The sequence below is a fragment of the Panthera onca genome, chromosome B1 (assembly GCF_046562875.1).
Source record: "Panthera onca isolate mPanOnc1 chromosome B1, mPanOnc1 haplotype 2, whole genome shotgun sequence".
NCBI classification, from domain to species: Eukaryota; Metazoa; Chordata; class Mammalia; order Carnivora; family Felidae; genus Panthera; species Panthera onca.
Window position 1 is genome coordinate 105,095,669 of NC_138342.1, and position 144,179 is coordinate 105,239,847.

At 36.2% G+C, this 144,179-nt stretch overlaps 1 long non-coding RNA gene across 1 annotated transcript; it reads right to left on the minus strand.

Annotated features, from left to right (window-relative positions):
- Positions 1 to 16,036: 16,036 nt before the first annotated feature.
- LOC144616034 (uncharacterized) lies at positions 16,037 to 99,106 on the minus strand. The gene is made up of 3 exons (XR_013554892.2): positions 98,738 to 99,106; positions 52,560 to 52,651; positions 16,037 to 16,664 (listed from the first exon to the last, which is right to left on the minus strand). It is a non-coding gene; the product is annotated as an uncharacterized LOC144616034 (long non-coding RNA).
- Between the last annotated feature and the right edge of the window lie 45,073 nt (positions 99,107 to 144,179).

Genomic DNA, 144,179 nt, shown 5'->3' on the forward strand with positions numbered 1-144,179 from the left:
GATGGACATTTAGGCTCCTTCCATAATTTGGCTACTGTTGAAAGTGCTGCTGTAAACATTGGGGTACAAGTGCCCCTATGCATCAGTACTCCTGTATCCCTTGGGTAAATTCCTAGCAGTGCTATTGCTGGGTCATAGGGTAGATCTATTTTTAATTTTTTGAGGAACCTCCACACTGCTTTCCAGAGTGGCTGCACCAATTTGCATTCCCACCAACAGTGCAAGAGGGTTCCCATTTCTCCACATCCTCTCCAGCATCTATAGTCTCCTGATTTGTTCATTTTGGCCACTCTGACTGGTGAGGTGGTATCTGAGTGTGGTTTTGATTTGTATTTCCCTGATGAAGAGCGACGTTGAGCATCTTTTCATGTGCCTGTTGGCCATCTGGATGTCTTCTTTAGAGAAGTGTCTAGAGGAGAAAGCAAGGAAAAACCTCTCTGACCTCAGCTGCAGTAATTTCTTACTTGACACATCCCCAAAGGCAAGGGAATTAAAAGCAAAAATGAGCTATTGGGACCTCATGAAGAAAAAAGCTTCTGCACTGCAAAGGAAACAATCAACAAAACTAAAAGGCAACCAACGGAATGGAAAAAGATATTTGCAAATGACATATTGGACAAAGGGCTAGTATCCAAAATCTATAAAGAGCTCACCAAACTCCACACCCAAAAAACAAATAATCCAGTGAAGAAATGGGCAGAAATCATCGAAGTAATTTTTAAAAGGCTTTGTTCTTCAGAAGACAACATCAAGAAAGTGAAAAGACAATGCCCAGAATGGAAGAAAATTTTTGGAAAGTATCTATCTGATAAGGGACTTGTATCTATAAATAAAGCACTTTCACAAGCCAGTAATAAAGGTAAGTAATCTAATAAGAAAGGTAAATAAAAAAGGAGCAAGAAGGCATACTATGATTAAAATGTTCATAAAATGAAGTTCAATATTATTAGCTATAAAGAATGCAAACCAGAATATCACTATGATATACTTTCAGATCCATTAAGGTGGCTATAGTAAAAAATACAGAGAATAAGAAGTGTTGGCAAGAATGTGGAAAAATTGGACCCTTTGCTCACTGGTAGTGGGACTATAAAATGGTGCAGGTGCCTTGGAAAATAGTCTGGATATTGCTTAAATGATTAAACATACAGTTACCATATGACTTAGTAATTCCACTCTGAGGTATGTGTCCAAGAGAACTGAAAACAAGCCATGTATATTTATAGAACTATAATTGTACATGGATGTTTATAGAACTGTTATTCATAACAGCTCAAAAAGGAAAACAATTCAGATACTCATCAACTGATGAATGGATAAGTAAAATGTGTGTTATTTACACGCATTGTGAAAAAATGCTCTAAGATTTTAAGCACTGAGGTGGGGTAGGAGGCTGGTTCATTTAGAACTAACTTTCCAAGTATTTTAAATGAAATGGACTTAATGCAGGGAGTTAGGTGCATATATAATGGTTACGAGGACTAGGGAAGCAAGTGTGAGGCACCTATTACTGGCTTTCAGTCACAGATGCAACTGTGATCCAGAAAATAGTGAAGTTACTGCCACTAGAGGTCAGGAAAATGCAAAAAATGACTATTAGTGTCTCAACTGCCCCCACACCCCCAAAGTGGGTGATTGAAATGGATTCAGACTGCCCTTGTAAGAACTCCTGTCTGCCAGAGCCTTTGTGGCTTTCACCTCTGGCAAAGAAAAACTGGGCTCTATGTTTTATCTTTCAAGTTACATATAAGACCATATTATTGGTAGAATCTAAAACCATATCCAGAAACATGGAAACATGCTATATCCATTAAATAAACACTAGATAGATAGACAGATAGATAGATAGACAGATAGACAGTTAGAGTAAATTAAATAAGGCACTTGTCTAAAGGCCAGGATAGCACAGATGCCAGCAGAACTGTATATGGTAATTTAATTCCAAATTGAACTAAGACTATATTCATTTGAGTTATTCACAGCCTTGTCAGAGGATTACAAGCTAATTTTTCTGGGGCACAAAAGCCCTAGCTGCAATCTGGGAATGTCTTACTCCTGTTTTAGAAGAATGGATTTAAATGTCATTAATTTCCCCTGATGACTCAGAGTTGATTTTATTTAGGTCTCAGTTAGTGCTAAACAAACATCCACACTTTCCTCAAATCTGTTAGTCATGATTTGCGTTGCTTTAAGTGGTGTTATCACCTGCAGTAAACTATTCTTTTTACTTCCTTGTGATGCCTGGGGGTGTTTGTGTCCCAGCTGCCATCTGGCAGCCATTGCTAAGCCGGTGGCCCCTTTTACTTTTCTTAGATTAGTCATCATAGGAAAGTGCAGTGTTCATATGAATGTCTGTTCTATAAATGAATGAAGAGGAGCCAGCTATGCTCAAAGTCAAAGATTTGAAAATAAATGAGATTATTTTCAGAAGAATTGAATAGGATTTGAATTGAAGAAGTTCTAGACTTACACATAACTTTCCAAGTTTTACGTAATCACCAGATTCCATGTGTGCTGTTTTATTTTCATTGCCTTTAGGTAATTCACTGGCTCTGAGTCACTTGATTTCTATTTACTTATTTCCTTTAATCACTTACCCCTCCACCCTCTGACCTCCCTTTTTTTATGTATCTCCTTCCTACTTGGGCACGTTTGGCTTGCCTATGTGGCTCTAATCTTCAGTAAGTGGATGATTTTCTCAATAGGATGCTTTTTAGTATTTCCCTGGCATTGTTTAGCATCCTAACCAGAGTGTCAGCTTGCATCCTCATAGCTCTAATACACAATAGAATATACTCTTGGGTGAAGTGGAAAGGAAACTCTTGTCTGGTAGGCAGAGACATAAATACCAGGGCAGACTTAAGGGTGGTTATGGAAGATAAGTAACTGGTGCGGCTTTTGATCCTACCTGTTTATGTCAGGAGGATCTTAAGACAAAAGAATGAGCAGAAGGAAAGTCAGAGTGAACTTTGTTTGTGAAGAGGTGTTAATTAATGGTTTCCTGAGTAGAGAAGAGGCACGCAAAACTTTTGATCTTGGCAGATCCTAAGAGTGGCACTGTGAATTAAAGTTTCAGTTTGTAAGCATCTGAACAACAAGAGCTACATCTGTGCAACTGGCTTTGTACAGCCTTAGTAATGCAGTAAAGGGCTTCTGGTAGACTCTGAGACTGCATCCAATGAGACCAATATCTGTGATGATTAGACAATGTGCTAGGTTTCTCTCTTTCAACCTGGGAGCAGGTGATGCTGTTTACATTTAGGTAAAAATTTACTTATAACCTTCAATATACTTAAATAATAAATAAAAAAATAAATTAAAAAATTTTTATTTATGAGATTAACATTAATAAGAATGATTCAAGCTGTTGCCCACATCCCAGTGACTAAAAATATTAATGGTAATAAAGAAAGCCAAGAGGGGTGCCTGGGTGGTTCAGTCGGTTAAGTGTCTGACTTCGGCTCAGGTCATGATCTCACGGTTCGTGGGTTCGAGCCCCACATCAGGCTCTGAGCTGACAGCTTAGAGCCTGCAGCCTGCTTCAGATTCTGTGTCTCCCTCTCTGTCTGCCCCTCCCCCACTTGTGCTCTGTCTCCCTCTGTCTCAAAAATAAATAAACATTAAAAAAAAAAAAAAAAAAAGAAAACCAAGAAATTATTTGGGGATAGAAGTGGACCAAAATATTATGAGAAAAAGCTTTTCCACTTGCTTATCCTATTCTTCCAACCCTGATTTATTTGTTCAGTGCCACATACTATTTCTGTTATGTACTTGCCAATCTCCCCTGCAAAACTGGAAACAACTCTACGTTGGAGGAAACTAGATCCAAATGCTACCATAATGACTAGGGCATTTTGACTAGAGTAGACTATTTTAAACATAACCTATGCCTAATACTAGTCGTGGGTCCACAGCAGGGAGCAGAACAGTGACAGGAATTTTGGATAGGACACATAGTTCATGCAGGGATTTGGTAACAGAGAAATCCACAGGAAACAGTCCCCAGTCTCTTTATCTTCATTTTTCTTCTGATTCTTACTTGCTTCAACATTATTTCCAACATGCTGAACTCTTGAAGATAGGTCGTGAACAGTAGATAGGATTTTAACAGGCAGAAACAAAGCTGGAATGTTTTTGAGGGAACAGCCTGAATAAAATGAGGATTATGATTGGTGAAGTAGACTCGGTGAAGGAAAATATGCCTCTGACACAAAAATCATTTTGAGCTGAAGACAATAAGAAGGAAAAAATGCAGGGAAAGCTCTCTCTACCCTCCCCTTTCCTGCCTAAAAGCAGGATATAGTTTTTCTTTTTACTGGAGACAAACTCTTAGCAGCACAGAGGTACCAGAGGAATATGCAAACAGACTTTACTCCATTACTCCCCTCCCACAATTTGCTGCTCTTGGAAGCATGAAACTTTCTTTTCTGCTTTCTTTTCTTCTTTTCTGCTGTCATTTTCTACAAGTATGTTGTTGTTGTTGTTTTTTGTTTTTTTTTTTTTTAAGATGCTATATAAGCTGGAGTTCTGACCACCACTCTGAGTTACTTTTGTCAAGATTTCTCCTGTGATTTGCATAGCATATATTAATAAACTGTTTTTCTCTTGTCAATCTTAGTTTTTGTTAAAGAGCCCAGCTAAAAACCTAAGATGGGTAAAGTTTTCCCTCCCTTAGAATGGTCGGAGTACAGACTATGTAAGCAAGAAGGGAAAGAGGTATAACCTTGGTAAAAGGTTGTGGGCTATGTTATGGGTAGGGAGTAAGTGATAGATTAAATTCTCAGTTGAAGAGTTTAAGCTTAATTCAGTATGCAGTGAGAAGTCATTAAAGGTTTTAATTATAGGGAAGTGACTAGAAAAGAGTTGTGCTTTAAGAAGTTTACTCTGGGGCACCTGGGTGACTCAATTGGAGTCTTGATTTCAGCTCAGATCATGATCTCACCATTTGTGGGATCAAGTCCACATCGGGCTCTGTACTGACAGTGCAGAGCCTGCTTGGGATTCTCTCTTCCTCTCTCTCTGCTCTTCACCCACTCATTTTCTCTCTCTCTGTCTCTGTCTCTCTCAAAATAAATAAACTTAAAAAAAATTTTTTTTTTAAATAATAAGTGTACTGTGGTATTGGTGTTCACTCACATATATTTACTAGCCAATTATTTTCATAATAATGAAATATACATTAAATGCCATGAGAAATAAAAAGGATAGCATGATAAACCTTCTATTTCAACAAGCATACAATTTAGAGAACCATTATAAAATGTACATTGGACCTGTGCTACCTAACACCAGTAATAAATATCTTAAATGTATAGAAGAAATTGAGAGGAGGGACAAACTGCTTCTGGCCATTGGAAAGATCAATAAGGAGGCTAAAACAAGAGGCCAAGCAAGAGGAATTTAAAATTTTAAACCACCAAAGAAATTGCAGTCAGAATAGAGAGTGCATAGAGAAGGAATGCTGTAAAAGTACTCAAGAGACTTGGCCACCATTTTGATTAGTGAGGTAGTGGGAAGAAGAGTTAAAAATGACTGAATTTCTCAAGCTTAGATAAGCAGGATTCATCCATTCATTTTCTCATTCATTAATTTGGCACATATTTATATACCAAGGACCATGCGCCAGCATTTTTTTAGTTGTTCAGAGAGAGGGATGAACAAACTAGTCCTCATGGAACTTACTGTTTAGGAGGGGGATGATAACATGAACAGAGAAACAGTGTTGAATGATCAAAACTGGAAACTAGAAGGAGAGGTTGATTTGGAAGGAAATTTCATTTATAATATTTTGAGTTGGAAGAGCTGATGAGGTTTGAGTTTAGAAAAAGGGGAGCGCCGGAGAGATAGATGGTTATTGATTTGTTCAGTGGAAATAGTTCAAAACTTAAGGATAAAAGGACTCATCAAAGTAAATCACAGAAAGCAAAAATAGCGTTTAGCATAGAAACAGGAAATACCGATACTTAGGACACTGAACACTTGAATAAGAGTCAATTAAAGAGACAAAAAAGGGATGAAAATTGTGGCAGCAGCAGCGCATGCCACAAATATCAAAGAAGAAGTGAACAAACAAACAAAAACAAGGAGCTCACACTGTTCAGTTGAACAGGGAGTGTGAGAATATAGACTGTCCAACATGGCAATTACAATATAGTAGTCAGGGCAGAGGCCAGATGGTAAGTCAGTCTTCTGTGTGAAAGGAAGCGGAGAGTGGATAAGAACTTAAGAGAGGAGTAAATTATGAGAAAGTTGTTTTATGACTATTGGTCATGCATGGTCACAAATAAAGGAATAGGAATTTTTAGAGCCAGAAAGAAGGAGAAAGCAACATGAGGAAACAGGTACCAGTGAAGAAGGAAGTGTGAGAAAGTGAGATTGAGTACGCACACAGGGCCTTGGCAAGGAAGACGGGAACCTCTTCCTTAGAAGTGTGTCAGGCATGCAGAGATGGTAAGTCTAAAGTACGGGTGCACTGAGAGGGAACTCTGAGGAAACTGCTGTCAAATAGTCCTGATATTCTTGATAGCTTCGAGAGAGAGAGTGATTTGGAGGGTGTTGGATTAAGCATCTAAACATGAAAAATAGAGACAGTTTGAAATAACTACGGTAGCAAATGAAATTATGACTCAGTGAATGATGGATCAAAGGATTACTCCCTAGCCAAGAGGATCAGTTGAAATTAGAAAGTGTTTGTGTGGAATGGACCAATGTATATGATTTTATGATTTCTTTCAGTAAGCATTGGCTGCCTGGTGGCAGAAAAAAAGGTCCGGGTGATCCTAATTCCCCTTTCTCATATTCTACCAATCTTGCTACTGGCAGGGACTAGGGTGATCCATCTGGTGTCAGATGAGATACAAAGGGTTTTTCTCTTCATGTTCTCCATGGTTTGTTTTACTTCTTTGATGAAAAGACGCTGTATGCCAAAGTGAAGAAAGCAAAGTCACCAAAACATAAGCCCACTCATCTATCACTGACAGTGTTTCAGACTTATTTAGCCCAGTTGTCGTGCTGATGAGTTGGGATAGAATTGCCAGAAACCTGAGGAGAAAAGTTCTCAGAAAGTTAAACCAAGTGGGAGTAATTCATTTTCTCAAACATGGAGTGAAATGTCTCTCCAAGTAGCAGTAGGAGATCACACTCCACCTTCAGAAACTCTCTGTATTGCATAGCAGGAACCCCAAGTACTTTCTGTCGCATTTCTAACTCCTCCTGTGGGAGCCTGGAAGACTTGTTGCCAGTCAATGTAGCTGATCCTTATGGACATTTCCACCTCCAGCATTCTGAAAATTTATATAATATAAAGATGTTGAGCTTTAATATGCATAATTGTGACTCACATCTTAAGCTCAACCTCAGAATCCAACTGGGAACAGGGTAAATATAGTTTCTGATCATCCCAAGTGAATGAGTCAAAAATATGTAATGCACATAATAATAAGGAGTAAAATAGCCCAGGAGAATAGTTTTGTTTTTTTTTTTTTTTTAACTTTAAAGGAGACCATTTTGATAATATAAGCCAGAAGGGAGGCACATATTCATTGTAATCCATCCACTGAAAATTAGGAGAAATCTCTCACCAGAGAATTTTTAAACTACTGTAGTCTCTCTTTTCACAATTAATCTTGCTAATGGTCAAGTTCCTAAGTGAGGCAATATCATCCAAGTTCAGCTCTATTCTTTCCCAAGCAAAGGGTCTGTTGAAAGGATGCCGTAATAGAGCAAAGATAGTGCTTCTTTGTGCCTTTTGATGGAGTGAGACAGAATGGCATCAGATTGGGGATAACTTTAAGCACTATCACTGCTACATGAGGAGATAAAACAGAAAGCAGTCAGTGTCTCTGAGTTGTTTTGAAGCAGAAGCCCTGTACTCGAGCAAGGGATAGTTGTAACTAGAACCGGCTGTAGTCTGAACTAAGAACTGCTGTTGGCTGTGAGTAATGAATTCTGTGCCTGGGGTCTGTGTTATTACTTCTGTTATCCAATATCTTGCTTCCAAGGTATATGCTATTGGACTTGGGCACATTTATAAGAGAACAGCATAGTATAAATTTCTAGAACTGATGGAGACAAGGAAAAAGAAGGACTGCAGTATAAAGCACTCTCAGCGACTTCCTCAGAAGGGAGGAAAGGAAGCAATCTAATACGTATTAATGTCTTTTTAGGTGGCTGGCTCTTTTTAATATATTATATCACCATCACTCAGCAACTTAAGTATATTAAGCTCATTTTTAAAATGACACTAAGGCTAAGTATTTGAGAACCTTGCTCAGTCACACAGCTGAACAGAACAAACCCAGTGATCAGACTTGTCAAATTTATCATTGCTTAGTGTGTCGCAAAGTATGGACTTTGGACCAGCAACATTAGCATCACCTGGAAACTTACTGGAAATGAAAATTCTCAGGCCCCCCAAAAAAACCCAAGAAACAAAACAAAACAAAAATCCTCAGGCCTTATGCCAGACCTTCTGAATCAGAAACCCTGAGAGTGGGGCTCAGCAACCTGTGGTTTAACAAGCTCTCTAAGTGATTCGGATAAATACTGAAGTTTGAGATCCACTGAACTAGTAAAAAAGTCAGAGTTCCCTCCCACTTTGCCACTCTATCCCCACTATATGAGAATTTTAGGAATTGGGATATTAAACCGGTATGTGTCCATACTATGTGTCCATAGCTCCGTCATCCACTTGGATGCATTTACTTCTGCGCTCATTCATTCATTCATTCCTTCAACAAGTACTATATAAAGTATTCAATACTGATAACAGATAAAGAAGTTAAGACAAATTATGTGGTGTTAGAGAAATATGGCGGGCACACATGAAACAGTTATGTAACAACAAGAGGTAATAACCAGTAGCTGACAGAATGCAGAATTCAGAGAATTCCTCAAGATTTGGGATGAGAAGGATGTGATGGAATTGTCACAATAGACCTCATGGAGAATATAGGACTGCAGGATGATCTTGGGAGAATGAGAATATTAAAAGATAGTGGTGATGCTAGGGTGGTAGTGGGATATTTCAATGCTTAGAAAAATAATCTCTTTTCCTAGAAAAATATTTTTCATAATTCCCAGAGCAATATCCTGTTTTCCTAGATAAGGATAATTGCCACACTGTTTAAAGCATTCACAAGAGGAAGCTGAGGTATAAAGAGTCTTGGAACCTGAATGAAGAGACCTGGGTTCTATCCTTTCACAGCCAATGGCATTTGGCAAACCTTCCATTTCCTTATGTGGAAAACAGGAGTTTCTGCACAGCACTTGTTGACAGAATTGTTGTAAAGAGTAAAGGAGATCATACCCGTCAGGGTTTCCCAGTGTGGCTTTTATGTATGTACTAGGAAAAAAAGTTCAATTTTCAAGTAAGTAATTTTGGAGAACAATGAGTTAAATTATAAGTTCAAGAGATAATGACTCTCCTAGGGGAGAAATTGGTATGTGCTACACCCCAAACTAATTGTTCTATAGAATTCCTTTATTTGAGGAGAACCTTTCAGCATCTTCTAGGTCAAATATTTCAGAGAGCATAGTCTGAAAAATGGTCACCCTGATGATAGTATCTGGGTACAGAGTGATGATCCCTGAATGTTAATATAACTAGATTTTATGCAGACCAGTTATAGTTCATCTTTGATCTCATCGTACAGTAACGGAAATGACGCAGGAATATGAACACATGGCCAGCCGTTCTAAAGTCCCGTGACTATAGGTCAGCATAGACTCTCTGTATCTTAAGACTTTTGCCGACTTAAATTTTACACAGAATATATCGGTACCTGAAAGTGTTCAGCCTTTTAATATTTTGAAGCCTGAAAGATGCAATGACATTGCCAAAAAGTACTTTTCATGGTTGATATAATTTATAAATGTAACCTGAAGGTTTTGTATGTAATAAGTATTTACATAGAAAAATTATATGCATATGCAATTATACATATATATGTATGCACACATAATATGTTTTATATGGGCAACTATATCCAAGTAAGTGTTGTGATTGGTGTACATAAATAGGACAGAAGTTATATATTGTATTTTATAGTCATCACATATTTTCCATTCCCACTCGGTATGTCAAACACTGGGCAGGTAAGTTTGAAAAGCATGACAGAATATTTCCCACAAGATATTCGTGAACTGGTGGATATTCGTGAACACAGCAATGCCCATGTGTACTGTAGTGCTAAGAGAGGGGCAAACATCCCATGGAAGTCAGAAGAGAAAACAATTAATTCTGTTGGGGAGGAGCAACAATGGGAAGTTTCATCAAGAAGGCAATTCTTGACCTGGGCCTCAAAGAATTATTTTAATATGTTCAGGACAGAAAAAAGGGTAGGTTCCAGGGAGGAAAAAAAAATGGTAATAATTTGGAGAAAGTACAAGAGTATCAAAGTGCAAGTCCCATTCAGAAATAATAAATAAATTGGTATCATGAGATAATAACATGAGAGTCAGCAGCAGGAGGCTTTGGCTGGGCATCCAGGTCAAAGCAAAATTGTGAGGATTGATAACGACAAGTTCAGGAATTAAGATTTATTCTGAAGAACATAAGGTGGTATCAGAAGGATGTGTAACAAGAAAAATCTTTACTTTTAAAAGATAAGTCAGTTAGTTGAGCATCTGACTCTTGATTTCAGCTCAGGTCCTGATCCCAGGGTTGTGGGATCGAGCCCTGCATCAGGCTTTGCACTGAACGTGGAACCTGCTCAAGATTCTCTCTGTCCTTTGCCCCTCTCCCTCACTCGTGTTCTCTCTCTTTCTCTCTCTCCCTATCTCTCTCTCTCTCTCAAATAAAAAGTAAAAAAATTAAAAAATAAAAAGGTGTTTCTGACTTCTCAGGGAAATATTCTAGGTGAATCCAATATTTAAGTGTAAGGGATAATAATAGTAAAATACCTATCTAGAGAGCACTCATAATATGCTGGGCACATTACATTACTCCATGCCAAGTATTTCATAAATTTCTTTGCTTTAATACTCTCATAACAAAAGGTAGAAATTCTCTTCCTCATTTTAGACAGAAAGTAATGTGCTTAAATTCACATGGTTTAAAATTAAAGAGCAGAACTGCAATCCAAATTTGTGCAAATCGGTGTCCTTAACAACTCTTCTATGTCTCGTTAAAAAAATAATAAAATAAGTAGAAGGAAATATAGTGAAAGTTTTTTTTTAACTTCTTGAGTGTAAAAAAAGACTTTCTAAACTTATAACAAAGTCATAAAGATAAGTGATTAAGAAAAAAAATAAGAGATGTGATTATGTAAACATTGATTCTTTTACATAGAATAATTATAAAAAGGTAGAAACATAAGCAACAAACTAGGAAAATGCTTGCAACTTTTATGACAGAAAAATAATTTTATAATATATAAATATCAAGTATTTCTAAAACATAAGTAAGAAAAATATGGGCTCCCCTTACAGAAAAACAGGCAAGGACAAAAACATAAAAAAGGAATACTATTGGGAATATTTAGAGATAGAATGTGAGGAAATAAGCACATTCATGCAAAATTGGTTGGGGTAAACCTTTTTCCTCTTTTTGGAATAAGGTTTGACAATGTGCATCATAATGTAAAATGCATATTCTTTGACCTGATAATTTCATTTCAAGATATTTTTCTTAAATAAAGAAGAAGATACAGTTAGATAAATAGAGACAAAATAAACTACTTGGGAGAAAAGAGACTTTGCAGGATTAAATAAAAATCTTATGGACGTGACATAACAATCCTGTTCCAATTATGTTTTTTTCTTTTAAATGTACTGAACGGACTCTGTGGACCTCGTTTTTCTTCTGAAATGGAGCAAACTTCCAAGGAGAGGTGATGGGTATTATAGAGAACAATGGGCTAATGAGGGACCTTTGTAAAATTTGGCTTGGAGACGGAATTCAAAGTCATGGCCCCCTTTTCATATGGGATATATTCTGCAACCCTCGACTACTCAAAATGTTGAAGACTGCTTGGGACTGTAAAACCGCATGCATTTTTAAAATACCATCCTCGCCTACATTCAACGTTATTAACCCAAGGTCAGAACTTTGAAATTCAGACTTTTGGATGCATTTGTTTTCATTTCACAATTTAAGGTTACAAGCGTTAAAACTTTCAGTATGAAACTATTCAATAGCAAATACCAGGTACTCGGTACCTGGTTTCCTGAATTTCAGCAACCAACTTGCTACATGAGTAGATATCCATCTAGCCATGTCACCTAGCCATCACTGTGAAATTTCAAAACTCTCTGGTCTTTTCTCAAAGACACAACTAAACAAAAAGTGAAGTCAAGAGATCCAAAGTATTTGAACTTGAAAGGAGTTAGAGTTTACAACCCCTATGGTGAAGGCGGTTGAGGAGCAAAGACATTTAAATAACTGGAAATGTTTCATTCTCTTAAAACGCTATCTCAGTTGTTAAAAAATAAACACAACAAACACTTCTCCATAATTTAACATCCTTTTACTGTATCTCTTAGCATAATGTTCCCACTCTTTTGAATTTCTGCCAGTCACTGTCTTTGGCTCCTCATCTTTTCTATTGAACTGAGAGAAACTTGTAATCTTCGCTTTTCTCCAAGAAATACGAATATTGCATGAATGTTGTGTTTCCTCTGTATGGAGGATAGGGAACAAGGAGTCAGCAGTAAATACTTCCAATTAAAGCTTTACTCTGACATATAGGAAGCAGCCCTTTCCTGACTGTGTATCCAGAGTCATTTTTATCCAGACAAGACTGTAACCAAAATCTCATCAAGAATCTAATACAGATGTCTACTTCCTACCTGAATCAGAGATGGTATTTTGGGTTTGGACATTTTAGATCCAGGCACTGTCGGACTGTGTTTGGAAGGCAAAAACTAAAATGAGAAAGTATTAATAATATGAATGTACAACATTCCTTTTTGTTTCAGTTTTGTGTTTTTAGTTCTAGAATGTCTCTTTCAAACAAAACAGATTAGTCAGGAATTACTTCGTGGAAACATAATTTAACTACTTCTTACTACCGGGAACTAACACAGGACACCAACCCAATTCAGAATCTTAAGAGTTAACTCTGAGAAGTGTCCTATATTCTCACCAACACGTCTGATCAGCTGCCATATGGCTTCTACTGTTTCTTTCCTCTTTCTTTTGTCCAGATCACTTTTCCCTGGGAGAAGTTGTCACCACAGAAATGTTGCTACTTTTGCCATCTCTACTGGGCATCATTATTTTTTCGAACAAGATCTGCCATCCAATATTTATTTTCTTTTACTGTATATCAGCTTGTCTTTGAATCTTTACATCTTCTCTTTGAGCTTTTATTTCAAAGAGGAAACAGTTCCTCTCATTTCACAGAGAATGTACAGTCAAAAATTTCACCTATTTCATGAGGAATTTCCTCTTGTTTTCTCCTATTTCCTATGTCTCTCATCGTTGTTGTTTTTCTTTGTTTCTTGTTATATATGTTTTTTTGACATGTTTGCTTATAAGTCCCATTATCAATGTTTCTAGCTATTCTGACTGTGACATTTAGGGATTTTATTACAGGAACACCTATTGACTGGCAAAGAGCTAGTCCAGTAGAAAGCTTGGATATAGAGCTTTTGTCTCAGAATATTTCCTCATTAACTTTACTTGGCAATGTGGAGTAAAGATTTCTCAATGTAAGCAGATAGATGGATGCATGGCATATAGTAAAGCCAAGAAGGCTACAAGTCCTTCTTGGAGAGATTTAGTGTTTACTTCCTTTTAGAAACTTTGGAAATTGTTCTTATGTACAATCACTCCTTTATCCTGCCTCACTAATAGTCTGCTTGTTGCAAAATGCTTCTCTGAATGAATAAATGAACAATGGTCCCTTGAGGATGGCAGTTTGATATATTCTTCACAGATACGGTTCTCTATTGTATTTCTCCTAATCTTTCAGTATTTATCTTGTCATTTTCTAACCTAAAGAGGCACCATATTTAGACCCCACCCAGTGTGGAAACTTTTAAACCTCATGTATTGCAAATTTAAAACAAAACTTAAAAAGAACATGGAGCCACAGCAGCTTAAAGTAAAGGGGAAATGTTGTTTGCCAAGATTTTTACCATTTTGACCATCTTCTATGGTTTAGGTTTTTCCATTAGCTACATGAGACATTGCTGGGTCCTGTGTTCACATAGTCCATCAATAAGCATATTGAGTAACCTGAAACAAAACCTGAAACTTTGAATTCTAATTCAAATAAGAATCGCTAACATGTACAGAGTTTACTGCATGCCAGGCACCCAGCAAGTGCTTTAGGGGAGTTATCTTAATTTAATTCCCATAACAATTTTACAAATGGATATAATATGGAAAACTAAAGTAAATGTCTAAGCCAGTAAGTGGTGAAGAACATGATTCCAGCTCAAGCAGTTTGATTACAGAGAAGTACCACATGGACCATTATAATATGGTACCTTAAGATGTTAAAAATAAGGACATTGGCCTCGTGCTAAGTAACAAATTTTCTAACAATACCTTGCATAGACCTGCAAGTTTTCCATACCTATAGTCAACTTTTCCTGGTTTATTTAGAGGCCTTTGTTTACGCTTACATTCCTTTATTAAATCATTTGTAAAGCATTATTTTAGACACACATCAACTAGATTAATACCTATATTCAGGAGTAAATGTAACCATTAGATAATCTTTACCCAGTGCGCATATTTTTACATCAAGAAAAGTATAGGCAGATAATACCAAAAAAAAAAAAAAGTCCTTTCTGTGTCTAACATTTCAGTTTTGCCTCGTTAGTGTAGCCAGGGAATCACATACCTGAGTACATTTGGGCTCAGAATACTGTTTTAGTTAAATACCAGCAGTGTCCAACATTCACTTAAGACTAACTATGTGGAAAACGATGTATGAGGTATTATGAGAGAAGCAACTGTACTATGACTTGCCTTGTCATGCTCATATTCAGTCAAGAAAGACAGGCACATAGACAGACACAATACGACCTCATGTGATGTGGCCCTGTGACTCTTAAGTGTACTCCATATCAGCAAGGTTCAGTCATGAAGGAAAGGATTTGTGCTATCTGGGAGTTGGTTCAGGGAAAGATTTTTGGGGGGGGGGATTTTGAGTTGGGCTAGGAGGAAGAATAGGAGTTTTAAAAGCACAGGGGTGCCTGGGTGGCTCAGTCAGTTAAGCATCTGACTTGGGCTCAGGTCATGATCTTGTGGTTCATGAGTTCAAGACCCACATCAGCTCTGTGCTGACGTTTTGGAGCCTGGAGCTTGCTTTGGATTCTGTGTCTCCCTTTCTCTCTGCCCCTCCCCTGATAGCGCATTCTCTCTCTCTCTCTCTTTCCCTCTCTCTCTCTCTCTCACACACACACACACACAAATAAATAAAAACATTTAAAAAAACACAAAAGAAAAGTATTCTGAGTCCCCTTATGAAACACGTTATTATAAGAATTAGAATCACCTATTAGAAAATATGCCTTTAAACATAGCTATGTTGAGAAAAAGTTAGGTAAAACACAATAAAAAAATTGATTTATGAATTTTATAAAACCTCTGTATTATTGTACCTGGTGTGAACATTACTAGGTTTTCTTTTATTTTGATAAAACAATTGTCAAGTAGAAACCAATGTATAACTGTTCAGAGCACTATTCTAGAATCAGAGGGAGATGGCTTCACTTAAATCTTGGCTCTGTTACTTAAGTAGTAGTTGGGTGAGGTTATAAATATTGATTAATTTCTCTGAGTCTCTGTTTCTTCCATCATAAAAATTGGAGAATAATACTTGTCCTAGTGCATTGCTTTGTACATGCTTTGACATGATTTTGGTTCTCAAAATATATAAATTAATTATATTATTAATTGTTGATACATTAATTGGGTTATGGTTATATATAGTTATATTATATATTATATATAATATGTGAATATATATTTAATTAGCTTACTAACTACCTAGCAGATTTTTAGAATCCTCAAAATAGGGAAATATCTCACATCTTTCTAACCTCACTATACATAACAAAATTGTCAAAAAGTATTTGGTGTAAGAATAAATGAGTGCATAAATGAATAGAAGGCATGAAGGAGGGAGTGAATTTGGCAGTGCTTGAATTCTTCCAGTTATCTCCTTCAAAAAAGGAAAGCTGCCCTTTGAGTATTTCTGTATAGTAAAATCAAAAATTTATTTTGGGGGCATTACATTTTTCTGTGCTGTAGCGGTGTGGTATTATTCTGATACTATGAAAACATTTGGCCAAATGATCAGAACTACACAGATCCTGCCCTGCCCTGTCTGTTCTCTTTTGGATCTCCCTGAAATTTTACTATACTTGACTCGAATATACATAGAAATTAGAAGAATATTTTTCTTTAAAACTTTATATGGATTTAAAATAAGAAGGCAGTGAATGAAAATGAAAGGTGACATTTTGGGACAAAATTAGGCAGCATTCTAAAGTGGCATATATTGGGGTGCCTGGGTGGCTCAGTCGGGCATCTGGCTCTTGATTTTGGCTCAGTGCATAATCCCAGGGTTGTGGGATCAAGCCCTGCATTAGGCTCATGTTGAGCACAGAGCCTGCTTGAGATTCTCTCTCTCTCTCTCTCTCTCTCTCTCTCTCTCTCTCTCTCTTTCTTCTTCTGCTCCTCTCCCCCACTAGCAGTGTTCTTTCTGTAAAATAAAAATAGAAATAAAAATAAAAAATATATAAAATAAAGTGGTATATATATAAAAAAAACATAATCTTGGGGCGCCTGGGTGGCGCAGTCGGTTAAGCGTCCGACTTCAGCCAGGTCACGATCTCGCGGTCCGTGAGTTCGAGCCCCGCGTCAGGCTCTGGGCTGATGGCTCGGAGCCTGGAGCCTGTTTCCGATTCTGTGTCTCCCTCTCTCTCTGCCCCTCCCCCATTCATGCTCTGTCTCTCTCTGTCCCAAAAATAAAAATAAAAAAAAAAAAAACGAAAAAAAAAAAACAAAAACATAATCTTTATTAGGACACTGAATCTGACAAAAGTCCCCACACACACACACTCAAGGAAAAAGTGGAAAATTGCTTGTAGGGAACATAGCTGATACCTGGAAAGGCTCTTCTATAAATAGTCCTAAAACATAATTTTACAGTGTTTCCCAAGAAGCATTGAAATATTTGGATTAAGGTGTATAACTTTAGTGGAGAGCTTACATTTATATTGTGTGTTTTGCTGTTATATATTATCTCTTTTTTAACCTTAGTGGTTCTCCCAACTCCAGGCACAAGGGCGCGTGCGCACGCGCGCACACAAACACACACACACACACACACACACACACACACACACACACACACACCCCTTTCTCATTCCTATTGAAAGGAATGTAAGATAAGACTGATTCTATAAGCACCAGAGAGAAAGATAATGGGGAGAATATTGGCAGGAATGATAGGGCATAAGATTGATACTGAATATAAAGCTGCTTTCAAGAGGAAGATTAGAGCAGCTGTGGATTCCTTTAAGAAGAAAGTAACTAAAAGAATTAAAGATGTATGAAAGTTAACGAAGTTAAAAGAGTGCAGAAATTGGTTAAAGAGACTATTCATAGAGGGGGTACTGAGTTTAGAATTGAAGGAAATAAGTGCAGATTTAGGTGACTGTGGAAAAATATTATGTTATTATGGGGGTAAATGTGGAGCCCTGAAAGAAAGGGCCAAGACTTGGAATTTATCTATAAATCAGGCCCGAAAACAAACTTGCCAAAATGAGAGCAGAAAAACAGAAGATTAGCATTAAGCTTTGCCTGTGGAATTCAGTGAATAAACCAGGCCTATAAAATTAACTTATTTGTATGAAGCATACACTGTAAAATTAAAAGTGCTTTAGCTGAATATATTTTGCCACCTAAAGAGTACGTGATATGCTGATGACACTTCCACACCTGGATAACGTGTAAGAGTATGTGACTGTGCTGCCTTTGAAGCAATAGTGAATGAGTTCTTACCAAGGGTCAGTATCCTTCTACATGCTTTATATGTATTCTTGCATTTTCTCCTGGTTACAAACCTATGTCTCAGGCGCTATTATTTCCCCATTTTGCAGATAAAAATTGAATAACCAAGTTAAACATCCTAGCTATTTAGCTAAAGAGCTGATCTGATTCCAGGCTTCAGTTACCTTAACCACCAGCACAATGACTTTAAAGGGCTACCTCTCAAAGACAGCACAGCTCTCCTTTCATTTTTGTGGAATAAGAGACTGATCTTTGTACATTAATAAGGGTATCTGTGCATGTGCGCAAATGAATGTGAACTCAGGACTTTTCTCTATGTTTTTTTTTAATCTAAAAGGAAGTCCATGACCCAATTACCCAGTGCCCAAAGCCAGAGAAGTAGCAGTCTTTGTAGATACCCTCCCTCTCAAATTTTTACGTTCGATACATTACCAAATCTGATCAACATCACTTTAGATCTGAATCCACCCATTTCTGTTTCCACAGCCTCAAGAGACTTTTTTCTCACTAAGACTTCTGCAATAGCTTTTCTGTTTGTCTTTATTTTTTTCTCACCTAATTCTTTCTCACTCAGCCCTATATATTCTCCACTTTGCACTTTTCTTTGAAAAGAAATCTTTCAAAATGTTGATTTGATCATATATCTCTCCATGTAAAAATCTTTAAATAACTTCCCATTACTTGTGATATCAGAACCAAATTCCCTAACGTTGGTTAGGTTAAGCAATCTTAGCAAAGATCCCTCCAACTTTCAATGACTTAAAGCTGAAGTTTGTCCTTCTTCAATGTGACAATTGAGGATAGGGGCTCCGGGTTGGTAAAGGATCTTCCGCAAGCAATCATTTAGGGTCCTAGACCGAGAGTAGTACAACGGCCTCTATCACAGAGCTTCCAAAGTCACCCTGCTGTTACCATTGGAGCCCAGAGGATGGGAGGTGAGCATGTGGAGGAAGTGCACCCATTGACTTAAAATCCTGTCTGAGATATAGGGACATCACTTCTACTTGCATGCCATCAGAGAGAGATGTATCTTGTGGCTACCGTTAATGGAAAGGGTAATGAGAAGTGCCGTTTCTGGTTGGGCAGCTCCATGCTCTTACTCTGGGAAGGAGAACAGATTGTGGCACCCTCTGGCCCACCTTTCCCCCAGTTTCATTCTCTACCGTCATCCACGTTGCACTCTCTACTCCAGACACAACTTTGTATTTGCACATGAGCATATTATCTGTCCCTAAATTTCTCCTGCTCATCCTGCAGGTGTCAGTCAGGTCATGTATTACTTTCTCAGAGAAATCATTTCTCAACTGGGGATTAGGTTACATTCCCCCCATACATCACATGGCTCATGATCCTTCCTCTACCAGCACTTATCACCATCTTAAGTTTTTTTCATCTTATATGTGGTTGCTTATTTAATGTATTTATATGGCACATGGATAGTAAGAGTGTGGTAAAAAAACAGAAAAATGTGGTCCTTGATCTGAAAGGTTTTATTTTGTAGTTTGGGAAAAACACAAAAAGTCTTTGACTATAAGACACCTGAAGAAAAAAAAAATGTTGCAGACTAGCATAAGATTAAATGCTGAATGAGAATTATTGACAAAGTGTTATATAATCTCAGGTCAGCTGAGTGAGGGCTGCTGTATGGGTGGAAAATTTCCTGGAGGAAGTAAGGAATGGAGCTAGACCTTCACCTGTCATGCAAGAACAGTGCCCAGACATTTTGAATAAATGCGAGTCTTTGAAGATACTAGTTGGAGATACTCTCTGGAGCCTGAGCTAGTCTGCTATTTTCCAGTAAGTTCTTAGGGGTCAGTAGAATCCTTAGGGAACATCCTTTACCCTCCTGTGACCTCTGCTAGGAAGCAGCTCAAAGTTTGGACTAGAGACAGGAAACACCGATTGTTCTGGCCTGTGCCCAAGTAATTGGATGCAGGATGGTTGGCATTCTGTGCTGTGTAGCTCAGAGGCCCACCCTCTTGGCCTTAGTGAGATATAAAATCTCCACAGTTTAGTGGATTTGTTATAACTTGGCCAAAGTCTGCAGCTCAAAGGAGCTTACATCAACATAAGAATGTCTGAAGTTTTTCAGACTCTGGAGGAAGATTTGTGGCAAGTGAAATTGCTGGAGAGTGAGAAAAAATGCAACATACAGATGGTGAAAACACAGATGTGCTCATATGAGTAAGTATACACCCAAAGAATGAAAATAAATAAATAAATAAATAAATAAATAAATAAATAAAGCTCTCACTCCATCAAACCAAGATTTAGAAAATAGATCACTAATTTTCCTTTCTCATAAAGGCTAATTGTGATGGAACTTGGTTGCTCACAATAGACCTATCCCCACGACTCCCCTCCATCTCTCCTGGCAGAACCCAACTCCCAGTTTAGAGGCTGAAAATGCCAGGCACAGACCCCGGGGAAAGCTAAAGCAATGGTATGCCATGTGACCAATGCTGACCACACAATTAGCCTTTATGAGAAAGGAAAATTACTTATCTATTTTCTAAATCTTGGTTTGATGGAGTGAGATCTTTATTTCTTAGTAACAAAAACAGAGACCCTGGAAGGGATCATCTCTTTGTCCTTCACTAGAGAGGTCATGTGCCTCATGGAACTATCACCGCTACATTGAAATCATGATGGGGGATGATGCAAACATGCTGACAGTGGCAGGGAATTCAGATGAAAAAATGATAATGGCATCAGGGTGCCAGACCTACATCACTATGCTGTCCAGCCCTATCTGGAACTCTGTTAATGTGAGGTCACAAATGCTGATTATGATATGTATCATTTTCACTTGAGTGTCCTCGTACCGGTAGCCCAAAGCATCATATTTGATTATCTAGTGCATAAAATTTAGTTAGATAAAGATAAAAGGTAGCATAACAACAAAAGTAAAGCTTATAAACCTGATTTACAGAAACATCTATTTCACATTGTGTTTGCTTGTACACTAAGTTAAATCTATCCAATATCCAACCATCAGAGGCTGACAGATTGCAATTATGGTTTTCTTCAACGATCTGAGCAACTGAAGTAAATATTCAGAAACTGTGTTGAATTTCAGTTTGCAGCATTTCAAGATTGATTGACCAGTTTTCCTTATGCAATGCATTAAAATATCCTTTTCAGTTTTCTAGACATTTAGTTGATATGTCATATGCCCTCTTCACATTGAATGTAGAAATTTGGCCTCCGTAGAGCTGGCAAGAAAGTGTTCCACCTACAAAATCTGTCAGTAATGCTGCAGTGACCCAAGTAGTCATCTGCCATCTTTATTAAAAAATTATCATTCATATTCTTTATGCAATTTGAAAAGGAATCAAAATTACAAATGCCAAATCAGGTACAGGGTCTTGTAAGGGCCAAAGTGAGGCAACCTAAAGTTTCAGCTGTTAATATTAGCTTCAGGGTATGTCTAACTCGGATAAGTTTTGAATGAAAAAAAATCAAAACTGTCAATCTAGTTCTTTAGATATTGATATCAAAATTCACATATTAGATTCCAGTCCCCCCCAAACAGAATAAACATCATTAACCTCAAAACCTGATCTGCAGGAAAAGGCTATTAGGTGAAACAGACTCAAGGCAATCTTTCTTCTTTTTCTAAAACTCTGTGCCCCATAATTTTTCTTTCTACAATGTCTTCTGTCTGAAGTATAGTCATAAAATCTGCTCCCAACAGAGGAGAAAAATGAGGACATAATGGTATGATCTGTGCTTCCTGCCAAGGTCGCCACTTCTGTGATGGAAGCGCTTTGTACCCTGTTGGTTATTGGATTACAGCCTCTGTTCCTGTCCGCATCCACCAGGGAACCCAGTGCCCTGCCTTTATTTCGTGACCTTTCTGTTTACACTATTTCCCCCTCCGTGCTATGTTTTCCTCTGAGCTATCAAATACTTCTAATTCCTATCCGCAGCCTCTGTGCTTCCTGCCAACTCCCAGAGGTAGCCAGGACACTCCTCACTTCTTTGGCTCTGAACGCCATACTTCCTGCTCAGCATTTAACTGTTTATATGTGTGCATAGAGAGAGAGACAGAGATCTCTATATCTCTATATCTTTCTCTCTGTATATTATATGCAATTTCTGTGTAACTACATAGGCTGTCTCTTCTAACATTGAGAAGCTTTGAAACCATGAAACGATTATCCTTTCTCTTAATTACAGAAGCCACCTCATTCTTCTCTCTCTCTCTCTCTTTCTTTTATTTTAAATGCAACATCTTTTAATTCATCTAGAGCTAGCCTTGGTATCTGTATTCCTCCAACATGATTCATTTCAGAGTGGAAAGTTTTCAGGAAGCCCGGGTGTTACCTTCATATAGATTTAAACCTTACATTTTATTCATTTGGAATGGACTTTTACAAAATGAGGAGTTACTAATCTATTAGGCTGAAAGTGATTCAAACAACTATGTTTTTTCTGTTTGCTCCCCTAGAATCCCATGTATTTGTCACACTGTGTGTGAATTGCCGTTTTCTCACCTGTCATCCCACTAGAGTAGGTTCTTAGGACAGGACCAGGATCTGTGTACCTTACTTAGTACATGCTTAGTGCCTGGCCCAGGGGCTATAACACGGTCAATTCTTGATAATTCCTTGTGTTAGGAATGAAAAAATTACCTAGTTAAAATTTTTTTCTTAATTTTTAGAGCAATTCATATTATAGAGAAATTCTAAAAATATAGAAAATTTAAATCTGTATAATCAAAACTGTTATTTCTTCCATAAATGATATCTGAAGCCATAAATATATTTTTAAACATGAGTTTAAATATTTTCTTTCATTTATTATCTAAAATGTGTGAAATGCCGATGGCTCACTTTTACTAAGTTTTACTATCTTGGTTACTTTGTAAGTAAAATGCCAATTTATTTATTATGTCAGAGAGGTGGCAATTAATTTATGATTTAAATTTTCTTCTTTACATTTCTTTCTACATTTCCCCAATGCCTCTGCTCTTTTCTTTCTTCTCCCTTTAATTTTTATTACTAATATCACAGCATTGAAATAAAAGATAGGCATTTCTTCTTTCCAGCAAGTATCACTTGATGCATATTTAATTATTAAATTCAGTTCTAAGTAAAAAAGAGAATAGAGGCAAATAATGAATCTTTACTGTTTTTACATACACATCCATCATGAATGTCATTAAGGTAATTGATAAGCAGAGTAAGATAGTACGTTCCACACATGCCTTCTAAGACAGAGAGGAAGTGGAAAGTTTAAACACACTTGGCTTCAAATCCAGCTCTGACATTTTTTAGCTGGATGATGTGATGTTCAGCAGTTACTGCTTTGAACTTTAGTCCCCATTAGGAAAGTGGACTGTGTGAAGACCTCAGCTGGTGGCTAAGAGGGCTAATGGTATTAAAATATATAAAGTGCCTAAGACATAGTCGATGATATTTTGTTAATTCCCTACTCTTCATTGCATGGAGTTTCGTTGTTTCTTTTTAAGTCAGACAGACAACTGACTGTAAATACTAGAACTTGATTTTAACATCAAAAAGGAAGTTATATTTAAATAATCTGTTTCAAATGGTTTGTTTGCCTATGACTAACATAGGATACTAAGACTGTTCACAACTTCGTGTTTTTGTGGAAAAGTTTGGTATTTTACAGATAAAAAGTGAAACATACATGTTCTTGTGTGCATTAAGGTATTATTTCTATTTACAAAGGAATTTGTAAAACTGAGGAAAAGACTTAGGGAAAGCCAAAGGGAGAAATGCACTTCTATTTGCATTGAGTAGAAGGTACAGGAATAACCAAATCTAAGTGTAATCGGAACACGCAGCATCCGATACAGTATCTTTGAAGTTCTAGACGACTCGGATATTTTAGAAGAATTTTTGCTCACACTATTGCTTTAAATTTGAGCACGGATAATTGCGCTTTTACTTATGATATTTCAGTTCCATGAGTGTGGCAGGAACTATGGCCTGACTGTTCCAAAGCCATTTGAAACCTCTTTCTTACGTTCTGTTACTATGGAAGCTCCAACTAGAGTTCAAATAGTCCTGTTCCCACACTCACTTCCAGTTAGGAATGACTGTGTGAACCAGTTCTACACAAAAAGATGAGTTTGAGGGGCACCTGGGTGGCTCAGCCGGTTAAACATCTGACTTAGGCTTAGGTCATGATCTCACAGTTCCCAAGTTTGAGCCTCTCGTTGGGCTCTGTGCGGACAGCTCAGAGCCTGGAGCCTGCTTCAGATTCTGTGTCTCCCTCTCTCTCTTCCCCTCCCCCATTCTCTCTCTCTCTCTCTCTCTCCCTCTCTTCAAAAAATAAATAAATATTAAAAAAAAATTTTTTAAGTTAAAAAAAAAAAAGATTAATTTGAAGTCACTGTGCTTACCTGCCAAGAAACTTTTAAAAAGGGACATTTATAAACTGAGCTATCTTTTGGCTTTTCCTTACCCATATTTCTTCCTGCTTCCACCTGGAAAGCAGATGCGAGCTTGCTGAGGCAGCTGTCACAACTTAGAGACAACATCTGTAAGCACCTACCTGTACATGCTGAGAATAACTGAAGGAAAAAAAAAGGTGAAAGTTCCTTGGAGCACTGAACTACTAAGCCCTGACTTCTGGCTGTCTGAAATAAGTAACCCTTATTTGTCTAAGTCCCTGAATAGACTTTTGGTTGCTTAAATCTGAATTCATTCCTAAATAATACAAGCTTCTACTTGAACACAGAAGACAAAAAGTGATTTAAAGACTATTTTTCTCAGTTCTCTCAAGGAAGGTGCATAACTAGCACATTCTAGAGACATTGAAGTGAATACATAATGGATAATTAGGTCATTAGGACATAAATGGATGATTAAGGCATCAGGACAGACTTTTCCTCCAGATCTGGTTGAGAAAGACTGCACAGAACACTTCTTACATGAGATATCATCTGCAGACCAACAGCATAAGCATCATCTGATAACTTATTTGAAATATAGGGTCTCAGAATTCTTCCTCTCCACCAATTCAGAATCTCCATTTTAATCATGATCCCCATGTGATTCATAGGTATGTTCAAGTTTTAAAACTGTTGTATAAATTGTGACCTCTTTGGAATGAAAAGACCACTCTTTAAAAAAAAATATTTTTATCTTTTATATCTCTAATTCCTAGTAAGTATCTAAATAGAATATAATAAGGTCAGCCAAATATTTGATGAATGACACATAATACTGGCTCAGAGTCAATCGTTAAATTTTATTATAGATTTGGTTATCAGAAATCTAACCATTTTTTGCAAAGCAGAGCTTATGGCTATGAGGAAATGAGTAATGGGACAAACATGATGTAAAACAGGAAAACTGGTTGAAAATTTACAAAGCTTAAGATGAAAAAAAAAACAATAGGCTCTAGTTTTGCACTGAAATTAAAAGTTTTAAAGAATATAGGCACCTCTAAGAGAAAAAGTTAAAGGTAGAATATTGAGGAGCAAGTCATGGAGAGATGTCCTTGCCAACATTCATTATTTTTCCTTGAACCATCTTGATTTAGCTAATCTAGTCAGTGGTTCTCCTATTTGGAAGGATGATGAATCACTTCACTCTGAGGAAAGCTAGGAATTCTGTCCCAGGAAAATACATTTATGCACACACACACACACACACACACACACACACGCTTCATACAGTTTTAAGAAGTGCACAGAATATTCTAAAGTCTATCCATCAAAGGTACAGTGGACTTCAGATACACAGCCCTTCATGGAGTTTGAATTTTCTACATAACCAATTAGGTAGAATGATCTATTAAATCTAGAAAAGGCTTAGAAAAATAGCTTGAGACTACCTCCTCACATATCCTAAATTTTAAATTAGTTCTCAGTTTAACTTTTGACTAAATGGAAGCATGATCCTTCTACTAGATTCTGCCAGCTTTTTTCTGCAGGCCTATTGTCACTAAATGAATAAGCCAAGATTGTGTAATAAATGCTTGTAGATAACACTTACATGTTGGACCAAGGAACACTTAGACTCTGGCACAAATGAAGTGTAATCATCTTAAAAACTTATACAAGGATATGTTAGGGACTTACTTTTATTATTATAAGGATTTTAATGTATGTGAGTATTATGGGTTGAATTGTGTCCCTCTCAAAATATATGAAAGTCACAAACCCTAGTTAGTACCCAGAAGGTGACCTTATCTGGAAATAGAAATAGGGTTGATGTAGATGTAGGTGCACTTGAGTGGAGTGGACCCTTAATCTTGTATGACTTACAAGAATTACAGAAGCTATAAGAGGGGAGAACATAGCATGACTACAGGGCTGGAGATTTCTTTTTTTTTTTTTTTTTTTTTTTTTCCCAACGTTTTTTATTTATTTTTGGGACAGAGAGAGACAGAGCATGAACGGGGGAGGGGCAGAGAGAGAGGGAGACACAGAATCGGAAACAGGCTCCAGGCTCCGAGCCATCAGCCCAGAGCCCGACGCGGGGCTCGAACTCACGGACCGCGAGATCGTGACCTGGCTGAAGTCGGACGCTTAACCGACTGCGCCACCCAGGCGCCCCTAGGGCTGGAGATTTCAATCAGCTGCAAATAGCTGCAAGCTAAGGAATGCCTGGGGCTACCAGAATTTGGAAGATAAGGAAGGATCCTCTTCCCGAGGTTTAGGAGGGAGCTTGGCCCTGGTAATACCTTAGTTTCTGACTTCCAGCCTCCAGAACTAGGAGAGAGTAAATTTGTTGTTTCAAGCCATTCAAGTTTTGAAAATTTCTTATAGAAGCGCTAGGATACTATTAGAGTGGGAAAACCAAATGCTAAGTTATAAAAGTCTATTTCAAAATGTCTGTCATGGTTATTAAGGAAAGCATTTATGCAGCAAGTATTCATTGATCTTCACTATGTGTAAGACACTTTGCCGTTTAGGATATCAAAATAAATAAGCAATAGACTCTATGCATTTTTTTTTAAATCAATCATAAGCATGCTGGCTACTCCTTTAAAAATCCTTGAAAGTATGTTTCTCTCTGGAGTTTAAATAAGGTCAAAACTACTCTTTCATATATGCACATGTGAGTGCATACTTACCTTCATTGTAGTAAACTTAGATAAATATAGTCTATTTTTATTTAAAAGTTACTTAGCCAATGTGGGTCTCAGTTATTTCATCAATAGAATGGACATTAAATATTAAATGTCAAAATTTTCTCTGAGTGTTTTTTTTTTTTTAAGTTTACCTATTTATTTTGAGAGAGAGTAAGAGAATCCCAAGCAGGGATTCAAACACATGAACCACGAGATCATGACCTGAGCCAAAGTCGAAGGCTTAACCCACTGAGCCACCCAGGCACCCGTCTCTGAGTTTTAAATTTCTGTCAGGTTATAGATCATAAATGATTGGTACTTTATTTACTAAGGAATCATCTAAAATGGATTGTAGTATTTAACCTAAAGAAGAGAAAACTCAGGGGGAAAATAGCTCTTTTTAAATACCTGAAAAGCAATAAATTGCAAGTCACTGTTGTGTGTGGCTTCTTATAATAAATGGGGACTGGTAGACATGGAGTTGGATTTCAATATATGAAAGAACTTGTTAACAGTTTTAGCTTAAATACTATATCCTGATCCTTAAATTAATAAATTCTTTGCCATAGAATCGTTCACCTTAAAATTATACAGTGCTGTGTTGTGTGTCAATTATATCTCAATGAAACTGGAAAAAAAAAAAAAATTAAGACCATATTTAAAAAAATAAATCATTTGCCAAGACAGCTTTAGGCCATTTCAAGCATTGCAAGTTTGTGGGCGGTTTCCTGGATCATTTTCCCCTGATACCAGAGGATCCAGAAGGGTGTATTTGAAAGGTCATTTACTCTGGAGGTGGAATGGAATTCAAACTCTGTGTCTCTCCCTTAGTAACTGTGTAAACTGTTTTTGAATCTCATCTTCCCTGCCTATAAAATACAGATTATGAATACCCATACTAATGAAATAATTCTGAATTGCAAGTAAAATAATGCATATAAAGTATCTATCTAGTCACTAGTTAGCATTTAGTCCACACTGGTTCCTTTCCTTTGCTCTGTAACTCATTTGCTACTGTTTACTATTTTAGGATACAAAATAAACTCTTAAATAAAATGAGACCAACATTAAAAATATGTTTTTTACAAATTATTAAAAAAACAAATCTTATACACATACACATGCACACATACAATGGAATATTACTCAGCCATCAAAAAGAATGAAATTATGCCATTTGCAACAACATGGATGGAGCTAGAGTGTATTATGCTAAGCAAAATAAGCCAGTTACAGGAAGACAGATAGCATATGATTTCACTTTTATGTGGAATTTAAGAAATAAAACAGATGAACATATGGGAGGGAAAAAAAAGGGAGAAAAACCATGAGAAACTGTTAAATTTAGAGAACAAGCTGAAGGCTGATGGAAGGAGGTGGGTGGGGCATGGGCCAGGTGAGTGATGGGCATTAACGAGGCCACTTGTTATTATGAGCCTTGGGTGTTGTAAGTGATGAATCACTGAATTCTACTCCTAAAACCAATATTGCATTGTATGATAGCCAACTAGAATTGAAATAAAAATTTGAAAAGAAAAAATAAGAAAGACAAGTAATAACCAACTAGAATTGAAATAAAAATTTGAAAAGAAAAAATAAGAAAGACAAGTAATAAAGTACAGTCTGCCACATGTTAATGTTTATAGTTGTAGAAATATAGAAGTTTGCCACCAGTCATTCAAATTTGCTCTACATTTCATCCTTAAAAGGAACTACAGGATTTACCAAAGCATTTATAATGATAAATCCCAACTAATCATTTGGGAGACAGGGAAAAAGAGTAAAGGCGAAAAAATATTGTGAAGTTCTGCTCCCGTGAGGTACTAAGAAGTTCAGAACAATTTAAGAGTAAAAATAGCCTCTGATTATTCTATCTTTCAAGGAAGTTACTTCTTCATGAAAATTATTCAAATATTAAATTTAAATAAACATTGTCTTCCTAGTGAGAATATCTGGAATGGTATATTGAACCTCTTCAGGTTAACTACTATATGGTATAATTCCATAGCTATTTCATTTTCAGCTATCATATTCCTGACACGGGTGTTTCTTTAAAATATTTTGCATTTCTTTGTTAGAGTTAGAATGCTTGTCTACACATTCCTGAAAGCAAAGTGAAAAAAATAAATTAAATGAAATTCCAATGAGGCTTCTTTGCAATATTTGCATATTTTCCCATCACTTTCCCTATGTAAAATAATGCCAATAGTAAAATCGTTTAAAAATCATTTTGACTCTTCTGAGAGTTTGTTTTACTTTGGTATAGTTACTAGACCCTTCTAATTAAACATATTTTCAGTATTGATTTAAGAAGCTTTAATTTTCCTGTTACTATAACATTGACTTGAAAATAAGTTATTCCATAGTGAGTTTGTGAAAAGTGAAAGGAACATTGATTCAAAATCTTAAGATTTGTGTTCAAACTTTAGCTCTCTAATGTACTAGTAGTGTGACTCTAGACAAATCACATTAATTCTCTGAACTTTTGTTTTCTTTTTTATAAAAAGGAAATTATATGTACTTTCTGCAAATCTGAGGGTGGTGAAATTCAAATTAAGCAAAAGACATTATTTTTTACTGTGTTATTATATCTTGATCACCAACTACCATATTTGTATTTTTCTCCTATGCCTGTCTTTTCCATTTCTTACTTAGCACCTCTTACAGTATTATACTTGGTCTATTTTATATTTGGCTCGTTGCCATTTTGATAGCCTAAAGAAAATAAAGACCCCTTTTTCCCAAAAGAGAGCATCTACTTCATATTCAACAAATGCATTAATGCAACAAATCGCCATTAACTCCTAACTATGTTGCAAGAACTTTTCTAAACCTTGGGTCCACAACAGTAGAAAATACAGACCAAATTTTTGCGCTTATTTATCTTAGGTTCTACTGGATGAGATATAAAATAAACAATACAAATAAGTAAAACATTGTATGTGAGATGATGATAAAAGTTAAGGTGTAAAAGTAGAGCCTGAGTTTGTGCTTATGGATCTTACGCGGTCTTACATAAGATGACCAGGAAGGTCTCTCCAGCAAGGTCATAGTTGACTAAAGAACTGACTCCTGAAATAAGTGTAGACAACCTACACAGTTACCTGGAGCAGCAGGGTTACAGGCAGAAGGAACGGTGAGTACAGAAGCTCCAAGACAGGAATATATTTGCACATTAGAAGAAGAGAGGTGGCAAGTGTAGCTGGATAGAGCGAGTGAGAGAACAACAGGAGCTGATTTTGGAGAGGTAAATGGGGGAGGCAGATGATCCATAGGATGCGAGCCATCATAAGAATTTTGACTTCCTTGTGAGGTGTGAGGTCATTGCGTGCTTTGGTATAAAGGAAAAATATGATCTGACCTTTGTTTTAACATAATGCCATTTGGCCATTGTGTTGGGAACAGATTAAAGAAGATCAAGGTGAGACAAAGATAAAGGGTAGGAGCCCATTCCAATAATTATTGGCTTGGATGAAGTATGAGATATGGAAGTAGTAAATTGGTCAGATTTTGAATATGTTTTCAAGGTTTGCTGATAGACTAGGCATGCAGTGCAACATAAAGAATCAAGAATAGCTTTAAGAATCCTGACCTGAACAATCACAAGAATGGGGTTGCCATATTCTAAGAGATAACATGGGAGAAGACTGTTTTAGAGAGAGATCAGTCATTGTTTTGGAATTAAAACTGATTATTAGACATCAATATCCACCCACCTCCTCCTGAGTTTTCATTATGAACCTAGAAATAAACATTCTGGTGAATTCTAATGAGAAGCCTTGGGTCAACCAGTAGGAGAATTCTCAAAGCAATCCCACATATTTTGCTGTAAGCCCAGGCTTTCACCTTTCACCATATGAATAATAATGTCAAAAATGATAGTTATTCCCTTCTCAAGCCTTCAACATACATTCTCTGACAACAGGAAGGATATTGCCAAAACCAACTATTCACATCCTTTGAGCCCAATACTTAATACCTCTAAGTCACTGATTTGAGGTAATCTTGGAAAAGTCACAAGATTCTCTGATCTCCTACTGTAAAGTAGAAACAATAACACTTACTATGATCACCTGCCTTTCTTACAGAAATACGGCAAGGACAAACTCAGATAAAGTATGCAATATAATATATGTGCAAAGTAACTATGCTTCTGTTTAATAACAAAGCCATAAGTAAGAAACCGTTTTGTTGCAAGTGGATTCTTTTCAACTATAGATGATAGAATTGGAAGAATGTAAGGTGTTTTGTAACATCAGACAATGAACAACTCCAAATAAGTTATTTTTACATAGTAAAGTCAAGACAACTAGTAACCTTTTCCCACTGCATAGAAGACATTAATAAGATGAACATCGCTGGGCAGCAGAACAATATGGTATTCAAGGATGTCTGCAGTGCATACATCTAGGCAAGTAGCAAATGGAAATCAAACAGCAAGAGTAAGAAAAATGTTTGCATGATATCTGTCCACCTGAACTTGGAGGACATGTGAAGGGGTTGAACTAACTGCAAGAGATATCAACCACAAAACAGGGAATAATATAGTCTCCTGTGGAGACTCCTCCTCCTCCCATTGTGTATCAGAGATATGTGAAAGTGATTCATTGGACACATAGAAACTTATGGAAGTGGTGGGAGAGACACAAGACTGAGGTGAGGAAGGAAGAACTTTTGGCCTTGGGGACTTATCCACAAGGGACTCGTGTATTATATCAGCTTCCAAATAAAAAGGAATTTGTGGTAAATGTTAGAAACATAGGCAGAGGTACGTGTGGGTCATGTGTGTGTGTGTATATGCATATACTGTATAGCACTGGTTCTTAGCCCCATCTAATATTGCTAGACACGTCATTCCTACAAGTGCCAGGTATTCAACATGTCCCCAGGAATGTTTCATTGGAATATAAATACATCATTCAGCTGATTCATAGCACCAGACGTTCTTTCCTGCTCTCCAGATATGGCCGTGTCACACTGTATCTTCTGGGCGCTGCTTCCACCTGTGCTGGTGTCCCCAGTAATCATGCCTGGTGTTTCTACCTCTGTCGTGCAGAATAGTCCCTCTTTGTGGATATTACCATGTCCACAGTTTAGCCTCCCCAACCTGCCACTGCCATTCCTGTTGGAAGGGCTTGAAATAAGCAAGGTATCAATTTTTCCACTGCATCTAAAGTGTTGTTTTCAAGATGGCAAGACAAGACTTTTCCAGAATCTCCATGTGATAAAATTGTACCGCATTCTATGTAAAAGTAGCAGAGATGCCTCTAGGTCTGTCTTCTCATTCAAAGAACAAAATACTACAATTCACAAAATAACGTTTGATGCAGTTCGCTTCAACTTCAATGATTTGCACATGTCATAAAGTAAATCAAGGAAGAGATAGCATATAAATTAATCAAGCTCAAACTGGATGTTGAATTTTTTTTTTAATGCTAGGAATTACCAAGCAATATAATATTACTATTTCCCATATTTATTTCTAACATCATAAAACATGAAAATAAAGTTTATAGTCAAGTCACAAGCTTTTAATAAATTCAGACTACATTTCAGAGTGCCACTGTGAGCAGGCTGCACCAGCTGTTTTACAGCTGCAATGAATTTGACATGCTCTGGAATCACCATGGAATGCTCCAAATCCTTTGGAGATAACCGAGTAAAGCCGAAGGAATAAAAATTGTAGTCTGCCGTGGTGGACAAAATAAAGGAAGACATATTTTAGAGAGTATGTGTGTATAATTATTTTAGAGAATTCCAAATATGAGTAGCCACAGTATTTAGAAGATATAATTTCATGCATATGTATATATATCATACATGCTAATGATACCATTTTACAATGACATATTACAACATTTTTCAAGTAGAGAAAAATTGAAATAATTTTACAGTGAGTACCTGTATATTTATCACCTACTACTGACATCTTATTATACTTGCTTTATCACATCTTTCTATCAGTCCATCAATTTATCTTATTTTCTATATACTTTTGATACTTTTACACAATGTGGAAGCATATGATTTTAGAGCCCAGTGTATATCCCAGAATATAACTGTTAGTTCCCAATCTGAGTTATGGATATTTAATACTGGAAGAGACCTTTAAAACCCCTTTATTTTAAGCACCTTATTTTTCAGCTATAGAAATTCAGGCATACTGATTTGAAAGAGTTTGAGTAAGAACATCCATCTAATCACCTAATTAGTAACTAAACCAAGCTAGAATCCTTACTTTGTATTTTACATAAGCATGTACTTGGATAGTAAGAGAAAGCTGTGAAGTGTTAGTAAGATGAGGAGGATCATTGAAGCGTGCTCTTTGTTAGAAAATTGAAGCGATTTTAAGTTAATAGACCAATGCCCAGTTGAATTAGCAGTGAGATTTCAGGAGGAAGTAGAGTTAAGAGCTGAACATCTATGAAAATCCTCCCATTGTGTAAAAAAAAAAAAAAAAAAAAAAAAAAAAAAAAAAAGCCCTGCTAAAACAGCTGTATTCTAGCATCAATCTTATGTGTGTACCCAGTTCTCAAAGTGATGGAATGTCATGGGGATGAAGGATTAAAGGCTAACTGAGTATTGGAAGCACAGAATTTGAGTGGGAGACAGGATCTGCTGCTTCAGTCCAGTTTGGCAAACTCACAGACTGTCACAACAGGAACAGTTTAGAGAGGAAGGAGGAACATGAACTGTAGCTTACACACCCTCTTGAATCCATTGCTGGAAGAGTGTTCAAAATTAACTTCCATATTACCCACAATCAATCTGCATTGTGTTCAGGCACATGCTGGCCTGAGTTGCAATTCTGTTTAGAGAATGAACGGGTCGCAGATTAACTTCTTTGTTGCTTTTATGTTTCTGTGTTTTGACATAAATTTTTTATTTTTTTGTTTTTATTTATTTTTAACATTTATTTATTATTGAGAGACAGAGAGACACAGAGCGTGAGCAGGGGAGGGATGGAGGGAGGGAGAGACACAGAGTCTGAAGTAGGCTCCAGGCTCCGAGCTGTCAGCACATAGCCCAACGCGGGGCTCGAACTCACAAACTGCAAGATCATGACCTGAGCTAAAGTCGGTCGGTTAACCAACTGAGCCACCCAGGCGCCCCATGAAATAATTTTTTTAAAGGAAATTTGAGATCAGTGGGTGAACAAATGTTAGAAAATTGTTAACATTTAGAAAAGGTAAAATTCTTTGCATTTCAATTCATACTTCAATGTTAGTAGAGCATCAAATGCCTCTCTCTCTTTTTCCCCTCTTCTTCCGCTTTCATCCTTTCAAACGTTTCTTCTCCAGGACTATTTCCTCAGGTGTCAGCTAAGTGACTAACACATTTTCCCCAAGACCACAGTTTTAGTGATTTAGAATGCTTAAGAATTTATTGGGAAACACATAAAATTTAGCCTGAGCTCTATCCTAAAGATACTAGTGTTCTGTACTTTTTAAAGTTTATTTATTTTGAGAGAGAGAGAGAAAGAACAAGCAGGAGCAGGGGAAGGGCAGAGAGAGAGGGAGAGAGAGAATCTCAAGCAGGCTCCACACTGTCCACACAGAGCCCTGTAACCCACAAACTGTGAGATCATGACCTGAGCTGAAACCAAGAGTCAGATGCTTAACTGACTGAGCTACCCAGGTGCCCCTCCAACCTTCGATATTTTTAACAAACTTTCTGGGTAATTCCTTAGGTGATCAACAATTAAAAACTACCAGTATGAAGAATTCTGTATTAGAAGTTAAGAGGTCTGACTTCTAGTTCTGGTGCTATAATAATTATTGATTTATTGAGTGGTCTTATGTAAATCACTTACATCTAGAATTTTTTCCCTGGGAAAATATTCCCTGGGAATATAAAACAAAATTGATGGAACTCTTCTTTAGCATTACAAGTAATACAATAGTGATCTTGTAGGACACTGGAAAGATTTAAATCAAGTCATGTATTTAGAAACCTAATATACTATCTAATGCTTAGCAGTGCTTAATAAATGATAGTTATTATCATAATTATAAGAATTCTTTTTCAAGTATTTATTTAACTTCCAGTTAGTTAATATACAGTATAATATTAGCTTCAGGTATAGAATTTCGTAAGAATTTTTTATATTACTAAGAAACAGGCATTAAACTCATCTGCTATTCAAGACTGGCCACCTAAAGTGCTGAATTGATTAAAATATGTATGAAGAGCAGGGTCATCCTCTCTCTAAATGTTCCATTGATCATAGTTTTAGACTCAGTTTTGGGTATCATAAAGGAAGGGCATGTGGTCTACATAAGGAAAAAAAAAGGTAGCAAAGAAAATGTTTGGGTTTTAGGCACAGGAAAAAGACCACAGGAAATGAATACAGTTAGCCTTAAAAAGACAAAGTGAAGAGTATGTCAATCTCTGACTATCAGTTTACTCATCTTGAAACTTTGACTAACGATTCCTGTTCTCAAGTTCATGAATCAAAAACAATTTCTGCCACATACTAGTTGTATAAATTTGGTCCAACAAATTTACCTCTCTGAACCTAAATACCTTAATCTGTAAAATATAAATAAGGCTGGGAAATAACTCATAGACTGTGAGACTTCTTGGTGTATAATATACGTTTAGCACTGGGTGAATGTTAGCTAGTGCCATGGACTCCTTCCTCTGTTTGTTCCCTGAGGGCTGCCGTAGCAAAGTACCACCAACTGGGTGACTTAAACCAAGAGGAATTTATTGTCTCAGAGTCCTGGAGACTAGAAGTCTGAAATCAAGGTGTGAAGAAGACCATTGTCCATCTGAAACCTGTAAGGGAATCCTTCCTTGCCTCTTCCTAGCTTCTAGTAGTTTGCCAGCAATCTCCATCATCCCTTGGCTTGCAGCTACACACCTCCGTCACATGGCATTCTCCCTATGTGTCTCTGTCTTCACATGTCCATCTTCTTACAAGAACACCAATCATGCTGGATTCAATGCCCATTCTACTTCAGTATTCCTTACTTCAACTGATTATATCTGCAACAACCCTCATTCCAAATAAGGTCATTTTCTTGAACACGTAGGAAGTTAGGGCTTCAGTATATCTTTTTTTGAGGGGGACACAATCCAACCCATAACAGTACATCGCTGTCTACTTTACCAGGGTCACAATGGGCATTATGTGAGATGACAAAGATGAGAGAACTCCATCTACAAAACATAAACGTTATATATAGTTTTTTCCATAAAAGCCTTCAGATAGATGGGGCACCTGGGTGGCTCAGTCGGTTGAGCATCCGACTTCGGCTCGGGTCATGATCTTGTGGTTCGTGAGTTCGAGCCCTGCGTCGGGCTCTGTGCTGACAGCTCAGAGCCTGGAGTGTGGTTCAGATTCTGTGTCCCCCTCTTTCTCTGCCCCACCCCTGCTTGTGCTCTGTCTCTCTCTTTCAAAAATGAATAAACATTAAAAAAATGTTTAAATCCTTCAGATAGATGAAGAGGAATTTTTGGACTGAGAAGGAACACCAAATGTAAACATATTTAAACCTAACCCAAAAGAATTTAAATGACACTAGAAAGACATGACAGCAATAATTTTTCTGAAATGACAGGATGAACTGTTTAGTGGTTGTCTCTTTTGGAAATACATAATAAGATGATGAAGATGAGTTTGAGAGAAAATGTTGGTCTAGAAATATTAATGAGACCGTAATGTTTTAAATTGTAAGGTTTGTATCTTATCCTACTATCTACATGTAACAAATAATAAATATTTTATAGGTATCCAGCTTATTCTTGAACCATATGGGTTTGAACTGCATGGGTCCACTTATATGCAATTTTTTTTATCAGTACAGTACTATAAATGTTTTCTCTTTCTTACGGTTTTCTTACCAAATTTCTTTCTTCTAGCTTACTTTATTTTAAGAATACAGCATATAATATGTATAACATAGAAAATATGTTTTAATTGACTCTATGTTTATCAGTAAGGCTTCCAGTCAATAGTAGGCTATTAGTAGTTAAGTTGGAGAGTCAAAAGTTATACATGGATTTTTTACTGGATGGGGTGGAGGGAATCAGCAGCCCTAACCCTCTCATTGTTCAAGGATTAACAGTACACCAATTGTTTTCCTTGTTAATGATATTAAAAAAATTCCCTTTATGCCACAAAGAGTAACTATTAGTACCCCATCTTTCTCTTTTCTATAAGAATGGGAAAAAGGGTATGAAATATCTTACCCACAAATCTATGGTTAGCAAATAAAAAGGCTGGCATTCAAGCCCATCATTTTGAATAAAAATCTTGTCTGTTTTGTTTTTGTTTTTGTTTGCTCATATATGTATATTTTTATTTTTCTTGTTGCTGGTTTGTTCTTTTCATAATACTGGTGTACTAGATGTGAAGTTCCACAACAGCAACAACAGAGGATGTAACCAAGACCTTCACTGTAATTGCCCTTTGAGCAGAACTCCCCATAAGAATATAAGACCACACACACTTTCCTCTCTGAAAACGTTTCCTGTCATTTTTTTGTTCTTTAGTACATTTTCTAAATTATATCCAATTACCTTATAAGAAATAGAAATGATTCTGTGATAACAATTTGTTCCATTGAAATGATTTTATACAACACACACACACACACACGCACACAGGCACTAACCATTTCATTTTTATGCAGTGACCAATTATCTATGACTTTGGATTTACTTGAATCCAAATGTAAACTCAATGAGATATGAGCTAAAATCAATAAATGTCAAGTGCAGGTAGAAGAAACAACATGTCAACTAAATTCTGCTTGTTTTATTGCTTCCCTAGAAAACACTCAACCAGATTTATGCCATAATTTTACTGTAGTGGGTTGGTTTACAAAAGATCTTTTCTATACCAAAATGCAAAAATTATGTTTGTTTTGGGAAAACATAAAGATCTATCTCCAGGAGCTGTTTCCAGCTGGCTTTCCCTAACCAAATTTCAATGTTTAGACCAAAGATGCATGCTTTATGTGAAGATCCAGCAGAATCCAGACTTTCAAAGTAACATCTGCAGAGAAGTTGCAAGCCAACATAAAAACATGTTCATTGTTATTGAAATTTTGAAGCTTGCATTCTTTTGAATTTTTCTGCTTCAATGGGTATTCTTTATTCATAACCTCTCCAAGGCATTTTCTTTGGAACACAAAAGGATGGCTCCTATTCTGTTTTTTTTTTTTGTTGTTGTTGTTATTCTCATAAATTATTTGTTAGTTGCCAAAGTCTCAAGTTCTAAAATGATACTTTATTTCCCTTTACACCTACTCACCTAAATCTCCAGTTCCAAAAGGAATCAACTGGAAAATTTATACACCACACATTTTCTATGTTTCTAAAGAATTAACAAAACACTGATTGAATTTCTTAAGGGCCATGTGATATATATGACTGTATTTATGTGATTAAGGTAAATATATTTGGCTAAAATGTCAGAGATTAAGGAATGTGACCCAGGGTGTCTTAATTTAGAAGAAACTTCCAGTTCCATAGAACTAGTTGATTGTCCTGTCTTCAGATGAGTTTCACCAAAGTTATTCCATTTGACCCACGTTTATTCATTCAACTGGTGTGGACTTTGTGCTTACTGTATACCAGGAGTTATGGGGAGTGCAAAGGAAATAGAAGTGAAGGTCAATTTAGGAAACTTAAAATCTCTACAATGGATACTTTTTTTTTTCAACAGTTAAAACATGGGAAACATCTTGAAACAAACGAATAAAAAACAATTCATACCCTCACGAATAGCAAACCCCATGATGAAATGCCAAAATACATGGTACAGAAAATAAATATAAAAGGAAGGTTTATGTTCTTTAGTTCTAATCAAAAACTGTAGTGGTTTAAGTCCATTGTTTATGTTCTAAAACAATAAGTAAAACATGGTCTATATAATTCATCAGTTATCTTTACTAAAAAATTCTTCCTTAGCTAAATATTTAATTAGAAACTTCTTTGGGGAAAATTTTTCAGTGTTGAGTAATTAGACAAAAAAACATTTTATCCGACCATTGAGAAACAAAAAGGACTTTTTTCTGTACTTCATAAATGTGTGCAATTTACAAGAGTGAAGGGGGAGAACATAGGCGGGATTAAATTAACTCATCTTGAATCTGTGATATTTATAGTTTTAAGGCTTTCGCCAGGTTTTCGTTTTTCACAAGAGGACAAGTCTGAAATATAAATCATCTGTTTTTCCTAACCACATCTTAGCATGCCCATAATTTAGTCTCCTGATTTTTGATATTAGGAAATGGCTGAGAGATTGATTTGAGAGGTAGTAGGTAAGCAAATTGGTCTCTGGCTGTTTCTCAATAAGTCTTACATTTCCTTTTAAAAATATCCGTAAACTTTAAACATCTGTTTAGTTTTGCCACCTCCAATGTTCTGCTTTATTCATTCTCACTCAAGTCCAAAGTCAGTCTCTTTTATTGTGCTTGGCTTTTGTCAGGTAAGAATGACAAGTAAGGGAGGATTATCTCTAGACTTCAAATCTCCTTTGCCATAAATGCACACATGTACACATCCCTCATATACCAAGAGATGATTTTAGAAATTAATTTTTCAATTTCTCTTCTATACTACTCCTGAAACTTCCTTAAGGAAAAGAGCTGATACATCACTGAAAAATCCAAATTCCTTTACTGTTCAATCATTAGATTTGAATTATGCTACTTTAGAACAGAGATCCTGTCCATTTTACTCACTGCTATATCTTCAGTACCTGGGACAATGACTAGCATTTAATATATGCTCAATACATGTTTGTTGAATGAGTACATGCATGCAAGATAAAGTCTTTAGTCAAACTGAGCAACTGCAGGCATCAGGGAAATTTCCTTTTGTTGTCCCTGAAATACTTCTTTCAAGGCTGCTTCTAATTTTATGTAAGACCACACATGTCGTGAGTGTCCTTCTTTGCCAGCTGCTCGTCCCACTTCTCCATCTTCATATTAAAGAGTGTAAATCTTCACCTCTATCCTGAATCTAAACACAGACATGATAAGCCTTTCTGGGAATATTGCAGTATATTAGGTGAGTCTTGGCAAAGAATGAATTGCTAATCCTCTGAGCTCCACAACCCCACCAAACCTTACAACTGCTGAAGATTAGGTCCTTCAGCAGCACAGAATAGATTTGTGTGGGGGTGCATTAGATTGATAAAGGAGAAGGGGCACTGTGTTTCTCCTAGGATCACCTATATAGGGTCTTCTAAGTATTAAAATAGCTATATGCAAAGGGGCAACTCTGAGGCAGAAAATGTGGGATATAAGTGATTTAAATGTTTGGTTTTTTGTCATTGGCTCTTTACTTCTGAGTTGGAGAAGCCAATGAGAAGAAAGTATTAAGCAATCTCACAGATTGTATCCTCCCATATCGTAAGAACTTCTACTCTTGCTGCATAAATAGTAGGAAATAGTCACAGGACTGGCCGGTACTCACAAAATAGTCCTTTATTTCCATACTGACTGTTGGGACTGGGTCCACCCTCCTGCACCACTGTGAAGCCTGCCAGAAACAAAGATGCTAACATTAAAGTTCAGTATTTCCTGGCTCAGATTACAGCCACGTAAGCCAAATTTTCATAACAAATTCTAATCTTGAATATGTCTACTCCTCATACATATATGTGTATGTATATGTATATGAGCCCAAAGAATTAAGCCTCCTGTGCAACCTAGCTTTTAGTCAGTCACTGGCACTCCCTCTCTGTCCTCTGCATTGTCTGAGAAGTGACAGCAGCAGCTCTTAAATGAAACCATTTCACACACACAATGCAAATCCTTAAAGTCCCTGTGTGTCTGTGTCTGCCTTTGTCAAGGGGAACACAGCATGTATGTAAACATGTGGCATGGAAAGAAGATCCAGGCAATGACAGCAAGCTTATGGCCCACCAATTTCCTGTTTGTCTCTGAAATTATTTTACCCCTGGAAACTAGTGGAGGAAATAATCTCCAAGAGAACAGCACTTCTTTTCCTTATTATAAGTTCAGAGTTTGGCAAGTAAAATAAATTAAAACCTTCTAACCGTCTTCTTAATTGCCAAATGCTTTTATGTCCCTGTTCTTTCTTCATTAACTTTCTTCCTTCCTTCTCTCTTGAAACAGGAGAAAAAGCAATAGAAATAGATTCCAAGATACAGATAGAGAGATGGAGGGACAGAAAGAGGGGATGCAGAGAGGGAGTTCTAGTTCAGTATTTTAATCTGCTGAAAACTATGATGCATTGAGTTTGTGCAGGTGAAATATTTTGTTTAGTTTTTTATTTATTATTTATTTTTAAAAAAGACTGTGAGCAGGGGAGGGGCAGAGAGAGAGGAAGAATCTCAGACAGGCTCCATGCTGTCAGTGCAGAGGCTGATGTGGAGCTCGAACTCACAAAACCATGAGATCATAACCTGAGCTGAAATCAAAAGTTGGACACTTAACCGAGTGAACCATCCAGGCGCCCTGAGAAAAGTCCAATAAAGTTCATACAATATCTGCAGAGTTGCAATGAATAAACTTTGTTGTCATATCATAAACAGTGACACAGCTGGGGAGATCAATGTATCTTGGGTGACTTTTTCTGTCATATAGACAGGCAAAACAAGTCACATAAATCCATTCATTCATTTAGTTGGTGCTTGCTGCATAGAAAGCACTATGTGGGACGTGTCCATTCTTCCTTTATCCTCTTGTAAGTAGAGTTGAACCCACCAGAAAATGGAACACTGAAAAGGTGAGATAACTTGCCTTTGGTCACATTATGGTGGATTCAGGGCCTGTTCTATTTGATTCAAAGTTGGCATGTTCCCCGCACTACGCATTCTCTCCATACTGTGATGCTTGGTGTGTTAGGTAGTGCAGAGATAAGATAGAGAATTTGAGGGGAACAAGCCAAAATAAGGAAATTATCAGTAAGAAAACTGAGCAATTAAGTACTTAACTATCTTGTTTACTGTTCTCTTAATGAGCAATGGGAGAAGGAAGGAAGGAAGGAAGGAAGGAAGGAAGGAGAAAGAAAGAAAAAGAAAGAAAGAAAGAAAGAAAGAGAAGAAAGAAAGAAAGAAAAGAAAAAAGAAAAGAAAGAAAGAAAGAGAAAAAGAAAGAAAGAAAGAAAGAAAGAAAGAAAGAAAAGAAAGGAAAGAAAGAAAGAAAGAAAGAAAGAGAAAGAAAAAGAAAGAAAGAAAAGAAAGGAAAGAAAGAAAGAAAGAAAGAAAGAAAGAAAGAAAGAAAAAGAAAAGATAAGAAAGAAAGAAAGAAAGGAAGGAAGGAAGGAAGGAAGGAAGGAAGGGTGGAAGGAAGAAAACTTAGAGACTGATGACTAAAAATTATCTTTCAGAATCTAGCACATAGATTAATGAAAAATGGAAAGAATATTTAGTAAAAATAATTATCCGATCCATTTTTATGTTTATATTCATGTCACACAAAACAAGGAGCAAAATCTTATTTTGGAGTAGTGATTTTCAGGCAACTGTATCATTATAAACTGCATTTTTCACCTCATGGAAGTATTTCTTAATAAATGGTAGCCAAAAAGATTTCACCTACATATCAATTTCATCTTAGGATAGGTCATCCCATTGACAGAAGTCCCCAGACAATATTCCCTTAGATATTCAGACTTTTGATAACTATTTGTACTTTTTTTTTTACCATCACAGGAATACCATCATATTCCGAAAAGTGCTCAGATTTCTCATTATACTAGTCAAACACTTAAGCATTGTATTAATCAGCCATTTGTTCCACAACCTCAACTGTAGGTAATGCCTTTTAAATCTTTTACATTATTGAAAATTTGATTTGGCAGACCTAGTCTTACATTAGAATCTACTGAACATCAGAAAAGTGTTTTCTCAGTGTTAAGATTGCCATTCATCCTTCATATTGTTGTGGTACATATGTTACTAAAACAAACTCATTAATTGTTAATTATTTATGACATGGAAAAAGGATGCCTATCAAGAGACACCTTAATTTCTAAATTTTACATAAATTTTAGTACTCTAAATTTTATATAAATCTTTAGTTTCTTTAATTTGTTAAATTTAGCAGAGACAAAATTACTATGATTTAGCCCCTTACTTATACAGGCTCCTTGACAGAAGGACCCTAGCAATGTTTACAGGGTCACAATTTTTGTGAAATTTATCATTATAAGACACTTTAACTGAAGTTGATTAAGACCACTGCCATAGTGGCTCAGTTGGCTGAACATCCTACTCTTGACTTCAGTGCAGGTCATGATCTCATGGTTTTTTGTGAGATGGAACCCGAGTCAGGCTCTGCGCTGAATCATTTGGGATTCTCTCTCCCTCTCTCTCTGCCTCTCCCCTGCTCATGTGCACACAGATGCACTCTCTCTCTCTCTCAAATAAATAAGTAAGTATTTTTTAAAAATTCTGCTATCTTTCCATCCCCACTTCCCCCAATGTCAAGCCATATTGGAGTGGCCACAAACATGTGTGGGAATCTGGATAAAGGTAGTTACTTATCCTGAGGATACTTTGAGTTTGGGTTTAGTGGGATACATTTATGTAGTTCACAATAACTTTCCTATACACACAGAGTAATTGCCCACTGTCTGAATGCAGAGATGGCTATTCAGGAATCTTAATCCTGACTCAAAAGACAGAGTAGAGGTCCTTTGTCATCAATTCAAAGACCATGTGGTTACATTGCATAACAAAACTTAAAATACCCTAAAATCATAAGGTTCTCTGTGAAAGGCATTTGATAAAGATGTTCTCCTATTCAGTAGTCCCCCTTATTTGCAGGGGATATGTTCCAAGCTCTGGTGGATGCCTGAAACTGTGGATAGTAGTGGACTCCACATATACAGTTGGCTCTTAACAAGAGTTTACACTGCACAGGCCCACTTATACAGTACTATACTATAAAAAAAATTCATGAAAGTGTATTTTCTCTTCCTTATAATTTTCTTCACATTTTTTTCTCTAGCTCACTTCATTATAAGATGATCGTATATAACACATATGCAGAATATGTGTTATCGACTATTTGTGTTATCCGTAAGGTTTCTGTTCAACAGTAGGCTATTAGTAGTTAAGCTTTTGGGGAGTCAAAAGTTAAACTCAGTGGGGGTTTGGCACCCCTAATCCCTGCATTATTCAAGGACCAACTGTACTACTTTTTTCTTCTTGTACATACCTACCTATCCTAAAGTTTATTTTATAACTTAGGCATAGTAAGAGATTGACGATAATAAGTAATAATAAAATAGGGCACAAAGCAATGTACTTTAATGCAAGTTATGTGAATGTGGTCTCTCTCTCTTTCTCTCTCTCAGAATACTTAATGTATTATATTCACCCTTCTTCTTCTTAGAATGAATGATATGAGATGATAAAATGCCCACGTGATGAGATGAAGTGAGGTGAATGGTATAGGCATTATGATGTAGTGTTAGGCTACTGTTGACCTTCTGATGACATGTACAAGGAGGATCATCTGCTTCCAGGCCACAGTTGTCCATGGGTAACTGAAGTCACAGAAAGAAAACCACAGATAAAGGAGAGACTAATGTGTTTGACAGCTGTATAATGTTAATGGTCCTGTATAACATTATTGATGATGATGGGTAGAGGTAAGGGAGACTTTCTAAACTATTGGGGGAAAAAGTTGTTCACCAATACTAAAACAAAGACTAAATTCTCTTCCTATTATTCTCTCAACAGAAAATAGTACAAAATTATTATAATATAAAAGTGTACACAAAAAAATTAGGAAGACAATAAATTAATAAAGCTATTATGCTTTTTCTGATATTTTGATGCTTACTATGTTTATAACCTCAGAAAAATTTGGAATTTATTGAAATTCTTTTCTTGTTTTATATATATATTTGTTATGAATTTTTAAGGGGTCCCCAATTATATAAACTTCTAAACTGACAAAACCTGGATTCAACCCTGTAGGTCAGGAAACCAAAATAATTCACCTTATTTTTATAAGAAGATTAAATGTTTATTTCAAGTTAAATACAGTTATTTTTTTTAAAAAATAAAGATTTGCTTAAATTTCTCCCTCTTTATTTTCACTAGATTCTACCAAGGTGAAGGACATATTTAGTTTTTCTTCATATGGCAATTCTGTTACATTGCTCTGTGGCCTGACAAATTAAATCAAAGAAAGTGGTTTAGAAATTTGCAAGGACTCAGTTTTGCCATCTATTAAGTGACACTATGAATTAGATTGCCCACTTTCCCTTTCCTCTGGTCACTTTGGTTATACATTTTGCTAAGTGAGAAAAAAAGAGACAGATATCACAAATAGTACACAATAATTATATAGTGTGTATTTTAACTTAGGACAGACTTCCAACTTCTCTGTGGTTTAATTTCAGAAATAATGTGGCACCATTGATACATGCCTCACAGGGAAACTCAGAGGGTTGGTAATATAATACCAATAAAAGGTCCTGGAAGAAAAATGGCCCTTATGAGTGAGGTGGTATTATACATGATGTGTGCTGAGCAAATGGGATTATTCCAGAATGGCTGCAGTCCCTTGGTTTCATGAATAATCCTTTAAAAGCAAAGAGATAAACCCCTGAGGTTAAGTTACAGCTTGATGAAATACTTGAAATGACCAAAGTTGGAATTCAGACATTGTTGTACTTCAGAGATACGGAACTACTACCATTTCTTACACTTGTCCAGAATAATGTTGTATTATTCTGCCCTCTCTCCATAAACTGGAGCTTATTAGGCTAAGCAACTTTCTGTCTAAGTTCTACAGGCATAACACGGTGGCTGCCACCAGATAAAAGGGGTGCTGAATATGTTTTCATGCACCACTGGCCACAGCCTTAAATTTTTCATCACTTCTATTTCTTTCCTACCTACCCAGTACCTTTTTTTTTAAATAACAAAACACAGATGTTAACATTTAAACATTTCCTCGTATTACTTATATATCATAAAATGACAATACTGAGAACAAATGTTGAAGAAGTCAGAAATTTTAATACACTTGAATTCTTACTAGCCATTGCAAATTCAAATCTTATTCTAACTCATTCAAGGCATTTTCCTAAATGCAAAGTCATTGGAAGACACACTATGGACTCCCAGTACTTTGGTGTTTTGGAACAACCTTGATAAAAATAGCCCTCACAGAAAGTTGACTCTGAACTTACTTGGGAGGTTTTTAAGCACTGCTCACAGCTGATCAGAGACAAGACATTAAGTTGCCTCCTTAGGACTTCTGATTAGCTATTAGCTCACCTGGCTGGGATTTCCAGATTTTTACAGCTTTTTGCTCCATGTGGCCCGAGGTAGAAAAGAAATATCCACCTCAGTATATAAATATTTTCAGGAGGCATCAGTGCCCAGATTTACCCAAACCTCTCAGAGACTTTCTTCCTGGTAAAGGGTTTATTTCCTGTTTCTTCTAATTTCTCTACTTTTCTAAGAGATTCTGTCCTTTAAAATGACCAACTGGCATAAAAAGCTAATGTACACTAAAATTTTTTTATAAGCTATTCAAGCCTTTTCTTTTTATAAGTATTTCTTCCTAGAAGCTCCTAGCACCAACTTACTTCTTAAAGTGAACATAGATTTTTATCATAGCTTTTATTTTAAAAAATGAACAGCATACTCAAGTTTTGAATAGTTTATAGAAGTTCCCTCTCTTAACTAAAGAGCCCGTTGTCTAAACAAAAACTCAAATATCAAGATTTTCTTGATAACCAGAAAAACCATATCGCTGCAAACTGTTTAAGTTCTACTGATAATGGAACTCATTCAAGCAAAATAAAATGAATATTCTTACAGATATCTGTTATGAAAATAGGTTTTCTTTTGTCTTTCCTGGTAAGCATGTATTGTTTTGAACGTTAGTGGTAAGAAAAACTAAGCTACATATATGGATATAATTTTCTTTGATGTAAATTTCTGTTACTTTCCTCACCTCCCATTTGCAATTATGTGTTGTTTTATGAAGCACCTGTGACACTGTTAACTTTATGTCTTCAAATAAATACGGTCATTTACTCTAGTTCTGCTCCAATAGCTTGAAAAGTTCCCATTAAACATCCAGGTATCTTCCTAATTAAAGCAAATGCTAAACTCATAAAGGCCCATTGGAAAATTCCTCTGATGTTTGACACAGTCGGCAAATCAGCAATGAAGGCTTCTGTTTAAGCTTCCTTAAACTACAAAGGCATTTCTTCAACTGTGAGCCAGCTATCTAGCCGGTGTAACTTTTCCAAAGAATTTCAGAAGTAACCCTTAGCTTCTTGGGTTGGAAAAATATCTCTTATTTATACGAAGAATCAAAAGCTTTAAATGAAACCTTATCTTAGGAAAGTATCCCTGGAAGCTTACTGCACAACATTTTGTTATACAAAAACCCAGTTTCAAAGCAAATGCATCCATAGTTGAAAAAAAAAAAAAAATCTTAGTGTGGATAGTGAAAATGGTCTAGCCTGAACTCTTAAAAGGACAGCATCTCAACTGGTTATTTTTTAATTGACTCAAATAGCTATGACTGGGGTGCCTGGGTGGCTCCGTCGGTTAAGCGTCTGACTTCGGCTCAGGTCATGATCTTGAGGTCTGTGAGTTTAAGCCCTGCATGGGGCTCTGTGCTGACAGCATGGAGCCTGGAGCCTGCTTGAGATTCTATGTCTCCCTCTCTCTCTGCCCCTCCTCTGCTCATGCTCTGTCTCTTTCTGTCTCTTAAAAATAAATAAAAGTCAAAAAAAATAAAAAAAAAAATAGCTATGACCTTGGCATAATTCCGGTTAACGGAGCCAGGCAATTGCTTTTGAATTACCTCGCCACTTAAGGTAATCACGAATAATGCCAGACATGTGTTTCTTTTCAGGATGTTAACAAAGATTCCAGATTCAAAAATATGTGAAAAGAGGCATGGGATGTATCTGCTTTGGAGCTGTCTTTGCAGGCCAGCCCACAGTTTAATATTTCTGCTCTGGCAGTTAGAGCCAAGGTTCGTGTACCCTCCCTGTCTCACCGTCCTAAGTGGCTTCTCATGCCAATCCAGCCTTTATACACCCATAGAAGTATCTTCTGAACATGTAAACATGGGTAGAAGATCTTCAAATTTTCTCAAATTTTTTTTTATAGAAAAAAGTTCAAAAGCCCTAGCACGATGTCCAAATCCTGATCTGGTTTGGCTTTTTCTTGACTAGGTCTCTTCTCCGAACATGCTGTCCTTCTCTTGGTGCCCCAGCACCCCACCCAGCCTTAACACACCCTGAGCTCTTCAGACACTGCCTTGTGACTCAAGCTGATCTCATTGTCTAAATGGCCTTTCAATCCATAGATACCCTTCAGGTATCTGTTCTTATAACACCTTCCCCAAAGACACCTTCTCAAATATTCCTACACGCAAAGTATCTTTCCTTCTTCTACTTCATATAGCATGTATAAATGTCATGTGCACTTAACAAAATCTATCACATGATGCCTTATGTTGTTTAAGTATGTTTCTGTCTTCTCCACTACATCATAATCTGGAGCACAGAGAGCTCTCTGTATCTTAGCCATATCTATAGAATCTTTTATGACTTCTTCCCGTTGCTTCCCCATCCAATGACTAGAAAGGGGGTTTGCATATAGACTTTTTAAAATATTTGCTATTTAGTTGAAGTATTGCATAGCTGCTTGTGATGGTAGTTTTCTATGTATAAATAAAAAATTAGTTTACTTGAATATGTGAGGCATGTTTTGACTCCTATAAAAGAATGAACAACAAACTTTTCTACTTTCATTTGATTCCGTATAGAGAAGTTTCTTTTCTTTCTTTCTTTTTTTTTTTTTTTTTTTTTTTTTTTGGAAGTTTCTATCCAAATATAGAAGAACTGATTGTTGGGAATGCAACTGTGGCAATGTACTTAAATGCTATTTCTCTTCAATTTCTATTTATTTCAAAATAAGAAAGTAATTGTAACAAAAATATGTACACACACAATACCAAAATACAAATATATAAAAAGGAGTTTCTTCATCAGTTCGGGCTTCTATAACAAAGTACTATAGACTGAGTGACATTTATTCCTTACATATCTAGAGTTTGGAACTCTCAGATGAGGGTGCCAGCATGGTCCAATTCTGGTGAGAACCTTCTCAAGGTTGCAGACTGCTGACTTTTCTTTGTATCCTCACATGGCAGAGAGCAGAAGGGAGAAGCAAGTTTTCTCATGACTCTTGTAAAGGGCACTAACCCCATTCATGAGGGTTTTATTGTGACCTCATCTCATCCTAAGTACCTCCCAAAGGTCCCACAATAGGGTATAGCATTCCACCATGTGAATTTTGGGGGGATACAAACATTCCATCCATAACAGAGGAAAAAGTGAAAATTATGTCTTCTCCCACTTTTGTCCACCATTTCTCCTTCCTAGAGGCGACCTTACCAGTTTCTTATATAGATTCCCTCCCCCCACCCGGCCCTGTCTGTCTCTATTGATCATGGTGTTTTGTTTCAAGGTTAGAATGTTTGCTTGATTTGGAAGAAGTGCCGGTTTCCATTAGTTCATGTAACTACCAGTAAATTCCTAAAATCCTTCAAGTACTATCTGCAAAACAAGTTCTCAGAGTGATTCTCTACATCTTAGTCTTCGCCATCTATGCTTGCACATGTAAAGTTACAGGATATTTGCGCTCTTGCACAAAAATTATCTTTCGAATATCTACAATTTATCCAACACAGCACTGTATCAGGCGATCTCATTTGTTATGCCCATTAATCCTCACAACAAAGATATAAATTTTTGCCTCTCATCCACAGGCACAGATGCAGATTGAGGTTTAAGATTCTAGGGCTGGCCGGTAACCAGAATGCAATTCAGCACAGGTTTATCAGACTCCAAATTCAAGTAGAATCTCCAATCATGGGACTGTATGACTCCATTATTTGGCTGTATCGCTTTATAATTACTTTCTTTCTTCCTTCTTTTAGCAGTCAGTATCAAGTTATGTCATTTATATGTGTTTCATGTTGCTACAGGATTATTATAGAAATAACTCTTTTAAATAATAAAATTATAAAATGATCCAAGGAGTGGTTCTAAGTAGTTGGGGGGGGGGGGGGCGGGAACCCTAAAAGTCATTTTTAATACCCTACTCCTTAATTTCAAAGTTTCTAGAGAGAAATTAAAAAGTCTACTGGAAATTGATCTGCTGCAAATTCATCCTAAGAATTTCAGGGTTGTAGCCTTGTCACAAGAGTAGCATGATAGCCGATTCCTTGTGAATAACAAAACTTGATGAAGTTAATGAACATGCTCTGAAAATAAAGACTACAGTGCAATGCAGTCAAGCTTTTTATTTGCCTGAGTAATTGTCCTACGGTCCTTTTGAGCTTGTCTCCATCCCTTCCATTTTTTCTGTTATTATATTGAGATATACTTCACATTTTGTTTCCCTGATTTGAAACATAACAGCCATTAACTGAAGCACACACTTAATATTGATGTCTTTCTTTTGTCTCTCTTTTTAAATATGAGGCTATAATTAAACAATTAAATGTTGATTTAACAAATTATTCAAGAGACTAAAAACAAGATAGTATACTAGAAAACATACTAAGTTCAGTCTCATTTTGAGACATGGATTAAGGCTTTCTTTTTTTCTTTCTTTAATCTGCTTATTTGTTCGTTGAATAGACTAAATCTACTTAGAATATGACAACAGAATAAGTCACTATTGTGTATTATTATTACTGTCATTATTATTTTGCACCTTGGTCTCTTTGTAGAGAGCATTAAGCCAGCTGAGAAATCTCCAAGGTCATTTCAAGGACTGATATTCTACTCTGGTGCTTTCCTTGAGAACTTGTGACTTTCGACACTGTACAGCCTGAGACTGCTGGAAAGAGAGGGTTTTGTGACAGGAGCACCTGGAGCTCCCTAGAGGGTAATCTTTTTGGCTTTACTGCTTCCTTGACTTCTTAAATTGTGGTGGTGACTGAGTCCTCCGTGCTGCCTGGGCTTTAATTAAAATAAGACCTTTGATACCAGAGGAAATGAAGTACTGAGAGTTCTGGCATGGAAAGCATTTCACATTTCCTTTGGACATTTGGGAGTTGGAGTGCCATGTTGCTTCTAGGGATTTGATGACACCATCCATTTAAAATTTTTTTTTAATATTTGTTTATTTTTGAGAGAGAGAGAGAGAGAGAGTGTGTGTGTGCACAAGTGGGGGAGGGGCAGAGAGAGAGGGAGACACAGAATCCGAAGCAGGCTCCAGGCTCTGAACTGTCAGCACAGAACCCGACTAGGGGCTCAAACTCACAGACTGCGAGATCATGACCTGAGCCAAAGTTGAACATTTAACCGACTGAGCTATCCATCGGTGCCCCGATGATACCATCCATTTTAAACCGTATCCTTCTCCCCACTTCATAGCACAGGGTACAGTTTAGGATCTCATTGTCTTACATGCAAGATAACAATGAATACCAATATTAGCTCTGCTTTTTTATAGCACTTATATAAAGTGTTTTAAATATTTAAATTCAGATACAATGGAGGGATTCCTATACACCGTATCTGGTTAATAGTCAACTCAGAAATGCTGATGGCAAAATATATAAAACGGATTACTATTAGTTTATTCTTCTGCATACTTTGCACAAAAGCTGTTAATTAGGAGAGGAAACAAGACATGAATTTTAAAAAACTAAAAAGATATTTGATCTTCATGGTTCTTTAAGCTGGCAAAACAGGTCATCCAGGTATATGCTTATTCAGGAAGAGTTAGAACATCCATGGGAGAAATCACTTCCTTGAGAATAAGGTTGATTTGCAACACCTTAAATTCTAACCCTGCAACTTTGCTACAGGTATGGGATCATTCTTCACGTATTTTATACGATCTTTTATCCATAGTCTGAATGTTCTGCCAAGCATTGATTCATTATCATTAAACTGATAAATGGTCTTCAAGATTCCCCACAATCATTCTGTAAACCCTGCTGAAATAGCCCTTTCCAGAATGGATAGCTATGAAAGGGATTGGAATGCCAGTCAAATTTTAAGATCTAATCAAAAGGGAGTTACATACATTTATGGCTGTAAATTCTGTTTGCCAAAGACAATTTATTTTTACCTTTTCCTTTGGATTTCGTAGTTGTTTTTGCTGAAAGATACATATATTAAAGCAGTACAAACATAATGGAAATATGCTTTAAATTTAATAATTTACTGTTCTTCATGGAGTTACCAGGACATACATAAGTTAGAAAACTGTGGTTTTTTTTGTTTTTTTTTTTTTCTGTTATGTTTCACTGTGTTTTCTCCAGTGCAGTTTGATTTTTAATCAGTAGGGTGTTGACATCATTTCCTTTATAAGTGGCCATTGTTTAACACTGGTCAAGAAGGACAGGAAAGGGGCAATATATTTATTTATATAAAAGGCTCTAATCAGGAAAATGTTTTCTTGGGTAATTCATTTCCTCATTGTCAAAAGTGAGGTTCTTATAAAAGAAAATAGTGATGGTATTTTATATCTAACACAAAAGCATGGTAGTTTGTTTTTGTTCATGAAGCTCTTACTTACCTCTACATCACTTTTGATAGACAGTTTTTATTTTAGATATTACTTTTTATCCTCTCATAAATTCCAGAAAGAGATTTTGACATTAGGATCCCCTGAAATTAAAAAAAAAAAAAAGAAAAGAAAAGCAAAAATCAAATACATTAATGCTTAGCAACGATTGAGTTGTCTTCTATAATTTAACAGTCTCTTCTTAGTGCAAATCCAGCTAAAATGGAAAGGATTAAACTCTGAGTTGATCAAAAGATTGGAGGAGGCTTGGGGTTTCAGTTCAACTTAGAGGCTGAATTAGAAAGCAGGGAGAATGGAATAATAATGAGAAAGTATATGATTCCCCGAAGTATGCTTTAATCCCCTTTTCTTCTTCTGGCCATAGTTTCTTTTTCAAAAGTAGAGTTCAGAAAATAAGGCAAAATATGATCTTTTAGATCAAGCTAAAAATATTTCTTCTCCATACCTTTAATGATAGTGCACTATGAGACACTTCTTTGCACATTAGTGAATCTACAGCTAATTTTTTCACTCAATAATATGTATTTATTGACACTTATTATGTCTTAAGTTACTTAACTGAATGCTTTGCATCAGTCATTTTTTCCTCACAAAACAGAAAGAGGTTGGTTCAGTTATCAACTATCACAGGGTAAGGAACACTGAGGCCTGCCTAAGATCATGGAGCTGGTAAATCACAGAGCAGGGATTTAAACCCAGTTAGCCTGACCAGAGCCTACACTCTTAAAACTGTTACGATGATTGCCTAAGGTGAGATGCTATTTACTACGCATATTGTTCTCAATGGACATTGTTTTAAATATATTTAAAAGAAATTGATATATAAATATATGTATTCTCAAAATATTAGGGGTGCGTGGGTGGCTCAGTTGGTTGAGTGTCCAACTTCAGCTCAGGTCATGATCTTGCGGTTCGTGAGTTTGAGCCCTGCGTCGGGTTCTGCGCTGACAGCTCAGATCCTAGAGCCTGCTTAGGATTCTGTCTCCCTCTCCCTCTGCCCCTCCCCCACTCACTCTCTATCTCTCTCAAAAGTAAATAAACATTAAAAATTTTTTTAAAAAATAACAAAATATTTATCACCAGGATTTCAGGCCTAAGTCTTAGAGACATAGAGATGAATCATCTAGAGATTTGTCTCTCCTCCATCTTAGAATCTGGTGATGGAGGAAACCACTTTATATACTTATTTATTGGACAGTATAGTTATAAAAACAATAACTGTGGGCTCATTTAAGATAATAAATTGTAGTAAGTTTAAAAATAATTCTTTAGGGTGCCTGGGTGGCTCAGTCAGTTGAGCATCTGACTTCGGCTCAGGTCATGATCTCGCGTTCGTGAGTTCGAGCCCTGCGTCGGGCTCTGTGCTGACAGCTCGGAGCCCGGAGCCTGCTTCGGATTCTGTGTCTCCCTCTCTCTCTTCCCCTCCCCCCACTCATGCTCTGTCTCTCTCTCTCTGTCAAAAATAAATAAACATTTAAATTTTTTTAATAATTGTTAAATAACTTACATGTGGCTAATATAAAAATCTTATTTTTTATTCAATAACATATATATCTATATGATTGCATAACAATAGATTGTTCATATTGTTCCGTAAAGAAAGTGTGCCATTACATGGATGGAACTGGAGAGTGTGATGCTAAGTGAAATAAGCCATACAGAGAAAGACAGATACCATATGGTTTCACTCTTATGTGGATCCTGAGAAACGTAACAGAAACCCATGGGGGAGGGGAAGGAAAAAAAAAAAAAAAGAGGTTAGAGTGGGAGAGAGCCAAAGCATAAGAGACTGTTAAAAACTGAGAACAAACTGAGGGTTGATGGGGGGTGGGAGGGAGGGGAGGGTGGGTGATGGGTATTGAGGAGGGCACCTTTTGGGATGAGCACTGGGTGTTGTATGGAAACCAATTTGACAGTAAATTTCATATATTAAAAAATAAAAAAAATAAAAATAAAAAAATAAATAAATAAATAAAAAAAGAAAGTGTGCCATTTTGTCAAGCAAACTATAATATCTGACTGACAGGTGCATAATAGTTTTAATCCCTATAGCATCCTAATGAACTTTCCCTTTAGCTCATAGTCTCTATGATACTACAGGTGTGACAAGGTATCTTTATTATGTGAAAAGCATTGTAATGGAATGGGAAAAAACAAAAACACAAACAAACAAACAAATAAACATAAGATTGAGGGTCAGCAGGTAGTCTTCCTATACCACATCTGACTTTATTTTTCATTTTTGTTGTTGTTGTTTGTGTGTTTATTTATTTTTTATTTTTTAAAATTTACATCCGAATTAGTTAGCATACAATGAAACAATGATTTCAGGAGTAGATTCCTCAGTGCCCCTTACCCATTTAGCCCATCCCCTCTCCCACAACCCCTCCAGTAACCTTCATTTTGTTCTCCACATTTATGAGTCTCTTCTGTTTTGTCCCCCTCTCTGTTTTTATATTATTTTTGTTTCCCTTCCCTTATGTTCATCTGTTTTGTCTCTTGAAGTCCTCATATGGGTGAAGTCATATGATTTTTGTTTTTCTCTGACTGACTAATTTCACTTAGCATAATACCCTCCAGTTCCATCTGCGTAGTTGCAAATGGCAAGATTTCATTCTTTCTGATTGCCGAGTAATACTCCATTGTATAGATATACCACATCTTCTTTATCCATGCACTACTAGGCATTTATCCACGGGATACAGGTGTGCTGTTTCGAAGGGACACATGCACCCCCATGTTTATAGCAGCACTATCAACAGTAGCCAAAGTATGGAAAGAACCCACATCTGACTTTATAAGCACTGGGACTTTAGGCTGTGTCCTCATCTGTCAAAATATAGATACATGTCTCCTATCTCATGGTTTGGGTAGTTTTAAGGATTAAATGAAATGTAGGTAAAGCATCTTACAGTTTAAATAGCTAAAATGATGTCTATCATAACATGGGCTCTTAATGAACACGAGTCTCTGTTGCTAAACCTCAGATCTTTCCATTTCATGACAACATGAAGAGTACAGTTGTTACTGTCATGGTGGAAATGTATCTGATGGGGAATACAGAGTCAGTGTCTATGTAACCAACTGCATAGAGCTAAGCAGACCTGTGGCCTAATATCTGTACTGATTTGCCTTCGGGAAATGTCAATCCAATGAGCTTGAACAATCATAGATATCTTTACTGTGGGTTTTTCTTTGGGAGAAATATGAAGGATTTAGAGGGCACTTAATTCAGCCTGACTTCTTGAAATTCATCTGGGGACATTTCTTCCATCTCCAAAGTTTAATTTCTTACCAGCCAAGATTGTACCCAACCTCTGTGCACAATTTCCACGCACACTGTCTTCCATGCCTTTCCATCTACTCCTCACACACAACTGTCCCATCTTGTCTAATGGGAAAGGTCATCCTTCTCTGCCTCTGATTCTTCTTTAGCAAGGCATATCTCCGCTAAAATTAGGGGAGTGATGTCCTCCATCATCTTGTTATGTTGATTTATATTTATGATTATGACACATGTCACCTTTATTTTACAATCTTCTAAATATTAAAATGAAAAATCAAACTTGTCAAATAACTATTTTCTCAGGCAATGGTCGGGAAAATGTATGCTGTTCCAAGGAAACTGCCTAATAACCTGGAGCCACTAACACCTCCCTCCGAATCATTGTTGGCAAAGAAATAAAACATAGGGGGACCGTATAGTGAGGGCTTCTAGGGAACATGGGGTTGGGAGTCAGTGTGGCTTATTGCATTTTCTCTATTTTTTTTATTGTGTTTTTGTATGTGTGTTTTCTTTACTAGATTGGGGGCCAGATTGTTTTGTTCCCCAGGGCTAGTATTTTGCCTCGAAAAGACTGGCCACTCAATAAGTGTTCAGGAAAGAATGGATGAACAAATGAAAATATCTATGAAAACTATTTTTTGCTTTTTGGTAGGAACTGAGTACAGGGGGGAGCAAAGGGAGAAAGAATTGCCCAAATCCACAGCTTCTAGCCCAAGATGGTGGCAGAAGTCTGAGTTGAGCTGTATTAAAGATATCCCTCCCTCCTGCTTTAAACATCCATGCAAGGCCTGCAGCCCCAGAAGCCATCTTGGTTGCTGTCTGGGAACACAGAGGCGGCTTCCCGTGTGGTCTGTTGCTGGAGTCCATGGGGGCTAACAGACCCCATCTGCCTGGAGCAGTGCTCTAATCCCTTTGCTGGACGCTCCGCTGTGAGGACACCACTCCACAGCGCCAGGTTGAGAGCCTTCACGCTCTCTGTTCTCAGCTGCTCGTTTCCTGCAGAACCTGCCAGGTTCCCATCGTCTCTCCTCTGAATAGATAGCTAGTCTACCAGGCCAGCGAAATTTTTAGATTTTGCACTTTTAGATTTTGACCGTCAGAGTCAAGAATAGCATAAATCTGAGTCCCCTACAGCTGACCTCCCCCCTCCTCCACCTACACTTCCACCATCACCTGACACAGGGCCTTTCTTTACATTGAGAGCCTCCAGTTGTCCAAAGGGGAGATAAATTAGCAGCTCTCCCAGACAGCAGTTCAATAAGGTGAGAGCATATTGATGACATGGGCTGTGGCTGCAGCACCGAGCTTAGAAAGCCAGTTTTGAAATTGCGAAGGTGCTTTAATAGCATAAATAAACACTATAAACATTTTAAAAATTCCATCTCCGTTATCTGATTGAGACTGATCCAGGTTATCTCAGCAGCTAAATGGAAGTGCATTTTAAATGAAACAGGAGGCAAACCTAAATACTTTAAGCACAAGAACAGAACTGGGGGAAGGGGGGGACCTCTAGTGCCTTATCTCATTTACATAGTCCCTATAAAAAATGGTGTTATTCTTAAAGAAAAATTTTCACTGACAGAGTGGCCTGTTGATAGTTCTATGTATTTTAATAATGCACGTACCAAATGTTAGCTTTAAAAATTCCATGAGATAAATTTGATTTTAAAGTTAAGTATTATTTGAGTCAAGATAAATTGATAAAAAATTGCAAAGTGACTCATTGCTCTCAAAATTGCTTTTCACTGATATAAAAATAAAAGTGAGATTGAACATGGATGAACTAATTTGAATTTATAACATTTTACTCCCAAAGGAGCATTCTCCTTTTTTAGATAAAGGGCTGACAGCTGCACATTTACATTGTGATATGCACTCATGTGATTTCAAACATTTCTCACCTAGATGTTTAGCAGACATACCTGACCAATGGTAATTCCCAAGAAACAGATTTTCCATTTCTTATTTTTTTCTTAGTCCAAAGTTAACAATGCTGCATTTTATACAAAGGCAGTGGCTCAATGAATTAGCAATTAGCTACATCCAAAGAAAACTGCCATTGAATAATTAAATGCATCACACAGTCATTATTGAAGAGATAGAATCCAAAAGCTAAAATTTTTTTTTAACATTTTAGAACAGATCTTTATTTTTTTAAGTTATTTATTTATTTGTGTGTCTGAGAGAGAGAGCATAAGCAGGGGAACGGCAGAGAGAGAGAGGGAGGGAGACATAGAATTCAAAGCAGGCTCCAGGCTCCAAGCTGTCCGCACAGAGCCAATGCAAGGCTTGAACTCACGAACCATGAGATCATGACCTAAGCCGAAGCCAGAGGTTCGACTGACTGAGCCACCCAGGTGCCCCTAAAAGCCAATAGTTTTTAACACTAGCATATTCATGCCCTAATATGGGCTGGCTTATAATCACCTGCTATGATTCATAATCATTTAGATAGCATCTCGCATTCCTAATAAATCATCAAATGTACAGCATAAGGAATAAGGAAAAAGCCAATTAAAAATAGAATTAATAAAAACCAAAAGTATTTTTAAATGTTAGTTCAAAGAAATTGTGATCATTTTATGTTTTTCTGACCCTTACTGGTCATTTATAGGAGCAACTTGGTGCCATACTCAGTGAACATGAATAAAAAGAAAGACACTTGATGTGCATGCAGTGTTGATCACTGCATAATTTTAGAGAACTGCTAGTCTCTGAAATATAAGTATAATAGGATAATGAGTGTTACGGTCTTGAATAAAATTCACAGAAGTGGTGTCAGGATATTAAATTGTCTACAGATTCTTGCATTGTGGAAAGCACTCCAAAATACTAAATGACATCCAAGAAATGTGTATATAACTGGAGTTATCCACCCACAAGTCTAAAATTCTTTTAATCAGTGTCATAATTATTTGATGAGAGATCTCTTTTCACATTCATTCTTATCTCTTCACATCTTTTCATCTCTATATGTTATGATTTCTTGTAAGACAGTTTTTTCAACCCGTATCCCTGTTGTATTGTGCTAAATCCAATAACTTTATACCATCCTGCTGTGTGACATTGAATGATGTAGTTCCTATCTGGACTAATGTTTCTTTAGGCCACTGCCACCCCCCAAATCATCAACTAGCAGTTCTCTGGCTTTTCAGTAATATTATTCATAGCAATATTCTCACAAATGTTTTCATTCCTTCTCCATTAAACATTTGCCAATTGTCCGTTATGTAAAGGCATAATATTGGTATTATCATAGAAGGAGTAAGTTATTTTTAAATTAATGATTAAATACATCTTCTATTACGACTTATAGAAAAATGAAGCCGAAAACATGGGAATGCATCTTGAATCCTGATATTAATCAGATACGTGCAAATTTAAAAGACAAGTTACTGCTGTTTAAATATTCCTAGTGATTAAACAAAATGTTGTGTTGAGGTACATCTGGGATTAGTATAATTGGCCCAACTTTCTTAGTGGACCACTTGGTCTTATGTTTTAAAAGCACTAAAATGTGTGCTATCCTAATGAACAAACCCCATCTCTAGGAATATTTTCTTTTTTTTCCTAAGGATATTTTCTAAAGCAGTATTAACAGGCATGCAAATATTTATTTATAAGATTTTTCATTACAGTTTTATTAAAAATGCACAAAAATGGCTGTATATGTAAATTGTTTCATTCAAGTAATAAGGTGATATGACGAGTTTAAGATAACAATCTGAAAATATATCTATTACTGGTAAGGAAGGGTGTTTATGGTTTATTTTGAGTTAAGCTACTGGTCAATTATAAACAACTTGTATAACAATTGTTATATGTATTTGGGGGAGGAGTCTAAAATATATACACCAAAAATAGTTTACAATGGTTTTCGCTAAACAATGAATTATAGAAGATCCCATTTTTTCGTTTCCGTTTAACAGTATTTTCTGATTATCTATAGTAACTATGGATGGCACAATTTTTCAAAACTTCCTAAGATAAAAATTCGCTTACAGAGTGAGAATTTATTATCGGAATATTTATTCTACTATGTACTCATCAAAGATAATAAGCAAAAATACTTCATTCCCTAGCTAAGCTTGAAATAAACTCTGTAAATATACAGGATGTTGTGTAACAACCACATCACCTCACTTCTAACAATCATCCTTAAATTCCCCTCTTCCAGGTAGTCTGTGTGAAACTATTTATAGGGATTTCCATTTATAATCAGACAAGGAGGCAACAAAATAGATCAAGTCCAAGGAATTATGACTGATTAGAAGGGATCCACAGGAAAGAGAACACATATTTTGGGGGGCCCCTGAAGAAACCTTTCAAGTCTGCCATCAGTGCTACAGTGACTCTCTGACACAATTCAGTAGGAGAAGAGTCATCGTCACTATGGGATATGATGAAGAAAAACAGTCTAATCATCTTAGAAATAAGAGTCCCTGGTTGAATAGTCCAAATCCATCATCTTCATTAGTAAAATGAAAGTACTCATTCTGCATGTTGTCAGCAAGACAAGTGCTTTATTCTTTAATTATTGTTCCTACTGTTCCATACTCTGAGTGGAGACCCATGATGGACATTTTCTCATGATAAGACATGTTTTTTCCCAAACAGAATACATGGAAAACTGATATGTAAATGCTGAGTTTCTACGTCATGGTACTCCTTGTTCAAGGTCATGTCCTGTGGATTGTAATCTATATACTTAGTTTATTCATCTGAAAATAAATAACTTCTACCAGAAGCAGAATGGTTTTATCTACCATTTTATACCTAGCATTAGCTTACAAAGAAGACATTCAGTTAATACTTATTGAATGAATGAATGACTCAAGAATGAAGAATGAATGAGCACATGATTTAAACAATTCTAATGAATGTGAAGTGTTTATACGTGAATAGTCATGAAGAACTATTGAGTTATGAAGCCCCAAAGAGACTCAATTCTACATAAACATTTAATTCATGATGAATATGACATAAGAAAATGACAAAAAATACTAAAATCATTTTCTAAAGGTTGTTGAGTTAACCCAAAAACAATTAGATAAAGCAATTTGATCCACATTATACACCATGCAACAAAATTCCATATGATCTAAAGTGCCACAGAAAAAAAGACAATTAAGTATTCATCAACTGTCTGAAGGAAGGGCTAATGAAAATGTAAGCTGATAAATACCTAAGTTTCCTAAGCAAAGAAACACTAGAAGAAATGCTAAAGTAAATAATCTTTAGCTATATAGAAATTTTAATCTATTATAAGATTTTTAAATAGTAAAAATATCTAGAAAAATATTTACAAAAAACATGAAAAAAGTTTGCATTTTTAAATATAAGTTTATTGTAAAGTTGGAAAAAAGTACTCCAATGCCTAGGTAAAAACAAAAAAAACAAAAAACAAAAACATGATTAGTCACTCCCCTCAGGAGAAAATGCATTTAGTAAACCAACATATTGAAAAGCCTGCACTTTCAATAATAATAAATTGAAATAAATAAATTCTATTTATAAGCAATAAATAGAATTAGAAAAAAAGTGGCGTAGTACCATTTTTCACCTATTAAATTGACCATTAATAGCTGTACTATCTAGGGGGGCCTGGGTAGCTCAGTTGGTTAAGCCTCTGACTGGCTCAGGTCATGATCTCGGGGTTTGTGAGTTTGAGCTCTGCACTGGGCTTTATGCTGACAGCTCAGAACCTGGAGCCTGCTTCGGATTCTGTGTCTCCCTCTCTCTCTGCCCTCCCCTGTTCATGCTCTGTTTCTCTCTCTCTCAAAAATAAATAAACATTAAAAAAAAAAACCTGTACCATCTAATGCTCTTTAAGAGCATGATAACAATGATAAAGTAAGTCATACTTAGCTGATAGCAAAGTAAATTAGCACTATCATTTTGACAAATAATTTGGCAATATGTTTTAAGTACGATACTATAATAATGCTTGCATTCTTTGTTCTAATATTCCGATTTTGTAAGATTCACCCATTTGAAAGTAACACGTAAGAAACAACTCTCGGGTGAAGACATTGCATTTTATTTGTAGAAGCAAAAACAGTCAAAAAATGTCCAAAAATAGGGAACAAGTTGAATAATTGGGGACACCCATTCAAAAGAGTATGAAGGGGCAGTGGGAATGGATATGAAAAACATTACAGATAAAAAAGCATAGCATTACATGCATAATATGATTGCAACTATATAAAATATATGCACCTGGGACAGGTGGCATGAAAATATTTTCATATGAGAAGAGGAGAAGCTATCTTATGTCTTGCTTCTTCCATCCTGTTGTCTGGAATATTTATGAGTTCCAGAGGCTTCCTGAAGGGAAGGGGAGCACTTGAGGGACAGCCATGCCTAGAGCTTGAATGAGATCTGAGGTCCCAAAGACCTGATGGAGCTGCCACTCTCGCCATGTGCCGCTTACGTTGGACAACATATCTAGGCTTTTATTTATTTAGGTCTCAGCTGCCTGGGTTTTTCTGTTTCTGTTTGTTTTTCTGTAATCATCTGAACCCAATCCTAACCAATATGTAATAAAAAATAATCTAGGATTGATTCTATATGTAGCATAAATAAGAATTTGAAGTTTTAATTTTTAAACTGAATAGTAATATCTTTTTTTAGAACATAGTCCTATGTGCTACATCCTTGAATATCACACACAATTTTTAAAATGCCCTAAACATGTTATTTATCAAGGTATTTACTAAAATAAAAGTAGTACACTGCAATATTTTACCATTATTAATAATCATTCAATTCAAAAGTTTTGGGGGAAAATGTTTTGAAAGTAGTTAAACTGGCCCGATTCATATTTTTTTCTTGTGTTTCCAGTTCATTTCCCACCCTCACAATGACAATTGTCCTCTATTTTCAGTTTTCTCCCTTTTGTTTCAGAACCATCATGTTCCTCTCACGGGAACTGGCTAACTCCGTTTAGTTTTGGCAGTCACAAAATATGTTCCCAGGACAAATGGCCCATGTATACTCTGAAGTGTACAGAATTCCCAGCTCAGAATAATGCTACACGCTAACAAGCAGATGCATACAGCTGGCTTTTCAGAAGACTTGGCAAAGTTCACTCTTTGTTCAGCTTTCTTATGATTAATCCTTACAGGACTTTTTGGAATATTTTACACCGACCTTATTTGATACAAGAACATTTCAATTGAAAAAACAATTAAATACATATACAAAAATTAAGTTTTGACTTGGCCCACCGAAACCGTAGTGTCACTATTTGTAGAATTAAATATTGCACATTCTACATATAACAAATTAAGTATAATGAGTCATTAAAAATATCAGAAATGTTTATTAAAATAAGTGCTAAGTTGATGGCATAAAAAACAAAAAGTAGATTCTATTTTTGGCCAGCAAGCTAAAAAATATGAACATGAGGAAAAGCAAACTTTGCAAAGTTTCCATTTGATTATACACAAAAAGAATAGCATGTAGTTTTAATTATTACTTTGCACCAATTCTGGGCTACATGGTCAAAACAAACTAGCTTCTCCTTAAGGATTTGTGATCTAATTGGTCACAGCTCAAAGAGACAGAAAGAAGGAGAGAAGGAAAGAAGGGACAGAGGGAGGAAAAAAGAAAACAGACACAGTGCTATGTTCAAGTTATGTTTTGGTTAATTTCTCTAGCAAACATATATAAATGTCCAGCAAATTCTAAAGACAAGAATATTATATATACATATACACACATACATATGTGTATACATATACATATGTTATGTACATATGTGTGTTATGTATATATAATTTTATAAGCTAAAAAAATCACCTTGAAAGAACCATAAATGTATCCCTCACCACGTTTACATTATTTATGAACAATTAAAAAATGAGTTTCAGTATTAAAAATCATCATGAAGTATTTATTTTTTATTGGGTGAATTTTATCAAAATTGTATTTAAGTGCATGAGTCAATTGATTCTGAACAGTTTTTGTGATACAATTCTCAGTGAGAAATTATTCACTAAAAATATTGATTATTCCATAGTTATTATTTATATAAAGCTAGTAGTGTGGCAAATTTTTTTTCAAAACTACGATGAGAAATACAGTTTAAAAAAAGTAATAAATATGATAGGAAATATGAGTTAACGTTCATAGGTTCAGCTCAAATGGCATTTCCCCTAAAAAGCCTATCTTAATAGTCTGACCTGTTCCTCTGAACAAATATGGCAGTTGGTCTGTGCCTCTGCTGTCACCTGAATCTTCTAGCTCACCTTGTAATTATTTGTGTAATCTTACATAGGTTTTTGCCCCAATCTCTTAAACAGTCTCTTCCTCCAGTCTTGTTCTTCTTTAATCTAGTGGCTGTCAAACATGAGGCGTGCAAGTTCAAGTTCAGGTGGAATTGCCTGAAAGGCTTATGAAACCATGTATTGGTGAGTCCCCATCTCCACGGTTTTGGTTCAGTAGCTTTGGGGTAGAGTCTGAAAATTTGCATTTTTAACAAGTTTCCAGGGGATACTCCTTCCGCTCGTCCTGAGACTATTTGGAGAACCACTGGTCTTTTCTCAACAAGGAGATGGAGAAAGTTTTAAAAACAAACACCCAAGCATGTTTAAAAAACTCTAATAACTTAACCAGTCTGTACTACAAGGTGCTTCCATTCATTCATACCACACTTCTCTACTGAAGCCTATTTCTTGGCTGTCCTCTTCTTCACACTGCTGAGACTGTCTTACTAAACTTCGTTGAGATTCTCAAATGCGATAAGCTTTCTTCTCTTCAGGACCTTTATGTTTCTTCCTCCTAGAATACTCCTTTCTTCCTCTACCTGGCTAACTCATACTCATGTTTCAGGTACCAGATAATTCTTTCGAGAAGCCTGTCTCCCTAGAAGGTGGTGCTTGTATGTATTTGCTGAATACTCTTCCTGTTTCAGTCTAGCAATAATACAATAGCTCCTCACTCATTCAGGAAGTCTATGATGGACAAAGACAGCATTTATTTTGTTCTCTACTATCTCGCACAGGACTTATGTTCCAGCTGCTCATTAAAAAAATGGTGGAATGAGTGAAAAACGTAATAAATGAATGTCCTGACTAACCTATCATACTGTAAGTTTATGGGATAAAGAATTTGGTGACTGAATCTTTATCTTCTTCATAGCATCCACAATAGTGCCTTACACCTGGTAAGCACTAGAGAGTGATTATTTAACTAAAGGAAGAGATATAGGGATGGGTGGAAAAAATGTTAGTGGGTGGAAGGAAAGGAGAAGCATGGGAACAAAACACACAGTCCAACACCAGAAAGTAGGTAGTATTTGAAAAAGCTGAGTAGAAATCCTCTTATATTTACTGAAACAAACAAAGCAAACAAACTCTCTGACATGGATTCACTGAGGCAAGCCTATAAAAGGAAAGCGATGGCAAATATCTGTCATAGAGAATTGAAAAATAATTTTTGTAATGTTTGTGTTGAGAGAGAGAGGCACGGAGGGGCAGAGAGAGGGAGACAGAATTCCAAGCAGGCTCCACACTGTCAGTGCAGAGCATGACATGGGGTTCTAACCCACGAATCATGAGATCATGACCTAAGCAGAAATCAAGGGTAGGACACTTAACCGATTGAGCCACCCAGGTGCCCCGAAAAGTAGATTTCTGAGGGAGTATTCCATCATCTGAAAGTTCAGGATTACAAAACGTTATATCTTACAGAAAAGTACTCCTGGAAGATGGATAAAGAGAGATGTTCCCAACAGAAACACATCCATATTAATAGAGGAAATGGCAATATCGCATTACATTTATGTAAGTCAAGAGCCATAACACAAGGATATTCAAACATTGACTTCAGCTGTGGCTGCCATCTGGTAGGTCACAGTGTGGGAAAAACAGAGCTGTGACACAGGGGAATAAATCATGAGCCTGGGAACTGGAAAATCAGAATTCTGTTCTTGATTTTAGCTGCTGAATTGCTATAAGAACTTGAACATGCTGAATGCTTTAGTTTCCTCATCTATGAAGTGGGGCTAATAAAATCTTCAGTAACACAATGCAGGGATGAACGAGTATCTGTGAATACTAAAAGCCCTCTGGACATTTTACTGTTTTGAGGCAACCTCAGACACTGTTTTTTTCCCCTGGTCTCAGTTTTTCCTGTATTGAAGTACATCCAAATTTCCTGTAATTTTGCAGTTTTATGGAGCCTGTGTTTTATATAAGACTGCATTTCCCAAGCTGCTGAGTACAGTGATTATTCTTGCCTTCAGTAAGAAATTCTGCAGATAACAGAAATAATTGGAATTGAGCAGCTGCTAGCTTTCCCATTTTTTAAACAATTATGAATGGTTTCATTTTGTGTATTATTTGCTGCTCTTACATTCTCTCTTCTCGCAGCCTAGAGCCAAAGACTTTCTGTTATAAGCCTATAGAGATTAAGAATATAATTAAGCAGCAGAACTGTATTTGGCACAACCTCCAGCAAAGATAGCAAGAAAAAAAAAATACCATTGAGCAACTTAAACCAGCAACCATCCCCAAAAATGCAGAACTAAAGTCGAGGGAAAGGAAACCCAGAGAAAAACATTTGATACACATGAAAGACTTTCCAGCTCTCGGGGGAAACTCAGCAACAGAAACAAGCAAATACAGCCTATAGCAGGGAAGTTACACGTAGGCTTTTCCATACACCTTTAGCAACTATAGGATTGTCTTTGGCTTCGCTGCTATTTACTTTGGGTGAGTCGTGCAGAGCGTTTGCTTTCTACCAGACAGAACTTTTTCAATGGTAGTTTTGCTCACGTGATTCCCTCAGCCTGAAATGCCATTTCTTTCCATTGCCTTTCCCCAGTTTCTTCCACACCTCACTGGAGATGTCTCAAGCCCTTCCCAGGTAGAAATATCTGTTCTAACTATTCATGTCTATAAGAGAACAAAAATCTCATTATCAAAATTAACTTATTTTATGTCTCTAGATTTACAAGAGCTTCTTTTGAATAGGGATCTTCTCCTTCATGTCTGCACTGTCTGTTTTTTGTCCCATGCCCGTCACATAGCAGATACTTTATAAATGTGGCGTGGCCTCTAGGCTTCTGGATAGGAAGATCGTTTTTAAGAAGTGAAAACTGTATGACTCAGGGTCATCTGACAACATAAGTGCCACCATCTTTACCTGACTTAAGACTAAGCACATTTCCATTTTATCAGGAATATCATCTGTGTTTATGGAAGCTTACTTACTGCCTTCTTCAGAATTCATTAGTAGCTGTTCTTTCCTCATATTACTACAAAGTCAAAGCAATAAAAGCATCTTACATCACAGACTTGGCATTAGATTAGCTCAGTGAGAGCATTTTCCATATAAAGATGAATGAAGAAAAATACAGAGCAGTTACTAATTAAATGGAAAGATTTTTTTTTTTTCTGATTCAGAGCCAATTGATGATTTTCATTGAGGAGATGTTCCAGCATCTTCTTCCACATAGTGCCCTAATTTTTATGAAACTAAGAATGTAAACATTTTTTAAAGATCTTATTTTTAAGTAATCTCTGCACCCAACGTGGGGCTTGAACCTACAACTCTGAGATCAAGAGCTACATGCTCTACCAACTCAGCCAACCAGGTGCCCCCAAGAATGTTAAATTTTTAAAAAGACTTAGGTTACCCTCCTCTAGGAAGTGGATTTAGGCAGGTAGATGTCCAGTACTAGAGAAATACAGTACTTTACTTTTTATAGTAGGTACTCAACAGACTCTTAGCAAATAATTGTGAGATCTAGAGGATACAGATGCTAGAAAAAAATCTGCTTGGGCTATACTAAAATAATCTGGGTGATTTCAAACTGAAGCAAACCAGATATATTACATTCTTCAGTGAAGTCACTAATGCAGTGTACCATGCCAGATATTGAGCTGTAGAAAGTATGATGCTCATTTATGAAATGATACCCACTAAATGGCACCCTGGTTTTCATGAATGACTAAAAATGTAATAACATTGGAAACTTTACCAAAATTGTATCTTGTCACAATTTGTTGACATTGAGACAAAAATTTATAGAAGTAAAACAAAGATTTTGTGTTTTGTTTTTACATTTTTCTTACTTTCTCACTTTCTCAAACTGCTTTTTGCTCTGTGCCTTATGCTATTTGGGCCTCATTACTCTCATTTAAGTAATGATGAGTAATAATTTAAATAGATATCAGTTAGTGTCTAAACTACTTAGCTCACTGTCTCTCCAGGTGATTTCTGGAGAAATTCAGATTTCTCCAGGACATTTTTAAAGACTTAGGTCAAAGCGAGTGCATGGGAATGATGATTAATGATTGATGATTGATGGTCATGCCACGAGATTGGCCCGTGTAGGTGCTGGTTTCCTAGAGAGGTGCTTACTTCTTCACCAAGGAGTAGAATGTGCAAAGACTGATTAAGTTCTGTGGTTAAAGGAATGCCTGAGAGGTAAATGGGTAAAATACAGCATCTGTACCTTAACAGCCATTTTGACTATAACATCAAGGCCAGTAATGAAGGGAGCCATCTGCAAGGGTTATATCTTATACTTGCTGTGTTCCTAATGTAATGAAGCCTCTTGCAAAAATTGTATCATATCATACATACTGCTTCATACATCTATCATATCATATGCAGACAGACAGACATAGACATACATAGACATACTCATGTAATTAAATATTCTTTGATGATGTGATTATAAATGAATATGTACTTTCCATTGTAGACTTTATCATCATTTGTTTAATCCTTCTGTGGAGGGTCATTTAACTAAATTCCATTTTTATCCATTATAAACAATGCTCTGTAATATATCTTGTGAGATAAATATTTGCCTTCATACTCAATTAGTTCCTTAAGGAAGATTTCAAGGAATGTAATTTTTGGAGGGCAATGGAATGCTTACTGTTAGAGATTTTGGTAAATACTGCTAATTTTCTCTCCAGAAAAAAAAAAAAGAAAAAAGAAAAGAAAGAAACCATGTGCTTCTGCTCCAATTCAAGTTAGGCATTTCCTTTCTTTCTTTTTTTTTTTCTTTTTTTTTGTCTTCATACTGTATTTTAAAATTGCTTTTATTTGTTATGTTTATTTGTGAGTTTCAAAAAAGGGTAGAGTTAAATTTGCCCATGATATTTAGATACTTAGCAAGCCTATTCTCCACATATATGCAAAGTAATTCAAAATTGATTTTTAAAACTGGTTGTTTATCCTAACATACATAAAATAACAGTTTATTTAATTTTTGTCCATTGGATATTAGTGTAGTTAACATGATTTCTATGAGTCTATGATATCTTTGTATTTCTTCTGTTAGAAATCCCTGTCCTGCCCTTTGCCTATTCTTCTGTTAGTACACTTACATTTTTCTTATTGATTGACAAAGCTCCTGTATATTAAAACCATTAATTCTTTGCTGTCATATATTCAATAATTTTTACTAGTTTTCCATGATGTATTTTTTATGAAAAAAATAAGAATTGGTGCTAAGTAGTATACAACTTTCCCAATAATTTGAAGCATATTTTTATTTATTTTTGGGACAGAGAGAGACAGAGCATGAACGGGGGAGGGTCAAAGAGAGAGGGAGACACAGAATCGGAAACAAGCTCCAGGCTCCGAGCCATCAGCCCAGAGCCTGACGCGGGGCTCGAACTCACGGACCGCGAGATCGTGACCTGGCTGAAGTCGGATGCCCAACCGACTGCGCCACCCAGGCGCCCCTGAAGCATATTTTTATTATGTACTAATATAAGCATTATTATATACTACCCATACCTGGTTCAATTTTAGGACTTTATGATATGTTTTATTTTATTTTCTGTTTGTTTTGATAGTAGTCCCATAAAATGATATTTTTGTTTGTTTTATAAAATAGTCCCAATCTATTCTACTGATTTTTTAGATGTATCATATATTTTATTTTCTATTAGTGCAATTTCCACCTACTACCTTATTACATAATTAAAATTTTTATTTATGCTTGCTCACTTATTATTTCAAATAAATGTTTTAATAATTTTATAAAGACAAAAGTCTTGTTAAAATGTTGATTTGGTTTGTATTATATTGTAAAATAGTTTAAACAGAATTAATATCTATAAAACAATATTGCTTATTATACATGTTTCTTTATTCAAATAAACTTTTATATCATTAATAAAGTTTACAGTCTAGGATTTTCATAGATTTTGTTTTAATATTCTCATACAATCAAAGTTTATTATATGGTGTTTCTACCATTGTACTAAAATAATCTATACAAATGTTCAAGATTGTTAACAAAGTTGAGTAATTTGATATCGTGAATATATCACTGCTAAACACAATAAGACCTCAAGGGCTATTGGTAAATCTAATCTGATTATCATGTGTAAACATCCACAGATACACAATAGCCATAGAAAGTCCTCTATTTCTAAAAATGCTTTTTAGAAATGCCATTGAAAACTACTTATAGATAACTGTTACATTTTCTTTTTAAGTTTATTTATTCATTTTGAGGGATAGAATACAAGTGGCAGAGGGACAGAGAGAGAGACAGAGAGAATCCCAAGCAGGTTCTGCACTCTCCCAGTGTGGAGCTTGATCCCATGAACCACGAAATCCTGACCTGAACTGAAACCAAGATTTGGACACTTAACTGATTGAGCCACCCAGCCGCCTCTCAATGTTACATTTTCAATGCAAATAATTTATTGTGTGAACATTATTGAACATAATTATTAGGTATTAGGATTAGTGCTGATGATATAGATAGGATAAGAACTTAACTCTTATCCTGGATAAGTTTTAAAGTAAAGAAGACAGGCAGCTTCTGGGTGGCTCAGTCAGTTAAGTGACTTCAGCTCAGGTCATGATCTCACCATTTGTGGGTTCGAGCCCCGCATGGGACTCTACACTGAAAGCTTGGAGCCTGGAACCTGCTTCAGATTCTGGGTCTCCCACTCTCTCTGCCTCTCACTCGCTCACACTCTGTCTCTGTCTCTCTCTTTCTCAAAAATAAACATCTATAAATAAATAAATAAATAAATAAAGTAAAGAATACGTAAGATGAGCATTCAACTTACAAAAGAGGTGGAGTAAATGCTGTTATTAGAAGTAAGAGCAAAATGCTGAGAGAGTAGAGGTTGTTTTCCACGCTAGGTAAGTAAAGCTGATTTAACCCTTCAGATGTTCTAAATATTCCAGGATATTTGGAAATTATTCTATTTTTATAACAAAAAACTGATGAAAATCATCATATTGCAATACCAATAAATTTTGTAAAAAAAGAAAAATATAATTGGAAATCTAATGCATGTGGAAATGCTGTTTTAATTAGACTCAAATGTGGATAAATAGGAAGAAATATATTTGAAGATTCTAAGATTTGAGATCTCCACTGCACCAAAAGTCATATTTTAATTTTATTTTCATTATTAACCTCGTGATTAGGTCTGTCGGTCACAATTAATATCGAATTTTGACTTACAAATATAATGAAGAGAAATGGAGAAGGAATAGGGCAGGTAGCAGGTATCAATTAAGAAAATTAACTAAACATTAGAGGAAAGGGCAAAACAGAAAAAAGTTTAAAGAGGAATATTTGTGCATTGTTAAAGATTGTGGAAACAGAAAGATGTGCTCATATATATACAATATCCTCAAATTGGTCGTCTATTAATATTAATGCTTTTAATTTTAGGGCTTACAAAGTGTTTTCACTTGCTGGATCTCACATCCTTATTCCTGTGATTTAGGAAATATTATTGTGGCTATTAAAAAAAAGTCTGAAACTCAGATTCAAAGTAATATGACATTGCACATCCAAAGTCTCCTAGCTAGTAAATGGTGGAGTCAGGCCTTAGAGTTGCACCTGCGTTTTTCAGTGTTTCACAGCAGCCTGTGGTTCTGGAGAGTGAATTCTTAGGGTAATAGAATTATATAAACTCCTAAACACAATCAGTTCATTGACCTCTCTCTTTCACTAATCTTCTTTTACATACTTATGATACCTGCTTATATTCTGCACTTGACACAATAAAAATAAAAGTGCCATCCCATTTACTATTCCACTTTTCTCCCCATCTAGCTCTGTTATAATACCTCATAAAAAACGAAGTTGACTTCAAGGAAGGTATTGCCTAATTGCTAGAATTGTCGTTTATTATTGCCTGATCAGAAAGATATAATCACTTTGAGAACTGAAATCGTTTGGCTGTTATTTCTATCTTTTGATTAATTCACTAGTGTTATAAAAAAAGACTTTAAGCCTATTGAGGATAAAGGGTGGGTGGGCCATTTTATTCAGATGTCTATCCCTATTATGTAGCTCCATACCTGGCATGGCGTGAACACTCAGTGATTATTGAATGACTGCATATGTTAATTAATAACTGATAGAGGCACATGGGTGGCTCAGTCGTTAAGCATCCAACTTTGGCTCAGGTCATGATCTCACAGTTTATGGGTTCAAGCCCCACTTCAGGCTCTGTGCTGACAGCTCAGAGCCTGGAGCCTGCTTCTGATCCTGTGTCTCCCTCTCTCTCCCTCCCCCTCTCATACTCTCTCTCTGTCTTTCAAAAATGAATAAATGTTAAATTTAAAAAAAAAAATAAAAAATAATAACTGATAAATGTCAGTAGACTATAATCAGATTATTTTGCAATTATAGCTATAATATTAGTGATAGTCTTCTTAGAATTACATTACTTTTTCTGTGATTATATTCTCTGAACATTAAAATAAACAAACAAAGAAACAAAAATAACATCCAGGGTAGATGGTGAAATGTGGAGGGAACCCAGGATTTGGATCTAATTTTCTGACATTTTCACCGGGTAAAACAAATTTTAAGTTATAGCTCTTCTCTTCCTCCCTTTCTCTTTCATTTGGGTTTTGACTTTCTAACTTATTAATTACTACTTAGGTCATAGAAATCTTCCCACAAATCTACATTCTTATTTCCAAGTCTATGATTATTTTAAAAATTATTTTTAATATTTTTATTTATTTTTCAGAGAGAGAGAGAGAAAGAGGGAGAGAGAGACAGAGACAGAGCATGAACGGGGGAGGGACAGAGAGAGAGGGAGACACAGAATCTGAAGCAAGCTCCAGGCTCTGAGCTGTCAGCACAGAGCCTGACGTGAGGCTTGAACTTGTGAAATGTGAGATCATGACCTGAGCTGAAGTCAGACACTTAACCGCTTAACTGACTGAGACAGCCAGTGCCCCAAGTCTATGATTATTTTAATTTTTGAATTGGAATAGATGTTTTCATCAGAGACGAAGAAAGAAAGAAATAGAAAGAAAGAAAGAAAGAAAGAAAGAAAGAAAGAAAGAAAGGAAGAAATGAAGGGAGGAAGAAAAGGAAGGAAGGAAGGAAGGAAGGAAGGAAGGAAGGAAGGAGGAAGGGAGAGGGGAGAGAGAGAGAACATAACCCTAAACTTTTCATCAAAAAAGTATAACTCTCTTAAAATAATAGATGATCCCAAACATAAATCCCAAACTACCCATTTTGCCAATTATGGTAAGTGTTTTCTGACTCAGATTTTATAGAGTGCATCTTTCTTTCCATACTCTTGCTGCCAAGCGGTTTCTCGTTCTGGACAAGAAGGGTGAAGAAATCTCCACACATACTTTATATATTTAAGTCACAATCATACAAAAAGAGAGAGAGAAGGAGAGGAAGGGAGAGAGGGAAGGAGGAAGGAAGGAAGGAAGGAAGGAAGGAAGGAAGGAAGGAAAGGCTGGTTTTTCTCTAAAAGAATAGGGTGGGGGGGCATGTGGGTGGTTCAGTCAGTTAAGCATCCGACTTTGGCTCAGGTCATTATCTCACAGTTTGTGGGTTCGATCCCCATGTCAAGCTCTGTGCTGACAGCTCAGAGCCTGAAGCCTGCTTCAAGATTCTGTGTCTCCCTCTCTCTCTGCACCTCCCCTGCTTGTGCTCTCTCTCTCTCTCTCCCCGCTGCCTCTCAAAAATAAACATTTAAAAATCAAAAAAAAAAAGAAGAATAGGGAAGACTTCCATGGCAGTCTATATGTTTTTCCAACCTCTTCCCCAGTTTATACCTTAACTCCACATATGTGTGGTATAGCAGACACTAAAAGACCATGCCATCTAAATTCGCAGCCCACAGTCCTAAAACCCTAGTGAATTTTGACTTAGCTTTCTTTAGGTCTCCCATGGCTAAAAACAACACAGCACAAAACAAAAAACTGTCCTGCCGTGGATACTCCCTTTATAACTCCTTTCCTTGCCACCCTGATTCCCATTTTCTTCATCTTTACCAGCACAATAAAAACTTGAGGAAAATTCAAGGGAATACAAGAGAAAAAATAAGCAGTATCTGCTTTCCTTCTCCTTAGACTGCCGAACAGGATACGTTGGGAAATTAATTTAACATCAGTTAACTCATGTGATCATAGCTTTTGGGAAGCTGTAGCCTAGAAACAAATCACTTCCCCTAAATGTAATGTGACAAGATTCCACTGAGAGACAAAATGCCACTATTAGAATGGCAAGGAGCACAAGGGTGTCTGGATGAAACCTGTCCAGAATCCCTAATGTGTCTAAGAAGCCCGAGTGCTATTCAGCAGCCTGAGCGGATGGCTAACCTGGAAGAAAGATTAAAGCTTGCATTCGAAGCTCCCAGAAATCACCTTCTGGATGTGACATTGTTTAAAACATTTTCTTTCCATTCTGCAGTTTCAAAAAGAGCTGGCAAACAAGAAGCACGTCATAAATCAAAGCCACAGGCAGGGCACAAGTTAGAGTCAGGCCATTGTGATAAGAATTTCCACCGCAAAAACGCAGTTCATCAGAATTCAAATGGATGAATGTAATCATTAACAGGAACACTTAAAGACAAAATTCTTCTGATTTTTCAATTAGTTCTTTCACTCAGCATTAGACCTATTGTGAGAATAAACATCATACTCCCAGCAACTCCATTCACGTTGTGATGCATGCATAATCCAGCAGGAGTGAGAGGTGGGAACTTTGCAGCTCAGTAAAAAGAGCACTGAGTTCTTGTCTGTTTGATTTAAACTCTGTTACTCACTGACGGAGATTAGGGAAAGCAGTTTTCTTCATGTTGCCCTTCCTCAAAACATAGGAAAACACAAGAATTTCAAAATTAAAGGATTAAGAATAGCAAACTCGGCATTGTCTCCCAAATCAATTGAAAAGTTGTTCCATTCTGCCTGCAGGTTTAGTCTTGATCAAGGGCAAGAGAACCCTTGGGGCAGCCAGAGACTGAGCAGCAGGGATTCAGACAACTCTTGGCAACTGTAAGGAGCTGGCTGCAGCATTGAAGGTGAGGCAGGTAAGCTAGAGAAGTCCTTGGGGACCTACCTTTCTGTCCGGGCACTGTAGTCACCTGCTAAAGAGAGACTAACAGAACCTTTCACTACTAGACCTCAGGCATATACATAATACTATTCTAAACCAGAGATCAGTAAATATTTTCTGTTGAGAGTCAGACAGTAAATTGCAACCCATGTGATCTCTGTCATGACCATTCACCTCTGCCATAGACAATACATCAATGAATGACTGTGGTTATGTTCCAATAAAGTTTTATTGAGAAAAGCAAGTGGCAGGCCAGGTTTAGCCCATGGGTTATAGTTTGCCAACATTTGATCTAGATTGTTTTGTCCATAGCTCTATTGAAGGGGATTCTATATGCATCTTCTCCATGTAATAAAAAAATAGAAGAGTGGGGGGTTTTACACAACAAATACTAGGAATGAAGAGACCATGGATGCATACAAAAATCAAAAACTAAAGAGACAGAGAGCTACAGTAGCTCAGAGCCATTTCCAAGTTATTGAACAGATAATAAGAACATTCTGTAATAACTAATAAGGTTTTGGAGGCAAAAAGCCACCATCTTAGACCAAATATAACAACAAATTAGAATGCACAGTAGAGTCTTTATTCTGTTCCATACGTATTCCCTTAAATTCATGGATTGAAGTTTTTCGACAGTTTAGATTCAGAAGAAATTGCAGGCTGATCAGCATGTATTATCCATCATTCATAATTCATTGTGTGTGTCATAAAACATAGAACTTATTAGAAGTTTCTTTTTTGCTATTCTCATTTTGCTATTTAAAAAGAAACTCTGAGGTCAAGATCCCCTTTAGATGTTGTTAAACATACCCCTCTATCAGCCATATCCTACCCATGTAATAGAGGGAAAATTTTGAAGCTCAGATGAGCAAAATTGAAAAGTGTTTTTAAAATGGTTCAGTAATGTTTCACTTTCCTTCTCATTTAGCTCATTTTTCATGACTCTCCACTATAACTACTTCCATAGAAACACCCTTGTTTACTACCCCTCTTTCTGATGGACTCACTTTGGAAAGCTCCATAGTAATTAAATCCAACCATTTTTGCTTACTCTGTAACTGTACATATTAAATCACGGGACCTGACTGAAGAAAAGTTTGTGTTTTGACTCCCTTCAAATTAAAGAGCAAAATCTCAAATAAGCACTTAAAACTCTGAGAAAGACTACCTACCTAGTAAACTCACTTTTTTGCTCTCTAAACCAACTACTGTTTTGCCTTCTCTGTGTACCTCCAACATCCCTCCTACCTTCATTCACCTTACTGTATACAAAAAAAAAGATGCAAGCAGCTGACAAAGGATTCATCTTTTCATAACCACCCCCCACCGTCTCTGGCCACAAAATCTCATCTTCGCTCCTGTTATAATCAAAGCACAGCTCCTGCACCTATCTCTGTCAACACCTTCACTTGTGACCTACAGCCGTCTTCCTCTTACCTCTTCAAGGAGTTTGATCCTTCAATCACCTCCTTTTTATTGTGCATTATCCATTGTCTTTCCATCTTCACAAAAATCTAATTTCTGATCACCCAACTTACCCTCCCTAGACCCTATTAGGATATAATTTCTCTGCCATTTCCCACCACAAAACTCCTCAAAGAGTTGTCTACAGTCTCTCTACTTCTTCACCTCCTGTCAACAACTAACACAATGTCTAATTCTTATTTGACACATGTTAATTATTTATCCAATAAATAATAAATAATACCCTTTATCTGGGTTTTATAACATAATAGTATTCAAGACATAGCTTCATTGGGGTGCCTGGGTGGCTCAGTCGGTTAAGCGTCCGACTTCGGCTCAGGTCACGATCTCGCGGTCCGTGGGTTCGAGCCCCACATCGGGCTCTGGGCTGATGGCTCAGAGCCTGGAGCCTGCTTTCGATTCTGTGTCTCCCTCTCTCTCTGCCCCTCCCCCGTTCATGCTCTGTCTCTGTCTCAAAAATAAATAAAACATTAAAAAAAAAAAAAGACATAGCTTCATTACGGTACATGTTATCTTTTTCTAGAGACTCCCCTCTGGGGGATAAGCTTTAAAGTAAAGGACCAGATTCTGTTTTCTAACTTTTTTTGCTCTAGAACCTAGCACATATTGGACAGTTGATACATGCAAAAAAAAAAAAAAAAAAGGGAAAAAATCAGGGAGAAAGGAAAGGAGGCAGGAACTCATTATGTATTTCAACTGGACTAAATCTGCACAGTGAATTTTCCTTTCACTGTATAAAACATAAGCAAAATGTTACTAAGACTGAATAGGGAGTGACTTTTCTGAAGTTTCTACCTGGTCCAGTGTAGTGATGATGGTATGTAAAAGATCAGTAAAAACTTTGGTGATTAGGAAACCATGTGACAAACCAATATATAGATCTATATACAATATTGGATCAAAAGCTTAGGCAATACCTGGAGGAAGATAGACTTGTGGACAAGCATGTACTTAAGAGTGAGCCTTTAATATACAAGCTGCCTTTTTAAAAATCTGTATACATAGATGAATTCTGCTCTGCTCCTGTGAAGTACTTGAATTACCAAAGGAAACAGCTTTAGTTTTATGGTCTATGTCCAGCAGCTAGGCATAATATAAGCATGAAAAATAAACAGCCCTTATGGTCTTCTAATGGAAGCTATTTGAGAGTTTTAATTTAATCTTATTTTTTTTAAATTTTTTTTTAACATCTATTTATTTTTGAGACAGAGAGAGACAGAGCATGAACAGGGGAGGGGCAGAGAGAGAGGGAGACACAGAATCTGAAACAGGCTCCAGGCTGTGAGTGGTCAGCGCAGAGCCAGACGTGGGGCTCGAACTCACGGACTGCAAGATCGTGACCTGAGCCAAAGTCGGACGCTTAACCGACCGAGCCACCCAGGCGCCCGGAGAGTTTTAATTTTATACATGAGCAATATATTTTGTAAAAATGACCACAGTACCTGAAGAATATTCTTTGTGGGCATTAGATAATTTTGTTTTTTTTATAAGATTGCATTTCTGACTCAGCATTCTCTCCCATCCTGCTTTTCCTCTTGCTCTTGCTCCTCCATTTCTTTAACCCAGTACTTAGGCTGGAGTTAAGCAGAGTTCTGAATTTCCACTTTGCAGTTATACTAAGATCTGTCAGGCTTTTATCCAACAAATACCTCCCGGAACTCAGAAGGTTGATGTGGTTTTCAGACTCAGTAGTCTCGTGGGATGACTTCCCTTGAAAGAGACTTTCTGGGTAATGTAAGTAAGATCAGAGAAAGGAGGGAAGGAAAGGGAAAACATTTCCATCTAAACTAATAGAAACTTCACTCAACTTCTTGTGATTATGAACAGGAATTCTAGAGCTAGACTGCTTGTATTTGAATCCTGTTTCTGGCACTTTTGGTAGTCTTGGGTAAGTTATTGAATTTCTTTGGTCTCAGTTTTCTGATCAGTAATATGGAAGTAATAATAGAACCTATTTTGTAGACATGCCACTACCATTAAATAATCTAGTATCTGTAAAGATTTCCTAGTATTTGTAAAGATTTACTTAGAACAGTACCTACCAAGTAGTATCACTTAAGTGTGTAATAAATATCTTTAAACAGTACAAAATAGTAGCCTACTGTGAATATTATCCTTCTTATACAACAAGTGGTTAAGAAAATAAGGTGCATCCAAGATGCTGCCCAGATTCAGATCAGTTATGAACAATAAACATTGCTATATCCCTGGGTCCTGGAATAATGCCTGATAGATAGTAGGTGATCAATGCATGTTTTGTTGCATGAGTAAATATGATCACAGGGTTGGATTTGAGCCAGGTATCTACTATATAGTCTAAGGCCAGAATTATAATCATCCAGATAAAATAATTAAAGTACTATTGCATCCAAGATCAAAGATAGATGTCAGGATAGGGTAATTATAACTTGTGCTGTGTGCCACAAAAGCAGACAGATCCAAGGGTGGGAACAGAGGAAATAAAAGCTGGAAACCAATCAGCGCAAAACAAAGTCTGGTGTTAGATGAGTGGTGGTCAATATCAGAATTTGTAGGGACTCAAAATTCATCTAAAGTACAATTCTTCTTGTTCCTCAGACAATGTATATTGATTCCAAAAAGCAGACATAGCTGTCGGTCTTGATTCTTTCCACAAATGGGAATCTACTTTTTATTTTCAGATAATTATCATCGGTAGATTATTCTTTGTCATAATATGCTAAACCTTAACTCTATATATTTCATGAACCCATTTTTCCCAGCTCTCTGAAGCTTGAGAATATAGCAAATAACTCTTCTACATAATTATCTTTCATCTATTTAAAACAAGTATAGCTATCTTGGTTTCATTTTCTCTCCTTTAAGCTAATTATTTCCAATGTATTTAACTACTCGTCTTCAACATGGCTTCTTTGCAGCCCCTTTACCTGTCTTCTGGGTAGTTGTTAATGTCCCTAGCAAAACATGGAGCCCAGGACTGAAATTTTTAATAAAGACAAAACTGGGAAATAACACAGAAAACACTGGGGGCTATTATCCCCCCGTACATGGACACTCTATGTTTATTAACAAAAACTGTCTGCGTTAGGTTAGGGGTCAGCACAGTCTTTCCATAAAGGGCCAGGTAGTAAATATTTTAGGTGTTGAGGTACATGAAGTTCTGTTGCAATACTCAATGCTGTTGTGGCATGAAAACAAACACAATATGTAAACGAATGAGCACGGCTGGATGAAATACAGTAAATAAAACTTTATTTACAAAAACAGTATTTACAAAATATAGTAAAGTAAAACTTTATTTACAAAAACAGACTGGGTTTTAGTGTGCTAATCCCTGCATTAGCTATTCATATGCTTTTAGTCACCTACAACGCCTAGATTTTCTTCATATGCTTGTAAGCTATAGACCTCCACGGTTTAAGACTTTTTTTTTCTCTGTTAAAATTTTAGAGGATTAGGTTTGGCCCATACATCTAATGTGCCATAATCATGTGGATTCTGACTCTGTTAGCTATTACATGTAAGAGCTCCTCTTCTCTATGTCATGCCATCTACATATAAATAAATATGCTTTTCATCATTCTAATGCAAAATATTGACAGAATTGTTGAATGAGACAAGCTCAAAGAAATGCTCTTTCACAATGAAACTCCAAGTTAACAGAAATCCATTAATAAACATTCTTTGGGGGACATTTCTTCACTCAACTATTATAGATTAATTTTACCGCCCCCCCCCCTCTTTTTTTAAGTTTACTTATGTTGAGAGAGAGAGAGAAAGCAGGGGGTGGGGCAGAGAGAGGGAGAGAGAGAATCCCAAGCAGGCTCTGCACTGTCAGCACAGAGCCCAATGCAGGGCTTGAACTCACCAACCCTAAGATCATGACCTGAGCCGAAATCAAGAGTTGGACGCTTGACCCACTGAGCCACTGAGGCACCCCACCACCCAGTCCTTATTTTCTCATCATCATAATAAAAAACTGTCAAATATCTTAATGGACTATAATAGCAATATCTTTATCAGTCTTCTAATATTATAGTTCATTAACTCAATGAAAGAATCTAAATTGAATTATTTTTTTGTAACCTAGTATGAAATTTCTCAACAGTATGGTATGTAAGTCTTTCGATTTTCCCTACCTATCTGGGGCAAAACTAAGTGCAGTATTTGAAATCTCAAGTCAAACTGCAGCTTATACAACAAACAAGTTTCTAGAAGGTATTTGGAATTGGAATGGCTTGTGTCATTAGGAAATCAGGATTCCAGTCATTGACTGTATTCTAAAGATGAAGGATAACATTTGAAGATGACTGAGAGAAATCCATGTATCAATTAAATCGTGGACTGGGTGACAAGCAAAACCGTGTCTATCTCTGAGAGTCTTTGAAATCTAAAATTTTGTTCAGCCGAATAAGGACCTGGCAAGGAAACAACCTCTGTCTTACTGCTGAGAGTGTCTAGTTGCAAGGGAGGTTAAATACACAGCAAATAGCTGTAGTTAATACCTCACTTTCATTATCAGTTCCTTGTTATCTGTAGCTCCAAAGAGTATACTGGCAATGACCCCAAAACACAAGAGTATACTGGCAATGACCCCAGGATATAGAATAATATTGAATTTCTAACAGTCTTAAAGTTATGAAATATTTATTTCTACACAGGAAAGGACCAGAATAATTATTTTACTATTCCTATTGGATATCCAGACATTTAAGTTATACCCTTAGACTTAAATAGGATCAGCCACAAAGGACATCAAAAATCCCCTTCTCTACTTCATTTGGAATATTTATCCAATCATAACTTGTTTCAAGGATATTGCACTGTTTTAATTGATAGCACTATTGTCTGAATTGTGTATAACATTTTTGAACTAAGAGAATGGACAGAGGGAAATCTTTTATTGAAATGTAAGAGTGGCTTATGGTTATGTATAAGAATCTCACTTAGACAATCATTTCTCAAAGCTATTTTTATCAAAATCCATACATTAGGTGAAAAGAGCTTTTTCTAAAAGCAAAATAAACAAAAAATATGTGAAAATCTTTAAGCCTTGGCATTATGACAACATTCAACAGCAACATAGTTACTGATTAAAATGCAGTCATGAATATGTTTTATCAGAATTTCTAACCAAAAACAAACAAACCAACATTCTGCTTGCTGGCTTATTTTTGAATTCATGTAATATAGTAGACACTTGGTGGCTTATCTTCTGCTATTATTTTTCTTATCTGTGAAAAATCATAGTATGCAATTTCTGATAAGTAGAATGCTATTTATTTTGTTCTTTAGTATTTCCTCCTCTTCCCAACAGAATCCCTTATATCAAAGCCTTTCACTGTTCCTACAGATCAGGGAAGTCATAGTTCACAGTTGAAGTTCATGCATAGAATTTGAGATTTGAAGTTTATTTTAATAACAAACATGGAGTATGGAACATGGAAGAAACCAAAGCAGAATGACAAGACTATACAGCTTCTCTTCTGATTTTGCCATATTGTGAATGACCAGAACATCATAGTTTCTCATTTCGCATTCTCATTTCTCATTCTCTATGTTCAGAACAACATCACTTTACTTTGAGGAAACTGTTTCTCCCTGCTCTGATAATGTGGCCCAGGTGGGGCCTGCCAGCACAGTTTCACTTCAGTTTTCATCTGACAACTCAGCTGGTACAACTGAAGGATGACCAACACTCTCTTGTCTTAGTGACTGTACAGGACATGGAGAGACATCTCAGGTTCTGTCAATCTGAATTTATCCCGAGATTTTATTAATTACGAGCTAGCTCTTCAAAAAGACATCTAAAGTCAGAACTGGAGGCCATAAATTATACTGAGTGGAGAAGGGTATCAGTGGAGATGCTCTTGGTTGTAATCCAGAAGAAAATATAAACTCAAATTCTCACACATTAGGTGGCAGATGGCAGATGACATGAGTGGAAAGAGCAGAGTAAGAACCCCCAAATATTCTCTGCTCAATAAAAGCAACCAGAACATTGGCAAACATTTTCAAAATCAATTTTTAAATTAACAGAAATTAGCAGAAATTAAATTAGCAGAAATGAACAAAGAGCTTGGAACAATCTGGAAAGTATTTATTTAAAAGAAATGCCTGGATCTCAGTAGCATCAGTGAGCCTTGTGGAATTTTAATTTTTCATATTCCTAGACCCTTCTCACAAATTTCATGGTAGCCTTAAAAATTATCAGTCTCACAATCATGGTGATAACTACCAGACTAGCAGCCATGATAGGGAGCAGAATGGAACGAGAGCTCTTTCAAAGCCCCATGCCCAGATTACTGCCATTATTTAATCCATCTGGAAGCTCCCTGGAAAAGCCCGAAGCTTTCCTTTATTTGACTAGAGTCAGAGTTCACCCAGTATGAACATCTTTTCCCTGGGAGCATTTTAAAAGTAATCGGCAGCAGTTGTTTAACATTAGAGTTGTCATATGTAGCAATAACAATTGGGGAAAACAACAAGGTAACTGAAAAACTTAAAAGAAAAAAACCTGGAGAATGAAATGTCTACAGGATGCTTTTAAAATCTCCACGATATTTCTGGGAATCTAGAAGTCTATGTGCATGCATAGGTCTCTGTGCTTGCCCAGGAAAGATGAAGAAAAGCTGTAAGCATTGTCCCGTGGCTGTCCTTGAAACTGCACCTGAGCAGGAAATGAAGACTAAGGCAGAGTTGCTAACTGCCTGTATGAATATTGAACGTTGTCCCCAAATGCATACACAGCCACTCAGAAAGATGGGACATTTATTGATTCAAGGCATTAAGGAAATCTCTCTCCAAGTATTAGCTAACCATCAAGCTTACTATGCAAAGACTTCAGAGGCTGCATACAGTACCAATGCATACTGCATAAACAGTACCAATGTTAAAGAGCTAGTTCAGGAAAGTCACTAAACAAATAGCTACAACAATAAGCAGCAACAACAATAAATCTTATGGATAGGAGAGAATCTAATTTCCAGGGTTGCCACACTGTATTATCTAAAGTGTCCAATTTTAGAATGAAGATTATGAAACATGCGGATAAATAACAAAGTATGACCTATACACAAGAAAAATATGTGATAGATCAATAGAAACGATATTGAGGAAACAAGACATCAGTTTTACTAAATAAAGATTTTAAATCATTATTTTAAATTTACCCAATGAACTAAAGAAAACCATGTCTAAAGAGTTAAAGGAAAATATGGGAACAGTATCTCACCAAACTGAGAACATTAATAAATAGAAAAAAAATTTTAAGATAGTTCAATTGAGATTATCCAGTCTCAGTGTCTCAGTCCCTTAGGATTGTACCACAGACTAAGTAGCTTATAAACCACAGAAATTTGTTCCTCACAGTTCTGAAGGCTGGAAGTCCAGGATTAAGGTGCCAGGATGGTCAGGTGAGGGCCCTCTTTCAGTTGCAGACATCTCATTGTGTCCTCACAGAGTGGAATTGGCTAAGAAGTTTTGTGGGGTCTGTTTTATAAAGCACTAATCCCATTCATGAGAGCATTACTGTCATGACCTAGGCTCTCCCAAAGACCCCACCACCCAATACCATCATATTGGACATTAGAATTTCAACATGTGAATTGTGGAGAGACACAAATATTCAGGCCATTGCACTGAGAAACATAAATAATAATAATAATAATAATAATAATAATAATAATAATAATTATAATGAAGAAAAGTGAACTGGGCCTCAGACCTGTGGGATACCATGAGGTATATCAGCATGTGTATAATGGGAGTACTAGAAGGAAAGGAAAGACAGAAAGAGGCAGAAAGTGTATTTGGAGATATAATGCCCAAAACTTCTCAAATTTCATGAAAAAATATTAATCTGCACTTCTTGTATGTGCTCAACAGCCTCTAAACTGTATATATTCACAGAGATCTGCACTTAATTGCATCACATTCAAGCTGTTGAAAGTCAAAGACAAGCTGACAAGAGCATAAGAGAAGCAATGCATTGAGCATAAGAAATCCTCTGTAAGATTAACAGGTGATTTATCATCAGAAATCATGGATACCAGAATATGACATATTCAAAACGCTGAAAGAAAAAGTTTGTCAACCAAAGAGTCCATATCCAACAAAACTATCCTTAAAATATCAAAAAAAAAAAAAAAAATTAAGGCATTCTTGGATACATAAAAACAGAAAGAATTTGTTGCTAGAAAATTTATCCTACAAGAAATATGAAGAGAGCCCTTTATGGTGAAATAAGAGGAGACTAGACAAAACACTTGAATTAGTGTAAAGAAACAAAGGACACTGGTAAAAGTACCACAGGGGTAAATATAAAGGACGGTTTACATTTCATCTTTTATGTGACTCTTTTTTTTCACTTGTCTCATCTTAAAGACAACTGCATAAAACAATACTTACAAATCTTTGTTGATGGGCATTCAATGTATAAAAATGAAATATATTATAAAAATAACAGCATAAAGAATGGGAGAAAGAGCAATATAGGAGCAAAGTTTTTGCAAACTATTTAAATCAAGAGTATATTGATCCAAGTTAGTTTGTTATAACACGTTAACTGTGACCACCTGGGGCAAGCATTAAGAAAATATCCCAAAAATGTATTGAAAGAAACAACAGAATCAAAATTATACATGAGAAAATACACATTTAATACAACAGAAGGCCGTGATGGGGAACTACAGAATCAAAAAGAGATATATAGAAAATAGCAAAATGACACACATAAATTCTACTTTGTCAGTAATTACATCCAATGTAAATATATTAAAAACTCCAGTCAAAAGCAGAGATTGGCAGAATAGATGAAAAAGAAACATTGTTCAACTATATGCTGTCTATAAAAGACACACTTTAAATTCAAAGACACAAATAGATTGAAAATAAAAGGATAGGAAAAGCTTGTCAACCAGAGTCCATACTGTTATGTATAGATTCATCGAATGAAAAAATGGGCAGTTAAACAATCATCGATGAAGTCTTCAATACCATACTTCTGTAACTGAATGGACAACTAGACAGAAGAATAGGAAGGAAATAAGAGTTGAACAACACTATAAACCAACTAGAGCTACATAGTCATTTATAGAACAATCCGTCTAATACCAACAGACTACACCTTCTTCTCAAGTGCACGTGGAATTTTTGCAAACCATAAATGTGATAAAGGTCTATTCTCTATAGTGTGTACAGTTTTTACACAATTCAATAATAAAAAGACAACCCAATAAATGGGCAAAGCATAAGAACAGATATTTCTCCAAAGATATACAATGGGCAATAAGCATATGACAAAAGCTCAGCATCATCAGCCACAGGAAGATGCAAATCAAAACCACAACGAGATACCAGTTCATATCTACTAGGGTGGCTAGAATAAAAAAATGGACAATAACCACGTTGAGGAGAATGTGGAGAAATTAGAACCCTCATCCATTGCTAATGGGAGTATAAAATAGTACAGTAGATTTAGAAAACAGTTTGGCAATTCCTCAAAAGTTATACACGGAATTACTATGTGATCCAGCAGTTTGACTCTTTGACCTATACCCAAGAGAAATAAAACATGTGTCCACTTAAAAACTTGCACACAAATATTTATAGTGGAATTATTCTTAATAGCCAAAAAAATAGAAACAACTGATAAATCGGTAAACAAAAGTAGTCTCTCCATACAGTGGAATGTTATATAGCCACACAAGTGTTGATGCATGCTACAACATGGATGAAAACATTATGCTAAACACAAGGTCAGACACAAAATATCCCATATTTTATATAACTCCATTTCATTTCTTTCTTTGTTTCTTTTTTTGTTTCTTTGTTTCTTTTTTTCTTTCCTTCCTTTCTTCCCTTCTTTCCTTCCTTCTTTCTCTTTTTAGAGACAGTGAGAAAGCAGGGGAGGGACAGAGAGAGAGGGAGAGAGAGAGAGTCATAAACAGGCTCCACGATCACTATGGAGCCCATTGTTCGGGGCTCAATATCATGACCCTGAGATCACGACTTCAGCTGAAATCAAGGGTCGGACATCTAACCGAGTACGCCACCCAGGAGCTCCTGTATAATTCCATTTATACCAAAGGTCCAGAATAGGCAAATCCATAGAGACAGAAAGTAGTTTACTGATTTCCAGCGGCTGAGGAAAGAAAGGGGGTGGGAATGGGGATTGACTGCTAGTTTATAAAAGATTTCTTTTCAAGACAAGCTAATGTTGTCAAATTAGATAGTGGTAATGGTTGTACAACTGAGTGAATATATTAAAAAGCACTGAATTTTATACATTAAAAGATGAATTTTTTGCTACACAAATTCTATCTCAATTTAAAAAAGGAAAAACAATCTTATACCTAAAAGGTCAGTGATCCAATAGGCCTGTAGTACAGTCTGGAGCTTTCTATGTTGTGAAGTATGTAACTTTGAAACCAAGGGTACAGTTGGCATCTGCAGAACCACGCAAGCAAATCTGGAAGAAGGTGACACAGTCACTAGTGAAAACAAGATACTAAGAGACTGAAGAGCATTTACAGTTAGAAACAGAGGAAGGGATATGGTGAGGAAATCTGACACTGAGACGGGGCTCAGCTATTGCATTCTTTTTCATGGTTTAGTTATCAGAGCCAAAAAGTCTCCTTTTTTTTTTTTCCATTTAAAGCCATGGAGTTAGATTTCTGTCACTGGCTGGCAAAACTCTGGAATAATAGCTGTATTTAAAGAAAAACACTCCTCAAAATGGCTCGGCCCATTTTAACACTAAATAGGAGCATATTGCATGGTGATGAGTGAAAGCAAAGATACAAGAGTGTTGTATTTCAATATCACCAGCCAGAAAGTTGTTAATGGATAATTTAAACTCAAATCCTTAATATGGTGATTCTGAAACTTGACTAAAAAATATTGATGGTATCAAAGCTCAGAATGTTCAGGAAGAATGTGATTGGGAGTTATCAAGCCTAATTGTTAGGAGCAACCTGTGCTTGACTAATCTCTATGTTTTAATGCAGTGAGTAAGCTCTTATGTTACTGTTGCTGAATTATTTCCTAGGCTTCAGAAGAAAGTAGGCCAAACAGTAGTTTTTTCCCATATATAAATATGGCTTATATTTTTTGAGAAGTGGAAATTCATCTTCTGTTATTATTTTCTTTACTAAATGATTTAATTTGGCATAATTTAAAAAATTCTTTAGTTTTGTTATTAATCTGTTAATCCAGTGAAATAATGCTAAGAATTTTCATTATGTTTTCTCAAACAATATACTTTAGGGGTCATGGTTATCAAATTCATGATTATAGTATGTATTGAAATGTGTCTGAGGTATTAAATTGTCAATTATTTCTCTATAGAATAATTCTTTTAATGCCGCATAGGTATAATTAAGGGATAAAATAATTGACTTGAGTTGTATGCCCCTACCTTCCAAAAGGAACCCACAATGTATTAAATTGACTTGATTAATTTTCTAGTGACAAATAGGTATATAATGATTTCCTATCCCTAAACAAGTAGACAACAAATGCGATGTAAGAGATGAGTGAATTGTCTTAGATGACAAAAGAATATGCAGAGCACACGCACTGTTGACCTGATTCTAGGTGGTAGCCAGAAGAAGCAATCACTGATGAGTGAATAGATAAATGCACAGATAAACACACACACACACACAAACAGGCAGATCTGTTGTTCATAAAATTTTACTGAACTATGGAAGTTCAATTAAAGAGGATTGTCATCCAGCAATATCTGAGTTAACTAGAGATTGAAATCTGATTGACAAAGAAGATATGTATGTAAGTGTCTGAGAAAGAGACAAAGAGGTAAGAGAAGAGAGGTGTTTTTTGAGAAGTAAAGTTTACACCCTGGGCTCAATAGGAAAAAATCACAGGATTCCTAGTTGGCATCAGGGAGTTCCTGATAATAATAGTCTTACAATAGTATGAATGATCATTTACTTTTTGTAGGCAGGATGTACTATAATGTGATGTAAATGCATTATTATATTTTTTAAAACATGTATGAACACTTCCTGAAGTAAAGTTGCACAGAAAATAGAATGATTCATCCCATATACATGCTGCAAGTGCTTACTGTGTTCCACATATGGTAATTTACCAGTATCTTTTTTTAAAGTTTATTTATTTATTATAAGAGACAGAGCACAAGCAGGGGAGGGGCAGAGAGAGAGAGAGAGAGAGAGAGAGAGAGAATCCCAAGCAGGCTCCGCACTCTCAGCACAGAGCCCAGCATGGGGCTTGAACTCACAAACCGTGAGATCATGACCTGAGAGGAAACCAATTTACTGAACCTTATTTACTGCCCCAATTTACTGAACCTTAGCAGTTCTATTCCTAAGTGGCGACTGAATCTATGTATGTTGGTTGGTTCATACTGATTATTTAGCATTTGACCAATTTTTCTGAAACTAATGGATCAGTCTTGTGGTCAGTTGGAGTCAGTCTTTAATACACAATTTAGAATATTTTTATATAGTTGGATTTTTTTTTCAAGAAATAGATTTAGTTTATGAGTTTTGACCCCACGATTAGCCTACTCACCCTAGATCTCCAATAATTAAGCTGATTATGTTTGTGTGCCCATAGTAATAGGCCTAATGCAGCAGTAAGAAATTAAACAGTACCTGTGGCATAGAAAGAATTGTCTTATATACTGGTAAAAGAGGAGCTTAGTGCCAAGGTGGCCCCTGTCCCAATCTAATGGATAAAATACCTTCATTTGTCAGCTATTATCTATCACTGGGCAGGATTCTCAATACCTACAGGCTTCCAACTCCTAAACCATAGGCATGTCTCCTTAAGAAATGCAGGGTGGCTTTGCCAAGCTCTTTGCAGTCAATTATTTGTATCCTCAATTCATGGAACCTTTGTACTGCTTGTTTACTGTTTCAGTGGTAAGCTGAAATGAGACACTACTGAAGCCAGTCAGAATTAACATGTGCCAGTCTTCCAATCCAGCCCAACACTTTGTGGTCTAACTCAGCTCATTTGCCATCCCACAAAGTAAACAGGATTGGTTAAAACCATTTTATAGTCCCACTGCTTGTGTCACGATGAAGTTCAGATAAACAATCACAGCTCTTGTTAAGAAAAATAATCACATGAATCTAAATACACTTTAATGGAACAAATGATATAAGAAATTTAGGGGAGGGACACCTGGGTGGCTCAGTCAAAATCTCTTGATTTCGTCTCTGGTCATGATCTCATGGTTTGTAAGATTGAGCCCCGCGTCAGGCTCTGTGCTGGCAGCTTGGGATTCTCTCTCCCCCTCTCTCTGCCTATCTCCCCCCTCAAAATAAATTAAAGACATTTTAAAAATTAAAAAAAAAAATTAGGAGAAAGTGTATACCCAAGAAGTCTTTAGTCCGCTAAATGTATCTACCAGTGGAAAACAGTTCTGTAGCTCTAACATGATTTAATGACCAAAGAAAGTCAACCTTTTCTCAATTTTGCCCCTGTAATTTAATAAACATAAAAATATTCATAGAAAATCTAGCTCCCTCAGATTATCAACTACCTCACGCATAAAGGGTAGGGATGGCTAATGACTCCTACTTTGCATTTCACAAATGTAGGTATAAATATCCCCAAGTGCCTAAAGTAAGCCACAGACAAATCGTGTGTGGGGTGTTAACAGTAGCCACTGGGCAATGGCCAACTGCTAGGAAAGGATCAGTTCTGAGGTAGGATTCAGGTTCCAGGACTGCCTCTGGGGTCATGCTGAAGCTGCATTCCAGCTGAGACCAAACCCATGCTTACTTAACTTCCTCCTGCCACCCTGCTTCCCTCACTCCCTTTCTCCTGAGACAATTCTCTCAATAAATCATTTGCACAAAAATTCCGCTCGGGCTGTGCCTCTAAAGAAACAATCATAGGCATCATATGTCCTATGTCTGTGTCCACACTGCTTCTCCCAATAATAGTGTGAAATGCTTAAAACCCTTGTCATTTGTCCTTTTTGTGCCCAGCCAGTGCTTTCTGAACTTTTGCCTTCCCCTTCGTTGCATTCCTCTGAACTTATCCTCTCCATGTATTCCTGGATCCTTTAGCATTTCCCTGTGTTTAACTTTCCCATTAGCCTTGGATTGGATTAAGAGAGGCATTATCCTCATAGGCCTGGAAAAGAACTTCAGAGATGAGTGTCTAAGCATACTGAAAGTCAACTCAATTAAAATTAGCACAATTTTTCTTTATGTCTAATTAAAATCTGCCCTTTTCTTAAATTTATTATTTATTTTGAGGCAGGAGGAGGGGCAGAGAGAGAGGGAGAGGGAGAGAATCCCAAGCAGGCTCCAAGCTGTCTGTGTGGAACCTACTGCCGAGTCTGATGCTTAGCCGACTGAGCCACCCAGATACCCCCCCTTCCCAAATCTGCCCTTCTTTATTTCATGCCCATTTCTTGGTTTTGGAGTTGGTCTTTTGTGGGCTAGTAAAGTCTCATAAACAAAGACTGTTCATATAATCTAAGACAGTAAAATTTGACCCACTGGATCTGGGTCTAGGTCATTTTGTTGAAAGTCAGTTCTTCAAAAGTCAATTCACCAGATAATCCTCCAAATGACCAACTTGCTAAAGTTGTTATTTCTCTAACTATTTAGTTTTAATTGGATGGTTCTCATTTGGCTTTTAAAATAGGCCTAGGGGCCCAACCAAATAAAATAATCCTTATACCACTATTATGAGGCAAAATGTAAAACAGTTAACTAAAATTAAATACATAGAAAAAAATAAGTACATTTTACAATATATATGGCTTCTGGGAACTTTTTTTAATTGCCTAATATCTTAAAACTGATTTCCATCCATTCATAATCATTTAAATATCCTTAATGTCGAGAACACTGAGAGTTAATCAGTCCCCAGATGGGTTCATTTCCTGTCATTTTTTCCCCATATACTAATATGTAAATCACTCCCAACTTAAAAGTTAGTAACATCCTGTAAGTAACTAGTGGAAGAATGTAAGGTAAAGATTTTATTTCCTCCCTTAGATTTTGTTTTTCTTTGAATTTGGAAGGGTACTCTCACCTCTTAAAAACAACTTGGAAGCATGTATCAGAAGATTTAAAAACAATCTTGCCCTTTGAAACATTAACTCAATTCCTGGAAGAAACAGATATATTAGAAAAACTCAATTCAGTCTACCTCTTATGTCTTTCTTTCTTGAGGGTGTCCTTTACTCTCATACCACTACCACAAATGCACAACAATGACACCAGATGTGTGGAGATTGTTCCCACACCAAACAGTTCTCTGTGATACCAGCTGAGTGTCCTACGATTTAGCTCAATTCTAACCCTGTCTACCTGGAGATGGTGTCAGATCCCAGAAGTTAAGGGCTCAGTCCCACAAATTGGCCTCCACCCCTTTTTAGGTGTCAGTGGCAAGTAGTGGGTCCCCAGGTCACCCACAACTTCTGTCTGACTTGGCCACCGATCTCGATTTCCAAGGTACTCTCACCCTTCGTAAAGTGACTCACAGAACCCAGGGCAACACGTTTACCAGTTTATTCAAGGACATGATAAAAATACAGATGAGCAGCCAGATGAGGAGATGCATAAGCTGAGGTCTGGGAGGGTCCTGAGCACAGGAGCTTCTTTCCTTATGGAGTTGGGGAGTGTCACCCTCCTGATATGCAAATGTGTTGGTCAACCTGGCAGCTCTTCAAGCCCCATACAATGGGGATTTTTATATAGGGCTTCATCATGTAGGCATGATCAATCACTGACTCTATTTTCGGTCCCTCTTCCCTTCTCAAGAGAATGGGGGACAGAGGGCCGAAAATTCCAAGCTTCAAATCATGGCTTGGTCTTTCTAGGGATCAGCCTTCATCCAGGAGTCATTCAGAAGCCCACCCAGAGTCACCTCACTGTAGCCCAGGAAATTAAAGGGTTTCGGGAACTCTGTGTCAAGAACTAAGGGCAAGATCAAATATTAGAATAAAAGATGCTTCTAATATTTTTATCACTTAGGAGATTGCAAAGGCTTTAGGAATTCCATGCCAGGAACCAGGGGCATAAATAAATAAATTAAATAAAGAAATAAATGAATAAATAAATAAATATTTTATCTCACATCAGACATGAGGACAAAGGTAGATTGCTGAGATATTGGATGTAAAATTTTAAGAAATTTGAAATGAAAAAATCAGAATTAGAGCTAGTTTCAGAAATGGATGGACTCAGAATTCCAACCTTTCTTTGCCTGTAGATTCTATTCTTCTTCTTCTTTTCTTCTTTTCTTTCTTTCTTTTTTTTTTTTTTTTTTTTTTTATAATAATAGGGGCCTTCAGGGGCGCCTGGGTGGCTCAGTCGGTTAAGCGTCCAACTTCAGCTCAGGTCACGATCTCGCGGTCCGTGAGTTCGAGCCCCGCATCGGGCTCTGGGCTGATGGCTCAGAGCCTGGAGCCTGTTTCAGATTCTGTGTCTCCCTCTCTCTGCCCCTCCCCCGTTCATGCTCTGTCTCTCTCTGTCTCAAAAATAAATAAACGTTAAAAAATTTTTTTTTTTTTTTTTAAATAATAGGGGCCTTCAGGGCAATATTCCTGGTGTCTGCCGCTGATTACCTCAAATTGACTCAGAGTTTAAGCTAAGTAGAATCTACCTCTGGTACTTAGAGCAGAAACAGCTCTACCCAAATCATGAGTTCAAAGCAAAAGAAAATTGATGGTTAAAAAGAAATTTATCCAACAAGGGAAAGTATTTTTTAGCTGAGAGAAACTAAAGTTAGCCCTTCAAAATGATTTAAAATGTGATGTATTTCTATTTTGCTACTACAAATCGTTTTGTTAAAAATATTTAATTATGTAAGAAAATGCTTATGATAAAATGTTACATTGAAAAAGCTGGGGGGGGGAGAAACTTAACAGAAACCCATGGGGGAGGGGAAGGAAAAAAAAAAGAGGTTAGAGTGGGAGAGAGCCAAAGCACGAGAGACTCTTAAAAACTGAGAACAAACTGAGGGTTGATGGGGGGGTGGGAGGGAGGGAGGGTGGGTAATGGGTATGGAGGAGGGCACCTTTTGGGATGAGCACTGGGTGTTGTATGGAAATCAGTTTGACAATAAATATCATATATTAAAAAAAAAAAAAGAAAAAGCTGGGGGGGGAGAGCAACTGTGAGACTGAATCAGTTTTGACCTGTGAAGACAGAAGAGTCATATGAGCTCAGGTCTGATGAAGGAGGCCGTGGCGGGGGGGAGACACTTTATAAATAAAACAGGAGAGATGGGCAGAGCTCAGATCATGAGACATTTTATAGAGCATAGTACTCATTTTAGTCTTTTTCCCAAGTTCAGTGGAAGACATCATAGGGTTTTTAGCAAGAAGTTTGAAAGATACAATAAATATTTTTAAAGAACCTTATGTTACCGTGTGTAGAGACCCAGTGGGTAGAGAATGAATTAGAGGGACACAAGTATAGAAGTAGGAATTAACAAGATTTCTTTGGGAAAACCAGAACCTTTTTATCTGTGTAGTTCTATATTTAATCCATACCCAATGACCTCACCACCACATATTACCTATGTTATGCCATTTGGCACTCCACTACGTGCACATCAATTTTTCTGAGGGTAGGGACCATAACTCTTCATACTTGGCACCTCTTTCTGTCCTAAAGATAGACTAGGCTTGTAAAATGTGTATGAGCTTCAATCAAGACAAAGTTCAAGACTGCAAAGTCTTTGTAAACTTTCCACGTTTTATTAAAACCACATACAATAGATCTAAATTTTTTTCTACTAGCAAATCATAATCCCTTAAATAAAAAAGCGATTCCATCTTATTAAACAGACCATTTGGATTGTAAACTATTGATTCTATAGTTTTTGAGAAATTACAGAGCTCAGGCTATATTTGTGAGAAAACCATTATGAATAGCTTAAAAATAATAGCCTTCAAGTAAAAATGGCCTTGAGCTACAATGTCATCCATGATGTTTTTCCATGATTTACAAAATTTTTCATCAGGTCCTAAATAAAATCACTAAAAAGATAAATAAAACTTTATTTTCCATCCCATTATGTTAACATAATTTCCCTGATACTTAAGCATATACACAGTTGATTTTTATTACCTCCATATACAAATCTGAGAACAAAAATTGAATTTCTTCTAAACCAAACACACTGGACCCTTAATATTTAGTAAAGTACTTTGTAATTGACACTATTATTTCTATTTTAAACACAAAAATGAAGTGAGGAAATTGCTCAAGGACATCTAGCTAATTGGTGAATTTACTCCTGACTAAACAGACATTTATTGACAAATCATAATTTAAAATTTTAATATTCTTGTTATAGTTTCAGATATTTTTATTGAGCATTAAGCATCTTTTATCTCTAACACTAGATTAGATGCTTCTCTTCTGAACCCTTGTATAGTATTTTGTTCATACAGTTGTCACCATAGTCATGCTATTGCACTTTAGTTATTTTCTTACATTTATTTTTATTTATTTTGAGAGACAGAGAACAAGCATGGGAGGGGCAGAGAGAGAGAGGGAGACAGAATTCAAGCAGGCTCCATGCCATCAGCTCAGAGCCTGATGCGGGGGCTCGAGGTCATGAACCATGAGATCATGACCTGAGCCAAAATCAAGAATCAGACACTTAACCGACAGAGCCTCCCAGGTGCCCCTCTATTGCATTTTAATAACCTATTTACTGTCAGTCTCCCAATAAAATATACAGTCCTCAAGAATAGGGATTGTTTCTTAATTATTAGGCGCATAGTAGAAGCTTAATAAATGTTTTATGTCATTTTTTTTCCATAGTAGTAGATGGGAACGGCAAATCATCAGTGAATTAGAATAATATAATTTGCTAATACTACTCCACAGAAAAAAGAATGTGGAACATATTTAAATACCAACGGGGAATATCTGACATATTGATTTTGAAACATGACTATTATGATATTACTTTAAGGAAGCTTTCCTGCGATGGATCTCAGTACATGTTCATGAAGGGGAAAAAAAGTGGGGTTTGGAGGATGAAGTACATATAGGCAAATTGGCATCATTTGTCTTTGGATAGCATTTCAGCGAAAAGAGACTCAAGACTGCACTGACATAGCCAAATATCATTTAATGCCACTTGTGGCATTTCAAAAATTTCATGGAAAATACAGTTCTCAGGTTTCTTATTTAATAACATGGGTAGTTTCCAGTGATGAGAAAATGCCAAACCTATTTCAATTTTGAGGTTTCAAAATCTAATTTACTCAAAATCAGGTTTTATCATAGTCCCTAAAAATAGTTGCTACTAAAGACTTATAGAAGTATGTTACTTTTACACATGCTTATACTTGCAGAAATAATGCTAAAAGCTTATTTCAACCTCAGTATTGTTTTGTTTATGCAATCTAATTTAATTTCAATGTGTTTTGGTTTCTTAGCAAAAATATATTTAGACAAAAGTAGATCCAAGAAAACTCAGCATTTAAGTTAGAAAGCACAAAATTAATTTAATTCATTCAATAAATACTGCAAAGTATTTACTTGACTACCTTGTAAATTGTTGCATTTCTAATTTAGTCAACATATGCCTTTTAAATACTCACCTGGTTGTGTGATTACTCAACTAAAGAGATGCGGTAATTCTAGAACTATGTTGTCATAATTTTTTTATATATTGGTGATTTTCACTGCTTTTAGTTTTGATCTGTTGGAATACAATTGGATAGATGGTTGTTTAAATGATGTAATATTTTTCTTCATAAAATAGCAATCAGTTACATTTATTGCTCAAACTGCTCTATGCCAGAGAGGAATCTTGTTTAAAGGTTTCCTAGTGGCCTCTGAGGAAATAATTTGTAGCTTTCCACTTCTCCCTAACATCCAAGTTACTTTACTCTCTCTCGTTTTTTTTTGTTTTATTTCCCCTTTCTTATCCCTTTTCTTCTCCTAGCTTTCAAAGGTCTTTTGATTGTTTTCAGTATTTGCCTTTTCTCCTCCATTGTATATTAAAATTTCTGGGGAATCTTGGATTAATGTAATTGAATGCTTCCTATAAGGTATTGTAAACAGCATGGAAGACAAAAATGGTAGTCATTCAACAGGTGAAGTCTATATCTGGAACACTTCCATTTCCCTGGTGTTACCATAAGCTATCAGTCCTAGGGGTGGGGCCCCATAATCCTCATGTGTTTTTTTAGTTTTTTGTCATTTCTGAGAGTTTCTCTGAACTAATCTCATTTAACAAGGCTCACAGACTGAATTTCAGAACAGTCCTCTTCAGAACTGACTACAGGAGAAAAGCCTAGGTAGAAGAAAAGTGCAGAAAATAAAGCTAATGGCACTTCTGTCTCTCTCTGTCTGTCTCTGTCTCTGTATCTCTTTCATGTTTACTCTTCAATATTCATAGCCCCTTCACTGGTAGAACTGGCCTCAAATTTCTTCTAACCACATCCTAAAATGAACACTAGTTGTTTTAACTACATAACTTACTTTTTGTCAAATCAGGCCATTTTTTCTGAATCAAAAGTCTCTCATCAGGACACGATTTCCACCATTATTTGTTGGATGGCATCTCTTTTTAATAATTTAATACCCTCTGCCCAATGTTTCCACTCTTAAGGCAACCCACTGCTACACGCACCAGTAACTAAAGTGTTTTACAATTGTAAGCAGTGGTCTCTGTTCCCTTGAAATGTCAGGGCCACTGGGATCTTCGAGGAAGAGAGATTCTGTGGGTTTTCCCACAGCGCTTTCAAGGCGTGTCTCAACCTCTAGGGATTGCCACACACATCTATTCTCATGTATTTGGCAGTTCGTTCTGTCAGCTTCCATAATGTCAGCTACAATCATGCTTACTACTCTGGCTAGTATAGTTCAATGTACTTTAACTGCTGCCTTCTGTAGATAAAAATCTAACTTTTTACTTTGACACCAAAAGAGAGGTGTTTGTTTGTTTGTTTGTTTTAAATTTAGTACATTGGAAGAGAATTTAAAGATAAGCAGAGTTCATCTGTATCTTTTTAAATCGTATCACATAGGTAGAATTCAGGTCAACTATAAATACTAATAGGCATAAAAGTGATAAGCGTATTTATCATTATTTTAAAGTTCTCTAAAAGGTTAAGAAAGAGTAAGATGACAAATATGAATAAAAATACTGAACTGCAAGATGAAAATGGAACATCTCTAAGATGGATGCTATAACAGTAGATTCTTGCCACCTTTTGAAAGGAAGTCACATAACTCTTCAGAGCCTACGTTTGCTTAACTGTAAAATGGGAATAATAGCTCTGAAGTTTAAAAGAAATACGTTTTATCAAAAACCTCACATAAACCAACGTAAAAGTGGTCTGTTGTTATTTAACAAATACGTTTAAATGTCTAGTACACACAGTGCTAGGCCTTGCTAGCAAAAAGAGTAAGAGAAAGAAAACCAAGCCTTCCTCTATGTACACATTACGTTCACACTAGTGAAAGAAACAGAGTATATAAGATTTCTCACGTATAAGGCAAGACAGATGGTAAAAGGAGCTCTTTCAGAGATACCAGAAGCTGCTATAGGAACTGAGCCTTGGAGAAAGTAATACAGTAGTTAACCCCTTATCTGTAGAGGATACATTCCAAGACTTCCGGTGGATGGATGCCTGAAACTGTGGATAGTACCAAACACTATATATAGACTATGTTTTTCCCTAGACATACGTACCTATAAGAAACTTAAACTTATAAATTAGGCACAGTAAGAGAGTAACCAGAATAGCTAATAATAAAATGCAAAAAATGTAACAATATCCTGTAACAAAAATTTTGTGGGAGCGCCTGGGTGGCTCAGTCGGTTGAGTGGCCGACTTCGGCTCAGGTCATGATCTCACGGTCCGTGAGTTCGAGCCCCGCGTCTGGCTCTGTGCTGACCGCTCAGAGCCTGGAGCCTGTTTCAGATTCTGTGTCTCCCTCTCTCTCTGCCCCTCCCCCGTTCATGCTCTGTCTCTCTCTGTCTCAAAAATAAATAAACATTAAAAAAAAATTAAAAAAAAAATTTGTGAATGTGGTCTTTTTCTCTGTCTCTCTCTCTCTCTGTGTCTCTCAAAATACCTTATTGTACTGTACTCACCCTTCTTCTTGTGATGATGTGAGATGGTAGAATGCCTACCGCGATGAGATGAAGTAAGGTGAATGACGTAGGCGTTGTAACATAGCATTAGGCTACTGTGGACCTTCTGACCATGATTCTGAAGAGGATCATCTGTTTCCGGAGGATGACTGGCAGTGGATAACTGCAACCGCGAAAAGTGAAACCGCGGATAAGCGGGGAACACTGTACTACTTGGGATTCTGGGAAGGTTCGTGAAAGAGCTAATTTTTTATCTGAGCCTTAAAGGGGAAGGAAGCATGGGGTGGAAAATTTACTTACATAATGACAATTACAACCAGCAAGCCAATAAGATCCAACTGATAGCAGTCAGCTAGCTGACTAGCTCAAGGCAGCCAACATGCCATCTTTATGATTTTCAGGATAGAGTTGAGATGAGCATGGGGGGAAAGACTGAACTGAAAAAGAAAAAAAAAAAAAACTGTTCACCCACAGTATAGATCCACACAACATTTTTAGAGGATCAACCAATTTTGATAGAGTTAGTAGAAGTTAGCTTGCAAAATTTAAAAGGAATTCTTAGAGAAATTATTTACCATAGTAAAAATATCATGTCATTAGGTCATACAGAAGAACAATTAAATAAAAAGTAGGTGAATATGTATGTGTACCTACATGTTGTATAACAGATCTATCTGTATATCTATCTGAATATGTGTATGTGCTTACGTGTTGTGTAACAGATCTATCTGTAGCCCCTGCTTGGTGTCCACAGACATAATAATTTAGGTTACCATGTCTTTATAGCCAATGGAATAAATTTGTTTAAAATTGCTTTGATTATTTAAACTAATTTCCCAGTTGCAGTATGTGTACAGATTTCCCTTTCTTCCATGCTGAACTTTTCTCCAAGTGGTTTGCTAAGAATCAGCCTTATTCAGATTCCCTGAAAGTCTTGTCCTGGCTCATATACAATATCTCTCCTAACAGTCCTTGAGTTCAGACAATTTGAATCCCACATGCGGAGAAAACATTTATAAGTGAAAGTTGATCTGCCCCCTAAACAAAGCAAACAACATAGGCAAGGTCCTCACCGGAAGAAGGAAAGGCCAGGTCCAGAAAATGGAGGTGGGACACTAGGAGGTCATTTCCACGGGCAGCTGCCTGTTGATTCCAGAATGTACATGTGTACATTGATACTTGCTCTTACCTTAGGTTAGTATATCCTATGTATATATGACATGAATATGTGAAATTTGAAATTTGACACACACACACACACACACACAGAAGTTTCCTGAATCAATTACCACATTTTACTTTGAGGAGAGAGGAAACACTGCAATTTAAAGTTGCACCATCTTCTTTCTTGGCTGAATGGAGTCCACATGGAGCCAGGTGTCTACGTGGAGGCTGTTCTCCTTCCCTTTGTGATGTTGGTCAAATTATTTAAAATGTTCAAGTCCTCAGTGTTCTTATATTATGATAAGAGTGATACAATACAATAGAGCTGTTTTGAATATGAAATGGAATAATCTGTGTAAAGCACTTAGCATAGCTTCTGGTAAAATAAATATAAGCTAGCATTATAAAATTTAATTATTGAATATAAATACCATCTTAACAACAGTGCTAAATTCAGGATCCCAGTTTGGGAAGACAGGACAAGAGATATAACTTTGGGGAAGGTATATGGGGAATGATATATGGGGAAGATACCCAGTAATGCTACTATCAGGGTAGATATTATACATCAGTAATTTACCAAAAAGGTATTTGTCATGCTCTAATTTTCTCTTTCTCATCACAAAAATTATATACATTTTTGTTGCCAATTAAATAAATTATTTTATTTGCAAAGACTTTATTTAAACTAAACTCTAGAGAAATATGAGCTAGGTCCCTAGAAAGGAGTTACAGAAATGAAGCCACTAACTCTCTCTTTGACTTTGAGAAAATAACTGTCTTTAAGTTTCTTAAGTTATGCAGAGAAATTACTAATTCTAATAATTAATAATAATTATGATATTTCAATAAATTTTGTTATTGTTCTGGCTTAAAATTGTATAGTGCCTTTAGTTAGCTATGACTTATTAAAGGCCTTAGACTTCTCAAAGAACTTACTCCAAAAAAAATGTGCCCGCAATAAAAATGTTAATCCAGCATGATTAACGTCTAAAATTCTTGTTGAGAATTAGGAGAGACAGTATGTTGAAAGTACATTACCCAGGTACACCTCACTCATTGTTGCTTAGCGGACATGTCAAGGAAAAAAAAAAAATACTGGCAAAAGACCTGGCTGACTGAAACATTGAGAGAAATCATACACAGAGGAAGTGTTCTATTTCCTTTGTTCTTTATGTGTTCTATAAATATTTCATGTATTTATTAAAGCTGTGTTATTGCTGGAAGCCAGCCTTCTCCCTTGTTTAATTCTTCCCCCATCCTTGAATGTTAGAAATGTTTGAAATATAGAGCGTCTGCATTCCATGTGCATGTTTTGTTAATAGACAACACGTGAAAATTACGGATGAAGATTTCTTTAAAGGAGGAAAAAGGGAAATATTTAGGATGGCTGGGAAGAAGGAAGTCTCACAATACCCTGGAGGTGACCTTGGAGCAATAGCATTTATCAAAATTCTATGAATTAAAAACTGAGAAATTCCAATAAAAATGAAAGTCAGCTTTTTCTTCTCAAAGCTGTGTTTGTCTTCCTTGGCCCATGTAGCCGGAAAGTCATGGTTTGAGGGGCTTCATTAGAAAATTGCCTGCGGGTGGTTCATCACTAGTTGTATTTATTTCAGTGCTAAAAGGGCAGATTTCCTGTTTAAATAGTATGCATCTTTGAGGGCAAGAGACCACTATTGGAAACATCAACAAAATCATTCCATTCACTAACATTTTAAACCCAGGAGATAGAATAATGGAAGGAATCAATAAATCAGAAGTCAACATGGAGTTCTCTTCCTTTGGGGACCCCGAAGATCCTGTTGTTTCAGTCTCATCTGGGCTGTAAAATGAACAGAAACAAGTGGAAATATCCCATCTGGTCTTTGGAGGACATAGGCTTCAGCCTTCCTTTTTTACTCATGAACATCACCGTGGGACTATGTGCCATTTTATTTCATCTCAACATAGTATCACGTGTGTTCTAAAACAGAGAATTAATAAATTGAAAGGTGCAATTTGTTGCACATTGAGGGAAAAATAGTACACTATGAAAGTGGATACCAAAACCCATCTGCACAAGTTAAAAAGTGCCAAAATCTACGGTGAATTCCATGCTACGTTTTGTCTTCTGCAGAAAGCATCTATGCTGCTGCAACATGTGCTTATCACAGTGTGATAAGCATTGGACATATGTTATCTCATTTATCTTCAAAGGGTTTGATGACTATCCATTTTACTGAGAAAGAAACCAATGCTCAGAGAGATTGAGTGCTTGTCCAAGTTCACAGAACTGGTATACGTGAAAACCTGAATTTCAACCTATGCTTGCCCAATTGGGTAGCTGAACACTTAGCTACTACAGATCCTCCAGTATGCAGTTATATGGCTATACTCATTTAATGAACAAGGCTGGTTCAATGCTTATTACCAAAGTTCCAAGAAAGGCAGTTATCTCCACTGATTGGCATACCTATATCCTGGATCATAGTATCACAGAAGCTCGGGGGTATTTAATGTTAGCATTATTATACAATGCCCAGTCTTCCAAACTGGGATACTTTTGTGAATTGAAGACTGTGCTAATGATACTTTGCTAGGAAAACGGCTATAAGCCAGTATTGGTCAAGTAAACTGGAATGTTTGTTCATTCTGTTTATAGACAATTTTGGTCAATCATCATACAATGTGTGAATTTTCTAGCATTACACTAATATTAAGAACTGCAATTTAATACTTGCTTCTAAGACTCAGATTTGTTTATAGGTGTTATCTTTATCATCTGCACTTAACTCTTCAGGTAGAAATTATTATCTCTACTTTAAAATGTGAGAACAGAGTTGCAGAGTAAACAGGTGAGTTGAAAAAGAGTATTTAATTATTAACAGGCAAAGCTGGGATTCAGTGCCAGGTTTTTGATATTACCCCTTGCACTTTTCTTTTGTCTTTCTTATCTCCTATACCCCCAGAAAAAGCTGGTCAACAGATGGCTGTGCAACCTATTTCGCAGTTATCTTAGTCATGTAAAATTCATCAGTTTTTAAGGAGGAACTTTAGTAGATAATCCATTTAAGACATCATAGCAAGATGGCAGAATAAGCAAATAGGACTATCTTCCTTCCCACTTCAAATTCTTAGAAATGACCAAATGCAGAATTTTTAAAGAAATATCATTATTATCACTAGAAAACTACAAACGCTGGCAGACTAAAATTCTGGGAGAATTATGAAAGAAGATAAAGTTGATGGGACCAGATTGTCAAAAGATCCATAGTTCAAACCATTTTTGGGAAAGCCTGCTGAAGATGCAGGAGGGAATCTAAGGCACACCATGTTCACAGACAAAGAATGTAAAGTACAAGAGTTCCTTTTGGCAATTGTCAGGATGAATCAGTGGGGCTCTGATTCAGAAAAGTTGATAGGTGTTTATTAAGTTAATAGGTGCTTCCTCTTATGTTTTTGCTGATAAATAGGCATCAGAGATTCTTCTCCAGGCTAAAGCAGTGAAGGTGTGGCCATCTAGGACAAAGGACTGTGGCAGGGCTAATATGCAGCTGGAACAGATTAGCTGAACCAGTTGTTAAAATATCATAGGACTTCTTTTTGAGAATGGACAAATGGACACTGCTCTTAGGCCCCTATGTGCTGCTCACTGCTCCAGCCCACAAGCATCTCTTCCAGGACCCTTAGATTTCCTCGCAACTCAACAATCAAAGGGTAGTAGTTTGGCATTACCAGGGACTGCAAGATTCCAGTCTGAGGCTCTGGCCAGTATCCATTCTGGCTGTTCACTACCTGTGCCATACAAAATAGAGCAGATGGTAACAGGCTTCTCAGATGTTTGCTTTCTCCCCCTTTTTAACACATGTTCTTTTATGCTTACAAGTGGCTGTGTAACTTGCTTCAAGCCAATAAAATGTGTAAGGAAATTTGAGTATTTTACTAAAGAGGATAGAGGCTTGTATTCTTTGTATGACTATTTTTTATTTATTTATTTATTTATTTATTTATTTATTTATTTATTTTACATGTATTTATTTTTGAAAGACAGTAAGGCAGAGCATGAGCAGGGGAGGGGCAGACAGAGAAGGAGACACAGAATCCAAAGCAGGCTCCAGACTCTGAGCAAGTGTTCAGCACAGAGCCCGACGCAGGGCTCGAACCCATGAACTGTGAGATCATGACCTGAGCTAAAGTTGGGTGCTCAACCAACTGAGCCACCCAGGCTGCTGTATAACTGTATAACTATTTTTTAAATACAAAATGACAAACACACAAACATTTTCTTTTACTAGGTATGAAATCAACAGCTTTTTTCACCATCTCATCTATTTCAGTCATACAATCTAATATCAGATCAAAACAATCTAATGTGTTTTGTAAATGGTCAGTCTTCAAATATTAGATAAACACAATTATAATGTCATTCTTATAATGTCACTCCAAAATGGAAACATTCAGAAAATGTATTCTTCGCCTTCCATGGTGAATCCTGAAGCTTCATGTCGAAATGTTAGACTCCAAACTGAATAGATTTCCTGTCAGCCTAGGTGCCCTAGGGACTACAATAAATATTTGTTTGGTATCATTAAGATCTGTAGAATGACTATTAAAACACCAAAACAAAGCCTGACTTAATCTACCAGCAGTTAAGTACTTTATAGTTCTCCCTTGGTAGTATCTCCTAACTGGTAACATCTAAGAAGAACGGGATCCCACTCACCTGGAAGCTAAGGTCAGTAAATAACCACCCCACTCTGCCTTTCCATAAAATAACTCTCAGAAATGGCATCCACGTGGCACTGATCAAGATTTCTCTAATATAAATATGGCCAATAAATAAACAACAACGAAAATGGAAAGAAGGCTTAATAGACATTGAGTATAAATTTTAAAATTCCAACATCTGCTTAAGAGATCCAGGAAGGTTGGATAAAGGATATAAAGGGGAAAAAATATTTCTCAGAGCTTATGACCTGCTAAAAGCCACACAATATAAATTATCAAAGACAAACTCACACATTCTCAAATTTCAAAATAATGATAAAGAGAAAAATTTAAATGCAATTGAGGAGGCTGAAAAAAGTTATAGGCTCAATAAACAAGAGTAAGTTGTTGTTATTGTTTTAATAAAAACTCTGGATCTAAAAGACAATGGAATATTGGTTTTCAATTTTTGATAAAATTTTTTCCATCCTAGAAATCTATCCCCTGTGGTGATTGCTGGAGATAGTGAATTCAGCAGAAATATTATTCCACTGGCATAAATGAAGTTTTCACTTAATAAGATGTGTCATAGTAAGGAAACAGTTATTTGATACCATTTATATCCCATGTTGCTTCAATCTAAAGACCGCTGTCTTTTGGATATAATTTGCCACCTTTATAGGCATCCCAGTTATAAGATGGCTGTTCATTCTTGACTCACATCTATATTACAGAAGAAGAAGAAAGTAAAAAAAAAAAAAAAAAAAAGGCGGCGGGGGTGGGGGGGTAAGCCTATCCTGTATGGGAAATTCTACTCAATATGGTGCCCTTTCCTAGCCATACCCAGAAGATTTAACCTACAACTCTGTGGCCAGATCTGTGCTATATGCTTTGGGGAGGAGGAAAATTTTCTTCTATCCTTCTAAATTATTTGACTGGTCTAATAATAAAATTAACAGAATAACAGGAGAAAAACACATTTAATAATATATGTAACGGGCCCATAAAAATATGAGTCAGAGAGTTGAGACTTTTAGGCAGTCCTGAGCTAAGGAGAAAGGGATAGGGGTTTGGGACTTCAAAGGAAAGGAAATCAATTCACAAGGAAAGGGGAAGACAAATGTTTGGTAAACAAGCTATGTGGAAAAGTATTTCTTGTATAAAAAGTTACTTTAGTAATAGTTCTCTTCTTGGTACAGGCTCCATATCTAAATTATTGTAGGCAATTAATGGGGGAAGTAAAAAAAGACTCTTCTTGAGTCTTGTTGGCCTTGATTGTCTTCAGCTCAAAATAATCTTCGTGCTAAAGTGGCACAGTCTGGGGTAGCCTGTCCTGGACCCCATCATGTGCCACCCCTAATTTCAGTAAAGGCTGGGACATTAAGAAGAGACATTTCTACTTTAAACACAGTCGGGGTTACAATAACAAGGAGAAATGAGAGAATGGATAACGTGAGTAGGAAATTAGCCGGGTCTGCCTGTGATCTTCCTTAGCGTGACTCAACAATTCTGGTCTTCCTCTCCTTCAAGGTCCACACCACTCAATGTGTGTAGAAATGATGACCCGTGCATCTGGAAATAAAGATACATGACAATCTCACAAAATATGTGTAAATAACTCCTTTTGAAACATCGAGCTAAACATACAATTGTGAAATTACTATAGTTTTAACGGTAAGGATTTTACTTAAAAGACCCCAACCCCAGAATGCTCAAGTAAAAGGATTGACATTTACAGATATAAATTTCATTTAAAACTCAAAAATCTTAAACTTCAGGATTATATTCTGAATTCTGTCAGTCCCCAAATATTAATGTGTGTTAGGTTTTATTAGACAAGAAGAGTACCTAGCTCCAAATTGAATGGGAACGAACTTTAAGAACTGAATTTGCCCATTTTATGATAATATTCTGCTCCTTTAAACTCTAAAATATTGATTAAAAATGGATCTATATTTTTAATGGAACTTTTCCAATCATTTGAAGAAAATTGATTAGAACTTTATACTTACCCAAATCAGAAATTTCCTGTCAACTGGTAAAAAATAATCAGTATATTAATTTTATTTTTATTTTTTTAACATTTATTTATTTTTGAGAGAGAGAGACAGAGTGCAAGTGGGGTAGGGGCAGAGACAGAGACACCGAATCCTAGGCAGGCTCCAGGCTCTGAGCTGACAGCACAGAGCCCAAAGCAGGGCTCGAACTTATGAACCCAAGATCATGACCTGAGCAGAAGTCAGATGCCTAACTGACTGAGACACCCAGGAGTCCCATAATTTTCATTTTATTTTAACTAACCAGTTTTTGTTTTTGTTTTTGGGTTTTTTTTGCTATTACATAGGCATAGCTAGATTTACTTTATATGTACATTTGGAGTGCTTAATATAATTAGCTACATGCTTTATTTTGTTTAATGCTCACAAAAACATACAATGAAACAAATAACTCAGTGAGATCAAGTAATTTCTCTAAAGTCACACAACTTGAGAGGGAAAAACTGACGTTTGAACTGAGGTGAGCTGACACCAGAACATAATTAATCACTAAACAATTGGCCTTTTCTAGACATTATTTCTATTAATCTTTAGAACAATTAAAGTGGGATTTTGTTGTTGGTTTCACTTTCGAACCTTTAAGAGACTTTCTCTGTTGGGAGAATCCCTCGCCCTCTGAGTCCTGCTGGAAACAAGATAGGTTCTTGGCCTAGAGGAGCTAAACAAGCCAGAGCTCTCTTTTCCAGCCTTCCTTGTCAACTCCCTCCCCACTTTCCTACTAACATCCAGTCTCACCGGAGCCTGGCTTGCAATGAGGAGCTTTGCCTCTCATACTCTGGGGATGGCAGCAGCAACAGTGGTGGCTGCTGACGACAGGCACGTCTCAGAGGTGGAAATTGCATAGAAGCTACCCTGGGAGAGCTCATTGGCTCAAAGCTGGGGAGTGATGGCAGCGGGCAATTTCCTCATTAACATGGTTTTGATCATTGCTTTTGACTGCTTGCCTCCAGGCTAATATCTCTGTGAGTCACCCAGTGTTATTTTAATAAGCTGAAGACTCAAAGACAAACAAAGAAACAAACAAACAAAAGACTCAGTTTAGAGTATGAGTTATGAGCACAGGCCCAGATCTGCCATGTCCTAGCTGTGTTACCCTGGGCAAGTAACTTAATCCCTATGCTCTTCACTTTCCTCATCTGTCACAGAGAATAACAATAATAATGTGGGGGTTAAATGTGTTTGCAGTATTTTGAAGATTCCGTGGCACAGAGAAATTTCCATAATGGTCCACTGTATTATTGGACCAGTTTCCTCATTAATTAGGAAAAGCCTGTTTCTTGCAACCAGGAGGTATGACCGCTAATTATTAATAGTTTTGATTTTCATGAGAAACTGAGGCTGAGAGGAGCTACTTAAGGTTATAAATTTAGAGGAAAGTGGATGCAGCAATTTTAGAATAAAACTTAGACCTATCTGAACTACAAACTTAGTAGTTCTTTGTATTGTCCTACTTAATATAGGATGGCTTAAAATATCCTTATACCAAACAAGTAGAAGTATCCTCATTTAAATGCAGTTGGCTGGGAAAGGGGAAAGAGTTTGACTAGAAAAATTTCCTTTAACTCTATTATTATTACATTTAGGAGACCTTCTACCAGACTGAAATCCCAATCCCCAATTAAGCCACAAGAAAAATGTGCCTGTGTATATAAGATATAGCATGAACCCAATAACTTAATAATTCTGTTTATTAAAACTGTCTTGAAGTTAATCCTATTATAGCTATCTAGTACCCTGAAAGCATACGAGATTACTAAAACAGAATGTGTGTAGTTTTTCTTTAATTTTTTTTTTCCATCTCATTTTCTTGGCTTCAGAATTCAGTAAGCCGCAAATCTCCACTCTCTTTCTGATACTAAATGTAGCAAGGTTAGCAGAAACTCTTGACATAAGGGCTTATCTTTCCCCCTACACTCACCAGCCAGAATTTCATCAATCTTGCCGTGGCTGCAAAATAGAAATGTGTGTTCCAAACAAAACAGTCAAGCATTTCACATTTGAGCTAGGCTTCTTTGCCATAGTAGAAACTCTTTATACCTTCATCAAGGAAATCATCAGAAAAAGGGTTGCTTTCAACTTGATATTTCCTTTTGTACAAAGCCAGACTTAAATAAATGCATTTCTCTTCCTTAAACGATGCTGTAATATCTTTCCTGTCTCCAAAGCTAAATGTGACGATTTGATGGGAAACCCAGGAAATAGTCTTTGAGAGTACACATTGTAATTGCATGATTTACATACTTTTATGCAGAGCTAATCATCAAGAATCATATACTGAATATTATTTAAATTGTTTCTTTTATAAATTGGGGCATTGTTTTATTCTTTTCTATTTTAAGTTAACGTTTGAATTTTAACAGAATACCAAAATATAGCATTTCTTTTGTAGGGAACTTTAAATATGTTTTAAATGGGAATGTATGTCATTATTTGCAATTTCTCAGTGTCGTGTCGTATTATTTTTTTATTTATTCTTATGATCACCAGTAAGGCACACATTTGATGAGCAAAACTAATGAATTCTCAGCTTATTAAATCAAGCCAATGTAAGTTATTGAAGATATTAATCTTTACAATACGTTTGTGCAATATTTGATTAAGTGATATTTCTGAAATAGAGGCTATTCTCTTTTATGACCTGGAATAATAACTTTGTTGTTTGCAGTGTATTTACAAACGTATAAAGTGCTTTTACATTGATTTTCTCCTTGAAATCTAACAACCTTATAAGCTTCCTAGAGAGGTCTTATTGTTACATTATCAGTGGAGAAGATGAGGCCTAGAGAGGTTAAATTGCATCCACTACAGGAAGGGACGGGGGCGGAAGAAGTTGAGCAATAAATGGCAGAGCTGGAACTTGAATCCATTATTCTAAAATGAGGATTCAGTGTCCTTCCCATTACAGCCATTTCTCTCGTTCTCCCAGTGAGTTCATGTAACAGTTTGAAAGGGAAATAAGTTGCTTTATCTCAGGAAACTTACTCTGGCTGCCAGCCTTGCGGCAGAATATGCAAAGCTTTGTCTCAGCCCCACCTGGAGACAAACAGGATCCCAGGGTCCCTGACAGCCACCCCCGCCTTCTCTGGCCTGGCCTGAGGGCATGGAGTGCACGGCACCGGCACCGTGCTAGTGCCAAGGACAGGTCTGATATCTGGTTGTTAAAGGAGTGAGTGATGGATGCCTGGATGTGCTTGTGATCTCTTGGAAAGAACGCTCACTTAACATCCAAGACGTTTGCCAGAGATTCAAGGGGGAGCCTTCTGAGTTCTGCATCACAGCGACATTCTTTTTCTTTGAGAGGTTTTTTCATACATAAATGAGGGGTTGACAGAGACAATTAAATATGTCCTAATGTCTATAATTGTTGTGAGGCAACATTTTACCTTGGAGGTGACCTCTCTTTTACCTTTCAGTTTTCAGGTACTTTTTTGTTTGTTGTTTGTTTTCATGCTTCTCTCCCTCTCACCTAAGCAGTGTGGAGTTTACTTTGTGATCATCCTTTCTCTGTGAGAACTAAAAGCCTCTTATCCATGTAGATCAGCTCTTATTACTTTTATAAAAGGAACACTATACGCTAATTTGTAGGCTGGGTTTACCTGACTCAGTGAAATCATTTCTGTACCAGAAAATTGGTATTTTATTAAAAGGTGGTATTTTATTTATTTATTTTTTTTTTATTAAATTTTTTTTAACGTTTATTTATTTTTGAGACAGAGAGAGACAGAGCATGAACGGGGGAGGGACAGAGAGAGAGGGAGACACAGAATCGGAAGTAGGCTCCAGGCTCTGAGCCATCAGCCCAGAGCCCGACGCGGGGCTCGAACTCACGGACCGACAGATCGTGACCTGAGCTGAAGTCAGATGCTTAACCGACTGAGCCACCCAGGCACCCCAAAAAAGGTGGTATTTTAAAGATGTACTTAGTCGAAACAGGCAAACCATAAGAGACTCTTAAAAACTGAGAATAAACTGTGGGTTGATGGGGGGTGGGAGGGAGGGGAAAGGGGGTGATGGGCATTGAGGACGGCACCTGTTGGGATGAGCACTGGGTGTTGTATGGAAACCAATTTGACAATAAAGTTCATATTTTAAAAAATGTACTTAATGATCTTGGCACTGTTTTGGGGTTTAAAAACAAGAAAAGAAAAAAAAACCACCAAAACACCAACAAACAGAACAAAATAACCCTTTCCCTCAATTTTGGGATGAGTGATACATTTTTTTTTCCATAGTTTAAGAAAAGTCCACATTTCATGCTTGTAGCATAAAGAAGTAAGAGAGGTGCTTTTCCCATTAAGCCTCTGAGGTATGAAGTTGCTTCTGTGTTTTGAGTGGCATCAGCACATAGATTGGGCACAATAGTATCAGAGTTGAGCAGGATTTGAGGTTAACTTTGTAATGTATCTGACACTCTGTTGGCATGCCAGTTACATGTAGAGATAATAAGGACAGATTTCTTATTCCTGGAAAAAATGGTTTTCATTGCCTGTCTCTTTATCCCTATAAACCAGCTAGGATTTTATTTCCTCAACCTGTTTTCTTTTCATGAGGTGAATCTTCATGCGACATATATGAAATATTGACTTTTAAGTTAGGTTTGCATTGTCCTTACAAAACAGAATCTTCAGAAACAAAACATTTAAACCTTTTTCAGAAGAAAAACATGGAATCAGAAATTATTTTCCTCCTTCAGAAAGAAAATAGCTTATAACCAATAAATTGTCTCAATAGCTAGATCTATGATTACCAAGGATAAAAAGATAAGAAACTTCGAATAACATGTAGAGTTCATATACATCTATTAGAAGACACACATTTAAATGACTTACGCTTATTTGAAAATTTGTTTCAAATGATTTACAAAGTCATAGAATGATAGCTAGTTATCTAATATGAAAATCAGTGATGAATTATGTATTGATTCCAGTTTTATCCATAACATAAAACTTTAAACTAGATGATCTGATTGTCCCTTTCCAATTCCAAACCACAGTGATTTATCTCTCTTCCAAAGAGGCATATTAATTTTATAGGTAAGTTATTTTCTTCTATAGTTTCTTAAATGCTTTCATGAAAGTGTCTCCTGTACTCTTGAAAACCTCATAAAGCCTATCATTAATATAATAATCAACAAATATTAATAGTATGTTAATTATGTTCAAGACACCACAAACTATAAAAGATCCAAAGAAAAATAAGACATCATTAATAACTTTAAGGAACATACAACATTGAGAGACAATGAATACAGGAAAAAATCAAATAAAACCATACAAACATTAGATAAATGATGTCATGAGGGATGGCATGCCTGATTTAATTGTATGTGCCACAAGAGCTGAGTCCATAGGAAGAAGAGCTATTTGGGTCTGAATGGAACTAGGGATTCTTATGAACAAGCCATTTGATTTGTATCTTGAAGGATGGGGAAAATTTGAAGAAGTAAAGGGAAGATCCATGGCAATCATAGCTACTACACTTAGAGCTTTTTAGAGTATGTTAGATGTTTTTATACAGTAACTTGACAAGACATTATGACAGTATTCTTATTCCTATTTTAAGTGAAGAAAATAGAACTCTTAGAACCTACACTCATATTCTGATCTTTTGATTTCCAATCTTATGTTCTTACCTATGCTTTAACTTGGATTCTAAAAATGTATTATTTCTTAATTCTGTTACTTTGTATTGTTTTAGTTTTGTTTGGAAACAGATTAGAGGATTAATTAATATTGCAATTGCTAACTCTTATTCTGAATTATACCTTTCATATAAGTGACTGTGGTTTTGCTATTCTTATTAACAGAAGAGGATGCTGAAGCCAAAAAACTTTCTAAGTAGGGATTGAAATCAAGAATGTAGAAAACTGCACGGCACTAGACTACAAATTTTGTCTTAAATAGTTTATAGAAAGAAAAACTTCCAGAAATGTTGATCGTACGGCTTTTCTTTCACAGATGGCCAATTATTATCCTTTTCACCCCAAAGAGTTCATGAACCTTTATAAATCCTTAACATACATATAGAAACTAATGTACCTAACAAGAAACTCTAATTGCTATTATTATTTAGAAATCAATATGTAATTTTTAAGTGTTAGCCCTGTGCCAGATATCAAGCCCATTGCCCTCACGTTATCAAAAAAAGAAAGAAAGAAAGAAAGAAAGAAAGAAAGAAAGAAAGAAAGAAAAGAAAAGAAAAAAGAGAAAAGAAATCAGTAGTTGAATATTTTTGATAATGATTTATCCATATGTGCTATAATTACTTCACTCTTACATCATTTAGAAATTCTGAAGGTCAAATTGCTAGTTGAGTGTCTGCTTTCCTGGAGGAGGATGTGTTAGGAGCTATTGTATACATTTACAGAAAAATACAGGAAAGGAATTTTATGAAATCAATAGCTGAACTTTTTGAAAGCCCTAATGAGGGACTAATGAAATTTCCAGGCCTCTCCTCACTCAAAAGAAACAAGGGAAGTGTCACTTTGACATCAAAAAGTACCTTCTACATCCTTGAAGTGGTGTTCTTTAAAAAGAACACAAAGCAGGAAATGGAAGGGAGGCTGGGGAAATGGATAACAAAATTTCTGCAGCAGCATGTGATCCATTTTAACCCTTCCAGGTGTTTATGATGCCAAAATTTCATAACATGTTATTTCTTTGATACTAAAAATTCAATAATGTACTTTTATAATTTCACTTTGAAGAATTCTCTCATAGTATACTTTTTCTTTCTCAAATCAACAATTTCTTTCTCTAATAGAAAACACATTTTCTCCTGTCTGTTCTCAGGTCTACGTACCAGTGAAAGTTTTCTTCTTAGGTTTAATCAAATGATATAAAAGAACCAGCACAAAGTAGATAAGCCAATGAGAAAGGCTCTTGTGTACAAGGATCTTTTTAATACCCTTACTTTTGTTTTAGCAGCACAGAATCTGGTACCCAGGACCCAGCTTTCATACTTAACACATAATGGACACAAATAAGAATAGCATCTCCTTCTGTGTGATTGGATTGGCATTTTGGGGCTGTGCTCAGACATGCATGTGAACTTGAAAGGAGACTGTTTCATTAAAGACCCTTTTACACCAAGTGTTCCATCTCCCTTTGCCGAACATACATAAGTATGGATAGGAACTTCCAAACACCTAAATTGATTTCTCCTTCCATATGCTTTGGCAATGCTGACTGCACTGTTTACTGCAGCAGTTCAAATGTACTGGTCTCAGGACCCATTTATACTCTTAAAAATTGGTGAGGATTCCCAAAGAGCTTTTGTTTATGTGGTTTACATATGTCAATATTCAGTATGTATCAATTTAAAGAAGAAAATTAATTTTTAAGTTTATTTATTTTGAGAAAGAGAGAAGGGGGGGGGGCAGAGAGAGAGGGAGAGAGAGAGAATTTCAAGCAGACTCTGCTGCACTGTCAGCATGGAGCCCGACGTGGGGCTTGAACTCATGAACGGTGAGATCATGACCTGAGCTGAAACCAAGAGCCAGATGCTCAACTAATTGATACCCAAAGAGAGGTATCAATTTTAAAATAGCAATAATACCACCACTATATGTGAGTATAAATAACATAGTTTTATGAAAAGTATCTGTATTTTCCAAACAAAAAAGAATATTTGGCAAGAATAGTTACTTTTTACACCATTAAGTGTTTTTACATGTTTAAAAATCCTTTTAAATGTCTACCTTAGTGAAGGATAACTGGTTTCTTAAATCTGTCCTTGCATTTCATCTATTGAAATATATTATTTTTGTTGAAGTATATGAAGAAAATATGACCTCCTACAGATTTTTAGTTGGAAAAGGAAGGCATATTTTAACAGTTTTTTTTAAATACTTGCATATTGTCTTCTTTGCTACTTCACCAGTATTTGACAGGTGGTAGTTTCTCAAAGGTGAGCTGCACTATGAAATCTGTAATTATATCAATCAACTTTTTGAACTGTTATATTAAAACCCATTAGTTTAACTTGTACTTTGAATATTTTACCGTGCATGATTTTATAAAATTATATGCTGGTTATATGGAAAATTTACTGAGGTATGCAGACCTTCCTGGTGTTGACACATTTCAGTATACAATATAAAAAAAATCACTTATTAATATTATCACCAAGCTCATCAGGAAAGTCTTTAGGTATTAGAAACTGTGGAGCTCCTAATGATGAACACAAGTTTTCTAAAATTCGAATTTTTACTTGATGGCTTGAGTTCCTTCACTGGCAACAAATGCTGTCAGTTTTTCTTTAAAGTGACAGGCTCACTTCACTCATTTTCGAGAAAATATCTGCCAGATATAGATATACAAGTCTGAATAATCAGAGTGCATCTACCTGTCATTCATTCAAGAAAAAATGGCATTTAATGAAAAAAAAAAAAAAAAAGCAGCTAGCTTGACCTGCAAGTCAAGCAATTGCGCTAGTCCCTTTACTTGTCCAACAATTTTTTTTATGTACCCAACAGAAGTGTGCTGAATGCATACTCCAGTTTTATCACACATGTTCTGATGGGTTAAGGTTTTTAAAAAAAATCCTACTTACTGTTTCATCAAGGACATCCTTAAGTGAAGCTAGTATTTTTTTTTTTTTTTTTTGAATTTTGCTTGCGTGGTGATGAAGAATACAATCACTACAGTACAAATAGGTGCCACTGTGTTGGCTTGCCCTAAGGCACATCACTTTCACACATCATTGCTTTTGCACCATCCCTAAAATGTCAACACAATGAAATAGGAGAATAATGTCATATTATTATGAAAATAGTTTTGCACTCACTCTTGAAAATGTGTCAGAAGCGTCTAGAGGCCCACAGATCATACTTTCGGACTGCTGATCTATAACATGAAAAGATTATAGCCTCAATTCTTACATTTGCAGTTCATTCAAGGAAGTGTATGAATTATACATGAGTTAGAAGTTTTCTATTTATATTTATACATAGATACATGATAACCACATTAATAATAGCTCACAAAATTGCATAAGGATTGAAATTTTTATGAGCCAAAATGCAGCTAGACTTATTTAAATTTGAATATATCTGTTTGTTGTTATCAAGGTACTTTTTGTCTACAGATAATATTTCCTGAAATTTATCTGCAGATTTTAAAAAATAAACAGGAAAGATGTGTGTTATAAGACACCCATGGTTGTTCACACTAGAGAGTTAAATAAAATATTATTCACTACTAAGTGAACAGAAGTGCTTCAGATACTAACTGAATACCTGGAAAAGCTAGACCATTCCATATCAATGACATTACATTTATTTTTCAGGTATTAATGAGGAGTAGTTTCATAATCTCATTTTAATTCATTTACTAACAATATTTTGAGATTCTGAACTACTGGAAGGGAATGTGGTAACAGTACAAAGGTAAGGTACAACCTCTGTTCACAACTCTACACTGTTGGGTATAATTTAAGGTGATAGGTGCTATAATAAAACTAAAATATAAAGAATTGTGGGACTACAGAAGTAAAGGGACTAACTTAATTCCACACGGAGAATCAGAGACAACTATACAGCAAAGGATAAACCTAAAGGTAATTCTTGGAAGACAAGTAATTAAAATAATAATAACTACTGTTCCACTTATTATGTGCTAGGCCCTATTCCAAGCAGTCTATACTCATTTACTCACTTAGTCCCCATAATCACCTAAGGAGTAGGAACGATTATTATCCCAATTTTACAGATAATGAATCTGAGTTGCAAGTGGTTAAAAAAATCTGCCCGTGGTCAGATAGGAAACAACATTCGGAACCATATTTGAACCCAAGAAGTTCAGTTTCAGAGTTTGTGCTTTTGATCACAGCCTGTTCTGGAATCTAAAACCACATTGAATGTAGTTTATATTAGCATCCGTTGTGTGCACAGGGGGAAAGGGCATGCTAAGCAAGAAATATGTAGAAGCTGGTGACAGAGTGCCATATTTCACTCTATTCCTCTTTGAAGTGGGAAACGAGGTCATCTTCCTCAGGTGGGAGAGGTGGGGAAATAGAGAACTGTTGGACTTGAGCAAGTACTTCAAGCAGTAAGAATAGCCACAGCATTGTATGCAGAAAGAACTACTTAGAAATACAGCTAAAATTGTAAACCTTACATTTGCAGTGGTCTAAGTCCATATTGTTATTGCTTGTTTCCCAGCAGATCTCAGAAACTGAGATACTAGAAAATATTTGTTTTGGTCCAGGGTTAACAATAAAATAGGATTTTACGATATTTTTGAAGGAGTGGCTAAAATTGTGGACTTTGTAGTATAGACTGATTAGCAAAAGAAAAATCCTGACAGAGAAAAAACAGAGCTCTGCTATTATATTTCTACCTTTTCTACCTATGAGAAATAGTCTGGAAATAGCAGAACAGTGTGATTAAGAAAGATCCTGAAGCCCTAGATTAATGGGAAGATGGTTATGAATGAATAGAGTTTCCATATGAATGTATGTTGCCTGTTCCAGAAAGTAAGACAAAGTGAGAATCAGTTCATATCTGGAGTCTGACTGCTTGTGTTGAAATGCCAGTTCTTAGGAAAGTGGGAAAATTATTTTAACTCTCTGTGCCTGTGCTTCGCTATCCATAAAGTAAGGATGATAAGTGTAATCTATATGAGAATGTTGCAAGAATTAACTGAGTTAAACCATGAAATGAACAGATGCCTTCCCAGAATAAGTACTTAAATGCCCACTCCTACTACTAATATTGGTATTGTTATTATTATCATACACTAATGTAGCAAAGATACAGAGTTTCTGGATGAAGAGTTCACTATACGAACAAAATCCTTAGTTTTGTCTCTTAAAAATATTTATTCAGAATCTGAATCCTTTAATATATTTTAAATACATTACTCAGGATTCCTGATTTCTAGGATCTTATAATTTGGAGTTGGAGAGGAACATACTTTATAATTTCGCTGAGTGAGTTTGTATGAGTAAATTTTAATCTTATATGTAATTTGTTGGTTGTGTCCCCAAATAGAAATACCAGTATATATTGCTGTAATTTTCAAAGTGTATAAAGTTTTTTTTTAAACAATCAGAAAGCACAGTGATCAGGTACCAAGTCTGCTGAGACTGCCCAAGCAAATCTAATCCGAGTATTCTGGAATCTCTGTTCCATAACCACCAAAATGCCCTCCTCAGAACTTTACCTGACTAATCCCCTCTTATCCTGGCCTTAACTAAAATCTGGGACTACCCAGATTTGTCAGAAACTTAATTAACCCCCAGGACAATTATGAATACATGTATTAATGTGCAGTCTAATAATGTTTGTGTTTGTTCATCCAAATTCCATAATATTGGTAGAATAGACAAATTCTTTATCTATTTGGCTGACTTTTTTTAAGTTGTGTAAAATAGTTAATGCTTATAATTGCAGAGTGGCTAAGACAGAAACCTGAAAGTGAATAGTAACAACAAAACCCATTATTGAATGTTTACAGTGTACCAAGTATTATTCAAAGTAATTTACATGTGTTGCCACCTATTAGTAAGCAGGTGTTACCGATTTTTCTCACCTTAAAAATGAGAAAGCTGAATCTGATAGAGAGGGTATAACCATCTATGGGCACACATCTAGGTAGAGGAAAAGTGTGAGGATTCTAAAATGTGATTATAGTTACATCCCTTGGGGTAATCTTCTTGTAGCATAAATTCCTGCTATTAAAATGGGACCCAAGCTATGATATATTTTTGGTTTTACATTAAAATATGGGCGGTATAAAATCTGAACAAAAATTAATAACTTCTATTTTTTAATGATCTCACAAGTATCCCAACACAAAAATTTTACTGCCTTTTGCTTTTGACAGACTTCTTACTATACCATATATGACCTAAATCTTTTTTTCTTTGGATCAGATCACCAGGGTACATTTCACATGGAGTGTTTAAGACACAATCGGTTACCAAAATCTACCCATTTGAAAGCTGTTTTTAAGGAGATATTTTGTAGGTAAATATTAAATGTCATCACTTTATCAGTCCTATCACTCTGGCAGAATTCTGGTCTATCAGTAGCCTAATCAGTAGGCTAACTCACTCCTCTCATGTGACAGACTTTTCTACATAGTCCTTACTAGAGGAGAATCAGTCCATCCTTAGTTAGAAGTAAAACTGTGCTCTCAGCAGCTACATGGATCCAAACTTAATTTTCTCTCACCCTATGGGTCCCTGACAGAATTATTTTATTATTTTATTAAATTTTCTGACTCTGTTTTGATAAATTATCTTCAGGAGCAGTTTTTCGTTTCCAAGTTTAGCTGGTGTTGCAATGATTATCAAAGAGAAGCCTCCTTACTGAATTCTACAGTGCTTCAACCTTCATAAAACCAGACTACTTTTTAAAATCTAGGTTTCCGTATCAATGCATCGCCCTCCAGAAAATCGAGTTGCCAGTAAAACCAGATAAGCCAAATATCTTTATATCTGTGGTCGTATATAGACAGTATTCCTGAACAGCAAGTTTCTTCTATTTATTATGTAAAGTCAACACTTTAATCTTTAATTTTTTTTTTCGAGACAGAGAGATTAAGCCAGGGAGAGGGGCAGAGGGAAAGAGAGAGAGAGAGCAGAGAGAGGGAGAGGGAGAATCTTAAGCAAGCTCCATGCTCAGCCTGGAGCCTGACGCAGGGCTCCATCCCATGACCCTGGGATCGTGACTTGAGCCGATATCGAGTCATATGCTCAGCCAACGAAGCCACCCAGGCGTACCTAAACTCAACACTTTAAATAGTCATTAGATTTCCTAAATGTGGTAAGTAAGCCTGTGACTGTTTAGGAGTTTCTCACGAATATCTAGACTTTAAACAAACAAGTTGAAGTAAATAAGCCAACTTTCAAACTTATACAGTCTTTCTTACCGCTAATATCTGATAACATATGGGGAAATTGTTCATTCATTTGTAGGATCTTCATCCTTTTAAATAATAATTGGAAACATTTTTATTTCCATTTCTTGAGTTTTATTCTGTATTCGTTGATATGATAAAATTAATGGAGAATCCAAACCATAATAGTAATTAATGACTAAAATATAACATGTATGAAAAGTTAGAATTAAAGTTCAACTGTCTTACACTTTTTTTTAAATTTTTTAAATGTTTATTCATTGTTGAGAGAGCGCAAGTGGGGATAGGAACAGAGAGAGAGGAGACACAGAATCCAAAGCAAGCTCCAGGCTCTGAGCTGTCGGCACAGAGCCCAACGCAGGGCTGGAACCCATGAACCATGAAATCATGACCTGAGCCGAAGTCAGATGCTCAACTGACTGAGCCACCCAGGCGCCCCTACCTTTTGACAAAGTATAAATCCTCACACCTCTCCCTTTTGACAAAATAGAAATTATCTTTATAAATATAATTTTATATTATAAAATATTTTAATATAAAATATATTATAAATAGAATAATATAAAATATGTTATAAAATATAATTTACATTATAAATATACTATGGGATATTATATTCAATAATAACCTAATAACCAATAGAAACAATTTGATATTGGATGCTATGAGTGTGAAATTTGGAAAAACTGCAATCAAGAATCTTTCTGTGTTTACTTATTTTTCAATAGAATTGACTTTGAGCCTGGAAAATACAATTCCTATGTACAGCTAATGAATGTCAAATTAGCAGATGTTAGCATAGTGTGAAGAGGATGGGCAGTATACAATTGTTACTCCCATTATTGCTTTCTATAAAACTAGGAATCCATTGATTCATAAAAGAAACAATTAATATGCTTATTAAATTATCAAAATGAAGAATTTTGTTGTTTGAAAAAACCTTTTAAGACAATAAAAAGATAAACAACAACAATCTCTTCAATAAGTAATGGTAGGAAAACTGAACAGCTATATGCAAAAGAGTGACATTGAACCCCTTTCTTACACATAGACAAAAATAAACTCAAAATGAATTAAAGACCTAAATGTGAGACCTGAAACCACAAGACTCCTAGAAGGAAACAGGCAGTCATTTTTCCTATATCTGCCAAAGCAACATTTCTCTAGATATGTTTCTTGAGGCAAGGGAAACAAAAGCAAAAATAAACTACTACACAAATAAAAGCTTTTGCAATTTGCAGTAAACCACTAATAAAACAAAAGAGAACCTACTGAATGGGAGAAGATATTTATAAATGATATACCCAATAAGGGGTTATTACCCAAAATATATTAAAAAGGTACACAACTTCAAAGCACACAAATAGTTCAATTAAAAATGGGCAGAGGACCTGAAGAGACATTTTTGCAAAGAAGACATACAGATGGCCAACAGAAACATGAAAAGATGCTCATCATCACTCATCATCAGAGAAACACAAATCAAAACCACAAGGACGTATCACCTCCCACCTGTTAGAATAGCTGGAATCGAAAAGACAAGAACTGAATAGTGTTGGTGAGTATGTAGAGAAAAGGAATCTTCATGAACTGTTGATGGGAATGTAAATTAGTGTGGCCACTGTGGAAAACCTATGGAACTTCCGCAAAAAATTAAAACTAGAGACACCACATGATCCAGTAATTCCACTACTGAATTATTTACCCCTCAAAAATGAAAATGGTAATTCAAAAAGATATATGCATCCTTATGTTTGTTACAACATTGTTTACAATAGCCAAGGTATGAAAGCAACCCAAGTGTCCATCGATCAATGAATGGATAAAGAAGATCAATGAATGGGTAAAGAAGATATCACATATCTATGTGTGTGTGTGAGTGTGTGTGTGTGTGTGTGTGTGTGTGTGTGTGTGTGAGGCTCTGCACTGACAGCACAGAGGTGGCTTGGGATTCTCTCTCTGCTCTTCCCTTACTCTCTCTCTGTCTCTCTAAATAAATAAACTTTAAGAAATAAAATAAAAATTTAAAAATTACAGAAGAAAAAGAGGCAGGCCACAGGGTGGGAAAAATATGTAAATCATTTATCCTATAAAGAATTTGTACCCAGAATAAAAAAAAAAAAAAAAAAAAAGAGAGACCTCAAATCTCAATAATGAGAGCAAAACAACAGAAACATATAAAAATGGGTATAAAATTTGAAAGTCACTTCTCTAAGGTTTGTCAATGACAAATAGGCACATGAAAAGATCTGTATGTAGCATTATTAGTCATTAAAGATATAAGTGAAAAACACAAGAAGATACCACCTATTAGAATGACGTGTGTGTGTGTGTGTGTGTGTGTGTGTGTCTGTGTGTGTGTGTCTGTGAAAAGGAAAGAAAGACACTGACAATACTAAATGTATTGGAAAAGATGAAAATCATTTCATTGTCGTTTGGAATTCAAAACGGTACAACCACTTTGGCAGTTTCTTTTAAAATTATCAAATTTTACCATTATCAAATGACCCAGTAACATTATTCTTCATTGTTTACTCAGTGAAATCAAAACTGATGTTCACAGGGGCGCCTGGGTGGCTCGGTCGGTTAAGTGTCTGACTTCGGCTCAGGTCATGATCTCGCGGTCTGTGAGTTCGAGCCCCGCGTCGGGCTCTGCGCTGACAGCTCAGAGCCTGGAGCCTGTTTCGGATTCTCTGTCTCCCTCTCTCTCTGCCCCTCCCCTGTTCACGCGCTGTCTCTCTCTGTCTCAAAGATAAATAAACGTTAAAAAAAAAAAATTAAAAAAAAAAACAAAAAAAAAACAAAAAAAAAAAACTGATGTTCACAGTTTTGTATGTGAAAGTTTTTAGCAGATTTGTTCACAATTTCCCCACACTAGGAACAACCCAAATGTTCTTCAACTTGTGAGTGAATGAACAACCTCTGATACATCCATATCATGCCATGTCACTCACCGGTAAAAAGGAACAAACTATGAATACATGCAACAGCATGGATGAATCTCACATGCATACACTGAGGGAAAGAAGCCAAATTCAAAGGCTCCATGCTGTTTGAAAGCATTTATATGACATTCTGGAAAAGGCCAACCTCTAATGACACAAAACTGATCACTAGTTACCAGGGTCTGAAGGTAGGTGGCGGAGTCAGAGGGAAATTGTGGAGTGAACAGAATAATTCTTGTGTGCCTTGATTTTGGTGATGGTTACATGACTGTATGTATTTATCAAAACTCATGGAACTATACACTAAAAGGGTGATTTTAGTATATGTAAATTATACCTCAGTTTTTAAAAGTCAAATAAGACACCAGAATCACAACTACCAAATTCTCTAACACATTGGACAGTCTAAATAAATTTACAGAGTGCAATTTTTTTATTATCAAAATCTATTATTCCATTGCCTTCTATTATTTAAAACTAAAGAACATGCTTTGGTGAACCAAAACCAAAACCTTACTCCTTTTTAAGGTGCTGAGACAAAAGCTGTTAATTTGCTTTAAATACTATTAATGTGATTATAAAAATGTTAATGAAATGTTATAAAAATGTTAAATAAATCTTTCATTGGATATAGTTTTTTTCATAATAAAAGCTTTCAAAGGTTTACCTTTTGGGGGTGCCTGGGTGACTAGGTCAGTTAAGCATTCGACTCTTGATCTTGGCTCAGATCATGATATCGTAGTTCCTGGGATTCGAGCCCTGCATGGGGCTCTGTGTGGAGCCTGCTTGGGATTCCCTCCCTCTCTTGCTCTCTGCCTCTCCCCTGCTCATGCTCTGTCTCTCTTTCAAAATATATAAATAAATTTTTAAAAAGGTTTGCCTTTTTTTAAAGTTTTGACTTAAATTCCAGTTAGTTGACATACAATGTTATATTAGTTTCAGGTGTACAATATGCTGATTCAACACTTCCATACATCACCAATGCTCATCACAACAAATGCACTCTTTCACTCCCACCACCTAGTTCACCCATCCCCCCCACCTCCTCTCTGGTATCAAAAGTTTACCTTTTAAGGTAAAATTGACCCCCTGCCTAGAACCATTCCAAGCACAGGTTAGATGACACTTTGTTGGGATCCATTTTAGAGACCTGTCATCTCATAACAGTATGTAAACTAGATTTTGTTCCCCCAGGTCTCTTCTATACTTTTTTGGGATGATCCAAGCCAATGGCTATCTCAACCTGATGATCAAAGAGTTTCTTTAGAAATTTTTTAAAAAGGTATCTTTTCTTATACCAATAAAACCCACATTCTTTTGTGTTGCCTGTTGTTTCACTGTGTGATGAAAATATCACAAAATCGCATTTGTATCACTTCTTTTAGCTAAGATAATTTAGACATGTAGAACTTTAATTATGTGGGGATAAAAATAGAGAAATTGAAGCAATATTTCAGATTAGACCTTTACTGAAACTTAGCATTTCTTTTCTATCCAGCACAAGTGACACTTCTAACCAATAGCCTTCACGTTTTTGTTTTTTTCTTTTTTTTAACTTCTTACCAAGTATTCTGGTGTTGTTTAGACATAATGTAATTTAAAAAAATTAATAGATCATTTTATGTAAACTTAGTGGAGAAAGTAATGCTTAATACAATTTCACTTATCTTTATGATCAAGATGGATTTCTCATGAAGAAGGTCAAGAAATTATGCTGTAGAATAAGAACTTGGTTTATGACCTTAGTTTCATCCTTTATCTATATTGAAAAAGGTGCTCAGGATCTGAGTCATGGGGCTTTCTCTCATTCCTAATAAATTTGAGCAGTGTTGTGAAAGGTATCAGTTGAATAGCCAGAAGAAAGCTGAGCCTGACAACTTTTTGTTTAGAAACAAATAGCTCTTTTATGAACTACAGGAGAAATCTCACACACGTGTGCATGCACACACACACACACACACACACACACAGACACACACACACACACACACACCTCTTACAGAAAACTTCTGAGAGTTGAGTTGGGATGGCAATAAAGTACATTGGATATTTGGATCGATATTTTTTTCAGCTTTAAAATAGTACCAAATAACATCTATCCTTACACCTGCCAGCTTCAGGAGGAAAAAAAATGTGCATGCACAAGGCATATTTCTTAGGAGGAAAGAAAAAGCACAGCCCATAATTTGGATGCATAAAGGACCTTGTAGGATGCATCATTCACTGAGAAAAACGGTGCACCCTCTATCCAGAGATTTCAAATAACCAAGCAGAAATTTAAGAGGACTGAAAAATAAAATGCCAGCTTAATGAAAATGGATAGGTAGATAAGTAAGTAGGTAGGCAGGTAGAGAAGAGGTAGGTTGACTGATTGATTGATTGATTGTTAGATGACAGATAGAAAAAGTCATTTGAGCCTATACATGTAAGTTTAAAATGTCTCATAAGTGATAGTTTTTCTTAAACAGCCAATTAACAACTGATACATATCAGAATAAAGTTGCTTCTGTGGTACCAGAAAGAATTTCTAGCTTTCTTCTTTTCTATAAGTTTCTTACACAGTATAAGCCAAAGAAAATTATACTGTTATTCTAGATACTAACCCAGCGTCTAAATAGCTCTATTCTCACAGCCTAAAGAACAGCAGGGAATACCTTAATGGAACATGGACTGCTTCCATGTATTCTGTCTTTCTCTGAATCAAATCCTCTGTTTCATAATAAATAAGAGAATTTGTATGGCCATTGGTATGAAGAAATATTTTTGTTTGTGTTAGTCACAAGTATTTTTCCCTGAAGGAGAACTATCTCAAATAATCTCCTCTTTTTCCCTTGTTCAATGCTATATTCTCTTAATCTTTTCTGTTACTTTCATTGTTATAAAGACAGCAGAAGATGAAAAAACACTTCTGTAGAATCTATAGGATATATAGGAGACAAGGAATCTGGCTAACTCATCTTCAGTATTTCCTAAAGATATTCACCAAAAGTCTTGGAAATCTAATAGAAGTAGTAATCCTTGTACATTTATTTATATACATATGTATATATATATATTTGCTGGAATTACATCAACTCAGAATGGCTGTCCTGAGGATAGAAAACTAGATTGACAGTAAAGAAAAAAAGTTTTTGAAAAAGAAAAATGAGGAAACTAAGTTTAATCAAGTAAAGGCATTTTATTAGATAGACCAGATCTTTCAACACATGAAGTATGTATGAGAAAACAAAATAATAAGACAATCATTGATGGTAAAAAGTTTGGGAACCATGATTTAGAGGCAGGCCATCTTCCTCTTCCACAGAGGAAGTGTTAAGAGATGGTGTTTACAATGTTGAATAGAGATAAGAAATAGAATTTGAATCATCTACGCCTTTAAATCAACAGCTTTATGGAAAACTTTAGACTGTAGTATTATATTTTTAAAGGCTTATTGAAACATTACCTCAAATTTGACAACTTCAGCAAAGGGCTTAATTATTTTAGTTATTTCTAAAAAGTTTGAGGCTTTTGGGTATTTCAGTTGGTTGTACATGATACATTCAATACCATTTTGAAAGTTTTAGATAAGTTGGAAATGTCAATCAAATTATCTAAACTGTATTTTATGGAAAGTAAAATATGACATATTTGTATACATTTTATTCAGAAATCTTGGATATATAGCCAGGATTCATACATCATATATTTTCTTTTAGCTTCAAAAATAAATGCAATTAATATGCATAATTTCTTTGACACTCAGGCTTTTTATTTTTTAAATTTTCTCAAACAAAAGCTATAACATATGATAGTAATATTTGTTAATGTCTTTATTGAGGTAAAATTGACTTTCAATAAACTATTCATATTTAAAGTATAAACTATACGTTTTGCTATATGTATGCCCTTGTGAAATTACCACCACAATCAAAATAACAACTGCACCCTAACATTCCCAAAGGTTTTCTCTTATGTTTTTGAAATCCCTCCCTCCCACTATTCCTTGTGCCCCATCATTCCTGAGCAACCATTGTTTGACTTAAGGGACAGATACATAATTTGCAAGACCCAATGCAAAATGAAAATATGAGATCCCTTATTTGAAAAGCAGAGAAAATTTTATTTTAAAGGTACAAAATTACAAAGCTTTTTCTTTTCATCCGTAATCTCTCTCATAGCTAGTCATGGTGTTTTTCATTTGCTATTTAATGGTTTTCTAAATAAAGAAAAAATAAACTTTAAAATTATTAGCATGAATTTTGCCACTTACCTTTATGTTATTCAAAGCCAATTCTAAATACAAATATATGAGCATTTAAATGATATACAAAATTACTACAATTACACCATTCATATTTAGTAGCTCATACATGCATATATATCTTGTTCCTACCAGAAGAGTGGAAATGGGGCACAAAATTCGCAGAATTATTTTTATCTCATGTCTTGATACATGCATGCTCTACCAGCATTGTTGACCTTCAGGTAAGGTTTGGTAAGGAAGGATTAAAAGGAAATGGAACTATGGGTTGCCTTGTCTTTCCTTTTTCTTCTGTGCCATCATTTTCTCCATAGTGTTGGCTAATATAAGAAAGTAACAGGAATAATAAAGGATATGATAGGGTTCCTTGATTGCTTGTGTTTCTTAGAATGTCATTGCCTGCTTTTTGCCTCTGGTCTTTTTTACAGTTTCTGTTTATCTTTTAAATATGTTCAATTTTTTCTAGCTCCTTAAACATATAGAATATAATAATAATAGCTTTACTTTCATTGTCTATTTATTCTATTTTTTGTGTCATGTCTGAATCACTCTTGATGAATTGGTTTTCCTGTTCATTATAGATTGTGTTCCTCTAATCCTTTGCATGCCAACTAATTTTGATTGGATACCAGGCATCGTGAATTTCACCTTTTTAGGTGTAGGGTATTCTTGTATTTCTATAAATATTTTTATATTTCTTGAGCTTTGTGGTGGGGGACCCAGTTATTTTAAAAGCCCGATCTCTTTGAGTCTTGCTTTTAAGTTTTGTTAGGTAAGGCGAGAACTGCATTTATCCTAAGATTGAATTATCCCACTACTGAGGCAAGACCCTTCTTTGTACTAGAAGTGATATCTCTGAATTTTAAAGTCTGCTGCTCTGGCCCTGGCTGTTAGAACAGCCCTGGGAGAACTGCAGCTCCTGTTTCTGATCTCTGAGGTTCTGTCTTCATGAACTGTGTCCTGTCTGGTATTCTGCCCTACAAACTCTAGGTAAAAGGGATCTGTCTCCATTTGTCTTCAAATAAGGAGAACACCGAGCTCTTCCTGGGGTTTTCCTTCCTGAGCCTTGGTCTGGAAATTTGGTAGTAAGCTAGGACAATCATTTGTTTTCCAGCTCTCAGAAACCATTGCCCTTGTCTAACTCCTTAAATATCATTGTTTCATATATTTTTTTATGGATTTTTAGTTATTTCAGACAGAAGGTAAATCAGTCCCTGCTACCTCATCTTGACTAAAAGCAGAAGTTCAGGCAAATTTGACTGTTTACTTTGTAGATATACTTTTTTGTTGTTTCTGAATTTCCTAATAAATATATGACTGTTAGAAATTATAGCTATTATGTCTTAAGCTTGTAGAAATTAACTGATTTGTAACATTTTGAAATTTCAAGTTTATCATTTTTATTCTGTGTCTTGCTCTTCTTTGTTCAAAGTCCCCTAAGACCTTATTACTCCATATTATATCCTGACTAAAAGCCTTGGGATCACTAGAGAACATGTGAGAAAGGCAAAATCTCAGCCTTTACTAATACCTAATGAATAAAAATCTTCATTTGAACAAGATCCTTAGGTTAAACATGTTGAATTTTAAGAAGCACTGCATTAATGGGGTACCTTTTCAGAAGGCACATAAATCTCATTTTTAGTTCCTTGATAAAGGAGTTCCTAGTCAAGGTTAAAGACTTTAACCTTGTACACCAGGGAACCCTTTTGGAATCCAACCTTTATGCATTTGCACTCCAGCTCTGACAATTTCTAGATGTGTACATTTGGATAAGGTAATTTATAGTCTCAGCTTCTTTATCCACAATGCAGAACTAATAACACCTACTTTATAGGAATACTATAAAATCAAATTAGATATTACATCTAATATCTGGCATATAATAACTTCCAAACAAATGGTAATTATGATTATTCTTAGATCATTATACTGGAAGTTTCTGGAATGAAAGGGTCATGTCAAATTTTACTGAATTTCTCACAACACCTAAGAGAGTAGATACTTAATAAAGGTTGACCGATTGTAATGACATTTGAATATTTCTCTAGGTAATTAAGAAAAGAAATAGAAGTTAATTAAACTGCTTCTAATGAGTAGATTATATGCCTCACTGAGCAGTCATAATCATTGAAGGAGAAAATAGACTCTCTCTACTTCATTCATGTTTTAAGATAGAGTGTGTTCAACCTATTGATTTTCAATGTTCATCAAGACAACTTCACATGAATTTTTACCTATTTCTTATTCCATTTTAAGCAGCAAAGTCACCCTGCCTTAATAAAATGTTTTATTAAATACTCCAGCCAAACTTTAATTGAATGTGCAATGACCTGCATTGTAATGCCATAATTCACCTTGATTATATTGTCCGAGTGATTTTTTTGAAGGAAATGACCATCTAAATAAGAGAGAAAAAAAATTCACCCAAACACAGCATGATTCACTGTGTTGCTTTTTAAATACAAAGGTGAGGGCGCCTGGGTGGCTCAGTCGGTTGAGTGTCCAACTTTGGCTCAGGTCATGATCTCACAGTTGGTGAGTTCCAGCCCCCAACTGGCTCTGTGCTGACATCTCGGAGCCTGGAGCCTGCTTCGGATTCTGTGTCTCCCTCTCTCTCTGCCCCTCCCCCTCTCATGCTCTGTCTCTCTGTCTCTCTTAAAAATAAATAAACATTCAAAAAAAAATTTTTTAATTAAAAATAAATAAATACAAAGGTGATGTGACTGTCCTGAAATCTCTACAACATTAATTTAAAGACTTTTTTCCCCTAAACTTCCCCTCCATAACCCAATTTTGATAAAATATTAGAACTAATCTACCAGCACTCTGTCAGGTTGTCCCTCTTTTATGATATGTGAGACGCATTTTTGAAAGCTTATGAAAAATATGTGTCATTAGACCACAGTGGACTGAAATGGTATTGCAACCACTTTAAGAGAATAATCTAACAAATGACCATTTTAGGTCAGTGGGGGGAAAAAAAAACCTTTCTAAACATGATTCAAAAGCCATGTACAAAATAACATACAAGAAATAAAAATGATTTTTTTAATTAATTTAATCTTTAAAGACAAACACCATTATAAAACTACTTTAAGGTTATGACATACTTGTTTAATTGGTATGTTATAAATAAAAATTATATCTTAGAATTGATGTTGAGAGTGTTTTCCTTCATCTGACAAGTTATAGGCTTTGAAAAGAAGATATGATATAAAATTTATTGACTTTAAAAGAATCAGTTGGCAAAATAATTAGTAACTACAGGTATACCTTGGAGATATCATAGATTTGGTTCCGGACTACCACAATACAGCGAAAATTGCAATAAAGCGAGTCAAATGATTTTTTTTGGTTTCCCCTGTCATATAAAAGTTATGTTTACATGCTATTAAATACAATAGCATTATGTCTAAGAAACAATGTACCCCCCTTAATTAAAAAATGCTTTATTGCCAAAAAATGCTAATCATCATCTGAGCTTTCAGTGAGTCATAATCTCTTTGATGGTGGAGTCTTGCCGCCATATTAATGGCTGCTGACTGATCAGGGGAGTTGGTGGCCAAATGCTGGAGTGGCCATGGCAATGTCTTAAAATAAGACAACAATGAAGTTTGCTGCATTGGTTGACTCTTTTCATGAACAGTTTCTTTATAACATGTGATACTGTTTGATAGCATTTTACCCACAGTAGAACTTCCTTCAAAATTCTCAAAGTCTGTAGCTACTTTATCAGCTAAGTTTATGTAATATTCTAAATCTTTTGTTGTCATTTCAACAATTTTCAAGGCATCTTCCCCAGGAGTAGATTTCATCTCAAAAAATGACCCATGGGATCATGTGACCCAAATGATTAAAATAAATAAGATTTTAGAGAAATAAATGTTGTTTGTATATAGCTCAATGGATAAAAATATGGACCCAGAAGCCAGACTTCTCAGAGTTAATTCTGATACCTCTACCAATAAGCTTTTGGACCTAGGGCATTTTTAAAAAATTTTTCTGTGCCTTAGTTTGCTCATTTATAAAAACTGTGGTAATAGTAAGAGTACTTTTTTTATTTGGTGATGATTAGCAAAAGTACTTTGAACACTGTCTGAAGCATAGTACATACCAGATAAATATTAGTGAATACTATTATTACAAATATTAAATTCTGCCTAAACTGAAAAAGATCACTGTTTTATTTATAAGGACATACCTATGCTCCTTATGGTAATACCCATTAATGTTCCAATTGATAGTCTTAACTCTCAGTCATATATCAAAATATTTAACAATGCAATTAGAAATGAGGAAAGAATAATATAAAAGGTAGGCAGTTTGGTGGTGATTAAAAACACAGCTTTGGAAGTCTGACAGATTGTGAAATCGGGTCTATCATTCATTAGCATAATAGCTTTGGTCAATCTGTACTTCGTTTTGTGAGCATCAGTTCCCAAATTGAGAAAATGAAATTATTAGTAATTATCACAAAGAACTATTATGAAGATTTAGTTACAGAAATTAGGCTTTTTGATACATAAAATCCAGAGTGTATTTAATTTCAGTTATATTTCGAATATAAATATTTGTTGGATTTGCCCTTTGTCCTCACAAGAAAATTCAACTATATTGTGTTAAGAATATATATACCCTGAAAATATCCAAGATTGCAAAGCAGCTTATATATAATGATAAATAAGTAGCACAGCCAAAAATGACACTTAGAAAAGTAGTTTATTTTGGCCTCAAAGGCTTTTATCTTGTTCATTTCTCTTCTTCCAGTTTCCCAGGTGCAGTAGTCCTCCCTTATCCACAGGGGGATATGTTCCAAGGCCCTCAGTGGATGCCTGAACCATAGATAATCCCAAATCCTGCATGCACTGTTTTTTCATATATATATATATATATATATATATATATATATATATATATATATCTCCATGATAGAGTGCAATTTATAAATTAGACATAGTAAGAGATTAATAATAGCTGATAGTAAAATGGGAAAATTATAGTAATATGCTGTAATAAAAGCTGTGTGAATGTGGTCTCTCTCTCTCAAAATGTCTTACTGTACTGTACTCATCCTAATTCTTGTGATGATGTAAGAATGATGACATGAAGGAGGTGAGTGACCCAAATATGGTGACGTAGCATTCGGCTACTCTTGACCTTCTCAAGGTCAGGAGGAGGGACATATGCATCCAGACTATGGTAGACCATAGATAACTGATAACTGAGACCTTGGAAAATGAAACCACGGATAAGGGGGCAAGAAGGACTACTGTACTTCTTGGCCATCTCTAGGAGACGGGAAGAGAATTTAGAAACACATACAGAAGAAAAAATCATCTGCAGCCCAGATTGCTCATTCTAATTATGTTTCTCCTTTACTGAAAGTTAAGTTCCCAACTACAAATAAGACACATAAGGTGTTGGTGTTAAAACTAAAAATTTTTAAATACCGCATTACACTGCAGATAGATTCTTATAACAAGCAAACATAGAAAAGTCTTCGAGGGAGGACTGGGATACACGGGCACCTGAATGCAGATCCCTTTCCCTGTACTCCCAATTTCTCTGCATCGCCAAAGTCAGAATGCTGTTAGGGCCTATGGACTGTTGAAAAATAGGAGACTCTGAATTGGAAAGAGTTCTCCAGATGATAATTAGTAACTAGTATGGTGCTTTTGCCTTTATGGATGATTGAGACCTTATAGACCAGTTTTACAGGGATCCTAGACAGATACCAGAAAGAAGCACATCCTGAGAAGATCCAAGCTTTCTTGTCCCTTGTCCTGAGAGAGTATTAGAAGCCTGGGGAAGAGTGATCCTTCTTCTAAGTAACCTAGCAGTGGCACTGGCAAGCTTCCGGCCCATACACTTCTGGCCCAAGATGGACTTATTTCAAATACCTGTGGGGCTTGTGCCATTAGAGTCTTCCAATAACCAGCCCTCATATTCGGTGGGTTAACAAAGGAAAAAACCCAGCCATTTAAGGAATCCCAGCAAACAGAATGATCACTCAGGGTTCAGTTAAGATATAGTCATCACATCAATTATTTTAACAGAAAATGTAAAATAAAGAATGGTTAATGATATGTAAAATCAATATGAATTAGGAAACTGAAAGGCAAAGGTGATCAGGGAGGTAGCAACTACAGAGAGCAGGTGTTACCCTCAAGGTTGGGGGAGCAAAGGAAAGAACTTAGAAATATTGACACTTGGGACGCCTGGGTGGCTGAGTCCCTTAAGCTTCGGACTTGGTCTCAGGTCATGATCTTGCCGTTGGTGGGTTTGAGCCCCGCAGCAGGCTCTGTGCTGACAACTGAGAGCCTGGAGCCTACTTCAGATTCTGTGTCTCTGTCTCTCTCTCTCTCTCTCTCTCTCTCTCTCTCTCTCTCAAAAATAAATAACATTTAAAAAATTTTTAAAAAGAGAAAAGAAATATTGACACTTGGAAGAGAGGCCCCACAGAGCTAAATTCAGCCCTCTGAGGGAGAAGCCCTGCTGGGCTAGTAGCGACATCTTTGAGGTGGAGCAGGTGTCACATGGGGCAGGGGCCCAGACTCCTGCGGAAGGCTGGCAGCTGTCTGCTGCTGGTGAATCTGAGCCATGGTGATAAGGCTGGTCTTGTCAGAGCTGGAAGACTACAAACAAGATCCAGCCACTGCTGTGGGTGAGCACAGCTGCTGTCAGGGTGAAGAAGCATTGCTAGGGCGGCACAGGAAAAAGAAACCCAGAAGGCAGCAGGAAGCCCACAGGAAGTAAACAGAAAATAACAAGTCTCTTCAACTCCAACTGCCTGTAGCCTCTCCCTCCCTCTCTCTTTCTCCCTCTCCCTCTTCTTACCCACCCAGGAGTCACTGGGCAGTGGAGTCACAGTCCCTGCATCACAAAGCCAAAAGTAGAAGGGTAGTTTTCTTAGCTGCAATAACTTAATAACTGGCACAGTCTGACAGAAAATAGAAAACACACAAAAATAAAGTAGCAGGGAGAGACAAGTGGAGATGGAAAATAATGGAAACAATAAGTTGATTCAAGGATATGAAAATAAAATATCTTTCTATAGATTGAAGAAATAATGAAAACACATGATTTTCTAAACAAATTAACAGATGAGTTGAAAGGGAGCAGTTGCCACTGGAATCTAAGTTAGTGGCACTGGGATCTAAATCAAATGAAATAAGTACCACAAAGCATAAGACACAGTAAAATAGATTGATATATGACCAAAAAAAAAGGAAATGTAAGAGATGTAAAGTAGAGATCCAAGAGAGCTAATGGAATAGGAACGTTAGGAGATTGTTAGGAGGAATAATAGGAGAAGAAATAATTAGACAAATAATAAAAGAAGGCGTACTTGATCTGAGGAACTCAGTTCTGCACACTCCCAAGTTTCATTTAGTTCCATAGTCCACTGATAGTAAAACCCAGGGAGAAAAGTACTAAACTTAAGAAAAAAGGGGTCCCGGGTGGCTCAGTCGGTTAAGCATCCGACTTCAGCTCAGGTCATGATCTTGAGGTTTGTGAGTTCAAGCCCCACATCGGACTCTCTGCTGTCAGCTTGGAGCCCATTTCGGATCCTCTGCCTCCCTCCCTCTGCCCCTCCCCCACTCATTCATTCTCTCTCTCTCAAAAATAAACATTAAAAAAAAGAAAAATCTTACAAGTTTCCAGACTTATAGAAAAATTACCATCAAGAGAAAAAGAATGGGGAGGGGAGGAGGAGAGAGCGAGAGAGAGAAAGAGTGTGCACGCACTGGGCTGGCATCAGAATTGTAATCCAAAATATAGGAAGATGGAAGCTAGGAAGAGTAAGATCCTATCCGTTAATTATGAAGGAAAAGGACTGTAACTGAAATCAAATCAAATAATTGAAAAGTTAATATAAACTCATTTCTTCATAATAAAAATTCTATGACAAATATAAACAAATTTATATAGATATAAATAAATATAAATATATATTATGCTTCAGCATCAAAAACGTAAATAAACAAGATACAGTTATCTAACAGTAAATTATTTTAACTAAGGTGGATTCTCACAGACTAGTTGGAATTCAATGTCTCATAATAAGATAAGGAGTAAGAGAAAATCTAAGAAGGAAAACAAAAGCACGAATTATACCACAAAGGCTAGTGTTATATATTCTTAGTGTCTTCAGTGTATTAATATCACAAATGTTAAGAAAGGAAATCCTAGAATTTATAAAAATTAATGTTTATCAGAAATGGGTGAATCTTTTAATAACAGAAACTCTGAATTTAGAAAAATGTAGACAAACACTCTTATGTGAATATCTTCTTTTTAATTTTTTTTTTTAACGTTTTATTTATTTTTGAGACCGAGAGAGACAGAGCACGAACAGGGGAGGGGCAGAGAGAGAGGGAGACACAGAATCCGAAACAGGCTCCAGGCTCTGAGCTGTCAGCACAGAGCCCGATGCGGGGCTCGAACTCACGGACCGTGAGATCATGACCTGAGCCGAAGTCAGACGCTTAACCAACCAAGCCAACCAGGCGCCCCGAATATCTTCTTTTTAAATAAGAAATGGAAAACAATGCATATAGAGTCCCCATTTGGATGTAGAGCTATTTATATAAGCCTTTTTACAGCAAATATTCTCAGACTTAAAACCTCAGGATTAATCTCTGAATAAGCAAAATTTGAAGAGCATAAAATGAACCCTAGCAAGTTTGGCTCTTGCAAGGCCTTTTATGAGAAAACAGATTATCTTTGTCGTCTGTTATTTCCAGTTAATTTACAAGCTAAATGGAAACCCTAACTGCTAATTCATCCTAAACAATTCTGGAATAAAAGCATGCCATTTGTATATAGTAGAACAATCATGAATCCAGGCCAAAAGATCTTCCTAGCAATGAAGACATAAATATAAATAATCATTGACAATGCAGAAGAACGAACCAAGCCATTTTTAAGAATGTGCCGAGATTGTGAACTTTATTTCAGGTGCAAGATCTGCACCTCCCATGCCTTGCATTGTAGGTGCTCGTTAAAAGTTTGTTGCTGATAATAGATTCTGGGGTTTTTTTCCCTTTTGTACTTGAGGACTTTGGTTAGCATCACATTCACTAGCTACAATATATTACCATTGAATATTTATCAAATTATTGAATGGAGGAAACAAGGATTCCAAAACCAAAATGATTGACTGACAATAAGAATCATGATTATTTTATGATTATGGATTATTAGGTGTCACTTTATGTTTTTATCTTGAGCCAGAAAAAATCAGATTTGTGTGTGTGTTTTCACTTTTCCCATTGAATAATGACACTGAACCCCAACCTCAGCTGTTGTTGTTTTTGTTGTTGTTGTGTTGTAGTCATCGTCGTTATTGTTTCCTTCTCAGGTCTGTGAATGTTTTGAAGTAAGTTACTATTCTGTTTTACATTTTCCAATGTCTTTCTTATTTTATTCACCATTGTTCAGTTGTCTAAACATGTGTAGAAACAGGAACCTGGGAACTAGGTTTTCCTGCTGTATTCAGGAACGTAAATACTTGGAAGGAAGAGACTATTCATTGACAATTGCTCGTTGCTGACTCCAGTATGCCAAGGAAAACATTGTCACTTTGTTTTTTGAAACATTCTTGTATGAGGTTTGTTTGTTTTGTTATAAATGGTAAGGGATGCCTGTTTACTTAGAAAGATTGTGCACACACCCACAGAAATAATTCACAATTTTATTAATACAAAGCTCAAGAAATTATATTTTTTCTTTGGATATTTTGTTTTTTTCAATAAAGAAAAAAAGCATTACAAGTGGAGTTCAAAACTTTTGCATGCCTCACCTGCTTCCATTACCTTCCCTCCCTTCCAGAGTTTACCACAACCCCAAGATTCATGTGTACCAATCCCATGCTTGTTTCTGTTAATTGTATGTTTTTCTGCATGAGGTTGGTTTTTTTTTTATGAGTATAGTTGATACAATATGTTACATTAGTTTCAAGTGTACAACTTAGTGATTTGATAAGTTTATATATTAAGTTATTAATATATGTAAATATATAAGTTATATATATGTTAATATATATAAATATATAAGTTATGTTCACCACAGGTGTAGCTACACCATCTGTCCCATTATATCACTATTACAGTATCATTGATTATATTTCTTGTGCTGTGCCTTTTATTCCTGTGACTTATTCATTCCATAACTGGAATCCTGTATCTCCCTCTCCCTCTCTCCTTCACACATTTTGTCCATCCCCAGATCCCCTCCCCCTGGCAACCATGAGTTTGATAGGTCTGATTCTGCTTCATTTGTTTATTCATTTTTGTAGATTCCATTCATGTGTAGAATTACATTGTATTTGTCTTTCTCCATATGACTTATTTTTGCTTAACATAATACCCTTTAGGTATATCCATGTTGCCTCAAATGGCACAGCCTCATCCTTTTTATGGCTGCATAATATTCCTCTGTGTATATATGTTTGTGTGTGTGTGTGTGTTTGTGTGTGTGTGTGTGTGTGTGTTTGTGTGTGTGTGTGTGCGCGCCACATTTTCCTTATCCATTGATCTATTGATGGATATTTAGGTTGCTTCCATACCTTGGCTACTGTAAATAATGCTGCAGTAAGCATGGGGTGCATAAATCTTTTCAAATTAGTGTTTCTGCTTTCTTTGGGTAGATACCCAGTAGTGGAATTATTGGATCATATGGTATTTCTATTTTTAACTTTTTGAGAGATCTCTATAATGTTTTCCACCATGACTATACCAATTTACATTCCCATCAACAGCGCATGAGACTTCCTTTTTCTCCTACTTGCCACTTGTTATTTCTTGTCATTTTGATTTTAGCCATTTTGACAGGTGTAAGATAGTATCTGATTGTTATTTTGATATGCATTTCCCTGATCATTAGTGATGCTGAGCATCTTTTCATGTTTCTGTGGGTCATCTGTAGGTCTTCCTTGTAAAAATGTCTATTCAGGTCCTCTGCCTGTTTTTAAGTTAGGTTGTTTGTGTGTTTTTTGGTGTTCAGTTGTAGAAGTATCCAATATTTTGGATATTAATCCCTCATCAGATATACCATTTGCAAATATTTTCTCCCATTCAGTAGGTTGTCTCTTTGTTTTGTTGATGGTTTCCTTTGCTGTGCAAGAGCTTTTTATTTTGATGTAGTCCCAACAGTTTTTGTTCTTACCTCTGTTTCCCTTATCTCAGGAGACATACCTAGTAACATTTTTCTAGGGCAATGTCAAAGAAATTACTGCCTATGTTTCCTTCTAGGAGTGTTATGGTTTTGTGTTTCACATTTAGGTCTTTAATCCATTTTGAGTTTATTTTTAAATTTGATATAAGAAGGTGGTTCAGGTTTATTCTTTTGCATGTCTCTGTCCAGTTTCCCCAGTACCATTTATTAAAGATACCGTCTTTTCTCCATTGTATATTCTTGCCTCCTTTGTCATAGGTTAATTGACCATATAATCGTGGGTTTATTTCTAGGGTCTCTATTCTTTTCCATTGATCTATTTGTCTATTTTTGTGCCAGTGCCATATGTTTTTGATTACTACAGATTTATAGTACATCTTGAAATATGGTATTGTGATACCTCCAGCTTTGTTCTCCTTTGTCAGGATTGTTTTTGCTATTCAGGGTCTTCTGTGGTTCCATATAAATTGTAGTACCATTTGCTCTAGATTTGTGAAAAATGCAGTTGGTATTTTGATAGAGATTGTATGGACTGTGTAAATTCCTTTGGGTAATATGAACACTTTAACAATATGAGACCTTCCAGTTCATGAGTATGGAATATCTTTCCATTTTTTTCTGTCATCTTTAATTCCTTTCACCAGGGTTTTATAGTTTTTGGAACTGTTTTTAAATTATATGTGAAGTTTGGGGGCAAATAAATGAAAGACTAAGTAGCAAAGAGCTCTAATGTGAAAGCCATAGTTTCACTGACCAGCTAAGCTGCATGTGTTATTTATAAGGTGCCCCGGGGCAAAATTGTGACAAGGAATTCCGTCTTTTCATTCTCTCTTTGTCTATTAGTTTCTTTTCTACATAGATTATATGTACTTACATGCTACCTGGAACAAGCCAAAGCAGTCAATAAAAATAAATCTTGATTACTAGATAATCCACCATTGTGAACAGTCTACCACTCGTGTCTATCTTGGCCTGTAGCCTTGATATTCTTTTTACAGCTCTAGATCAGTGGAGGATTCAGGCACATAGGATATGTGCTCGCTAGGCTTTTATTTGAATTTTTGCATGTATCGCCTTCATTTTTAAGACAATGAGAAAATACAAATAAGTGAAAATAATAAAATGAACAATAATTATACTTCATTAATGTTACAAAATATGTCATTCCAGACTTATTTTTAAGGCCATGTATATACATACGTGAAGGAAGTATGAATAAATGATTAAATAAGAAATGAATGAATGAATAAATAACAAAGTGAGAATGTGTGTGTATGTGTGTGTATGTGTGTGTATGTGTGTGTGTGTGTGTATACACACACCCCACCCCCTCACCTCTTCAGACGTTCACTCAAATGCCACATTATTAGTGAGGTGCTCTCTGGCTGCCATGCACACATACATGCACACAAACACTTTGTATCTCCTTTCTTGCTTTAGTTTTCTTCTTTGCACTCAAATCAGTATTTTTTCTAGGTGTCCATCTACCCCCCTCACCGCCACCAGATTTAAAGCTCCGTGAGTACAGGATTCTCATCTGTTTATTCAACCGCTATGCCCCAAAACTTAAACCAATGTATGGCATACAATGATTGTCCAGTTGTATAGTGAATGAGGGAATATAAAAGTCTGGTTGATTCACAACTAACCTTGAGTGCCAAGCATACTGAATTTAAAGTTCAAAGGAATTTTGTGTCTGTTTCCCTTAATGGTCTAAGAAAGAGTTGTGTTTGAAGGAAGTATTTATTTATATATCTGAAAGGTGAGGCAAAGAGGAGTGAGGATCTCTGCCTTGAGGCAGATGTGCCTGCAGCGTTTGGGGGAAGACCCAGGTGGCCAGAGCTGCTCCAGCAGGGTTAGAAGGTGGTGGTAAGAGATGGAGGCAGAAGACAATAGGAGGCCCAGTCATGGAAGGCCTTAATGCACTGATAAAGATTTATTTAATATATATATATATATATATATATATATATATATATATATGTATACATATATAATATTTAGGAAAATTCTCCAATGTCAACTATTCCTTGCTTAAAAATACTTGAAACACTAAAGATTATAGAATGGCAAGTTCATTCTGAATCCCAAATAAACTTGAATTCTTGAACACAGACACATAGTCATTAAGAAGACTGTTATCTGTGAAGTAAAGGAACTTACTCAATTTTTGAAGCTATATTTCTGTAGATCTAATATTAAAGATGGATTTGAGTGACACAGGATCTAAAACTTAGATTTGGAAAGTACTTCCCTAAAATGCGAACCTAAAACATTCTAACAATCCCAATACCACTTGGCATTTTGGGATGAAGGGCAGGGAGGAGTCCTAAAGAAATCACCCTACAATCTTATGTCTTCAGTATTTTGCCACATTTAATTTTGAAGGCATTTTCTGGCATCCTTTCAGATTCTTCCACATGCCATATTTACATTAACTACACTAAGAGACATAATTATAACTTGTGGCTAATTTGTTTTTAAAAAGAAGAGAAAGAACCCACAAGAAGCATGTTAAAAATAACACTGAAAATATAATTTAAGTATTAGACTTAAACCAGTTAGTGTCAAAATACAAGCTTCCATTCCTAAGCAAGTTTAAATCTACATCATTACAGTATGACATGATGTGTCTGAATAATAAAAGACTAAACTTTCATAAGAAGTGACCCTTAAAAAATATATCTGTTTTTCTATGTGTGTTTTATTTAAGGAAAATAGTTAACTGCACTTGACCACTTTCTATCTATATGCAATTGCACTTACAAAAAAGATTCATCATTGATTATGCTCATTCTTAAATAAACTAGTCAATAGCGGACCTGAAATTAACAAATGAATTTTCAGATGTGGAAACAGAATAGTTTTACACCAGCATACAAAACAAAAATACTCTAGCCATTAATGTTTGGGAAGTTGTTTGAGGTTTTGAAGTGTTTTTTAAATATCCTTCTTTTTTGTTTTATCATTTTTTAATGTTTCTTTATTTTTGAGGGGGGGGCATGCGTGGGGGAGGAGCAAAGAGAGAGAGAGAGAGAGAGAGAGAGAGAGAGAGACAGACAGACAGAATCCGAAGCAGGCTTCAGGCTCCGAGCTTTCAGCACAGACCCCAACTCAGGGATCGAATTCAGAACCGTGAGATCATGACCTGAGCCAAAGTCGTGCGCTAAACCTACTGAGCCACCCAGGTGCCCCCCACTGCTTCTAAAATTATAGTGATGCCTATATGTGCGCACTTAATCAATGGAATCCCTGAAAAGTCTGGCTAACTGAAATTAGCTTATTATCAAAATGGGCTGATGAAGCAATAATTATAACACTATCATGATTTTTTTTATTCTTACATTAGATAATATAGAGTGTAGTTTTAGCGTCAGGAGTAGAATCCAGTGATTCATCTCTGACGTACAACACCCAGTGCTCATCCCAACAAGTGCCTTCCATCAACCATCTTCCCCACCTCCATCAACCCTCAGTTTGTTCTTTGTATTTAAAAATCTCTTACGGTTTGCCCCCCTCTCTATTTTTATCTTATTTTTCTTTCCTTTCCACTATGATCATCTAAGTTTCTCATATTCCATATATGAGTGAAATCATGGGATATCTGTCTTTCATCTTTCTCCAGACTGACTTTTTTCACTTACCATAATACCCTCCAGCTCCATCCATGTTGCTGCAAATGGCAAGATTTCATTCTTTTTCATCATTGAATAGTATTCCAGTGTGTGTGTGTGTGTGTGTGTGTGTGTGTGTGTGCATGTGAATACACATCTTCTTAATCCATTCAGCAGTTGATGGACATTTGTGCTCTTTCCAAAGTAGCTCTTTGGAGCTACTGTTGATAGCACTGCTATAAACATTAGGGTGCATGTTCTTCTTGAAATCAGCACTCCTGTTTCTTTTGGATAAATTCCTAGTAGAACAGTTCCTGGGTCATAAGGTAGCTCTATTTTTAATTTTTTGAGGAACCTCTGTACTGTTTTCCAGAACAGTTGCACCAGTTTGCATTCCCACAAAAAATGCAAGAGGGTTCCACTTTCTTTGCATCTTTGCCAACATCTGCTGTTTCCTGAGTTGTTAATTTTAGCCATTCTGACAGGAGTGAGGTGGTATCTCAGTGTGGTTTTGATTTGTATTTCCCTGATGATGAGCGAAGTTAAAGCATCTTTTCATGTGTCTGTGATCTGGATGTCTTCTTTGGAAAGTGTCTATTCATGTCTTCTGCCCATTTCTTCACTGGATCATTTGTTTTTTGGGTGTTGATTTTGATAAGTTCTTTATAAATTTTGGATACTAACCCTTTATCCAATATGTCATTTGCAAATATCTTCTCCCATTCCATCGTCTGCATTTTAGTTTTGTTGATTGTTTCCTTTGCTGTGTAGAAGCTTTTTATCTTGATGAGGTCCCAATAGTTCATTTTGTGCTTTTATTTCTCTTGCCTTCAGAGACATGTCAAGAAAGAAGTTGCTGCAGCTGAGATCAAAGAGGTTGCTACTTGTTTGCTCCTGTAGGATTTTGATGCTTTCCTTCTCACATTTAGATCTTTCATCCATTTGAATTTTGTGTGTGTGTGTATGATGTAGAAAGTGGTCCAGTTTCACTCTTCTGCATGGTACTGTCCCATTATCCCAGCACCATTTGCTAAAGAGACTGTCTTTTTTTCTATTGGATACTCTTTCCTGCTTTGTCGAAGATTAGTTGACCATATATTTGTGGGTCCATTTCTGGGTTCTCTATTCTATTCTATTGGTCTATATGTCTGTTTTGTGCCAATACCATACTGTCTTGATGATTACAGCTTTGTAATACAGGTTCTGCTTTGGTTTTATTTTTCAACATTACTTTGGCTATTAGGAGTCTTTTGTGGTTCTATACAAATTTTAGGATTGTTTTTTCTAGCTCTGTGAAGCTAGAATAGCTGGTGCTATTTTGATTGGGATTGCATTGAACATGTAGATTGCTTTGGGAAGTATCAACATTTTAACAAAATTTGTTCTTCCAATCCATGAGCATGGAATGTTTTTCCATTTCTTTGTGTCTTCCTCAATATCTTTCATAAGCTTTCTATAGTTTTCAGTGTACAGATCTTTTACGTCTTTGGTTAGGTTCATTTGTAGGGATTTTAAGTTTTTTGATTCAATTGTGAATGGGATCAGTTCCCTGATATCTCTTTCTGTTGCTTCATTATTGGTGTATAGAAATGTGACCAAGTTTTGCACATTGATTTTATATCCTGTGACTTTACTGAATTCCTGTATTAGCTTGAGCAGTTTTTTGGTGGAGTCTTTGGGTACTCCATTTAGAGTACTATGTCATCTGCAAAGAGTGGAAGTTTGACTTCTTATTTGCCAGTTTGGATTCTATTTATGCCTTTATTTCATTTTTTTGTCTGATTGCTGAGGCTAGCACTTTGAACACTATGTTAAACAACAGTGGTGAGAGTGGATATCCCTGTCGTGTTCCTGATCTCAGGGGGAAAGCTCTCAGTTTTTCCCCATTGAGGATGATATTAGCTGTGGGACTTTCATATATGGCTTTTATGATGTTAAGGTGTGTTCCTTCTATCCTAACTTTCTTGAAGGTTTTTATTAAGAAAGGATGCTGTATTTTGTCAAATGCTTTTTCTGCATCTATTGACAGGATCATATGATTTTGATCCTTTCTTCTATTAATGTGATGTATTATGTTGATTGACTTGTGAATATTGAACCAGCCCTGCAGCCCAGGAATAAATCACACTTGATCATGGTGAAAATAATTCTTTTGATGTACTGTTGAATTCAGTTTGCTAATATCTTGTTGAGAATTTTTTCATCCATGTTCATCAGGGATATTAGTCTATAACTCTCCTTTTTAGTGGGGTCTTTAGTTTGGAAATCAAGGTAATGCTGGCTTCATAGAATAAGTCTGGAAGCTTTCCTTCCATTTCTATTTTTTGGAACAGTTTGAGAAGAATAGATGTTAACTCTGCTTTAAACGTCTGGTAGAATTCCCCTGGGAAAACACCTGGCCCAGAACTCTTATTTGTCAGGAGATTTTTGATAACTGATTCAATTTCTTCACTGGTATCGAGTCTGCTCAAATTTTCTATTTCTTCCCATTTGAATTTTGGTAGTATGTGAGTGTCTAGTAATTTGTTCATTTCTTCCATACTGTCCAGTTTGTTGGCATATAATTTTTCATAGTATTCTATAATAATTGTTTGTATTTCTGTGGTGTTGTGATCTCTCCTCTTTAATTTGTGATTTTATCTATTTGTGACTTCTCCCTTTTCTTTTTGAGAAGTCTGGCTAG